General features: G+C 43.5%; 7 protein-coding genes and 3 non-coding genes across 12 annotated transcripts; 4 read left to right on the top strand and 6 right to left on the bottom strand.

Annotated features, from left to right (window-relative positions):
• Positions 1-1,098: 1,098 nt before the first annotated feature.
• Positions 1,099-15,223, bottom strand: LOC134395948 (butyrophilin subfamily 2 member A2-like). Of its 2 annotated transcripts, none has more exons than XM_063122232.1 (7): positions 14,945-15,223; positions 12,226-12,367; positions 9,564-9,845; positions 9,340-9,447; positions 6,027-6,047; positions 5,186-5,218; positions 1,099-2,775 (listed from the first exon to the last, which is right to left on the bottom strand). In XM_063122232.1, exons 1-7 carry the CDS (start codon positions 14,960-14,962, stop codon positions 2,261-2,263), a joined length of 1,119 nt encoding a protein of 372 aa, XP_062978302.1. In that variant the 5' UTR covers positions 14,963-15,223; the 3' UTR covers positions 1,099-2,260. The 2 variants fall into 2 exon arrangements, with proteins under 2 accessions (XP_062978302.1, XP_062978303.1); XM_063122233.1 differs by having other exon boundaries at positions 12,226-12,350.
• Positions 15,224-15,309: 86 nt separating this feature from the next.
• LOC134395957 (ohanin-like) lies at positions 15,310-23,637 on the top strand. Its single transcript, XM_063122246.1, has 4 exons — positions 15,310-15,400; positions 21,571-21,667; positions 22,353-22,448; positions 22,608-23,637. The coding sequence occupies exons 1-4, from the start codon at positions 15,326-15,328 to the stop codon at positions 23,084-23,086; spliced, it is 747 nt and encodes a 248-aa protein (XP_062978316.1). The 5' UTR covers positions 15,310-15,325; the 3' UTR covers positions 23,087-23,637.
• Positions 23,638-36,073: 12,436 nt separating this feature from the next.
• Positions 36,074-36,601, bottom strand: LOC134395496 (histone H1-like). The gene has a single exon (XM_063121660.1). It carries the CDS (start codon positions 36,599-36,601, stop codon positions 36,074-36,076), a length of 528 nt encoding a protein of 175 aa, XP_062977730.1.
• Positions 36,602-39,167: 2,566 nt separating this feature from the next.
• On the bottom strand, positions 39,168-39,240 carry TRNAV-CAC (transfer RNA valine (anticodon CAC)). Its single transcript has one exon. It is a non-coding gene; the product is annotated as a tRNA-Val (tRNA).
• Positions 39,241-41,940: 2,700 nt separating this feature from the next.
• On the top strand, positions 41,941-57,859 carry RACK1 (receptor for activated C kinase 1). Its single transcript, XM_063122241.1, has 8 exons — positions 41,941-42,173; positions 44,131-44,302; positions 45,585-45,732; positions 47,287-47,382; positions 53,307-53,417; positions 55,369-55,509; positions 56,619-56,729; positions 57,709-57,859. The coding sequence occupies exons 1-8, from the start codon at positions 42,065-42,067 to the stop codon at positions 57,772-57,774; spliced, it is 954 nt and encodes a 317-aa protein (XP_062978311.1). The 5' UTR covers positions 41,941-42,064; the 3' UTR covers positions 57,775-57,859.
• Positions 57,860-60,675: 2,816 nt separating this feature from the next.
• TRIM41 (tripartite motif containing 41) lies at positions 60,676-78,046 on the bottom strand. The gene is made up of 6 exons (XM_063122178.1): positions 76,788-78,046; positions 75,213-75,308; positions 72,385-72,615; positions 71,296-71,318; positions 68,143-68,270; positions 60,676-62,538 (listed from the first exon to the last, which is right to left on the bottom strand). Exons 1-6 carry the CDS (start codon positions 77,742-77,744, stop codon positions 62,018-62,020), a joined length of 1,956 nt encoding a protein of 651 aa, XP_062978248.1. The 5' UTR covers positions 77,745-78,046; the 3' UTR covers positions 60,676-62,017.
• A 3,221-nt stretch (positions 78,047-81,267) lies between these two features.
• On the bottom strand, positions 81,268-89,957 carry LOC134395917 (E3 ubiquitin-protein ligase TRIM41-like). Of its 2 annotated transcripts, none has more exons than XM_063122164.1 (2): positions 88,699-89,957; positions 81,268-81,873 (listed from the first exon to the last, which is right to left on the bottom strand). In XM_063122164.1, the coding sequence occupies exons 1-2, from the start codon at positions 89,653-89,655 to the stop codon at positions 81,430-81,432; spliced, it is 1,401 nt and encodes a 466-aa protein (XP_062978234.1). In that variant the 5' UTR covers positions 89,656-89,957; the 3' UTR covers positions 81,268-81,429. The 2 variants fall into 2 exon arrangements, with proteins under 2 accessions (XP_062978234.1, XP_062978233.1); XM_063122163.1 differs by lacking the exon at positions 81,268-81,873 and adding an exon at positions 86,306-87,380.
• Positions 89,958-95,649: 5,692 nt separating this feature from the next.
• LOC134395936 (E3 ubiquitin-protein ligase TRIM41-like) lies at positions 95,650-98,855 on the bottom strand. The gene is made up of 2 exons (XM_063122212.1): positions 97,627-98,855; positions 95,650-96,102 (listed from the first exon to the last, which is right to left on the bottom strand). Exons 1-2 carry the CDS (start codon positions 98,551-98,553, stop codon positions 95,659-95,661), a joined length of 1,371 nt encoding a protein of 456 aa, XP_062978282.1. The 5' UTR covers positions 98,554-98,855; the 3' UTR covers positions 95,650-95,658.
• Positions 98,856-102,625: 3,770 nt separating this feature from the next.
• On the top strand, positions 102,626-102,698 carry TRNAV-CAC (transfer RNA valine (anticodon CAC)). Its single transcript has one exon. It is a non-coding gene; the product is annotated as a tRNA-Val (tRNA).
• Positions 102,699-103,264: 566 nt separating this feature from the next.
• On the top strand, positions 103,265-103,337 carry TRNAK-CUU (transfer RNA lysine (anticodon CUU)). The gene has a single exon. It is a non-coding gene; the product is annotated as a tRNA-Lys (tRNA).
• Positions 103,338-103,552: the final 215 nt, after the last annotated feature.

Genomic DNA, 103,552 nt, shown 5'->3' with positions numbered 1-103,552 from the left:
TCTTGGCAAGGTTCCCAGAACAGCCTCTATCTCAAGGTAATTGCCCACAGATAGTCTTTCTCTGTTTAACCCTGAGATAGCCATACACACACAATTTTAATGACTAAGCAAGTATTTCTTTTCATATACTTAACACATATGTCCTCCCCTCCGCCCCGCGCTTTTCTGCAGGCTGGAAACTGCTAGGAACAGATAATTGCAAGCTTCTGCTTTAACAACAGTCTCTTTTGGCTGTGCTAACAAGCTGTTTATCTCAAGCAACTGAGTTATTACAGCTGCACTAGCTGCCAGTCCATCTCCAGGCCTGATTCAAAATGCTGGTATTATCAGAGCCCTAAATGTCTTTGAGCCAGGTTATCTGAAGGATCGGCTGCTCCCATATGAACCTGCCTGGACCCTAAGGTCATCTTCAGGTGCCCTTTTCTATGAGCCCCTGCCAAAGGAAGTGAGGCAGGTGGCCATCAGGAAGAGGATGTTTTCTGCTGTGGAATGAGCTCCCTAGAGAGGTTTGCCTGACGCCTACGTTGTGCTCCTTTTGGCAGCCCATGAAGACCTTTTTATTTTCCCAGGCATTTTAGCAACCTAGTCTTTTAGCTCTGCTGTTTACATCTTCATTTTCACTCTCTGCATTGCCAGTAGCTTTTATTCTGGTTGCACTTTTATACTGTGATTTTTAAGCTTCCACGTTTTATATATAATGCTGTATCTTGTGGTTTAAATGACTGTGAACCACCAAGAGAGCTTTGGCTATTGGGCAGTATAGAAATGAAATGAATAAATAAATAAATAATTTGCAAAGAGAGAAAGGAGATTGATTTGTGCTTCACTTGATCTGGTAGAAGAGATCTTCAGGGATGTTAGGAGTGATGCCAACGTGCCTGTTTCAGTCCTCACTTTCAGCCCTCACACCTTCTTCAGCTTGATTCTGCCATCTGCAGTGTTTACAAGTTCTTACATTAAAAATAATGTAACATTATATGGAAAAGGATGCTTTTTTTTTAAGTTTTTATTCTCATCTCCCTTATCCAAGTAGTGAGAAATTCCAGGGGAGCAATGCTGACACAGGTTGGTTCCCTTTGAAAAGAAATTACTGGAGGCTTATGGCATTTTGTAATATTTGAATTTAATTACAAATATTCAAGCTGAACTTCCTGATCTGAAAAGGACCCATGAGAGGAATAAAATTCCATGATGTCTTCCCCTGGGCAAGAAGGTTACGGGCTGTCAGAGAGATGACTGCATGATGAAAGACAGGACACTCACACACACTCCTCAGCTGTCACATAAGTAAGGTAAGCACAAGGACCCTGAGCCAAACCCACAAGAATTTCTCTGAAATTTCTTCTCCTTTTGAATTTCTTTTCAAAGGCAATTTCTTTTCTACCACATTGAATGAGAATGCTCGAAATTCTCATGGGATAAATTTTTGGCACAGCACTACAGTCAACCTGTCATGGCAGAGCAGCCAATGATGCCCCGCCTCTTCCCACATTAAGATGCGAAGTATCAAAAGGCCAAATTATTTTGGCACCTGGGGCAAACCCCTCCCCCTATTTCCCCCTCTCTGGCAGTAAAAATGCAATAGTAATAAATCACAAACTACAATTTGCTGCCCTTCATGTCACCCAAAATCAGTGCCTGAAGCAGCCACCGCACTCTGCTGAAGTTTTGGGCTGGCTGTGAGAAATGTAGAACAATAGCCGGATCACATCTATAGCTTCATCCCACATACCTGTTTATTATCCCCTACAGCGCTAAGCTGTTGGCGTTGTTGTTGTTGCTAAATCACACCCCGAGCGGAAGCACTCCTAAGATCCTTTGCAAAGGGTTTAAGGGGGGAAATGTAAAAAAATCACAAAAAAATCAACGGATGACCCAATCTGATTCAAATTTGGTATGCTTAAAGCTCTCCTTAATATCTATTACTGTGCCAATTTTGATATCTTTATCTTTAAAGTTTACACAGATGTAAGCATTTGTTTAATTTTTCTTTAAACATATCAAATCTTGCTCCTGCGCCCCCAAGTGGCTGCTTGGAAAACAACAAATGATTCGCTCGAAAACTAGTACCAAAATACCTCGATTCTTTTCCCTTTATAGCACAATTAAAGCAGGATGCATGGGAGTACTTCACAGTCAAAGCAGATTATAAACTGGAAAACTTCGGAGTCCTTTGCATGCAATTCGCAGTGATTGCACAGTATAACGCTGGTGCGATAAAGCTCCTAGTTTGCCCATCAGTCCTTGAGCAAGGAATGTGTCAGCGGCACAGCCTAAGCCAGCAGCCTACCCCCACATGCAGGAAAGGGTAGATCATCTCCCCATTAAAAGTGGCTGAGGGGAACGTGTAGATGTGCATCTTGTGACTGACATCATGAAATGCCACTTGTTCCATCTCATAGTCCAAGTAAACCCCAAGTTTCCGGGGTCTCTTCCGCAGAAACAGAGGAGTCTCTGGAATGGTGAGAGCTTGATATTGGATCCGAGACTTCTCCACAGCCCAGATTCCTTCTTCGGGGACAAGGCTGAGCCTCTCCTTCCTCCTCACAGACTGTCTAGCTACCCCCACAGCCCAGTACCCTGTGTCTGCCACCTCCACTTCCCAGTAATGCCTCCCTGAGGAAAATCCCTCCACTCCCAACACACAGCGATCAGCATTGAATCTTTCAGGGTTGTCAGGCAGGCTGTGCCACATGAACCCTTGGATGACGTTCTTCCGATCTGCAGACAAGATCAGGTCGTGGTTTGCCGTGTCTGGATCCAGAGTTACGTTTGCTGCCGGATGGAAGGGTGTGTGGAGGAAATGAATCAGAGGAAACAAGGGAGAGAGAAAGGAGAAATGACTCCTCTTGCTTAATCACAATACGAAAAGAGAACATTTCCCATTGCAAGAAAAAAAACAATGAGTTACTGGAGTCTCATGGCTCAAAACTATATTCAGTGCTTAATTTTTAAAAGGGCTCATTTCAGGAATTTCTTGCAAGGTACCATAGCAGCTTACCTGCCTCCCCCGCCCCCCCCGCCATTTTATCTTCACAACAACCCCGTGAGATAGGTTAAGCAGAGAGTCAACGACTGGCCCAAAGACACCCAGTGAGCTTCATGGCAAAGAGGGGACTAGAACTCAGATGTCCCAAGTTCCAGTCCAGTACTCTAACCAGTCTGGATTCAGTCCTGGCTTGGGACAGAATCGGCCTTGGTCGCCCTGATGGATGACCTTCTTCTTCAAGGGAGACAGGGGGAGTGCAACTCTGTTATTTCTTCTCAATCTCTCAACAGCTTTTGATACCGTTGACCACAGAATTCTCCTGGACCACCTTTGTCAGTTGGCTGTTGGAGGCACTGTTCTACAGTGGTTTGACTCCTACTTGCAGGGTCGGCTCCAGAGAATAATATTGGCTGACTGTACTTCAGCTGCATGGCAGCTGAACTGTGGTGTGCCACAGAGCACCATCCTGTCCCCAATACTATTCAACATCTATATGAAGCCATTGGGAGCAGTCATCAGGGGATTTGGGGCAAAGTGTCACCAGTACACTGATGACACCCAGCTCTATTTCTCTGTAACATCTGAATCTGGAGAGGCTGTGCACGTTCTGAACTGGTGCCTGGATACAGTTATGGCTTGGATGAGGGCCAATAAACTGCGGCTGAATCCTGATAAGACAGAGACCTTGGGCGGATCCACACTTAAGGTTTGGGACGCCCTGACGGCGCATTAGGGCGTCCCGAAATCGATAATGTGTACCCTACCTTCAGCGTTGCAAGAAGAGGCGGCGGCGGAGGAGGAGGCTGCCCCTCGCGGGGACGGGATAAAGAGTCATAGAGCTCGGCGGAAGCCGGCGGCAGCTTGTTCCGCGAAGCTCTCCGACCCGGGTGGGCCCCGGGTGACTCTTTCACCGGCCAAAGGAGGCCGGCGGGTAGTGGGTGGCTGCTGATTGCCCGGCGAAGGCGCCGGGCGCGGTTTACTCTTTAGCTCGTCCCCGCGAGGGGCGGCCTCCTCCTCCTCCGCCGCCGCCTCTTCTTGCAACGCTGAAGGTAGGGTACACATTATCGATTTCGGGACGCCCTAATGCGCCGTCAGGGCGTCCCAAACCTTAAGTGTGGATCCGCCCTTTGTGGGTTGATGGTTCCCAGGTCTGGGAATTGGGGTGTTTGCCTGTTCTGGATGAGGTTGCAGCCCCTCTAAAGGAGCAGGTTCGTAGTTTGGGGGTGCTCTGGACCCATCTTTGTCATTGGAGACCCAGGTGGCCTCGATGGCCCGGAGCACCCATTATCAACTTCGGTTGGTACACCAGCTACACCCATTCCTGGACAGGGATAGCCTAGCTACAGTCATTCATGCACTGGTAACCTCACGATTAGACTACTGTAATGCGCTCTATGTGGGGCTACCCATGTATGTGGTTTGGAAGCTGCAGCTTGTGCAGAACGCAGCAGCTAGGGTGTTCACTGGGACACCTAGCTCTGCCCACATAAAACCAGTGTTAAAAGAACTGCACTGGCTGCCTGTTAGCTACCGAGCCACATACAAGGTTATGCTGTTATCTTACAAAGCCCTATACAACTTGGGACCAGGATACCTAGCAGACCGCCTTCCGTTATATACACCCAGGCAACATTTACAATTTTCAGAGGACGCCCTGCTCGTCATCCCAACACGAAGAGAGTATCGCCATGAACAACCTTGATGGCGGGCCTTCTCTGTAGTGGCACCCACCCTCTGGAAAACCCTCCCTCATGTGGTTCTGGAGGCGAAAAATGTAATTACTTTTAAATGCCTCCTAAAAACATATCTTTTTAAACAAGCCTTCCCTGGACTGTAATTTATTCTGGTTTTATGTGATTTTAAAGTTTTAATCTGGATTTTATGGTTTTAGTTGTAAACTGCCCAGAGAGCTTAGGCTGTTGGGCAGTATAAATATTCAATAAATAAATAAATAATCACTACACCACACTGACTCATGTTCTTATATTCATTCATTCAAACAAACAAAAAACACTTACCTTACAAGCCTCTGGACCCTCCTTCCGCTCAAAATAAAAACCACATCATGGAAACTAATAATCCAAAATTAATGTGAACAATTCACCCTCAGTGAGTGGCAATACAATGATAAAATATCATTGAGCGATATTCTTGAATGATAAATTAGTAACATATATAAACATGGCAGGCATTTACCTTTTTCTATTGGCATCACCAAGTTCCTCCAACCTAAAAGCAACCACATAATTAAAAAAAAATTAACATTCATATGAAAATACGAACAAGAGTTTGTTTAAGGCAGATGGCCGTGTTTCGTTTGGACATGGGAAGGTCACCAAAAGGTGATTCTGCACACCATTTGAATGCAACCTCATGCAGCGAGATAAGATCTCAACTTTATCATATTGGAGACAATCTTAGTTTACTGTGTTGTTGAATGTGGGATCTGAAGACACATCAAGGAGAAAAGAGTTACTGCTTTAACTCTTAGGGGGAAATCAGAGACATGTCCTTGCTGTCTACTAGAGATGCTTCCTGATGATGACAGTGATGATGGTGGCGCATTTTGATTTTAATTTAAAATGTGTATCATCAGCAAGCCCTAAGACACCCATAATAGTGTGCATAGGGGAAGCCACAATCCAACACAGAGTCACAGTGTGATCCTATCCAGTGGAATTTTTAGGATGCTTTTAGGATGCTTTTAGTATTAGGATGTTTTTGAGGATATTTTAACAATGAATACTATGTTTTTAATCAGTATTTTATGTATTTTATACTTACTGTTGTTCCCCGCCTCGTTCAAAATGGAGAGGTGGGTAAGAAATAAAATTATCATCATCATCATCCTATGTACACTTACTAGAGAGAGTAAGTAGTGAAATTAGTGGAATTTACATCTGGGAAAGCGATCAAGAATTGCGTTGCAAGGCACGCATTAGCTCATTGAAATTAATGGATTTAAAGCTGCTTAACTTTGCACTGAACTGTAGCCTAAATGTGTGGGTTTTTTTTCAAAAGTTGCAGAATAACTTACTCAAATCTGCGTCGAGCTTTCCTAGAATAGAAAGGAAAGGAAAATGGTTATTACTACTGTAATCATGTTAAATGTGCAATCTTGCCACCAGTTATTTGTGGATAAGGATAATTCATTTTCAGTGAGCCTTATGAGTAGGTAAATAGAAGCAAGATTGCAGCCAAAATAATTACAGCATATCACCACCACCAATAATAGTAATAAAAATAATGATAACACAATACCCTATTTCTTTGATTCTAAGTCGCACTTTCCCCCCATATAAACATCTCTAAAAATGGGGTGCGTCTTAGAATCGCGGGTGTGTCTTAGCGTTTTGTTTTTTTCTGTTGGTGGTACTGAAATTAGGGTGCGTCTTACAATCAATGGCGTCTTACAATCGAAGAAATACAGTATAATGAATAATTAGGAGAGTATAAGTTCAAATTGGTGTTCAAATAACAGAAAGGTAATATTTAATATTAAATATTAATAAAACATTTCATTAATTTATAAACACTAACTTTTCTGGGATGATTGCTTTGATTTCTGAGGAACCTTTATTTTTTTTACACATATAACCACTTATCAAATCCTATCAACACTGTTTAAATAAAGAGTTAAAAGGCCTGTGGTTATCATTGCTAAAACATCTCTGTATTTTCCACAGCTGAGTGGCAGAGCATGTGGTTGCATATGGTCACCCTAGCATAAAGGAAGTCCCAGGTTCAATCCCTGCGTCTCTGCTTAAAAGAATCAGCTGAGACCCTGGAAAGCCAAGGCTAATTAGCAAAGACAAAACTGGGCAGGATTCAAGATTCCACCTTTACCTGGAGCCCTTGATCAGCTCCTTAAAGATATTTTGCTTCTTTAAGAGCCCTTCTTTCCATCAGATGTCAAGTTTCTACCTTTTACATTCCCCTCTCAGAAATATGAGGTGTAGGCCTTAGGCGTTGTGTGAATGACACTCCAGACAAGAAGGTTTTAACAACAACTATTTACTATGTTATATAAGATAAGGCAAAATCACTTAAGGTATTTACTCAAACAGAGCTGTTAGATTTCAAAAGGCATTTACAATGAAAATAAAAGACGTAAAACCGCAGTTTCCTCTAGCCTAGCTATACTTCCACCTATAGTTTTGGCTTAGGCTTTTTCTACATCAGGAAAAACTTCCTGTTAGAGCAGTATGGCAATGGAACCAGTTACCTAGGGAGGTTGTGGGTTCTCCCACTCCAGAAGCATTCAAGAGGCAGCTGGACAACCATCTGTCAGGGATGCTTTAGTGTGGATTCCTGCATTGAGCAGGGGGTTGGACTCGATGGCCTTATAGGCCCCTTCCAACTCTACTACTCTATGATTCTATACACCATACGGGTGTGGAGGGAGGGAGGGATGTTGCGGTCACCATATTTTTTTTAAACAGAAGATGAGCGCACATGCGCTTCAACTAAAGGTTAGATTTTATAAAAACAAAACCCCACTCCCCCTCCACCCGATGGGCACAGAGCGCTTGAAGAGCTCTGTGCCCGCCTCCTCACGTTTATGCATGAGGAAGTGGGACTAAGCCGGAACGGGCGCCCACACATCTCCCGTGGTCTTGGGATGATCCCGAGACTGCGGGAAGAATCAGGTCTTTCCATGGATTATTTATCCCTGGGAAAAACCGTGCTCGTCTCCGCTTGCCCCTGGGAGTCCCTATGCGTCATTTGGATGCACAGGGACTCAGCCGTGACCAGCCCAGATTTTCGTGCAGGTGTAGAAATGGCCTTAGAGTCCTTTCCAGCCCTCCTGGCTGTTGTCCTTCAGAGCTTTTCCCTGTTCCACTCTCTGTAGTTCCTACCATCCTGTGTACAGTTAACTTCACCCCTCTATATACTTTCCCACAGAAACAGAAAATCTGGTGACCTAAAACTGGGGAAATGAAACTTAACTCCTTTTGGGAGAAAATGAAACTCAAGAATGGCCTCTCCCCTCAGGAGATTTCCAGGCCTTCAGCCTTAAACCAAAATCAAGGCTGTGTAGGCCTCAAACCTTCACAGCTGGCGTTAAGGGTAGACGTGGTTGGGCTCTTGCGGAGGGGCCCACGCCTCAGCAGGGGCCCATTGATAAGAGCTCCCTGGACTTGCTCCTCCTCTTCATGATTGCAACCTGCTTGTTCCCCTTTCTTTTGCTCTGGCCCAGACAATGGTGCTGGTGAAAAGGAGAAGCAGGAGGCGCGGCTGCCTGCTTGCTCACTGGATTTCTGCCTGTCAAGCAAGCAAAGATAAGAAAGAAGAGGAAAAGCAGACTCAGTGAGGGAGGGGGTCCATTAAGGGTGTCTTGCCCAAAGGTCCTCAAAAACTTGAAGCTGGCACTGGTATTGGACTAGATGGACATTTAAAATAATAAATGCATGGCGTAGTGGCTAGAGTGTTGGACTGGGAGTCGGGTGATCCAGGTTCTAGTCCCCACTCGGCCATGGAAGCTCACTGGGTGTAGGTTTGTTAGCAAAAGTGACTCCATTTTAGAAAATGATTGCTGTGCATGATGGGTATGCCCTATTTGTAACTTTCTGCTGTTTTTCTCTTAGCTGCATCTTCAAAGTAGTTGGAGCCAAGTTAAGCAGAATGCACTTCAAAGGAACAGGATGTAGCCTAGTACCTTATCTGGAGCTGCTAACAAGCAAGCATTCCAAAGTTGTATTATATTAGAGACTATGTCATAGCAATTAAACAATCCAATTAGTAAAAAGCACCTAGCTCAAACCAACTCCAGCCCGCCTCTTGATGAAACAAAGAGGAGGAGTTGGGAGGGGAGAGGAAGAGGGATACTAGCTAGAAGTATAGAAATGTTTTACTATCTGTAAACAGGGTCCGAACTGCTTTTATTGCCCTTCACACCAAAGTTGCAACTTTCAATAAATCTCTTATAATTTCTTTGATGGTCTGTGCCTTTCTATGGGATCCACCCCTAGGAAGAAAGAACAAGGCTATTTGTCTAACAGATTGGACTTTCAGCCCAACCTACACAGGGTTTATTTATTTATTTAAGGATTTTTATGCCGCCGTTGTTGTTGAGAGCATAGAAATGGAGAGGAGGGGGAGGATTATGTACACCGCCTTGGGTACCTTGGAGGAAGAAAGGCAGGATATAAATGTAATAAATAAATAAAGGACATATCGTTCGACCCAGTCATAGAAGGCATAGATGACACACCAGTTAGGAAAATAGAAAAGAACTCAACGGTATCAGAAAATTCCTGGCTCCACCCAGATGCAACTAGGTCTAGTGCCACCTAGTGGCTAACCTGTATAATGACACCATGTACATAGCAAGCTACCCGTGTACTCACTGTTTCTGTCCAACAGGTAAAGAATAAATGTAGTGAAGGCAAGCACAGACATTATTAGCAATACACTCAGACCGACTATCCAGGGAGAAAACTTTAGGAAGAAGTGACCTGAAATACAATAAATAAATTTTTAAAATCCTCATTTTGAGTTTACTCTCCAATAGACTTTGGTGTCAAGTCTTCATCACAGCCTCAAAATCCTTCTTGCTTTCTTGCTAACTTACTTGCTATTTGAATAGTTGATTCTTGGTCCTGGTTGAGAAGGTTGTTCCTGACCACACAGGTCAAGTTCTGATTTGAATTTCCTGTTACAATGATCTCATTCTGTACTTCAAGTAACCCATCGTTCATCTGGGAAAGCTTTTTAGCCAATGAAGGTAGAGGCCTCCCACTGTTATCTCTCCACAGGACTTCAGGCTCTGGGTACCAGCCTCTGGATCGACAGACCACTCGGATCCCTCTGCCTTGATATCCTTCAATGGCAATGAGAGGAGCAGAGCCTGATGCTAGATTCGAAGCAAGCACAAATGAAATGCACATATTTAAAGTGATATCAGAGTCTAATCAAAACCTTTTTTTGGGAATAGATCCAAAGAAATATGATGGTAACAACAGTGTTAAAGGAATAGAATCACTGAGACGTCAGAGATCAAAATATTATTTAGTCCAGCCAAAATTACAAATTGATAGACTAGGGGCTCGTCCACACAGGCGCTTTGCCCCTGGATTGCTTCAGAGTGGCAGCACGTGATCTACATGGCGCAGACGCCACTCCGAAGCAATCCGGGGGCAAAGCCCCAAAGCCCTGCTCTAAAGAAGTCCGGGATTTACCCCGACATTTTTAGATTGGAGCAAGGCTCAGCGCCTCTGTGGAGCCTTGTTAAGGATAAATAAATTTAATTTAAAGGGGGGTTGGAAATCCTGCCAGGGACGGAGCACCCCATTGCCCCCCCTTGTTCCCTCCTGTTAGCTGTAAATGTGATCCTTCGCATTTACAGCTAACACCCCCCCCCCGAAAAAAACCACGTCAGCCTCATTTTCCCATTAAAGCCCCCACTAACCAGCACAGATGCTCCCAGGCACCCCCTGACCAGCCTTGTGAGCGCTCAGGTGGGCAGGTGCGGTGGCACCTGGAAACCCTCAACTGCGCCCCTTCCCATGTATATGCTGGGAAGGAGCATCACTGCGGCTGTTCCTCAGCTCACGCCGCCAGGCGCAGCATTATTGAAGTCGTATAGATGAGGGCCTTGTGAAAATTGCACCCAACTGCCCTGCAGGGTGGACCGACTTGCAGCCCTTCCTCCCTTATTGCTACCACCACCAGGGCTGGTCTTCCTATGAGGTGAGGTGAAACCTCTCTCCACTGCCTCGAGCAGGTGCTATGGAGAGCACCACTAGCCATTCTCCTACCATGGCATTTGTCGCAGGGGAACAGCAGGGCCGGCGGGGGTCTCTGAAGCAGCCACACGCCTGGAAACACTAGCAGGTGCTCCGGAGACACGCACGCACACAGTCCTGCTCTCTCACTGGCAAATGCCATAGCAAGAAAGCAGAAGACTGTGTAATGTAACAAAAACAGAACAAATCATCACAAACAGCTACTCAAGCTGTGTAAGCAATGCCATACATGGGGGCTAACCTAGAATAGTGATTTCCAAACTAAGTGCTAGGGGTAGAAGAACTGAAGTGTGCCTAGAAAAATAAAGCCACCATGTTGAATGCCTCTACCATGGTTGGACTTCTGTAGGGTAGTGGCTATCACGTTTGCCTCACATGCATAAGGTCCCCAGTTCAAAACCAGGCAGAAACAACATAAGGTGTTTTTGTGGAAAGGCCATAGCTCAGTGGTGGCATACAGAAGGTCCAAGGTCCAATCCCTGGTAACTCCGGGTAGGGCTGGAAAACTCCGGTTTGAAACCCTGGAGAGCCACTGCCAGTCGGGTAGGCAACTCAGTGTATTTTGAACTACAACTCCCATAATCCTGACCATTGGGCATGCTGGCTGGGTCTGATGGGAACTGTAGTCTAAAACATCTGTAGTCCCTTGGTTTGCTTATCCCTAGTGTAGGCGATACTTGAGCTAGATGGAGCAAAAATCTGACTCTGTAGTAAGGCAGCTTCCTGTGTTCTACTCCAGGCTGGCTCCAGACATTTTTCTGCCTGAGGCGAGGGAACAAGATGGCGCCCATTCCCTTTCCATGTACAAAAGTTGACTGGACTGGCAGCTGAATCGTTCTTCAAGACTGATAATGATACGGCATCCTCCCCTACACCTGAAAGCAACAGGCTAGCTTAGGAGGCATATGACTCTCTTGACACGTGACTCTCTCCTCCAGCATTTTGCTGCTGCCCCCTAGCATATGTTGCTTGAAGCAACTGCCTCACCCTACCTAATGGTAGGGCCAGCCCTAGTTCCAGTCTATATCTGCAAGTGGGGAGGCCCTGGGAAGACTGATCTGTCATTTCTCTGTCAATATATTTTCAGGGCAGTAGCATAATCCTAACTAAGGATGTAATGGATGTGTTGTCCAGAAATGTGTGGTCCCATCCCTGGGCAAAGGGGAGGGAAAGGTGCCAAGAGTTAATATTAATTGGACTATCCTGCCTGTCCATCTTTCTGGGAGCAAATCAAGCAAATACGTGCAATGCCATATGGTGTATAAGTGTAACTCTGTACATGTGGTGTGTGTGTGAGAGAGGGGGGGAGGGTTGGGCTATACCAGGTACCAAAAGCATGGGAAACATTTGCATTCTAATTTTTAGATGTATTATATGGCAGGGAATATTAATAGACAGTTTTTCCTCTCTGCCCCCTCAGAGGAATATAAAACATTTCAGCCGGGAATAACTGTGTTTCAGACAGAATAACACACAAAAGTTTCTTACCAGGGCCCACATTATTAATAGTTGGAATAACCAAGAAAATTGTGAGAATGAATAGGAGGGAATGCATTTCTGGGTCACAAGAGAAGAGAGACAATTTCATTTTCTTTCTTTTCTCGTTCTGGTCTCTGGGAGAGAAAGCAAACTGTTAAAAAAAGAAAAGAAAACATCAAAAGAATAACGTTGTGAACTGGTTATGCCACATGGTCCTCTTTCTCTCAGATTTTCTTAGGTGTTTGCTTAATGACCTTTGCTGGCTGGTGTCTACAAGCTGCTTACTTTGGGATTACATAACTAGGGGATATAGAGATTTTATGACACAGCAGCACTTCGGGCATAATACTGCTTGGAAGCACAGTTGCTCCCTATTAGCTCAGCTTGTACATTTGTAAATTATTTTTATTTATTTTAATTTCTATGCCACCCAATAGCCAAAACTCTCTGGGCGGTTTACAGCAATCCATAAGACAATAATCAAAGTTTAGCTTTTTCTTCTCTTCTCACAGGGAAACAGGCCCTGCAAAAAGCTAGCCTGGAATTTCCTACCAGGCAGGGAAGTTGGAAGGAAAATTGATAACCCTATTCAAACAGATTGGAAGCTTAGGCCAATGGAGTTTTTTTTTAATGGACATAGTCATAATACCACTGAAACACTGGAAATATTTCAGTCCAAAAATAATGCAATGTTTAAATTCTGTTGGATAAAAAAAACTGAGTAAGAAAATTGCAGAGATTAGTGGCAGCCCCATATCTTAGTGAAGTTACTCTCTTGTGGACTTTGTTCCTCCTCCTTTAAATGGTTGGCTTTCCCAATGGTACTAAAGGCATGATTACACATCCTGAGTACCAGTGTGGTATAGTAGTTAGAGTGATAAAGTCAGATTCAAATCCTCACAAAACTAACACACTCTACTTCAGCCAGTCTCTTATCAGGTTTGCAGATAATGAACACCCCATGGTTCTGAGTTCACATGTAACAATAACCCATTGTTTAAACAATTCAGAGTTCACAACCCAACAAAATACCATGGGTTCTCTTTTTAGGTAGTTCATGGCTAACACACCATGGTTTGTTAGCGTGGCCACATTTGCATGCTGCGACAACCCAGAATTTAACTCATGGGTTAAATCAACCACAGCTTAGTGTTGTGTGTGAATCAGGTCACTACGTTTCCCAATCCAACCTGTTTCACAGGAATGGTGTGAGTTTAACAGCGAATGTTGAGGGAACTATGGGTATTTCTCTGAATTCCTTGGAGGAAGGGTAGGATAGAGATTAAAATAAATACAACACAAATCTAAACTCGCTAGACTTTCCCATAATGAGCCCTGGGAACTGTAATTAGGCCTGTTCAGAAGTCACCTTAAACCCTGCTGGTTAAGGCTTTTGGTTTATTTATTGTCGTGTTTCTCAAAAAACTCCTGCTTTTGATGGGAGGCAAGTGACGAGGCTTGCTAAGTAATCCACAAAGCTTTTATTAAGCAACAAACTTCTCTTCTACCTGAAGAGAGTCTAACTTCTTGGAAACATCCCCCTAGGCAAAACTATGCAAACTAAGCAAGATAATTGTCCACTCAAGAAGAATAGGAAGCCACTTCCCAAACTTCAGAGAGCCTGGTGCGGAGGCAGGTTCTGGCGTAATCGAATCGACTTTCTCATGCTTTCCTTCTGTCCCGTGCGTTTGAGCTTCTGGTTAGACCCTAGCATTAGCTGGCTTGTCGGGATGCTCTCCTCCGGAAGAAAGCTCACTTCCCACTGAGTGTGTAGGATTTGGCCTTGAGGAGATAAGCTCTGGAGAGGGCTGACTCTCAGCTCTGGAATCGCCCGTGAGAGCTTCCTCCCCCGCTGGTACAGGCTGGCTGGTGTCTGGCACTGCATCTTCTAGTTCTGAATCTGATTCTGATTGATTACCTGAAACATCTTCTCCCAAAACAGGGGCAGTAGCATTAGACATGACAAGTTTAAGGTGCCTTGTGCAATGCGTTTTGCTAAACCCTAGGGTGACCATATCAAAAGGAGGACAGGGCTCCTGTATCTTTAACAGTTGTATTGAAAAGGGAATTTCAGCAGGTGTCATTTGTATATATGGAGAACCTGGGGAAATTCCCTCTTCATCACCACAGTTAAAGTTGCAGGTGCCCTGCCCTCTTTTAAATCTGGCCACTCTAGTATAGCTCCTGCAGCTTTAACTGGTGTGATGAAGAGGGAATTTCACCAGGTTCTCCATATATACAAATAACACCTGCTGAAATTGCCTTTTCTATGCAACTGTTAAAGATACAGGAGCCCTGTCCTCCTTTTCATATGGTCACCCTACTAAACCCTGCTCGCTCAGTAACCAAAGTTCGATTGTCTGCAGAGGGTTAGTGGCTCTAACCATGGCTTAAAGTGTTGTGTGCAACAGCATGGCTTGTGGTTAGTGCTAACCCCAGATAACCACAGTTTCACTAACCTATAGAGCTTGAAATGTCATCTGAGCAGGTCCACTGTGGATGGGTACTGAGAGTTAGTTAGTTAGTTAGTTAGTTAGTTAGTTAATTGCAGTGTTTTTATACTGTTTCTGATTTGCACAGATCCCAAAGCAGTTTGCATCAACATAAAACAATAGAACATATAAAACAATAGAACAGAACAGAATACTCAATAGTACAGTATTAGATACTACACACACACACCCCTCTCTCCCTCTATCTTGCAAAATCAACTGTTACTTTCCTTTACCTTATGAGTGAAGAACATTTCTCAGTGATTTCTTGGGTCTTCTTCAAATTCCATATCCTTAGGACAAAAGTCAATCATGAATGTTTAGCCTCCTTTTCATTCTCTCCTGGGCCCCTGGCAGTGCAATCAATGAAAAGTCTAAAGAGATATGATGTTAGAACGTTCTCGTCACTGAGCACGCATCTGTCAGTCATTTCCACATTACTTTGTCTTCATGCCAACCTTAGGTAAGGAGGAACAAAGGGAGAGGGATCTTCCTCTCACTCTTTTTTAACCCATTTGTCCAAATTTCCTTGTCAGATGTTACGTAATTCGTCTCGTGCTCCCCGCCCCTCTCCACATTATCAGTGGCCAACAGATGGGATGATGAAATGGTGAAGGATGCCTGGTTTGAAGCGAGCGTCAACCATAGCTAATCACCAGCAACAGTTTGCTCCCAAAAATGTTTACAAAAATGTAAGTAGTTGCGCAGCCTTGGAGAGATTCAATCATTTTTGAGTTGGTGAAACGCCTGGCTTTTACTCAACTAACCAAGTTATTTCTCAGTTGAATGTACTCATATTTAATTAGGATGCAGGATATAACACTTCTAAAACGGTATGAAAATGGTATATGTAATGTGTCCTGGGCCTGAACAGTTGTCATAACCATTATAAACCGTCATAAGCAGTAGTGTAGATCCTGCCCCTATGAAAAGGAGGACAGGGCTCCTGTATCTTCAACAGTTGTATAAAAAAAGGGGAATTTTATCAGGTGTCATTTGTATGCATGCAGCACCTGGTGAAATTCCCTCTTTATCACAACCGTTAAGGCTGCAGGAGCCCTGCCCTCTTTTGTATCTGGTCACTCTAGTATAGCTCCTGCAGCTTTAACTACTGTGATAGAGAGTGAATATCACCAGGTGCTGCATGCATACAAATGACACCTGCTGAAATTCCCTTTTTTGTACAACCGTTAAAGATACAGGAGCCCTGTCGTCCTTTCCATATGGTCACCCTGAGATAGTGGCATAGGCCAGGAGTTGCTGTCATAAGTGGCTGCTTGATGTTGCTTTATGGAAAGCTGACTCTTGATCTTCCCAAGGAGCACAGTGGGAACTTGTTCTTTATTCTAGTGATTTTAACATTAAGATATTATGTAGAACAGGTTTGTCTTAATTGTGTGCTGTGAAATCAGCTCTGGGGTGGGGGGCTGGAGGACGCATTCCCGGAAGTCCTGGAATGTGTCATTCTAGCCCACCCCAGCACCAATCTGGGCCTTCTCCTTGGCCAATGCAATCGCATTCTCAGAAATCCGGGAACGCATTTGGGCCTTTTCCCCAGTGATTGGGGCTCAGCCCTGGTTGCCCTTGAGAACCCCCATTTTTCTGGAGATCTCTGGGGTTTTCTGAGTCATCTGGTCACCCTAATCCATAACGATAGACTCAAACAGGATCTCATTACTATACTTACAGATTCCATATAGAGAAAAGTATAATTTCACGGAGCTCATATATCAAAAAGTTACATGGGAAGAAGCTACCCAAACTTTGCTTGGGCTAATCGTGTGAGCAAGATTTCACAAGCAATATGAAAAAAAGATGTTAATATTGAGTTTCTCTATCAAAACAATGTGTGACCCATGAAGCTGAATCCAGTCTACCAGATCTATATATAGCAGCCTATGTGGGAGCTTAATAAGACCCCTAGTTCTCTTTTTTTCCTTCCCCCCTTTTCTTTCTTTATTATACAAGTATTTAATCATACCAATAATTGAGAAATAAGAAATCATTGATGTTCTATTTTGCAAAGAAAAAGAAAGTCAGTTAAAAATAGCCCCTATTTCTGCTGCTTGCCTGTAATTACAAAAAACTGAGGGCACCTGCCAGCTAGGGCATACAATATATGTCCCGGTGTTCGGCTTGATAGGTCACAAGTTATGCAGGTCTAGTCTATGCATTTATTCATGTGGTTTTCCCCTTCTAAAAAAAAAAAAAATCAGGTCCAAGAAGAGGATGTTTCAGCCTCCTGCTGTGCTCGATTCATTAGATCTTGGGATGAAGCTCTAGAAGTTCTCTGAAGGAAGGACATGACAGGTTTAAGGGGGTTGGACTCGATGGCCTTGTAGGCCCCTTCCAACTCTGCTATTCTATGATTCTATGACATCTTTGCAAAGTGACCTGAAGAAACTGAAAGGCAGCAAAGCAAGTTTCATGCTGACTGACTGAGAAAACAGTGCTGTTGTTGTTTCCCCTAAGGCTTGTCTAGCTGGTTGGTGGATATGTGCCCTAACCTCATTTTAGCCTTCTTGGATTTCCTGGATAATCATAGCACCCAGAAAAGTCAGCCAGACAGAGCAATCTGATTAGGTCCTGTTAAGTTCAATGGGACTTACTTTCAGATAAGTGCATATAGATGATTGCACCTAATGTGTGTTAGAAAACACCATGGGGCTAAGACGTCTATTCTTCTGTTATTAAAAACAGAGGCAGCCTAGTTGGCCATAAGAAAAATTCCCAAATCCATGAAGTGTAATACCTTTATTAGGCTAACTCAAAGATCACAAAAATGAGCACGTTTTGAAGGGGGGGGGTATCTTGACAACACCAGGTTGCCGCCGCATTTAGGGAAACCCTGTGCATTCTCTGCTGTGGGGTGACGGTGACTAATCCTGATGCAGAGGGAGAGCGAGAGCTTTCCGGTGGCCATTTGGTTGCCATCCACCTGGGAAAGCTTCCGCCGTGATGCCAGAGCAAGGTTAGTTGAGGGATACACCTTGCTCCAGCAAAAAAGTTGGGGTAAGTCCCCGACTGTTTAAAATTGCAGCTTTGCGGGGAAGCTGTGAGGTGGCTGCCCCAATGCCACTGTGCAGCACCACAGCATTTCGGCAGCTGCCAGATCACCTGCTCTGGCAAAATTATGAGCACCATCATGGTCGACAATACTGAATACTGCTGGAAGGTCCCTAGAAAAGCTTGTTCTGAGGGCTATCCAGTTTCTTCCTCTCACGGCCTCAAGGGAAACCCCCAGGACTGTTCCATAACGTGTATGCGGAAACAGAGGGAACAACCAGACATGGAGCATGCTTCTCGTGGCCTCTTAGCTCTTATTGTGCCAGAATCTGGTTCCTGTAAGAACATTTTCTTTTAAGGGCTCCTATGTCGTGATTGCTCAAGGTGTATTTTAAAGGCCTATAGGCTTCATAAGATAATCCTATGGTGTTGTTGTTTATTTGTTCAGTCGCTTCCAACTCTTCGTGACTTCATGGACCAGCCCACGCCAGAGCTTTCTGTTGGCTGTCGCCACCCCTAGCTCCCCCAAGGTCAGGTCTGTCACCTCCAGAATATCATCCATCCATCTTGCCCTTGGTCGGCCCCTCTTCCTTTTGCCTTCCACTTTCCCTAGCATCAGCCTCTTCTCCAGGGTATGGTACCTTTGTTCAAATCTCCTGCAAGTGCTTCATAGCCCTTTTCCCCAGCCCATGAGAAATGGACAGGGTTTTTAATTTTTAAACTTACAGTACAAGTGGGAGATGAGGTCAACTCAGCAGCTCCCACCCATTCCTCCTGTGGTCTTCCCCTTTCCGGCTTCTCTCCCCTCACCTCTGTGCGTTCCTGGTTGTCTTGCCAATTAGCTGTCAGGCCTGCTGGTGCTTTTACTGCAATCTTCCCTAATGTGGTGCCCTCCAGGTGTTTTTGACTACAATTCCCATCATCACTGACCATTGCCCAGGCCAACTGGGGCTGATGGAAGTTTGGGGCCAAAACATCTGGCGAGCACCATATCGGGAAATGCTGTTTTATTGAAAGTCAGCTTGGTCTCTAGTAAGATTGGTTCCAGAATAGTTATATTCCCATTCATCTAGGAAAATGAAATATCATTTTATTTATACATGAAAAGATGAGGGAACCAATAACCTTTTCCCTATGTCAGATTACCAGAGCAGATGAGTGGGCACAGGGGTTGGGGCAACCTTGAATACAATGAGGAGACTAGGCACTTTGCTTTTCTCCATTTGGAGAAACAAAGGTGGGGGCAAGGACAAGGAGTGTGCGTGCTTTTGTGCTTTTATTCACATTGAAATGAGGGGCTTCAGGGTTTCTTTTCCAGATTTCTCTCTTAGGACTATTAAGTATAATTCAAAAGGGGAATTGTGAAAGTGGGTCTCAAGTTGCAGGTTGGAAGTCCGAGGTGAGTCTTGGGGCTGGACCAGTTGAAGACCACTGATCTAGCTCAATATTGATAATGCGTGACTGGAAACGACTCTACAGGAATTTTCCAGGGAGGAATTTTTCCAGCCGTTGCTGGGGATTGAACTAGGGACCTTCTTCATGCAAAGTATCTGCTCTACCACTGAGCCACAGCCCCTCCCATACTGTTACCTGTAGACGAAGGCCAGAGTCAATCCAACCTCCCTGCAAGGTAGGCCTGGGACCAACCGTCCTGATGTCCCCAGCCACCCCTCGCCCTAGCCCTTTCCCCAATCGGGGGGAGCCAGAGATTCCTGGAATAAGACACACACACACACACAGCGTAGGGGCCAAAGCAAGTTTAATACAAATCAGCTAAAGCTATCACGTAAGGCTTCGGCCGGAGGTAGCAGCATGTATGAAAGAAAGAGTAATAAAAAGTGGGGGAATAGGAAAAGGGAATTAAAGGAAGGATTACAAAAGGAGGAGGCATGAACAGCCAGTGCTCCATCTAAAACCTGCAAACACACAACCCTCCCCTAGCCATAAAAGCGGCCAGCCTTGTCTCAGGAAAACCAGACCTGTAAAAATAAACAAAGACTCTACCTTACTCCAAGCAACCATCCTAGGCTGCTTTTGATGTTCTTCCTCCAAACCCCAAAGAGAAGACACCTTCCTAGGCAGGATACCCTTTTTATCCCCTTGTGGCTATAGGGCCCCATGACCCCAATGAACCAACCTCTAACTCAGCCTGGCTGTTAACGCCCCTCCCTTCTTGGAGAGGGCTTCACCCTCTCTCTCACACTGAACCCAATTATCCTAACGACTAGGGAGATAACCTGCAGGTGCAAGGCCCAATCTGACCTTGCAGTCTCTTGGAGTCTTGGCGCCTAGAGTCCCAAACTCCCACCTCCACTTAACATACCATCATGGCTACACAACACATACCAGAACAGATACACAGCAGAAAGAATAATACAATTAAAAAGCCAGTATACTTAAAGATCCAGTACATTTCATAAATCAGCAAAACCCCACGTCCTTCGCAGTACCAGCTAACTGAAACCAGTTCACCATTTAGCTGGTGATCTCTGTTGAGTGTTTTGAGTGGGAGTGCCATCAGAGGGAGAGGTGAGGCAGGCTTCCCACCCTCACAACTTTATGGATGGGGATAGAGGTCTGTGCATGAAAGCAGCTTTGAATGCAGCACTGCAGATATCTCTCTATCTGGAGATCTGCTGCTTCGCAGGAGCACTTTTGCTCTCCCTGTATATGTGCAAATCCAGTGCCTTAAGTCTCCAATGCTCCCTCTTCTAGAAGAACCCCAAATCCAAACAAGCACTGCTCCTTGAATTTCTAGAAGTGGGGGACACATGGCACAACCATACCATTGATTAATACTTGGTACTTGGTAATACTTGGAAAGATGTAATGTCTAAGGTAATGTTACCTAGGGGGGATCTACACAGCCTCGTGAAGGCGCTTGTGTGCGCCTGCAGTGCGCCCCAAAAATCATTGTGTAGATCCTGCCAGAAGAGGTGGAGGAGGAGGCAGCAGCAGCGGCCCCGCAGCGGCCCTCGCAGGGACGGGGCGAAAAGTTTCCGGGTTCGGCGGCTTCGCTGGGGAATCCGGCTGCGTCCTTGCTGCTGCCGCCGGCCTCCTGCTGCTGGCGAAAGAGCCACCCGGGTCGAAGAGCTCGGCGAAAGAAGCTGCTGCCCGCCGCCCCGCCTTCTTCCGCCGAGCTCTCTGACCCGGGTGGCTCTTTCGCCAGCAGCAGGAGGCCGGCGGGGAGGTGGGCGGTGGCGGCACGGACACGGCCGGATTCCCCTGTGAAGCCGCCGAGCCCGGAAACTTTTCGCCCCGTCCCTGCGAGGGGCGATGCGGGGCCACCGCCGCGGCCTCCTCCTCCTCCTCCTCTTCTGGCAGGATCTACACAATGATTTTCGAGGCGCACTGCAGGCACATGCAAGCGCCTTCACGAGGCTGTGTAGATCCCCCCCTGGTTGTAGGAGAGCATCACCCAGGACAGAGAACTGAAATGAAAGAGCAACCACCCCCACCCCCTGCACCACCCCACACATCTCGCAAGCCACTTGGAGAATGCTGTAGAGCAGGTCAGGCTGTTTCATTTGCAATCGATCAAAGCAGGGAATCTAAACCCGCATCCTTGTCAGGATTGTATAAAAGCTTTCAGTGAAGTGGGCTGAAATCATTCGCCCCAGAGAAGCTCCAGCCTCTTGGAGCTCTCCCCTGGTGCTCTAGCAAGGGATACATTTCTGGAAAACAAGGTAAGATGTTACACTGACGTGTGTTTTCCGAAGTGCCAATTGCCCAGCAACTGCTTGTGAAGCTAAATGCAGCATGTATTGAGCAGTTTGCGTATGGGGTCAAGGGCAGGATTAACTACTGGACTAAAAAAGAAGTTCTCTCTCTTTTTACTTCTCTGTCACCATCTCAGAAGGAGGAGTTTCCAGTTGCCATGCCTCCTTCTACAGCCTCGCATCCTAGTTCCCTACATTTCCTGCAGACGAGCAATGTCCTACAGAAGTTCAAAGGTAATGAATGAAAACACTGTGATTCATTCATTCCCCCACCTACCCTCGCAACCAGTTGGACTGGGCTTCATGAGGTAATGCTGGTATGGTTCAGAGAGAGGTTAAAGATCTGGATCTGGGTTTGAAGATGTGGGTCACAATCCAATTCAGAGTCACACATGTTTAAGCTTTTATGTTGTATTTTATATTATGGTTTTATACTGTTGTTTTATACTTTGAATGGTTTTAATTTTTGTGAACCACCCAGAGAGCTCCAGCTATTGGGCGGTATAGAAATGTAATAAATAAATAAATAATAAGCCTGCTGTGTCCTTGGGTGAGTCCAAGGTCAAATGGCTTCAGGAGAGTTGAGTCAAAACATAATCATTCCCCCCCCTTAATCTGAAAGAGTTGGGGTGTACAGACTGAGAATCCTCTTGCACATACTCTGAACATCTTGGGTGATCCATGCCAAATGAGGAGCAACTCCTGTTGGAGTCCCTTTGCTGGTCTTGAGGGCACAGCAAACATCTGAGCTCACTACTCTCCGGAGCCAGCAGTGGGTGAGTTGCTATGCCTCAGTTCACCATCTGTAGTATTGGGAAATATAGTGACCTCTCTCGCAGGCTTGGTGTGAGGGCAAACCCAAAAAAGAGTGTAAAGTGCTTGCAAAATCCATTACTGACTTCTCTCTATCCCTCTTTAGGACTCTGTTTCATCCTGTGGCTGTTTTTATGCTTCCTTGATGAACGGGAGATTGGTGGAAAGGTCCTGGCTTCGTCACCACATAAAGCCTACACAAGTAAAGGATGGGTTAGATGAGGTTGGGGTATTGGAGAAGGGGCCTTGATAATGTACAATGATACAATTTTGCACCTCTCTCAATGACATTGTCACACTCCCCTGCCCAAGGATTTGATTCTACTTCTAATGATCTGCTCTTCTTCTTTGTCCCCTGCAGCTGACGTGACATTTGACCCCAAAACAGCACATCCAGATCTTGCTGTGTCTCAAAACAAGAAGAAAGTGGAATCCATACCTAGACCCGAACATGTGCCTGACAACCCAGAGAGGTTCAACAGTACTCCCTGTTTGCTGGGTTCTCCAGGATTCACTTCAGGGAAACATTACTGGGAGGTGGTGTATGGAGTCCAGAGGGAATGGGCAGCAGGGGTGGCCAGGGAGTCTGTGAGAAGGAAGGGTAATATCCTCCTTGTTCCCGAGCAAGGGATCTGGCAACGGGGTCTGTGGTGGTTAAGGCAGATGGAAACTGACTCACGCAGGCCTGGAAAGATGGGGGTCTTCCTGGATTATGACCAGGATAGTATGATTTTTTATCTTGAAAACAAAGTCATTAAAGTCAGAACCTCTTTCAATGGGGAGAGAGTTTTTCCCTTCTTCTATGTGGGGTCAACTGTTTCACTCAGTTTAAATCCTTGAGTCATGCTTGAAGCTACGGGCTCAGGCGGGGGCGGGAGTTTCCCTCGAACTCCATGCAACTGCACAGTTAAGAGTTTGACCGTCCCTTTGATACTTGGAGGACCATCCCGTCCCCCCCTCTGCCCGCCCCAACCTCCCACCTTTCAAATTACAGACCTAGAGGACTCCTTTGCATTCCATTTTGTGCTTCTTTCCTTGCACAAGTCATGCTAAGATTGAAGACAAGGCTGTGCTTTGCCAGAGAACTGAATTTGGTGCAAAAATGGGAATTGTGGCTGGTTTAACCAGTGGGACAAGAAGGTTGAGTGTGTAAACGATAGGCAACAAAAGTCTCTGTTATACCACCATCAGCTCTTTAAAATATTATCTGTTTCCAGCCTGGGGTGATCATGCAAAAGACAGCAAGGCTCTTCAGTAGCTTAAAATTTTTAGAGGCCTCATGCATCCAAAAATGTGTTCTCTAATACAGAATTACATTCCTATAAATTATAGAGTTTTTACTTAAACTCAGCCTGAGGGAAAGGGCAGAGGGAACATTAGGAGTGATGAAAATGTGCATGAAATTAGAAACGGTAGGCTTCTTGATTAGTCGTGCTTCATATCTCTGTAAAATACAGTTTTAAAGCCCTTCAAAGTCTCGTGTTTGGACTCCTTTATTTCCCAAGGCCTTCAATTATTTGAAATGTGAATCCTTTGGGGACAGCCCCTTCCATGAGGTGGGGTGAATCCTCCGCCTCAGGTGGTGGGAGCAGGAGGAGTGGCAAACTGCGCACTAACTCACCAGGACGTCCCCCACCCAAGGGTGCTGCTGGCTAGGCAGCTGAGTGCCTGGGTGGGGGAGTGCCTCTGGGTGGGTACTCCAGAGAGCCTCACCGGCCGCTCTCCCTCTGCATTATTGGCCACAGTGAGACAGCAGAGATGATGGGGCTCTCCCACTGGGGAAAATGCCACAGGAGGGGAGCAACCAGCAGGGCTCTCTGGAGCATCCACCCACCCTCTGGCTCGGCCCAAGATACTCTCAGGGTAATCCAGTGGGCAAGCGGGCTCTCTGAAGAGAGAGCATTTTACGGCTGACCCATCTATTCAGAGAGCAGCATTAGAGGTGGCGGCAATGGAGGAGGGGTAGGTGGGTGATGGAGGAGATGTGGCAGGGAGGGGGCTGGGAGACATGGTGGGGGGAGAGATTGCACCTGCCCTGGGGGACAGAAATGTGTGTCTGTGGTTAAACTGGTTATACTGGTCCTCAGTCCATCAGATGGGGCATCTTAAAAATCTTAAGCCAACAGCTGAAGATCCACTTCTTATGAACTAACCTTCCCCTTTTCTATAGATTTTTCATATTTTATTTTATTTCTTTTATTATTGCCAATTACAAATCTGGCTGATTCCGTGGTGCTAGTCAAACCAAAAAAGCACTCAATTTGATGACCATTCAAATTTCTAGTACATCGTAGCACAAAACCACCTAATTTTATTTAATTGTTACGTGATGAGATTTGTCATTTCAAATACACACGGGAAACTTTATTAAAGGCAAAATTAACAAGCATGTAGAGAAGAATGTCATGCTAAAGAAGGATAAAAAAAAACCTTGACAAAGTCCTTCACCAAAAGCTCCTGAGAAAATCTAGCAGCCATGGCATAAGAGGAGAGGTCCTATTATGAATCCATACGTGGTTAAAGGAAGCAGAGAGCTGGAATAAATGGACAATTCTCACAACGGAGGAACAGAGGAAACGGTCCACCCCCACCCCCACCTCCTCCACTTCTTCTTCTTGTCTAGCTTGTGACTTGAGTTGATCTTAATCTACAGAGGCCACATGAAGTACTTTGAGAGAGGATGGTTTTCTCAGGAGAGTTTTAAATACCTTTTACAGACTGTTCTTCAAAGAGCCTTCTGTGGCATGTTAAAGATGAACACTTTTATTACAGCAGAGGTTTTCATGGACTAGAGTCCACTTCATCAGCTGCATGATGTAGTCCTCAGTTGACATACACCCCCGCACGTGTGTTGCATGGCAACTGAGGACTACATCATGTGTGTGTTGTGCGTGTGTGTTTAGTTGGCATAGACATCCACTGGGGCTGGCAGAATTGAGGACAGGGCAGTTAATGGTAGAGATGGAGCCAAGAGGTCTTACTAGTTGAGGCAGCTGGATCAAATGTTCTCCCTCTCTTCCTTTCTGAGGGCCAAATTTAATTTTGGAGAAGCCCGGGGTGGGTGGGGGGAGCATTCTAAAGGTGAGGGACAAAATACTAAAAATACCAAATACTAAAAATACTAGCTCTTCCTGCTAGTAACAAAGCCTTGGGAATGGTGTTTCAATCTTTTAAAATGGGTAAAATTCTGAACAAAAATCCAAACGAGAGGTTATCAGAGCATGGATAACTGTAGCTAGGCTATCTCAATCTTATAGATTGAGAGAGAGGAGAAACAGTGAGGTGAAGTGGTGTGTGGGGAGAAATAGCAAAGCTAGAGACTGGGAGGGAGGAGGAAACAGCAAGGCTAAGGGGTAGTTTTACCCTACCCTGTGCCTGTTTGGTGCATTCTCTTCCCCTCCTTATTGTTTTATTATGATTTTATTAGAATGTAAGCCTATGCGGCAGGGTCTTGCTATTTACTGTTTTACTCTGTACAGCACCATGTACATTGATGGTGCTATATAAATTATTATTATTATTATTATTATTAATAATAATAATAATAGATAAAGAGCAAGGCTAGAGGCTAGAAACACAGAGAAAGGAGACTGCCCTAACATTTTCCAAGGTTTTCCATCAAATAATCCAGGGCGGGGAGAACTTTGTGGGTGCCGTTGGGTGCTGTGTTGGGGACCCCTGGACTGTAGAAAGCCTAGAGGAAATAGCAACTTCTTGATGCAGGGAGGGTGGGGGCAGCCAGTTATGGGAGAAGGGGCTGCCATGTCCTCCCCACACATAGCAGAGTCATCTCTGGAAGGGAATTGTAGGTAGTTTATTTATTTATTTATTTATTTTATTACATTTATATACCGCCCCACAGCCGAAGCTCTCTGGGCGGTTTACAACATTTAAAAATATTTTAATTTTAGAGGGAAACATTTTAGAGGGAAATGCAAAAGAAAAAAGAAAAAAGTAGACTGTGGTAATTAACATCTCTGATACTGGGCATCAAACAGAAAGGGACAAAGGTGTCTGTGGACAAATATGGCTGCTGAGGGAATTAGGATGCTGAATTAAACAGTGCTTTGGTCTGGCTCAGGAGGGCTCTTGTATAAATGGGATGGAGCAGAAACCACAGTATGCCATCTGGTTTGACCCTTGGGCTATATGAAGAAATTGTGTTTACCTGAGGTAATAAATTACATCTGTTCATGTGTTTTGGTTTGCAACAGTATGTGAGAAGGGTCAACTGTCTTTTAGGCCACAGAAGTGATAGGATGTTGTGATGCCACTCTGCCAACTGATATGCAGCCATTTTGCTGCTTGTTGTTAACCAAGGGAATGGCTCCGAGTTGTGAGGTTTCTGTTATTCTATACAGAAGTGTGGAATCAAAATGTGGGCAGATATGATTGGTTAACTTGTGGTCATCCCGTACAAATCTATTGGTAAAGTATTAGAATTCAGGTTCAGCACTGGTGAGGGAGGCGGGAGGCAGTTTCCCTTGAGCCGGGAGAAACCAAAACTGGTAGGAGAGATGAAGGAAGATTGAAGAACATCCTTTAGGCCGAAATCACTTAAAGCAAGAGCTAAAGAAGGTCTGCAGATAAGGAGTGAGAGATTCCTGGGGCAGCCTTCAGGAAAGAACTGAAACAGAAAAGATAGGTTGCAGTGGACCTGAGGCAATGGTGGTGCTGGACCAAACTGAAGACTGCAGGTGAATCTTGACAAAGTCTTGAAGTTACCAGAGTGCAGAAAACCCTACCAGAGGGAAGACTGCAACATATGCCCCCAGTACAGCCTGAACTTTGGGGAAATTGGCTTAAGGAATAGCGAATGGAACCAGAGCTAACCCATAACCAACATTTTAAGGGAACTGTAACACCTTTGATTATGAGTGATCCATGAAAATTAACATATTTTAAACAATAAAATCAACTATATTTTATTTACATGAACCTTTTGACTGTTTCATCCTAGGCCCATAACCAGGTCCTATAGGAAATAAGGGTAATAGGTAATTATGCTTGATGGTGGCAGTAGCACCAGATAAGATTAAAAGGTGAAGTACTGAGTTTTATAGCTACCAGTCTTCATCAAGGTGGTATTTGCATGACAGTCCGAAAAGGACCTGTCAAGAAGATGAAAACCACTGCCTCAACATTTAGAAGTCCATTTTGAGGGGGAAACTATTATATTGTTCCCCTTAAAAATTCTTCTTTGACTTACTTAAGATACATAGCAGAATCTCCACTGAAAAGTAGGTTGCTTTCCCTTTTCCTTGAGCAGAAATCAAAGATAGCAGAAATCAATCTATTCCTGACTTCTTGCTATATGGTCCTAAATGGGGGTGTCACTGTTTCTGACTAGGTCAGGGTTTCTGCAGTGAAAGGATTTAATTGTCAGTGTTTCTAAAGCACTCTTCCTCAACCCAGTGCCCTACAATTTCCATAATCCCCAGTCAGAATGGGCATTTGGCTATACTGGCTGGGAATGATGGGAGTTGTAGTCCAATACACCTGGAGGGCATTAGATTGTGGAGGGCTACTCAAAAGTTACTAAAGACTAATGATTAAGTATAGTGGTATTCCCTGGAGCCATCCTGAATTGTTTAATGTGTTAGGAGTCACAAACATATTTTTTAAAAATCTCATATTTGTATAATAAGAAAAAGCAGGACTGGCCCAAGACCTTTTGCTGCTTGAGGTGGAGCAGTAAATGGCATCCTATCCTGATCAAGTTAAAAGTGCATACTATCTAACACCAGCCAAGTTACTTTGGCGCCAGAGGCAGAAAATAATAAATCAATTTGTTGCCTTAAGTTTTTATGACAAAATCAGCTGTCTGAAATGACCAACCAACAAGCACTGAAAATTACTACAGCTGTGTGCAAGTGGTCTCTTGATATTCTCCACCCTATTTGTGGGTAGACACATTGGGGGGGGGGGTGTACAATTTCAAAGAATTTCTCCAGGAGGAAGAGAAATTCCACAGCAATTTCTCACAGGTAAGCATCATCCTTGGCAAGGGTTATAGAACAGTGTCTTTTTTTCTTTCTTTTCTTAAGGGTTTTTGGTTCTTTTGCACTGCCACTGCAAGTGTCAACAGCATCAGCTATGCTGGCAGCCCGGTCCCCATTTTGCATTTTCCACAATGCCCCTTATACCCATCACTCCAGGGCATTGAGGAGAGGGAAGGCAGCCACCACAGGGAAAAAATGGTGAAGAAAATATGGGGGAAATCTGAAAAGGATCCTTTTACTTCTAGGAGGAAAGAAAAGAAAAATCTCAGGAATTTCCTGAAAGTTTTCTTTCCCCATGAAAGGGGCTTCCATTTTTCTGCCTCATTCTCAGGGCAGTTTATAATTTATTTTGAATAAAATGTTGGTGTTTTTGACCTTAACTAATCACTGTGAGGTGGCTGAGGGTACTGTATATTTTTCTTTCTATTACACATCTCACCAATGCTCTACAGTCTCCCAGGCTGCCTGCACTTCCGGATCTGAGGAGGCCCTATGGGAGGAATTAAATCCCATGATGTCTTCCCCTGGGTGGGAAATGCAGGAAGCCAAGGAGGCCAGAGGCTGTCAGAGTGATGATTGTACAGTGAAAGACAGGGGAAATGATGCACACTCCTGAGCCATCTCATAAGTAAGGTAAGCACAAGAACCCTGGACCAAACTCATGAGAATTTGTCTGAAATTTCTTCTCCTTTGAATTTATTTTCAAAAACAATTTCTTTACTATCAAATTGAATGAGAATGTGTGTGTGTGTGTGTATTTCACAGCAAGACACACAGAGGACGCTGCCTAATACTGAGGATATCTCTACATTAAACAAAAACATCACACCCTTTCTTCTTCCAGAGTCTTTCCAGGTTTACAACAGGCTCTTTTAGACTGTGAACATGAGATTTGAAATGGAAAACTTCCCCTCTCAGCAATACATAATCAATGAAACAGCCCATGCTTGCTTACATTTGAGTAAACCCCATTTTAGTAAGTAATATTGATAAGCTATGAACGGAATTGCAGTTGAATTTCCAAACTCTACAGGCTATCGTGCATTTTCCATGTGGTCATCCCACTCTGTTCAGTCCATACCAGTGGCTTAAATGCTACTCTTTCATCTTTTTTAAAGGGGGATAGTTTTGGCACAGGTGTGGTGACTCTTCAGGCCACCGTGTGTTCAACACCCAGTCACTATACCCTTTGCAGTGGGTGTCATTCTTATCACCCATTTTTATTCGATCTTTTAAGTAGTGCTAAAATTCTTTTCCAGCTACACATGTATATTTAACAAATTTAAAATAGTGAAACACCGCTTAAGCTAAATGTAAAGTGAAGCACTTTAACTTTAAAGTGATTTTAAAAATCCTTTCCAGTCATTGGTGTTGTTAGCAAGGCGGTTAACGGCAGTGATATTAGCAGTATAGGGGTAGAGTGCATCTGCCTGCCTGCCTGCCTGCCTGCTTGAAAGTTTAATAAAACCCATCAGCCACGAATGGAATTCCTTCCTGGCCCAAGAATGTTTTCACACAAGATTCCCCTTTTCATATCCCTTATCTCAGGGGTGGGCAACTTGTGGCCCTCCAGATGTTCTGCCCTACAACTCCCACCATCCCAGCTTGGGCTGATGGGAATTTGTAGCCCAAAACATCAGGAGGCCCACAAGCTGCCCACCTCTGCCTAGTCAAGCCGGACTAAGCCTAAAACCTACTTATGTGAGGTTTCTGAAGCTCAACTGACCACTTATTGAGTCATATGATAGTCTTATAAGAAGGCTACCCACACGACTGCATCACAGCCAACATTATGATGACATAATTACTCCCAGAAACAAGGCACATGTCTTCTACACCTCATGGTTCTATTCCTGGATTAATCGGGAGATAAGCTCCTATATAAAATAAGATTTTTATTATCATCATTGTGCTTATTTAATGAACCAAAATGGGATAGTCAATATGGGTAATGGGCATCAGGATTGTGCCCCTGGACCTGTCACTAAGCATTACATGTGGATGTGGCTCTTCTACATGGAGTCTACATGTGTATACCATGCACTTGAAAGGCTCTGCGTAGAAGAGCCAAAGCAACACATGGAAATCAGATATGGCGCCAATGGGTGCAATTCTGCCCCTGATATGCAGGTTAAAAAAGAAGCAGCCTTTCCTGGTATGGAGATGAGTGTTGGGAAAAGTGCTACCTACTAAATTACCTTTCTGAGAGGATAAGAAGTGCCCTGCTGGATCAGACCAAGGGTCCATCTAGTCCAGTACTCTGTTCACACAGCAGCCAACCATCTGTTGACCAGGGACCCACAAACAGGACATGGTGCAGTAGCACCCTCCCAACCATGTTCCCCAGCAACTTGTGTATATAGCCTACTGCCTATGATACTGGAGGTAGCACATAGCCATCAGGACTAGAAGCCATTGGTTGCCTTCTGCTCCAGGAATTTATCCAAATTGGTGGCCATCACCACATCTTGTGGTAGTGAATTCCACAGTTTAACTATGCACTGTGTGAAGAAGTACTTCATTTTATCTGTCCTAAATCTCCCACCAATCAGCTTCGTGGGATGACCCCAGGTTCTAGTATTATGGGAAAGATGTCTCCTTATCCACTTTCTCCACACCTGGCATAATTTTGCACACCTCTATCAGGTCTCCCCTTAGCCTCCTTTTGGAGATAAGTAGTGGAGTGGGCAGGGCAGGTTTATGAAAGGTGAGTTCTCAAGAATAGAACAGAGGAAGGTGATTGGCTGTTGGGAACAGAACCTAGCGAGATGGATTCCATTGTCTCAACTTCAGATCTATAAATAGTGCAGGCAGTAGCCACAGGGACCAGTCTCAGCAGAGACATCATATAATGAGTAATGGAGGGAACAGTGGCAGCAACCCCAAGAGAAGACATGACAGCGCAGGACGTGATAATGCCTGCAGGAGCACAAGGGCTAGACCCTGGAAGAAAGGTGTCTGGTCGAAGGAAGACAAGAGAAACTAATTGCATTGGAGGACCAACAGTAACGACAAGATCAATGCAAAAACAGAAAAGTCTGATTCCGTGTCAGTACATTGAGTCCCTCCCTAGTATCTCGGGGGTCCTTGTCCAAGCTATTGCCTCATGTGAGTCAGACAATGGCTTCAGCTTCGCAGAGCTGAAGGAAGTGCTCGGCACCAAGGGCTACGATGTGAGCAGACAATGCCCCAACATTAAGAGAAAGCTGCACTCGCTGGTGTCAAAAAGCGCCTTGGTGCGTATGACGCGCAGCAACGGCTCGACGTTTTTTGTAGTCAGAAAGTATCAAGAAATGTCCACCGACGAATCTGGAAACTCTGAGGAAGCTGGAGGGACCAAGAAGGCAGGAGCAGGGAAAAGAAACACCACGAATGCTGCGGTAACGGCGAAAGGTGCAGCCAGACAACCAGGGAGCTCTGCATGGAAGGCCGGGGAAGCTCATAGAAAGCTGCGGGGCCGCAACAGGAAGCTGCAGCCAAGAGAACAGCAACCAAGACAAGCCACAAGCAAAACCCGGCCTGCAAAGAGAACGCAGAGTCTCCTCAAAAAAGCCGTTTCTGCTGCTAAAAGACCGATTAGTTCTGGTAGCAATGCTGCGCCCACTACTAAACGACCACATCATTCCAATGGGAGAGCTGCTTCTACGTCAAAGAGACCCAGAAGCACTCGAAGTAGAAGTGCATCGTCTTCAAAAAAAGGAGAAAGACCTGTTGGCAAAATAACTTCTAAGAGATTGAGAAGTTCTGACAGCCATGTCCCAGCTTCAGCAAAGGGGCAGGGAAGTCCCTACAGCAAAGAAAAACTCAGTGGGAAGAAAACTGGATATGGCACGAGAGAGAATGCACCTCCTGCCAGAGGGCAGAAAAACCCCAGGGGGAAAGGTGCATTCCCCCAGCAAAGGCCCAACAGCGGTGCTGAATCCAGTATTGAAAGGCCAAGCAAGAGGTAGTGTTACCAAATTTCAAGGCAGAAGGCCTTAGAGAGAGAGAGAGATTTCCCCGCCCCTTCACAGAAATATTCAATAAAGATAATTAATGCGCCCAAGTAGTAGTCTGCAGTGGGTAATTTTACCATCTCATGATCATAAGCCTGGCACTGTGGAACCTGCAACAAAGCGCTGCAGTGTATCTTCACCAACTATCAGAAATCCTCATGTTCTTGGTTCCAGCCAGTAATGCCTTTCTCCAAGATATGCCCATTCCATTTCCCCTTCCCTGATTTTTCTTTCCCAACTGACATTCAACATTCCATGACTAATGAAAATATTCAGTCTTCATTTCACTGTTTTGGGGGTGTTGTTTTGGCCACATAGGTTTTTAATATTTTTTGGGGGGTACTTTTTAAAAAAATAAATAAATTGCAAGCTTTAGGGTTTCCAAAGTTATTTTGCAGTTCTTCTGTCATTATTTGAGTCCTAAGCTTTGTCAACTCAACCTTGGACACGACCCTCAGACATTTGTGATTGCCCATGCCACTGTGGCAGCCATTTTGTGAATGGGCAGACCCCCTATGGCAGCCATTTTGTAACAACAGCCACAAACTTCCTCAAAATTCCAAACGAGTCTACAGGCCCAAAGAGGTGCAGGACGTAGTTTCTGACCTGTACATGGTTATACAAAGGAGCCAATAAAATCCCTCTTTCCTCCAGTTCATCCAATAGCTTTTTGTGCTTTTTGGCTAGGCTTGTAAACATTCGAGAGAGAGAAGCTGTTATTAAAGGCATACCTACCTAGAAATTCAAACTTAAAAAGCTAAACTTTTGAAATGATGTGTTAAGCTAGTCTTTTAAAAAAAATACATTTACAGTCCACCTTCTTCCATCATGAAACTTAAGGCAGGATTCATGAGGTAATTGGGGAGTCTCCCTTGCAGCCATTGACTGGATCCAGGCCTGTTTATGGCACATAGAGTCAGTGTGATGTAGTGTAGTGGGTAGAATATCAGAGGACTGGGGACAACTGAGTTCAAAAGCCCTATTTACCTGTAAACTTACTGGATGACCATGGGCCAGTCACTATCTCTCAGCCTAACCTACTCACAGGGTTGTTTATGATAATAAAATGGGTGGTGGTAGTTTACAATTAGTAAAAACAAGATTTCTTTGCTCTGCCTACATTAAACACTGGTGGAGTATGCTGGTTAAGAATAATCAGAAGGAACAGTCACCCATCATTTTCACAGTTAAGGGCTGTGGGATAAGATTCTACATGAGACTCTAAGAAGAGCCTTGCTGGATCACAGCAAAGGCCTGTCTATTCCAGCTTCCTCTTTCCCACAGTGGCCAAATGGATGCTTCTGAAAAACCCACAAGCAAGACATGAAGCTAATACCCATTTCCTGCTGCTGTTCCCCAGCAAGTGATATTCAGCGACATGCTGCCACTGATCCTGGAGGTAGAATATATCAGGGTAGTAGCCTCCATGACTTCTTCTAGACCCTGTTTAAAGCCACCTAAATTGATAGCTTTCACTACATCTTGTGGTAACAAATACCACGATTTAACTATCTGCTTTGTGAAGTACTTCCTTTTATTTGTCCTGAATCTCCCACCAATCAGCTTCATGGAATGACGGGGTGGGGGAGGTGGGTTCTAGTATTATGGGAAAGGAAGAAAAACTTTCTAGCCCCTTTACACTATGCATAATTTCAAATTTGTTACACCTATATCACGCTTTTCGTTGCTTATCTTTTAGCTAAACTAAAAAAGCCCCAAATTTGTAGCCTTTCCTGGTAGTAGAGTGTCTCCAGCCATCTGATTATTTTGGTTACCCATTTCTATTCAAAAATGAAATCTGAGGCAACGAAAGAGGAAAACCTATGTCATGTGCATTTGTTTTGTCTCTCAACTCCTAGAATTTGCTTGAAAATGTAGGCTGACCTCTTATTTTACTCATTCTTAATTCAAAAGACTATGGGCCTGTGAAATCTCACAAGGCTCTGTCTTCTGTTAGTATGGTCTTTCCTTCTTATTGGATAAAATAGAATCTTGTTCCCAATTCGTTCATACGCTCTGACCAATCAGATTTAGGAGGCTTCATTTTCTAGTCTATAAAAACAGGCAAACCGGCAAACTTTTACATTCGGCTGTCTTGAAGACTAGGGTGGAAGATATGGAAGGCAGAGTTACATCTATTTGTGGTGAGCCTGGTGGGAAGACGAAGGCTAAGACAAAGTCCCAGTCTTCTAGAGCAGGGCTACAGTTTCCGGTGGGCAGAATGCATCAACTGCTTTGGAAAGGAAAATACGCAGAGAGAATTGGAGCAAGAGCTCCTGTTTACCTAGCTGCAGTCCTTGAATACATCAACTCCGAGATCCTGAAGCTGGCAGGTGATGCAGCCAGATACAGGAAGAAGAGGAGGGTTACCCTGCACCACCTGCAGCTGTGCAGGCAGACATGGAGTTTCACAAGCTGATGGAAGGAGTCCTCATTGCAGGGCTGGGTGCTGCCTAACGTTCAGACTGCACTTTTGCCAAAGAAAGCGGAAAGTATCACTGTGAGTCAGGGCTGTCGTAACAGCATTATAGGCCCCCAGGCAAAGCAGTGCACTGGGCCCTGCGTACACAACCACTCACAGGAATAAAAATGTAAATTATCAATAAAATAAACTTATATTTATTGGTACCTCCAACAAAATCAGTGTTTTGACATTAAAAAACCCCAGCAAAGATTAATCAATACAAACGTTTGGACAATATAACATGAGCCTTGAACTTGAAAAACAAAAATTAGTGTTAAATTCTGGTCTGCATAGATTAGCATGGGGCCCTTATGCTCGTGGGGGGCCCAGGCAACTGCCCAGCATGCCCAGCATGCCCATGCATTAAGACGGCACTGCTGTTGAGTAGCGGCATAGCGGCTAAATCTTCAAAGACAACAGATTCAAGTTGAGTTCTACTCTTGCCAAAGTGCAGTAAAGACTTCTGACTGCGCGGATTAATACACCGAGACCCAAAGGCTCTTCTAAGAGCCATCTCACATGATTCTAAAAGAGCTGAACTCGGAATGGTGAAAAACACATTTTCCTTTAAGTAAAGCTGGGCTTGGATGCAATGGGAAGGAACAATCCCTTGGAATCTCTACTTGGCCTCTTCCATTTACTTAACCTGCAATCATATGTTTACCTGTAAGTTAAGTTATATTGCATTATACCGCTGAATATACCGAATCTCTTGGGCAGTATTAAAAAAATACCCTAAATTAAATGGGGCTTCTGAGAATGTGCCTTAAAAGTCTTATGTACATAATTGATGAAAAACAAAATGGGCACAAATCCAGCCAAGTCCAAGAATTTTTGTCCTGTTTGTTTCAGTGGAAGAGTAAGGCATGCGTTATCTCCTTTTGAAATAAGATCCAACCATTTGCTTTGGTTAGATTTTGCATTTTTCTGTATTGGTATGAGAAAATACACAATAAATGTATCCCTAAGTTTTTTGTAGAATATCCTTAAGTCGCTTCATGAAAAAACCCAGCCACGTCAATAAAGTTTGATTTTTGGTTGCTATTTTTATATTTTAATTTTTAATGTGTTGTAAACCACCTGGTGAAGATATTTGGCCTGAAATGTTTAAAAGGTAATCAATGGAGAGGCAGTCGAGTTTTCAGAACCCAACAAATATTTTAACATGTTACTAAGCCTTCACAGCACCGAGTTCTCAAGAGGCAAGTGGCGTTGATGGGAGGTTTTTATATATATATATACACACACACACACACACACACATACATACTATTATTTTATATACCTAAAAATGCACCAGCTCTTCCAGGAAATTCTGAGTGGCTCTTAAAAGAGCCTTTTTGTTGATGGCTAAGGTGGAGTTTTGTTAGTAACTACCTTTCCCTGTTGGATGTTTGTTAAGCTGACGTTTCCTACCAGGGGCGGCTGATGTTCGGCTCTTGAGACCTTTGGGTTTATTAACCGCTGGCTGCTTCTTCCTGGATTTCTTTTTAGGCTCTTTATTCCCCGCCGCTTTTTTGGCAGCCGCTGTTTTCTGTTTCTCCTTTTTCGGTTTGCCGGTCTTCTTTCTCGCCTGAGCGCCGCTGAACTTGAAGGAGCCCGATGCACCGCTGCCAGTTATACGGATCAATAATCCGTTAGAGACCAAATTGTTCAGCTCCCTTTTGAGGCGGCTGTTGTTCTTGCTTACGTTGTACCCGGCTTCAGTGAGAAATTTCTTGAGAGCTGCCAAGGACAGACCTTTTCGTGACGGATTGCAAGTCTCGAAAGCCTGCATAATAAGCTGAGACAGAGAACTAGAAACACGATTCTTTCCCCTTTTCGTAGGCTCAGATGTATCGGAGGTTGAAGCTTCTGCCGAAACAGGGGCTCCCTGCCGCTTTTCATGAACCATCCTGCCACCTGCTGGAAACCACACTGAGAAACGTGCAGGTCAAGAGGTATTTATATAGTGCTGGGTCTGACGTAACACGACTCAACTTGCTGATGTCCCTCCTCCGCGCTTTTTTTTTGCTCGTTGAAGAGGACCTTAACAGTTTTAGTTTTCACTCAGGTCCAGTTCCGTGCATCCCGTTTGTCGAATACAATGTTAGTTTCTATACAACCACTCAAAAATGGATGCAAATATTTTCTCAATCTTGAAAACAACCAATCATTTATTATTGAGCACTCCTAAAATTCTATTCCACATAGTGTGAAACGATGAGGGATTTGCCCCGGGGGGGGGGGGAATCTACACTACTGCTTTTAAAGCGCTTTAAAAACGTTTTGAAATCTGTATATGCAGTGTGTCCTGGGCCCCAACAGTTGTCAAAACTGTTATAAAGCGCTTTAAAGCAGTAGTGTAGATCCTCCTCATGAAGGAAAGGGAGGGGGAAATATTACGTTTTACAGCAATACCCATCTTACCCGTTTTCCCCCCTTTGCTTCCTTTTTTCAATCATCGGCTGTTTTCTACATTGCCATGTGCATGCCACTAACAGTGCAATCCAATTCAGGTATTCTAGGAAGAAAGCCCTGCTGATTTCAGTGAAACTTTCTCCCTTGCAAGTTGTTGCAACCTAAGAGCCCAATCCTATGCATGTTTATTTGAAAGTAGGTCACACAGTGTGCAAAGGACTGCAGCAAAATAGTACAATAGCTTACATATTCACTCAGAGGGCTGAAGACAGCTTGTAACACTTGATATCAAATTGACCTCTAAGACATCTGTATTTGTTTAATTAGTGGAGCAAAATTTATGAGTGTGAGAGATTTATTTTATTCAAAGTATGTTTATCCCACTCCTCAACCAAAATGTTTCTCAGAGCGGCTTACATAGTCAGTAAAACAAGACGGTGCTTGCCCGCAGGCTTACAACTTAAAAAGATATGACGTATTAGGAAAAAAGAATCGGGAGGGAAGAAGTGAAAAAATCAAGTCATTCATCAGGGCCTCTTCCTCCTCACATCTCCTTTAGTTGAATTACTGGTAGTTACAGTTGAGAAGCCTTCATGGAGCAGATCTTTCAACAGGGCTGTTTGTTTTTCATGTGCTTTAAATATCAAATTTCATAAGTTATGCCAGCTGCAAAATACTACATGCCATTGCATGTCAGCTATGTCAGATACATACTGCTGTATTCCCTTGTTTAACCTTCACGTAACCCACACTCACCAGATTTGCCCAACACAACTCCCGAGCAGGAGTTGCATATTCCAAATGGCAGCCATGCACACCACAGCCTCACCACAGGTTTTTAAAAAATGCATAACGTGACAGCCCACCATGGCTTAGTTATCATTTTGTGCAAATAGCCCCATTTTTTCCTGGCTGGTGCAAGCCGGTAGGGCTGGGGATTAAGTGATAGATTCGTTTCGTTACTCTCCACAAGCCACATTCTGGATTGGTCTTTTAGCTGCAACTGAAATCAAAGGGACTTAAGTCATATCTTTGTCCCATCGAATTTTAACCTAAATCCAATTAACTTGGTCTGGATCGAACACATTGTGTTTAGCTCTGTTACACATATTGGGGCTTAGTTTCAGCAAGGGGACTAAAGCAGCATTCCCCAACATGCCTCTGCGAGATGTGCTGAACTCCATCATCCACAGCCATGCTGGGCAGCAGTCTTGAATAGAGTTGAGGAGGGGGGTGAGGTGGAACAACAGAAGATGAGGGAAAATTTATTTATTTATTTATTTATTTATTTATTACATTTCTATACCGCCCAATAGCCGGAGCTCTTAAGATAGCAGTGGTCAAGGTGAGAGAGGAGATCATGGACCAGAGCTTTCATCAAGGGTCATATTTTCAGACTATTGCAGAAGGAGAAGCCTGGAGAGGAACTGTGATGGGTTGAATGTGGAGAGCAAATAAGGAAGAGCCAAACATGTGTACTCTGAAATCAACAGGACTTATTTCTATGAGGCTTACTCCCAGGTACAGGATTGCAGCTTTACAGTGCGTCCTAACCATGTCTTCTCTGAAGTAAACCCCACTGAATTCAATAGGGCTTACTTCCTAGTAAGTATACTCAGGATTGCAGATTTAAAGTATGAAAGAATGAGAGTTCATTTTGATGACTGATCATACCAACAGATCAGAGTTTATATTCAGACTTTATTGACAGATGTGTACTTCACTGTGTAACAAGAAATACAACTGTGAATGGAGGGTTGAATAAATTTGTACATCTTTTTAAAATCAATTCACATACTTTAGTTTTTACAGATCTTCATTACTTCATGAGATTGCTACTCAAGTGAATATAATTTATCGTTGTCCCTTATCAAAACAAGATAAATTTATCTTGCTTTATGGATTTATAAATTCAAATAGTAATTGGAAAACATGATTATTTGCCTGTTTAAATAAATCTATAAAACATCTGACATTTTAAAACTAGACTGCTTCAATTGAAGTTTTGATCTATATCCTCCATGAGGGGAATAAAAGGAGATTTTTAAAAAGCATTTAGTTGTTTCTGCCCGGTTTCGAACCGGGGACCTTTCGCGTGTGAGGCGAACGTGATAACCACTACACTACAGAAACCCAACTGTAAGCTTTCTGTGAGCTGGTCTGGCTGATAGCAAAGCATGACTGGAATGAAACCCATGACTGCCAAGAAGAACCTGCTGACACACCATTTTGGGGTCTGAGTCATTTTAGTCAAGCTACTCATTCTCAGCGAGTGTTAGGCATGCCACGATCTTTAGGCTATAAACTCTGCTTATGATGTGTATAGGGTTGCAGCCGGAGTTTATTAAGTTCATAAGGGTATAGCCGGATGAAAACATCAAGCCAGTGTACAGCTGCTGTGAAAAGCTAGTGTCATACTGGGGATCGTTTAGAAAGGCATCAAAAATAAAACCGCCAATATCTTACTGCCCTTCTACAAATCTACAGTGAACCTTTTCAGACGACACTCTTAAGACATGGTGATTAAGAGTTTTGAGCTAAACATTATGGCTTAGTGTGTCTTGTGAACCATGACTTAGCATGTTGTGTGAATCATTCCTAACCATGGTGGCTACATAACCATGGTTTAAACATGCTCACCCTTTTGCAGACCATTTTCTGCAAAAGGGTTAGTGGCCTAACCATGGCTTAGCATGTTGTCTGAACAGGCCCATTGTGTTGTCAAGGGTGGGACCTGGGTTGGAGAGGTCACAGGATACTGCATATCCCAGCTTCTCCTCTAGTCACCTTTCCCTGTCCCTAAAATCAGATTTGGGGCTTCAGGAAGAAGACACTGTGGTTCTTTCTGTGACAGGGAGGGATCAGAACACAGATTCCCCTTCCCAAGATGTTTGCAGTTTCTATGGCCTCGGGAAGGGGACTCCAAAACAGCCTATGGTTCCTGGGATACTCTCCCAGGACTATAGGATTGTACCCTAAATGGACTAGCCTCTATCAATGACTAGACTTAAACATGATATATATATATTCTTTTTTATTTGTCTTTCAATTTGTAAAATTCATTAAAAAAATTCTTTTAAATAAAAACTGACTACCATTTCAAAATTCCAAAGCAATGCAGGGTTGTGGTTTCAACTTTTTAAAAAAGCACCTCCTTTATTGAGTAAGGCTTTTAGCAGGTTTTAATAAGGTCTTTTGGACCATTTATTGCTGCATTGATTTAAGATTTTCTGCATTTTTTGTGCTTTTTAAATTTGCATTTTTAAAAACTTGAATAAGCCACCTGAATCTTCATTTGTGATGGAAAGCTGCAGCTTGTGTTTTTAATTAAATGGGCTGCGGTCTGTGGGAAGAACTGTGTGGCAGAAGCATTTATTTGTTTGTTCCACTCCCAAATTTGATGGGGGGATGACAGGGGCTCCTGAGGAAGGAGTTGTTGTTTACCCCAGTGCAAAGATCAAGACAGCAAAAATTAAATAAGCATCAGGCAGAGGGTGAGATCTACATGTGAAAGCCCTCCCCTGCTGGGACTGTAAACAACTTTATCCAAACTTGTGTGTCAGCTGCCATGAAGATAGTGAAAAGGAAAGGATATAAACCTGTTAAAGGAATACATTTTTATTAGTAGTAGTAGTATCATTATTATTATTAGAATAACTTACATTCCACCTTTTAACTAAACAAATTTATAAGCCAGCTTATGAAGTATTAATAACATAGGAACAATTAAATACCATAATAAAACCTAATCAACAAGAGTAGCAAAACAGCGAGTTACACAGAATTAAAGTAGCAGCAGCATTATTGTTCATGGAAACCCTGGGTGAATCAAACTTAGCAATATAGGCTCCAGGCAAATTCTCCTGGGGAAAGAATTCCAGAGACTGAAGAACCACCACAGACAATGCCCTTCCTCCAGTTGTTCCCTGCCTTTAGGGTCTCCAGTAGCCTTTCCCTACTGGAGGCCTCCAGATGTGTTGGATTACAACTCCTATTATCCCCAGCCAGCACGTAGCCCACATCTGGAGGATACCAGATGGAGGAAGGCTGCAGTAAAGAATTAGATTGTCAGTCTGGGGCTGCTGTTTTAGGCTTACTTAACTAGGAATATGTCTCATTGAAACCCATGGGTCTTACTTCAGAGTAGACCTGTATAGGATCCTGCTGTAACAATCAGATTTACAGCACGCGCAGGCATAAGTTCCTCGAGCATCTCCTGATCCTCCTTTCCCTCCTGCCGTAGGGAACTCATATTTCTTCAAACTGACAATGCAATCCTATACGTGTTTACTCCGAAGTAACCCCCACTGAGCTCAATGGGACTTATTCCCATATAAACGTGTACAGGATTGCAGCCTTAACACTCCCAAACCGGGCGTCCACAGACGGTCCGATCCCAGATGGGGATGAGCCAGTTCCCCGGGGATCCTTTCTTTGCAGCAGGGACTTCCGTGTGCAGATCGGCGCGGTGGACCCCGCCGCTGCATATGCCAGGATCCTCTCTAGGACACCGTGTTCTCGCCGTGCACGGAGGACTCCCGTCACAGAACATCGCGATATGTAAGACGTCAGAGCGCCGCCATGTCGGAGGTCTGCGAAGAAATAGCGCCGCGCCGCCGCCTTATCTAAGAAGCGCGTCGCCGGACTTCGCATTTATGAGGGGGGAAATTTAGAGAACTACAAATCGCGATCCTAACTCCGAATTGTTGACAAAGTGCTTTCCACGGAGTGGGCCTTCTCAGCTCCTCCGTACAGGTTAACGTGGAGGCAGCCATGTTGTCGTACGGAGCCGTCGCGCAAGCGCGCGAGGAGAGGCTATTTCCGCTTCCGGAAGAAGCTACCGCTTCCTTTCTCTCGCTGGGCCTGAGCGAGCTGGCAGGTCCGAGCTGAGGGCCGCCGCTGAATCCGCCGCCATCCTCCGTCTACCGCGGGAGCTCGAGCCCTCTCAGCCGCCGCCATGACGGAGCAGATGACCCTGCGTGGCACCCTCAAGGGCCACAACGGCTGGGTGACCCAGATCGCCACCACCCCGCAGTTCCCAGACATGATCCTCTCCGCCTCGCGCGGTAAGGAGGAGGAGCAGGGGCGAGACCAACTCACAAGGCGGTGCAGGGGGAGAGGGGGCCGATAGACTGAAGCGGGACAGGCCACTGGGGGAGGGGGAGACCAGCTGCCTCTTAGCCTACGCGGGGAGGTGGGGGACCGCGTGGAAGCCACTAGCTCTCGGGTCGGCTCAGGGGGTGATGCTTAATAGAGATGACCAAAGGCCTATATGGCTAGCATGGCTTGACTTTCTGGTGATAAAGCGCGCGGGGGCCCCTCCCCAAAATGAGGGTGGCCTTCCCAAGCTGCGTCTCATCATCTTCTAGGAAGGTTGAGGTGGGGGGGGGGGGGGAATTAAGTTGCAACAACCTATGTGCAACATTTCACGTGGTGATATGTGTGCGTATACACAGATATGCCCATCTGCTTCTTTCCTTCCAGTCCCAATGATTAAATCTGACATTGTCTACTGATCTTAATTGGGGTCTGAAGACATGTCCTGCAATTATGATGGGACATAAGGGGATCTGTTAAGAAAACAGATGGCTTCCTTTGGGTCCAGCCTGTTCAGAACCTTTAATTGGAAACTGTGTGTCCAAAAGTTAACGATTGGGCGGGCCCATGGTTCTAGAATGATGAAGCACTGCTTCAGAGCTCTTAGACTTGGGGAGATAACTTCTTCATTAAGTGGAGCCCTGAGGTCAACAACCATAGGCAGGTGTGAAATAGTGGCTAAGGAACAGGGTGCATCTGAGCACATGCTCAAACCAGAAATTCATGATCAATTCCAGAATCAAGCTCACAAGTTCTTTCACACAAAAATCTGTTAAAAAACTCCTGTTTCAGCAGCCATTTTTTTTAAAAAAATAAGAAAATTTGCACGTGTTAGTAAGTATAATGAGTTTGACTTGTTAGTGGACAGCTTCAGTTTAGGACAATTGATTTCAGATTTGGGACAGACAGGCATTATACATCTCTGGAGCGTTGATCCTAGGGTGGTTGCTGTCTGACCCTAGCTCAGACTTCCCCAGTGTAGTGTCCTCCAGATATTTTGGACTCCCAATGCCCATCAGCCTCAGCCATGATGGGAATTGTGGTCCAAACAGTTGGGGAAGGCTGCTGTAGGTTATTATGCGATCTTTAGGAATAGGCCAAGGGGTTCCCACAACTCCAGCAAGCTCTTGAGGCTGCTTGTCCTTGTGCTCTTCCTGTGCTCTCTTGATGCACATATAGATGGCTAAAAGGGGTCAGGTTAACATCCCAGGACGTATTGGATAGGATGGTTTCTTGGGGCCAGGATGTTGAGGTTCTTTGCAAGTCAAGAAGCAAAACCCTACAGTTTGATCCTGGTATAGCAGCTAAGGTGTAAAACGTGGATCATAACTATGTTCACCTGCATGATGTCCCACTGATGTAAGGGGACTTGCCTCCCAGTAAGTGTGGTTATGACTGCAGTCTGATGTGGATTCAAGTGAGGGTATGTTTCAGTGTGTTGGGGATTTCTGACAGAGGCCTGATTTTCGCATAGATGGTGAAGCTGTGCCTAGATTGTCACACGTCAAACTGCAGGTGAGGATTGAATGCTCTTTCTGCGCAGAGAGAACTAGATGGCAGGGAGGAGCGTTCTACCATTGTCCGGATTCCCCACCACATCAGTTTTTTTGTGTTCAGGAATCTGTTCATGTTGGAGCTTTCAATCACTTGTAGGGCCGAAGCCACAATGGGATGCAGGATCTTAGGGGGGGTGGGGTGCAGAACCCTTTGCTGTCCTTGGGAAGGGCCATAGCTCAATGGGATAGAGCACCTGCTTTGCATGCAGAAGGTCTCAGGTGTGCTCCGCAGCTTCTCCAGGTAGGGCAAGTAAAAGAATCCCACCTGAAACCCAAGAGAGCCACTGCCAGTCAGTGTCGACAGTATTGGGCTAGTTAGACCAAGGGTCGGTCTCCGTATAAGGCAGCTTCTTATGTTCCTCACTTGCAGACAAGACCATCATCATGTGGAAGCTGACCCGAGATGAAACCAACTATGGGATCCCCCAGCGAGCCCTGCGGGGCCACTCCCACTTCGTCAGTGATGTGGTTATCTCTTCAGATGGGCAGTTTGCCCTCTCTGGCTCCTGGGATGGCACCCTGCGTCTCTGGGACCTCACAACGTGAGTGCTGGTTGGGGTGAAATGTGGGGAGTGGGGGCCCATCTTGCCCGATGCCGAAGAGTTGCGCCTTTAACATCTTGCCAATTAGTTCCCAACTTACTGTCTAGATTTATTTATTTATTTACAATATTTATATACTGCTCCCCATTGAAAATTTCAGAGTGGTGTACAAGATAAAATAAAAACAGAATAAAACACTTTAAAATATATTTTAAAAGAAGCAAAATGTACAGTGAACTGTGGCTGGTCATTAAGGAAAGGCTTCCTGGAATAACGTTTTCAGGAGGCGCTGAAAGGAATATAAAGTAGATCAGCCTTCTTCAACCTGCTGCCTCTTCAGATGCGTTGAACAGCGTCTCCCATCATCCTCAGCCTGCATGATGGGGGTTGTAATCCAGCACATCTGTAGAGACGCCAGGTTAGAGAAGGCTGGTCTATATTTTTCTCCCCTGCCCCCTTCCCAGGTTTGCTTTTAGGATCAGGGTTTCTGTTGGCCTCCTCCTGTCCCAGTGATTAGATCTGACACACATCTACCGACTCCGTTGGGGTCTGATGAAATGTCCTGCAATTATGAGGGGACGCTATAGAGGAGAGCCGAGAAATTAAAAGCTTTCCGGTTTCGTTCCTTGAAACCCTATCAGGGCAGGGAGAACAGTTTTGTCCGGGATTTTGTAGCCCATCTGTGCTGCACCTTTCAAGTAGTTTTAAAGCAGCGTGTCCGTCAGGCTTCCCTGATTTTGGGAGCAGGGGTGAGTTATTCTCAGATATGTTGCATCCCTTTTGTTCCCCAAAGTTCAAGGATGGAAAGAGCAATTAAATTGCTTTGCATTGGTAGCATAGGTATGTGCTTGGGGGTCACAGCGGCCTCCATTCAGCAGGCAGGGATTGATGGGATCAAAGGCCAGAATCTGTTGTTGCTGGCTGGCTTCGTCATCCCACTGAAGCTGCATGAGATGGTGGGAGCAGCTTTGGTCTCGCTCCTCCCTAGCGCTCGCCAGCTGCTGAACTTGGAGTGAGGAACTTATCCTATTAACGTGGCCCCATCGTAAAAGTGTCATTCTCCAGTGGGGGGGATGACCCTTGAAACAGGAGAGCTCCTTAGAAAGTTTACTTTTTTATATCCCTAGAGAGGGAACTGGACCATATTCAGAGTTGGGGCTGCCGGGGTGGTGGGCTTTGCAAGAGGGAAAAAGGCAAGGCGAGGAGTGATTTGGCCTGAGGCGGCCTCCTCTCCTGCCTCACACTGGGAGGGAACTGATGTGTGGAATCTCCTCCCTTACAGAGGCACCACCACCCGGCGCTTCGTGGGCCACACCAAGGATGTGCTGAGCGTGGCTTTCTCCTCTGACAACCGCCAGATTGTCTCAGGCTCCAGGGACAAAACCATTAAGCTCTGGAACACCCTGGGCGTCTGCAAGTACACTGTGCAGGTGAGTCTTTCCTCCCTTTCTCCCAGACCTTGGCACTGAGTGCCCCTAAAATTCAACTCTCATGTTAGGCTCTCAAGTGAGGCGGCAGGTGTGCCAAAGCTTTGGTGCGCCTGTCACAGCTTTTGGGTTCAGAACTGCCAGCGTTTTGCCCGTCAGCTCCAGCCAGTATGGAAAGAGTGTAGGGCAAAGCTCAGCTAGTGTTAACAAAGCCCTTGGGGGATTTCAGCACACGAAGGTGTAGATTGCAGACTCCCACGGGGCTAGTCCCACTATTGCACAAAGGTAAAACTGGCAGGATAGTCCAGTGGTTATTTGGAATCCTGTTTCATGTGTGACAGGCTGAGCCATGGTTCTGCTGCTTGGGAGCTCAAGGTTCAGTCCCACAGACTCCATAGACCCTGTTCAGACAACACACTAAACCGCATTGCTTCAGCATTTTGAGCGAAACATTATGGCTTAGCGTGTCATGTGATCCACGGCTTAGTGTGTCATGTGAACCATTCCTAACCACAGTTTAAACACGCTCACTAACCATTTGCTGCAAAATGGTTAGTGGCCTAACCATCATTTAGCATGTTGTCTGAACAGGCCCACTGGCTGGTAATACGCAAGTCTACAGTTGACACACAGCCATATATATGAGGAGAGCAGTGCATGGATTCTCATTGGTGGCTCTAGTCCACCCTTCCCCAAGCTAGTGCCCTCTAGTTGTTTTGGACTTCAGTTCCCATGAGCCTCAACCAACATAGCCAGTGGACAGGAATCCTGGAAGTTGTAGTCCAAAATGGAGGGCATCAGCCGGGAGAGGCTGCTCTAGTCTCTCTCTATTAAGTGAGAGCTATCTACTTGCACCTAAGCTAGCAGGCTAAAGCCTGGGTTCGCGTGATCACCACAGCCCGCCATGGTTGTGGTACATGCCAGGCATCGTTTGAATATGCCAGCTGCGGTGTGCCCACCATAGTTTGTTGTGTCGTGAAAACGCGGGCAGCATGGGTTATACAAGGGTTAAGCAACTCTCAGATAACCCAGGGGTTGTTTTTGGGTTACCAAAGCGTTGTTTAACCTTTGTATAACTAATGTCATCCATGCTTGCATTATGTGCAAGCGCACCATGGTTTTCATATTCAAAATGACAGCCAGCACCACAGGTTAAGGAACCCATGGTGGCTTAGCGTTAGGTGGGAACAACCCAAAAGTGTTTCTTTCAGTTGGCTGATCTTTCTGTGACTATTGTGTGTTGATGCGCTGTCAGTGTACATAGAACTTTACAGATCCCAAAGAACTTGCAAGCTACATTTCAACAGGCGGTGATTGCAGCAGAGGGAAAGGGAGGAATGACAGGGGGCAAAGGGTAATGGGAGGAATATGTGCACATGGAATTACACGCTTACATTTTAGTAGGGAGCAAGGTCTGGAGGTTAAGTGATGTGTCCAAGTCTGGAGTGTCCCAGTGTTGTTAGTTTCTTTTAAGGGTCATTCTATCGTAAGATATCACCACCTCGCTCAGAGTACTGTAATGTTTTTTCTGACCCTCCATTCCTTTTCCCCCTCCAGGATGAGAGCCACTCTGAGTGGGTGTCCTGCGTGCGCTTCTCCCCCAACAGCAGCAACCCCATCATTGTCTCCTGTGGCTGGGACAAGCTGGTGAAGGTGAGTTGGGGATTCTCGTTAATGCGAGAACTTGACTCCAGGGCCCAGCATCCCCACCCACCTGTCCCTGAAAAGTTTTGAGAAACCACAGCCAGCCCAGCAAAGCTTGGAACATAGAGAATTTTCCCAAATTTGATGGCAACCTGGGACCCACCCCAATCTCTCTCCATCAGTTAAGCAGGGGCGCTGGGACCTCCTGGGCCCATCAGGCCTGTGCAGAAGCCACTCTAAGGTAGGGGTGTGCACGGACCCCCCGCTCCGCTTCACTTGCAGATCCGCCATTTTTCGGAGCGGGTCGCTCCGCCCCGCCCCCGCTCCGCCCACTTCCGCTCCGCTCCGCTCGGAGCTCCGGATCGGATCCGGAGCTCCGTTTTTGCCCCCCCATAGGCTTGCATTGAAAGCTAAAAAAGTAAACAACTTTTTTTCCGTTGAAGTTAGAAACCTCACGTTTGGCACCATGACACCTCATGGGCGTATACACACACACGCCAAGTTTCAAGGCAATCCCATCATCCCCTGATTTTTGGCGAATTTTTGAAAATCGGGCACCCCATTCACACCCCTTGGGATAGCTCCGTCAATTTGCATGTTACAAACCTCAAACTCGGCACCAGGGCAGCTTATCCATGTGTCCACATGCACGCCAAGTTGCAAGCAAATCCCATCATCCCCTGATTTTTGGCGCGGCTCTACCCTCTAACGCACCTCCCATAACCCTAATTCACACCCCTTTAGATAGCTCCGTCAATTTGCACGTTAGAAACCTCAAACTCAGCACCATGATAGCTTATCCACGTGTCCACATGCACGCCAAGTTTCAAGGCAATCCCATCATCCCCTGATTTTTGGGGAATTTATGAAAATCGGGCACCCCATTCACACCCCTTGGGATAGCTCCGTCAATTTGCATGTTAGAAACCTCAAACTCGGCACCAGGAGAGCTTATCCATGTGTCCACATGCACGCCAAGTTGCAAGCAAATCCCATCATCCCCTGATTTTTGGCATGGCTTAACTCACCCCAAATTGTCCCATTCTACAACTACGTCAATTTGCACGTTAGAAACCTCAAACTCAGCACCATGATAGCTTATCCACGTGTCCACATGCACGCCAAGTTTCAAGGCAATCCCATCATCCCCTGATTTTTGGGGAATTTATGAAAATCGGGCACCCCATTCACACCCCTTGGGATAGCTCCGTCAATTTGCATGTTAGAAACCTCAAACTCGGCACCAGGAGAGCTTATCCATGTGTCCACATGCACGCCAAGTTGCAAGCAAATCCCATCATCCCCTGATTTTTGGCGCGGCTTAAACTTTTTAACTCACCCCAAATCAAGTCCCATTCTACAACTACGTCAATTTGCACGTTAGAAACCTATCCTTTGGTCCCATGACAGCTTACCCATGTGTCCCCATGGACACCAAGTTTCAAGGCAATCCCATCATCCCCTGATGTTAGGGGAACTTTTGAAATTTGAACACTCCAGTATGTCAGGGATTTAAAGTTGCAATTGCAGACAGCTCAATGGGGCCAGTTCCAAGGCAATCCCAACATGCCACGAGATAACCCTAAATCTTCTGGCACATTTGAAAAAGGGATTATTGAATTTGATAAAGTCTAAGTGAGCGCAGGAAGGACTTCTCCCCTGAGTCAAAGCAAGACACATACACCATCGCTGCAAGGCGGGAAGGGGAGAATTATTATTATTATTATTATTTATTTATATAGCACCATCAATGGAAAGCAGGCAGGCAGCATGCATTGTAGTGCCGCAAGGATGGCTTGAGCACTAACGCATAGCAAACCAACCCATAAGTGGGCGCAAAGTGAGGCAAAGATGGCTGGTTGTTTCTTTCTAAGCCAGCAGTTACGCCTTGAGGGGCACAGAGGAGGACGATTGGGAGCAAACCAGGCACCAGGCGGGCAGAGAGGCAGGCAGAGTAGGCGAGGAGTCAGTCCTGGCAGATGCCCCACCACAGCAGCACCCCGGGGGAGGCGGGCAGGCAGGCAGGCAGGCTGCGGGCATTTCTGGGGGCACAAGGAAGTGATGGCTGGTTTCTAAGCCAGCATTGCAGTTAGTCACGCATTGCAAACGCAAACCATCCCAGCGAGTCGGTCACCGAGGAGGACAGGCTAGCAGAGGGGCAGGCAGAGTGACATGTCATAGATCTAGTATTGGGGAGGAGTCAGTCCCGGCAGATGCCCCAACACAGTAGCACCCTGGGTGGGCATTGGAAAACGCCATCTTGTGGGTCAATACTTCCCCCACCCCATGTCCTGCAGGGTTGCCTGCCTAACCCTTGTGGGGATGGGAGATGGAGAGCTTAGAGTGGCAGTGCCAGCAGCAGCCTTCGGCTTTCCCCTGGAACCAGTCGCCTTGCCCGCCTCTTTCCCCAGCAAGATCGCCTGGTGCTGCCTATGAAGATGCATCTTCATGCTGCTGGTTCCATAATGCCCTGTCGATGAACCCCTGCTTAGGCTGAGTTTGCAGTGGCGACAGACAGCAAAGCGGGGATCCGCTCCCAACTCAAAGTGGTCCCACACGATGCTTGTCTTTCGTTTCTGTGGTGACACCACCAATTGCCCGCCTGAGCTCTCTGGTGTTGCCACAGAAACAGGGGTGTGGGATGAGACTGGGGAGAGAGCCTCGGCCTGCTGCTGCTCCTCCTCAGCCCCCACATCCTGGAGGCCCACCGCCTCCTCCTCCTCCCCCCCCTCCACTGTGCTGAGGACCTCGTCTAGGTCCATCAGCGGGCTCGTGGGCTGAAAGGAGAATGAAGGAGTTGGGGATACTCCTCCTCCTCTAATGGCACTGCTGCCACGTGCCTCTTGCAAACGGGCACTTTTCCCATTCCCACCCTCAAAAAGAGAACGCCGGGCACAAGTTGCAGAAGAGAGTGGCTCTGCCTGCTGCTTGTCCTGCTTCTGTTTTGGAGCAGTCAGCCAAGGAGTTGCCCGTTTGAGTTTCACAGGAGGAGAGGAAGCCCTGCTGGCAGACTGAGCCTTGCTGCTTTCAGCACGCCTGCTTTCTCTTTTCATGATGACTAACAAAATATTAATACTACTAATACTATGTATAAGGTACTACTAAGAATATGTATAAGAAGAATATAATATGTTTAAATGTAGGGAAATGGGACAAGAACAATAAAATATACTACTACTAATATGTATGAGAATATACTACTAAGAATATCTACAAGAATATAATAATATGTTTTAGAATATTACTAATAAATGTAGGGAAATGGGACAAGAAATGGGACAACCACTACTATAAGAAGAACAAAATATGAATACTACTACTAATATGTATGAGAATGTATACTAATAGACTACTAAGACTATGTCAAAGAATATAATAATAATATGTTTAAGAATAGGGAAATGGTGTGCGTATGCTTTCCCCAAAATGCTCAATCTGTGGCTGCCTGTTGAACTTGACAAAAGCAGCCCACTCCGTCGAAGTTACACAGAGAAGAAAAAGAGAATCCAATTTTTTTGGTATATTTGGTATATAGAAGATAGAAGGAAACACAATCAGGATTTAAGAGAGGGGAGGGGGAAAAAGAACCAACCACTACTATAAGAAGAACAAAATATGAATACTAATATAATATGTATGAGAATATATACTAATGGACTATGTGAAAGAATATAATAAAATATGTTTAAGAATATAAATGTAGGGAAATGGGACAAAAAGTGTGTGTATGCTTTCAAAAGAAAGCTTTCACAAAAGCAGAACAGTCAGGCTTTAATACAGGGAAGGGGGGGCAACCAACCCAACCACACACTCCAAAATTCAAAAATAAAGTTTATATTAAATCAAAGTAAGGGGAAAACACAGGGCAAACTAAGCTACAAGTCAGAAAGAAGCAAACAAACACACACACGCGCCAAACTAAACCTATATTAAATTAATCTATCTCCAAAGCAGGAGCACTAGCTAAGTAAGTGTTCCCTCCACGAACGCCAACCCACAAAGAGACACAAAACAGAAAGTTCTCAGGGTGGGTCTGCCTTAGTCCCCCCTCCAACGCTGGGATTGGAGGAGGATGCTTTCTGAGGAGATGAATTCTCATCAGGATTGGGAGTTGAATGTGCCTGTCATCGCTTCCAAAATAATAATAATAATAAAAAAAAAAAACCCAAACCCCGATTTTTAAAAAAATATTGCACGTGAACCACAGCACGCAGAAAGTTGAGAGTGGTCTCAAAATGACCCCCATCCACGACTCTCTGTGCACAAGAATTTTCAGAACGATAGCTTAAACCCCCCCCCAGTTATCCCCGATTCTTTCCCTCAATGCAATCCTATGGGCGAAAAGCCGAAACGGAGCCCCGCGGTTGACCCTATTTTTAAAAAACTTCTAGCCCGCGACCCGTACGATGCAGAAAGTTGAGAGTGGTCTCAAAATGACCCCCATCCACGACTCTCTGTGCACAAGAATTTTCAGAACGATAGCTTAAACCCCCCCCCAGTTATCCCCGATTCTTTCCCTCAATGCAATCCTATGGGCGAAAAGCCGAAACGCAGTTTGAGCCCCGCGGTTGACCCGATTTTTAAAAAAATATTGCACGTGAACCACAGCACGCAGAGAGGTGAGAGTGGTCTCAAAATGACCCCCATCCACGACTCTCTGTGCACAAGAATTTCCAGAACGATAGCTTCAAAAACAACGTAGTTATGCGCGATTATTTGCCGCAATGCAATCCTATGGCGAAATGTTTTCAAGATGGCGACCGGAGCGCTCCGACTGAACTCGGAGCTCCGAAAAATGGTCGCTTCTCTTCGCCTTGCTTCTAGGGGGTCCGCGGTCCGCTCCTACTCCGCCTCTGGGTAAGGCGGAGCAGGCCAATCCGCTACTGCTTCTACGCTCCTAATCGGAGCGGAGCACATCCCTACTCTAAGGAAGCAAAAGCTTGCAAAACAGGGCTGAGCCACTTGTGACCCTCCAGCCACTTTGGCCGGCAACTCCCATCAGCCCTCGCTATTGGCTATGCTGGCTAGGGCTTATGGGAGTTGTAGTCCATGACAACTGGAAGGCCACAAGTTGCCCAGCCCTAGTGTAAAGGGAAGGAGGATGTTCCATTGACAAACAAGCCCCTTCCCCACAAAGCATTAACAGCCCAAATAGTAACACAGCCTCTCGTTTGTGCTGTCTTCTGCTTGGGGGTGGGACAATAATGGGTTTTGGCAGTCTTCGTCTGTACAGGGGAGATGTGTTGGAAGACTCCCACCTCCATAAGTAAGCCTGCATCAATCTTGAAAAGCCCTTGTTGTTCAACATTGGAGAGCAGTCACTGACTAGAACAGAAGGGGAAAGGATTGGGGACTTTTAAGTCTTGAAGATGCCACAGGACCCTGTTGTAAAAAAGCTTTCCCAACAATATGTTTGCGTTTCACATACATTTCCTGGTTTTATATCTCCAGCCTTTCCTCTGTGGAAGTTGCAAATCACGTGTTTATTTTAGCCCTTCTTTCCTGACTTGGCACAAAGCTGGTCCAGGGACACCCAGCTTGCTGACCAGGTGCTGAGTTTAAGAACCCCGGGTGCTTTGGGTGGGGCACTCCCACATAACTCTGCCCCAGATCTACTCTTGTTTCTGAGCCTTGGGAAGAAACAACTCCCAAGTGTTTTGGGTTTTTGTGCTGATACGAGGTCTGAACTGTTTTTACTCTTAATGCAAACTATCTTAGAAAGCTGAACTTCTGAGCTCTTCTTGCAAGTTGTTCCGAGGCCCTCTGCTGCCTTTTTTTTTTTAAAAAAAAAAAAATAGAAGCACAAGCGTGAGATGTCCAAAATGCACCACCTACAGATGTTGGCCATGGCTTTGTGGTCTTAAGCGCTCACACACAAACCTTTAGAACCTCCAAGCCGTTGCATGATGGCTTCCCTGTTCTCCATCTTGTAGGTCTGGAATTTGGCCAACTGCAAACTGAAGACCAACCACATTGGGCACACCGGCTACCTGAATACAGTGACGGTCTCGCCCGATGGCTCCCTGTGTGCTTCTGGTGGCAAGGTAAGTCGGGAGTGGTGGGTGGGGGGAGATGTGCTTCTTTCCTTTTTCTACATTCCTGCTTGTCTTGTTTCTGCTCAGTTCTTTCAAGCAAACCTGGCTGGGCATGTGCTTACTGGAGAGAGAGAGAGCAAGAGAGAAAGGCTTCTAGGCTCATATCTAGGAGCCAGGCATTGACTCAAGATGCTTGGGGTTTGCTTTTTCATGGGATATGAGCAATACCTTCTCTTATATTCACTAAATGTGATCCTTTGCATGGTGAAGAAATAGAAAATGCACTTTTCTACATAGCAGTTACATGTGGCAGAAATATGGCACTGTTTTGGCTCGGGGGGTCAGGCTTACACGGTTGTCTAATGTTATCTATCTCAATGTGTCTAAAGAAAAAGTAGTGCAAGGAGGGGAAAAGCTGTATTGAAGCTGCGCAATGAGCCATCCTAGGGTACTGTGAAGATGTCCTTGACGTTTTTTCAAGGAAATGGACAATATTCATCTGATGGGGAGACAGAAGAGAGGTTGATGGCACTGTCGATCCAGGAAAAGCAAGAAACTGCTGTTTTTAAGCCTGCACGTAGATAAAAACACTGCTTTGGAGTTCATTCTGGTCTGGCTGCCAGAAACATTTGCAAGGGATCCTGGGAGTGGTGGATTTGCGAGGAGGCTTAAGAATCCTCATGGTATTTGAGTTACCACATGCGATGGTTGAGGATGGATGTGCTATTAGAATAAATAGCCAAGAAGACTCTCATAACGAAGAAAGATTTAGGGTTGGAACAAGCTTCCTGTGCATGTTAGGAAATCCTATTTTGGGGGAGGTTTTTCAAGAACGTCCAGGCAGGGATTGCTTGATGTACCTGATGCCCTGCCTTGGAAAGGAAGTCTTAAGTGTCCCATAATTTCCAGTGCAACAGAGCTGTTGTCCTGACTGGTGACATTTGCTCCTTACCCATCTCAGTCTATTGCCAGAAGACCTTGGCCCAGCTGTGATGAAACCTACAAGCACCGTCTGACTCCTTTATCACCCTGATGATACTCAGAGGCTGTTTCTGAGCTGCCCAGACTTTAGATGGGAATTTGTTTCTTTGAAGAAAGCATTTTACTTTGAAGAGAGCTTCAGCTAGTGGGCGATATAAAAATGTAATAAATAAATAATTTTTTCTGACTATTATTTGATAGGCAGGTCCGCAAATAAAGGTGCTAGCTTGAAATGTGAAGCCCTGGTGCCCTTTTCACTGCAGAAGGTTGTAGCCAATTTTAATCCTACTTAGAGTAAATTAATGAGACCTAAGTTATACTCACATTACTCTGGACATGAGTGGTTGTTAAGAACTGATTTATATGTTACCTTATTCACACTTAACTCGGCCCAGAGGGCGAGCCGCCTCATTTTAGTGCAGTGATAGGCAACCTAGTGCCCTTTCGATGTTCTGGACTACAACTCCCAGTCAGCATGGCCAATGATCAGGGATTATGGAGGTTGTAATCCCCCCTCCAAACAAAAATATCTGGAGGCTTACCCCTGGTTTAATGGTTTCTAGCTAGGAAACTCCATGCGATAGAGAGAAATTGTATGATAGTGGTTCACGGGGGTGGAAATTTGCCATGTAAGCACAGATAATGTCACACGTTGTATGTGATCTCTTTTTATGGTTTTAAATTCTGTATATTTGTTTTTAAAGTTCCGTGTTTTAATCTTTATAAACCACCCAGAGAGCTTCAGCTATGGGGTAGTATTTAAATGCAGTAAATGATGATGTTGATACCCAGCCTTGTCTCTGAGCTTGTTTCTTCATCTTTTAAATGAATAATATGCTTGCTGAATTTTGGGGAAGGGGCGTTGGCATGCTGTTTGAAGGTGCGCTTTAAAAGAACAGGGAACCATCGCTTCATTTGCTTATTACCACATTCCTCTTAAAACTGCTTTCTACCTGATGACTTCTTCCTTCCATTCTAGGATGGCCAGGCCATGTTGTGGGACTTGAACGAAGGCAAGCACCTGTACACACTGGATGGTGGGGACATCATCAACGCCTTATGCTTCAGCCCCAACCGCTACTGGCTGTGTGCTGCCACTGGGCCCAGCATCAAGATATGGGTACGTCATTCTTGTTATTTGTATTTATTAGAATGTAAGCCTATGCGGCAGGGTCTTGCTATTTACTGTTTTACTCTGTACAGCACCATGTACATTGATGGTGCTATATAAATAAGCAATAATAATAATAATAATAATAATAATAATATAATATAATACATAACCAACACCTAAAATTGAAAGGCAAGGTAGTCCTGCCCACAGGCTCACAATCTAAGAGATACAATACATAGAGCAAAAGCAGTGGGGAAAGAAGAAGAAAGCAGGCACTGCAGTTGCAGCATCACCTTGTCTGGCCAATGGGAGTTTTGCGTTGGCTGTTGGTAGAGGAACTTCCCTTCTAATTCCCCTCTGCCATTTTATCCTTGGCTGCACATTCCCCCATGCCAGTATATTCTTGGCTTCCCTGGACTTCATTGCTTAACTGTTTCTATAGGATCAGCTATGGACATGGTGATTTACAGAGTGAAGCCTGGCCCCACCCCTGCTAAGTCTCCGCCCCCAGGGAGCTTACAATCTAAAGTTTTGACAGTGGGGGAAAAACTACACAGGGTCAGGAGGGAAGAAAATGTAGTGATAGATATTTATGTTTAGTTTTACTTAGGGATGGGGACTGCCACCTCTTGAATTCACTCTGTACAACACAGACCTGTTCACGTGGTTGGGAGGATGTGCTGTGACTTCATGGGCTTGTTTATGCTATGATGAAACACACTATGCCGTCTGACACTACTTCCATGTGGAAAACCAGAGGCTGTTTCTGAGCCTGTTGCCCAAATGACATTGGAAGTATAAATAGCCAGTGTGGTATAGTGGTTAGAGTGTTGGGCTAGGACTCAGGAGATCCGGGTTCTAGTCCCCACTTGGCCATAAAGCCCACTGGGTGACTTTGGGCCAGTCGCTGACTCACAGCCCACTGACTCACAGGGTTCTTGTGAGGATAAAATGCAGTAGAGGAGGACCGTGTGTGCCATCTTGGGTTCCTTACAAGAAAAAAAAAGGTGGGCTGTATGTTTAATAAGAAATAAATCATTGGTGAGAACTAACAAGCCTGAAAGTTCATGGCTCTATGTTGACCCTGCCCTGCCCTCCTTTTTTCTTTTTCTCAGGACCTGGAAGGCAAGATCATTGTGGATGAGCTCAAGCAGGAGGTGATCAGCACCAGCAGCAAGGCGGAGCCTCCCCAGTGCACCTCATTGGCCTGGTCTGCTGACGGACAGGTAAGAGCAGGAATGTGCGAGACTCCCAAGTGGAGAGTGGCGCTGTAGTTTCCTCCACCCAAGAAAGCAGGGTTTGTCCATGTCTGCACTTCTGAGTCTGCTGTATGCTGTTTGTGGCATGTTTAGTTCTTAAGGGAAAGCACAGGATCCTGTGTGGCAGCTACAACTGCCAACGTCTAAGACACTCTAGGGAAAGGTGGTAGGACTGAAAAAATCCCAGGCACCTGGTCCCTGGGCTCCTAAAAACTTAACAGTGGCATGTATTGGGGATAGATAGATAGATAGATATATAGATAGATAGATAGATAGATAGATAGATAGATAGATAGATGTATTTGAACTGGCATCTGTTTGGGGTGTTCCAGGTACAGTCTTAAGTCTGTTGTCTGCCATCTTCTTCCCTCATTCCACTCTGGTGACATTAGATCCTGTCTGGCTTTGGATATTCAGGTTAAGGGGGTGGAGGCTCGCAAAACAGCCGAGCTGGTCTAAAGCTGTCACCTGATAGGGTGAGAACATCCAGCAACCAAAATGCCTCTTAGTCGTCGCCCCCCCCCCCCCCCCCCCCCCGCCTTTCTTCACTTACAGCTCCACTTGCAGTGTAGGCATATTTGCATCTTATCCCTTCCTGGTCTTCCCTTCAAAGGGGAGCATGTTAATCCTCCCAGGTTTTAAGTAGCTTCTAGTGTGGTCTGTCACCTGCCTCTGTCCTCCACCTCCTAGAATCCATTAGCCTGAGCAATTGCAGGCGTGATGCACTGGGCAGCTTTGTGTGGTCCTGATAATGTGACATCTACAATGTATGAATAGCCTGCCATATTCTTCCACATGAAGGAATTTAGAGGGATCATTGTGTGCCTTGGTTTGCCCAAATAAGCTCCTCCCCCCCATGGTGATTCTTGCCAAGTGACTGCTGCCCCCCTTGCCAGTATTTACCACCCCATTTGTTGACCCTGTTTCTCTCTCTCTTTTCCATCAGACTCTGTTTGCAGGCTACACAGATAACTTGGTTCGTGTCTGGCAGGTCACTATCGGAACCAGATGAAAGAGTGCAATTGACCACAGAGCACAGGCTATAATTATGTAAAAAAAAAAAAGACTTCAATAAAAACATTTTTTTTGTGCTGAAAGTGATCTGTGTCGAACTGATCCCAACACGCCCAGCCAGACTTCTGGAGGACACAGGGTTGGGAAAGCTGCCTTAAGTGACGAAGCATTGGGAGATATAGTGAGCATGTCAGAACCCTGGTGGAACAATGAGAATCAGTACAATTAATTCTAACGTTTACGTATCTCTAAAAGAATGGGTTGACTTCAAAGGAAGTTCAAAGGGAGAGTCAGTCACTTGGTGGTTATTTAAAACAATTATGATAAGCTCAGGTTCAATGTATGCTACAATCAGGAAATGTACCACATCTAAGACGATGCCAGGGGACCTAACAAGGCTATATAGCTATAAGAGCCAGTGGGTTGTAGTGGTTAGACTAGGTAGACCCAGGTTCTATTCCCTACTGTGCCATGAAGCTCACTGGGTGACTGGTCCAATCACTGACTCTCAGCCTAACCTACCTCACAAGGTTGTTGTGAGGATAAAATGGAGAGGAGAAGGACTGGGTAAGCTGTCTTGGGTTCCTTGGTGGGAAAAAGATATTCTAAGGCTTCCTCTGAAAAGATGAAGTCTTGCCTCAATGAGGGGAATCAAAAATGAGCAGACGTCCTTTCAAAACTTTACAACAGGTTTGCAGATGTAGATGTAGGACTACAACACCGGGCTCCAGTTGGTGGATCTCTGGGTTCTAGTAAATATCCTGCAATCCTGAAGTCCATTTACCCCTGGAGTATGTTGATCAGATGGGGGTGTGAGGATTTGAGTATATAGCTAAAAACTTTAGTTATATCCAGCTTCTTTTCTGTGGGTGGGAACATTCTCTCTGTGTGTTTCCACCTGGCCGAGGGGAGATTTTCTCCACTTATTCTCTCCTGCAGCCCCCACCCCACCCCCTGAAGATTGCAAGGAGAGAAGGGAATCAACTCCTTTCCGCTGGTGGAATTCCTCCATGGGATTGGAAGCCGCCTGTCGACACAAGGAGCCCTTCCGTTCATGGAAGACAGCTGGGTCCAACCCCCCAAAGTTCCAAGTCCATGATTAGGAAAGGGGTCGTCATACTTATATATAAAGCAATAGTGCTGCCTGCGCAGGCGCAGAGCCCCATATGTGTGATGCACAGAGACCACGAAGAAGAAGCAAAATGGTCAGGGGTTAGATGCAACTTCTCCCTGAGGAAATGCTAAAGTACTTTATTGTAGAGAAATGCTGATGAAGGCTGCAATCTCTTAGTCCTTGGGAGCGTCACCCAGGAGATATAGGATACTATAGGCTTCTGAGACACAGGATACTGAGGTCCTCCCTGGACTGGCTGTTCTGCTATCAATAAGTGCAAAGGGGGGCACAGATCTGGATGTGCCTGTCATTTCCTGAACATGTCCCCTGAACTAGTGACAATAAACCAAAGAAAAGGGGTGGGGGAGGGAAAGGCCCTTCTTTTGCCCTAGCTGTTGCAAGCCCAGCAGGCTGTTGGGACAGACCCTCCTGCCACACTTGGGCCTCCCACAACCACCTCCTCGTAGGATTGCTCTGCCTGGAGGGGAAATGAGAGGCTTTTAAAATTAAGTGTGGTGTGGAGAACATGGCTAGAGTTGTTTCTCCTCTCCTCAAAAAACTAGAACTTGGGGCTGCATGATGGCATCAATTGGCAGGAGATTAGACATACAGACAAAAGGAAGTTCTGTGCGCAATGCAAAATGTATGGAATTTGTTTCCCCACAGCAGCAACTAGTTTAGATGACATTAGAAAAGGGAGAGCCGAATGCATGACAGGAAGGTCTATTAGCCAGGAACAGAATCTGAGAGAGAACATCGGGATGCTACGAAGTCTTCTTTGTAGTGGTCTCCCTCCCCGCCCCCCCATCTGTAGAACAATCTTCCCATGGAGATCTGCCTGGTGTTTTTACTGTTTATGTTCAGATGCCAAGTGAAGACCTTCAGGTTATGATTGCAAAACTGTCCCAATGGTATCTGTCAGTTGGATGGTATATGCTCTTTAATAGGATGTGGTATTCTATGGGACACAGTGTGTAAGATGAGGTTATATTTGGAAGAAAAACAAGTGTCTTTATGCTGGGGATTTATGGTTGGGAGTGGCAGGCTGCCTGCGAAATGTCCTGAGACAAGGGGATGCTTCCTAATGATGCTCCACCCCTTAAAACAATGGTTAAATTTGAGATACCTGAAGCTTTCATTCCTTCGCTCCTGGGAACCATTGTGATTTCCACAAATAGCCCCTAGACAGTGCTGGGACTGGAATATATGGTTAAAAACACAATGAGTGGAATTACCAGTTTAGCAACATCCTAGTGAACAGGAGACCCTCATGAGTGGTAAATTTTCTTTGATTGGGGCTTTGATAGGACACTCACAAGGGGAAGGACTGGGCAAAGTGCTGCGTAAGCTTTGTGTAATATAGTTTCACGGAATGATGAAGAAATCAAGTAGGCAGCCTTACCTTAGGGGTATGTGAATAGTTTGTGTCCACGGCTTCATTGCACAAGTGCAGCATCTAATATTATTAAGACCTTCTATGGGTTTGTTTATTACATTTCTATACCACGCTCACAGCCAAACTCATAAGTTTTCATTAGCAGGAGGTTACTACTCATCACTGAAAAAAAGCTTAGAAATGGGCGATCCTTCTCTGAGGAAAAGGTGGGCTGGCCAGTTGCACAAGGTTCCAATTTCATTTCTTTTTGCAAGCATGAAAAAGTAGAAATGTAGTGTGTTTATTGAAAACTCGGGATTTTCATCTCAGGAACCTAATTTCTTCTGGGAGCATGAACTGCATCTTGACTGTTTTCAACGTTTGAACAGACCATAAAAGCAAAAGACAACTTGTACAATTGATTGATTTATTTCTCTCAACTTTTCCCAAAAAACTAGATCTCCATTTTAAGTCTTTTTTTTTTTTAGCGAAAAATAGTTCAAAAGGAGCTCTAATGCCAAAAAGAATCAGAAAAACAACATATACAGCTGGCACAGCTAAAGCCCCCAGTGGTTTGCAGGATGGGAGAGAAGGATTCCGCATGGCAAGTCTGGAGTGATGGGGAAGCTATTTAAAATAAGTTAGCTAAGCCAGGGGTGGGTGGGGTTAAATTCATCCGTACAGCCAGGGTCCGCCAATGACATCCAAGAACACAGCAGCGTTTACATCTGTCATTGCCCTCAAATGGCCTGAACATCACATTAGCAATATTGTTAAAGACTTCCTTCCCCCTGTAGTCAAAAGGGGTAGGGATCACATCACACAATGGGAGACAAACAGCTGGGACATTACATCAAACCACACACACAGAGCAGTGGGACAGAAATGGTGGTACTGGTGGTTGTTTTTAAATCTGATCTTAGTAAATAAAGAGAAAAAATAGGAGATCAAAAAGTAGACATCAGGGCAATTGAAGGAGCCTGGGGTCTGAAAACCAGATAGGATATTCAGGCGCAGACACTGCCATGAAGTTGTTTCAGGATCTGCAGGAAGATCGCTGGTCTTGGACAGCAAGACAGAAACAGAACAGGTTTTACAGCATGGATAGGCTACAGCTCCAAGAACATGTTGGGACCAGTCAACCTGTTTGGGCACCAACATTCAAAGAAGTTAAGACAATCGGGCACCCAATCAGTCTCAAGTGCCTGGCTTAAGCAGGTTCAAGTGGCTTTGGAATGTCAGCGACTAGCCTTGGACTGCTTTGTCCCAGTCACCGTGCCATGGCAGATCCCACCAAGCACAGCCAGAAAACCACAGGCTGAATAATCGTCAACACATATTCCTTCAGAGAAGTTAGAGAGATCAAGGACACAAGAGATCCTTGAGGAGAGGATGGAAGAGTGATGTAGTCAGCAACCATCAGAAACCCAAAGTTGAAGGGAGAGAGAGAAGTTCATGCTAGGGTGGCTCTAAGCCACAAGAGAAAAAGAAAATCAGATCTGGTCAAGCACTGTGGAAGGACAACTGTGCAATGATGGATCCGTAGAAGGAGAGAATCCCTGCCACACCACACCACAGTGAACTCACAAAGTGAGAAAGAGAAGGAACCCACCAATGTCCAAGAGCAATGAGGATTAGGGATCTCTCGTCAGAGATGATCAGCTGGGACAGGAGGACTTATCGTGAGGTGGAGGCCTTGTTGGGGAGAAAATCTAGCTACGTGCAACAGCAAGAGCAACACCAGCGACGGTATCAATTGCAGATTTTGATGCGGGTCCCCTTCGAAAGGATGCGGAAGAAGGGGAAGATGCGCTCGCGGAATGAGGCATTGAAGGTGTGGATATGGGCCATGCTTTCAGCGTTGTAGAAACCCAGCTGGCCCCGCTCATAATCCAGGTAGACACAGAAGCGACGGAGCTTCTCAGTGGGAGAAAGGGACGTCTGCTCGGTGGTGGTCAGAGCCTGGTACTTCTTGCCGTTGGTCCCCACACACCAGATCTCCCGTTTCTGGTGGGGACCACCATTGGACTTCTCTTTGCGTCGGGCCGATTCCCGGGCTGCCCCCACAGCCCACCCCCGTCGGCCCCCCACCTCCACCTCCCAGTAATGTCGGCCATCAGTGAAGCCTTGCAAGGCCAGCACACAGTAGTCGGAGTCGAAACGTTTGGGGTTATCAGGTAGGTCTCGCCAGCGCTCCCCCAGCCGGACACTGCGGCAGTCCGAGGAAAGGGTGAGCCGTGGGTGAGCCGTCTCGGGGTCCAGGGTCAAATCAGCTATGGGTGAGAAAGGAAGAGAGCAAGAAAACCATAAACAGGAAGTTGGGTATTTGTTCTTTGTATAAATAAGATGGATTGACCATATAGTTTCCTAAGATTCACCGCCTGCCCTTTCCAAACGGCCCAGGGAAGGTAGCAGTGTTTCTACTTCAATGGATCGGTGGACCCATGTCTCTGGTATGGCACTGCTTTCCTCTCACATTCCTGGACAAGCTCAGATGTTAATTTTAACAAGTTTCTAGCGATATGGCATGGAGAACATTTAAAGAGGAGAGACGCTGCTTGCCAGTAAGCTCAGAATGCAGTTATCCAGGTGGAGATTCTATTGGGCAGAGAGGTTCCTTAGCTTGCCTCACCAGCGTGGAATTCCCCTAGGACCCTAGTTCCTGCCTCTAACGATTGCTGACCCATCCCTCTTCAACTAGAGGAATATCTATCTATATATCTATATCTATATCTAGATATATCTGTCATGTACAACCAAAATAAGAGTATGAAAATTTTGTGCATTGTGCAAATACGGTCGGTTTTGAAGCCTTTTATACAAAAGTAGCTGAGTGGCAACTCCAGGAATTAGTCATGTACCAAGACAACCCATCTAATGGCCATCAGTGCTTGTGAGGACATAGTCCAAACACAATTACTTTTGTCTTGGCATATTTTACATTATGTTCTTTACAACACATTGCCCCACAGGCCTTTCGTAGGGATCTTATCCCATATTTGTCTGAAAGGAAGCAGGACCATGTTGCCCATGGACAACACAATGGATATTTTATGAGCAGGAAAATGTGATGATTGTAAACTACTAAACCACATTGTTTACATACGGACTGAAGAGAAGAGGAACCAGTAGACAGGTCTAGTACATCCTTTTGTCCGTAGTTAGATTCCTGTAACGTGCAAACCAGGAACTCTGGCTTGTCTCTCCCCAGAAAAGCCAGTGCCATAAACCAAGAACAAACTACAGCTTACAATTCTGGCTTCTCTGGGGAGAAACAAACCAGAGTTCCTAGTTCACACATCATGAACAAACACATCATGGAAGGAAGGTCCACTGTTTACTTAGCTGCTCCTGCTTTCAGGAGGAGCCAACTGGAAGCAAGCAAGCAGCATGCACCAGCACACTGGCCCCATTCAGAAGACACCTTAAATCACGTTTTAACCACGGTGAACAAGGCTTTTTGCTTTATTCACTGTGGTTAAAGCCGTGGTTTAAGGTGTCTTCTGAACACAGCTTGGCTTTCTGGCTTAACCACTGTGGTTAAAGCCATGGTTTAAGGTGTCTTCTGAATGGGGCCACTGGCTTGTTAGTGATAAATCAGAATTCTTCAGAACACTGAATATTCAGACCATTTCACATGCATTTTCAATAACTCTTACAAATCCCCTGTAAGATAGGCTAGGTATTATACACACACTACAGTTGGAGGACTGTATGATATACACTTGCCTAAGGGCCATCTTCCGAGTTCATGGTTTGGTGACACTTCCTGGCTCACATCTCACCCAGTATGCTACATCAGCACTGTAAGAGGCATATGGGATTTCTGAAGTTCTTGTCCTTAATTCTGAAGTTGTTGGCTCTCTGTCCCACCCCACCTCTCCAACTACCACCTCCTTTGCCTTCCCTTTGCAGTCACAGCCTCCAACCAGTCCCCAGTGGTCTCCGTCACCCATTCCCACCTCCAGGTCTCCTATCGCACCACTTTATGCCTTAAACAGCCCTCTTCTCTTTTCATCAGACCTTTCATCTTATTTATTTATTACTTATTTTATTTATAACCTTTCTATACCACTGAATATAATAGAAACTCTCAGCAGTTCGCAACATTAAAAAAAACTATTAAAACGCAACATTAAAACACCTCCAACTACAATAAACGAGCAGTAAAATGGAGCACTAAAATACGTTTCTTTAATGCAGCCTTCCCATAACCCCCTTGCTCCAGGTCCACCACTGCTACTCCACACAATTCTTCCCCCATCCAAACATCTCATTGTCAATTCCTGACCTCTCTTCTCCTCCCCATCCAAAGTCTTGTTCATCTAACAGTTTTTAAGCCCTGGGGGCGGAGCCTGACGGTTCAATGTAGCGGTAGCCTTTTTTCTCAGTTCCAGAGAAGGAAGCCAAGAAACGTAATTATCTCTTCCTAATTTTCTTCCTAACTGGCAATTATGTGAGTACTGTCTTTAATAATGAATGGTGAAATATTTTTGTAAGCGGATAAGTTGAAATGTCTCTCAGTGAGCTGCGGGAGGGTCAGTTTCACTTTGAAGATTTCCGAGCAGCTCCAAAGGGAAACTTTCAAAATATAAATCACAGCGTTACCGGAGGCAGAGACAGTAATTATTCACTATCTAGAAGTAATAAAGATAAAAGTATTAAATAACTCTGAGGTGAAGGTTTACTGAGGCGAAGGAAGGATCAAGAAGTTGTGATTTGTTGATGTGATCGACTTCCGCTCAGTAATTAGAAGAGTGTCGGAGGATTAAATGCCAAAAAGGAAGAATAAATCTAAAAATCCCACTTGGGTGAGAGAGAAGTCACACCCCTCAGATCATTCGGCAGCCAGATTGTTTAAAGTTGACATTCCCAGTAACAGTAACGGGGAAGAAAACAGTCTGGGAAATAAACAAAACAGTGAACAACAGCAGAGTGAAAAGATGGCGGCAGAAGCTGGCATTGGGCCAAAATCAGCACTTGATGAACTGCAGAAGAATTTGAAAGAATTCATCAAAAGTAATAATGAGGCAGTGCTTCAAGAAATGAAATCAATTAAGGAAGAAGTGTTTAAAAAGATGGAAAATCTACATCGGTTGTGAAAGCAGAGAAAGATGTTAAAGAGATTAAAACAGAAATTAATCAAATATCAAAAAAAGTGGATCTGAATGAACAACAGCTAACTGAGCAAAATATTAAATTTGATCTGTATGAGAAGAGGCTGAATCGTTTGGAAGACCAAGAACAAAGAGGAAATATTCGAATTAAATTTCTTCCAGAAATACAAGGAGAAAATTTGAGATCCAGTATTCTAGGATGGTTCAAAAAGCTGGTTCCAGATTTGGATATAAATCAACAGGATATAGACAGAATTCATAGAGTAGCTGGAAACAGATCAAGAGCCATGCCAAGAGATATTTTGGTTAAATTTGGCAATTATTATAAGAAGGAGCAACTGATGAAAAAATTGAGATCAATAACAACGCTGAAGTTTCAAGAAACACCAGTCCAAATCTACAACGATCTTTGTCAGCAAACTATCCTTTGGAGGAGAAGCGTAAAACTAATTTTGGCAAAGCTTAAGCGGGTGGGCATTGCTTACTCATGGGGTTATCCGGTGTTCCTGAGATTTACGCGAGATAGAAAACAGCACATAGTAACATCGCTGGAGCAGGGATTGGAGCTGCTGAGAAATCTGGGGGTGGACAGTGATTTTTCACCTCAGCAAGAAGGAGAGGGAGAAGGTCCAGGCCCAAGTGGGGAATAAAGCGTCAATAAGAGGGAGATAACAATAATAAAAAATGAGTAAAATGCTTGCCGTATCAGAACTGTGGGCTTCATCACACACACCCTTTAGGGTTGGTTGACCATGACCGGGGTGTTACAACCACGGAGCAGAGGGGGGGGGGAGGGAGGGTATTAAAGTAGTGTTTATGTGTTGTTATATGTTAAAAATTATGTTTCTGTTACAAATGTGGGTGGGCACACGGGATCTAAAAGAACTTAATCAAAAAGCATATGGATAAGAAGATATGAATTTCAACACTCAATGTCAAAGGTCTGGGGGCAATTGTTGAAAGGAAGAGAATTGAGCAATTTATCTTTCTACAGGAAACACATCAAGCTAAGGTATGAATGAAATACGTTTAAAATGGTCAAGGTGCTATGAAAAGTCCTTGGGGACTTCAAAAAAAATGGGGTAGCTATAATAATCTCGAAGAAAAGTGGATTTAATGTGGAAAAGAGTAAAAAGGATGATAAAGGGAGATTTATTATGATACAAGAGCAACTGGAAGGTAATTATTATACTTTAATAAATGTATATGCCCCAAATGAGAGACAAAAAGAATGTTTTAAAGAACTGTTTAAGGAAATAGATGAATTTAAAAGAGGTTATGTTATTTTAGCTGGAGATTTTAATATGGTTATGGATAACAGGGTAGATAGGTCCAATCCTACCAGGTTTGAGATAAGAAATAATATCACAATTCTAAATAAAATGATAAAAGAGAAGGATTATGTGGATGGGTGGCGTTTAATCAGTAGGGGGGAACCAGGTTTTACGTATTATTCTCCAGTTCATAAAACTTTTTCCAGGATAGATCATATTTTTGTCTCAAAGGATCTAGCAATAAAGGTGTGTAATATGAAAGTAGGGGTAAATAAAGTAACTGACCATGCATTGGTAAGCCTTGACTTTAAAGTCAAAAGAGACTATAGGGAAGCGAATAGATGGAAGATGAACATTAGGATTTTAAAATATGATAAGGTTGTAGAAAAAATGCAGAAAGAAATGTCAGAAATATGGGAAATTAACGAAAATGGGGGAAGTTCACCATCAGTTGTGTGGGATACAATGAAGGCTGTGACTAGAGGGATCTGTATTAGAGAAATTTAATCTGTATTAGAGTAATTTAAGGAGGCAACAAGAGGGAATACAGAAAAACTTAGAGGAAGGGATTAAGAAGTTGGAAAAAGAATATTTGCAAAGCAGAAATAAACAAATATTGTTAGAATTACAAGCAAAGAAGAAAGAATTAGAAAATAAGAATTTAGAGGAAGTACAGAAGAATTTGATTTACATGAAAAGAGAGTATTTCGAGAATAGTAATAAAAACTCAAAGGTGCTAGCGAGACTCACACAAAAGGAAAAGTTAAAGAATTCAATAGGGATAGTGAAGGACAAATTAGGAAAACCATGTAGTATTATGAAATAGAAAATAAAGATATTTCAGGAATTTTACCAAGAATTATATAAAGAGAAAGACACACTAAAGATGAAGATGGAGAGATATATAGATAAATATATCAAGAAGGGTCTAATAGAAGAGGATAAAGATTTAATGGAAAAGGATGTATCTCAAAAGGAAATAGAGGAAGCTATTGAGAAATTGAGAGGGGGTAAATCCCCAGGGTTAGATGGGTTGGGATCTGAATATTATAAAACATTTAAAAAAATGTTGGTACCAAAATTAATGAAATTATATAATGGAATTATAAAAGGAGAGAAGATACCACCATCGTGGGAACAATCATTAATTATATTAATTCCAAAGCCGGATAAGGACTTAACAGTCCCAGATTCTTATAGACCAATTTCATTAATAAATCAGGATGCAAAAATCTAAAAAACAACAACCAGTTTTTAAGCCCTCTGGGCAAGGACTATGTCATTTCTGCATAGCATCTAGTGCACCACTGAGAAGCACCAGTTGTTTCCTGCATTTCATAATCTTACTTCACAAAAGGAGATTCCTAGCCGCACGGCAGTGCTATATAGGCTATAGGAAGCTAGTCCATATTCTGTAACTCCATTCATAACCTACAGCACCAAGCAACCCAAAAGCAGGAGGAAAGGAGCCAGGGCCCCCTTTTACCTTGAGGGGCTTTGCAGAAGATCTTCTCCATCTTCCTCATTAAGATGTCTAGAAGGAAGTAGTTCCGGTATTTCTTTCCGGTGTCCACTGGTACCATCTCTGGATCCTGGAACTTAATATTCTCACACCTGGCAAGGTGATCATGCAGACAGCCAACACATAAGGAATGGAGATGGCAACCAGCAGGTGAAGCATTGGCTCAGAAGTGGAAATGCAACACATTGGTACACGGAATTATTCCAAACTCAGCCCTTCCAGCCTCCTCCAACCTCCTCCTTCCTAATTCCACCCCCCAGGTATTTACTTTAACACAAGAGAGGGAATAGAAACAAGGTGATTAACAGTGCAAACTTATAAATGCCTATTCAGAAGTAAGTCCCTGAGTTTAATGGGGCTTACTCCAATATAAGTAGGTACAGGATTGCAAACTAAGTGAAGGAAAGTAGAGGAAGGGCAAAAGAAGAAAAAATATTGTTGGAGAGGTTTGAAAGGTATGTCGTAATAGTTGTCTTTTTGCATCCCACAAGGAACCTGTTTCTCCACAGTCTTCAAAAAATTCTGTCCATATACATGCAAAGATTTCAACCCTACCCCTCTTATATTCTGCTCTTTGTAACAGTAAGCGCAAACATTTTCGTTCCATCAATTACCAGGGTATGTTTAAATAATCCCATGCTAACAGCAACAACTGCTTTGCAACAAAAAGCACTCCTAAGCAAGGCGTCACACACCACTGAAATACATATCAGTTCTCTGGGCCCTATCCTAGCTCTGTAGTCGTGTAGGCTCTAGGTATCTAACAGCTTACACAAATGTTAGCCTCTCTTGACAGAGAGTGGAAATTATGGGATAGGTCTTTAGTATGTGCATGAATATCCACATAGCTGCCATTTATTATTTAAATTTAGTCTGTCATCCCTTGACTTGGCGGGAGTTAAACATAGTTATAGACTTTGTTTAGACTAATTCACTGTGAAAAATGTTTGATGCAGATTGTGGGTTTATAGAGCAGCAGCTAGCGAGGCCACACTGCAGCAACTATTAGAATAATTCTAGTTGCTCTTTACCGATTTCATGATGGTTCTATCCTAGAACAGTTGAAAAGAATAAATTATACCCTACCTTTTTTCCATAAAAGAACTCTAGTCTACAAAGAATTCCCAGGCAACACTGTCTAATAATAATAATAATAATAATAATAATAATAATAATAATTCTTACCCACTTCTCCATTTGGATCAAGGTGGGGAGCAACAATAAGTATAAAATATATAAAAGTATAGTATATATTAAAACACTCTAAAATTCCACTAGATAGGCCTGCCGGAAGAGATCAGTTTTTATAGCTTTCTTAAATGCTAAAAGACTGTTAAGTTGACGAGTCTCCTCCGGCAGGCCATTCCAGTCTGGGAGCAGCAGAAGAGAAGGTCCTTTGGGTAATACTTGTCAGCCTAACTTTGGCTGAGTGAAGTAGATTTTTCCCAGAGGACCTAAGTGTGCAGGGCGGATTGTACGGGAGAAGGCGATCCAGCAGGTAGCCTGGACCCAAACCATGTAGGGCTTTAAAGGCGATAACCAACACTTTGTATTTCGCACGGAAACTAATTGGCAGCCAGTGAAGAGATTTTAAAACTGGTGTAATGTGGTCGCCCCAAGGTGTACTGGTGACCAGCCTGGCTGTCATATTTTGAACTAGTTGAGGTTTCCAGACTAGGCACAAGGGTAGCCCTATGTAGAGCGCATTGCAGAAGCGACACCTCAAAGTTACCAGCGCATGCACTACCATCTTTAGGTTGTCCAACTCTAGGAAGGGTTGGAATTTGTGCTGTTAACCTGTTGGTTGTTTTATTATGGTTTTAATTTTTGTGAACCACCCAGATAGCTTCGGTTATTGGGCGGTATAAAAATGTAATAAATAAATAAATAAATAAGGGGCGCAGCTAGCATATCAGCCAAAGCTGATAGTAGGCACTCCTGGCCGTCGCATCTATCTGAGCTGTCATTTGGAGCGACGGATCCAGAAGCACCCCCCAAGCTGCGAACACAGTCTTTCAGGGGGGAGTGTAACCCCATCCAGAACTGGTTGACACACCTCTAAACCCAGGTTGTGGCCTTTGACAGTGAGCACCTCCATCTTGTCTGGATTCAGCTTCAGTTTGTTTTTCCTCATCCAGCCCATTACCGCCTCCAAGCATTCACTCAGAGGAGACACGTTATCCTTAGCTGACGCTGGTGTCGAAGGCATAGAGAAATATATCTGGGTGTCATCACCATACTGATAGCACCCTGCCCCATGCCTCTGGATGATCTCTCCCAGCGGTTTCATGTAAATATTCATGTCCCAAACCTACTTAGCTTCAGCATGGTATCTTCAGCATCATCATGTATCTTCAGATGCAACAAAGAGGTGGTAACCTTAACCTAATACAATATAAATGAAAGCAGACACAGGGTCTAACTCCACTGTTGGGTGAGTGTGGGCATTATCGTGCTTGAGCAGAGGCTGTTTGGAGTACCTCGTATGGGCTTCCTTTAAATATTTGGAATTATACTGTGGGAAGTGACATCTGATTTATTTGTTTTACTATTTGGAACTTCTAAGTCAGTCCTCAGAAAAAAATAGCCCTTGGTACCAACCAGCTTGGCACACTGGCCATTGAAGAAGACCCTGTGTTGAAACGCATCTGGCCAAAGGGAATAACTCCACTGAGCATTTTCTGTCCAGCTGTTTGATTGTTTTGCTGTATTATTGTACATGTGATAGAATGCTCTGTATATGTTATTTTAATATTATAATTTAATTTATAAAACTGTATTTTAACCTATTTCTTTAACTTCCTTACTTTCATGTATCTTCAGACCATTCCCTCAGGTGTATTTTCCCCCCTGTGATGGGCAGTTGATGACAAAATTTGAGAACCTCAGCTCATATAATACTAAAGAGGCTGAAGATACCTTTAGATTTAGTGCAACCTTCCTTGAGGAAATAGTACTATAGAGTATCAGATCTCTTATCACCCATAGAATTTGCTCAAAGGAGCCTGTGGCAAGCCACTACGTCCTAAAGAGACTTTACAGATGCACCCAGGCTACCTATAAACCACAAATCAGTGAGAAATTTAAAGCAGAAGCAGAATAAGAAACTCAACCAACCTGACTAAAGTGCCTTTGAAGTCCTAGAAAAAGGAGGAAAACATAGATTAAAAAGACAGGTAATGTGGGAGCAACGAAATAAAATTTAAAACCTGTAGCTTCTTTTAAGGTGAAGACAGGCCATTTCCCAAGCTTACTGGGAAATGGCCTGTCTTCACCTTAAAAGAAGCTACAGGTTTTACTGGACATGCAGAGGTGTCTTTCAAGACCAGAAAAAGAAATGTGTGTTGGATGATACTTCTTTACTCCCTGAGAAGACCAGATCATAGGGTTATAGGCCCAGGGAGGTTGTAAAGTCTAGTCCCCTTAGAGTCTTCCAGTGACCAACTTCAACATTACTGTTTCCCACACCTGTCTTAAACATCAGTCTTTGGCTCAGTTCAGACAACACATTTCTCAACTGTGGTTTTAGAACTCCATAGTGGGGTTTTCACACCACTGTTGAGAAATGTGTTGTCTGGTGGGAAAACTCCACACCATGGTGGAGTGTTGTTGTTGTTTTTTAAAAAAAACACTCCACGCTGTGCAGAGGACAGTTCCTGCACAACTGTTGTATTGCATATTGTGTGGAGGGCTCCGTGGAGTTTTCCACTGCGTTGGCTTTTCCCACTGGCTACAGAGTCCCCTGGCAAGAGTGGAAAAAGGAGCGAGTGTGGCTCTAGGAGATCAGTCAGGATTGTGGGGGTTTTGCAGCAATGGCTGATGGGATACCATCAGTAGAACCGGGGGAGGAGAGAAGGCAGAAGAACTGTCAATCAAATGTCACGATGGACTTTACTCAACTCCACAGTAGCCCACAGTCACCCAAGAGTGGAGTTAGAACGTGTGTGGGGAGTACCTCCTAAAAACTCAACCATTGAATGGAGTTTTCACACTGCGTTGACTAACGTGTTGTCTGAACTGAGCCTTTGAGTATCAGGATTTTCATATGCGAACTCATCACCTGGAACTGGCCAGGCAGCTTTTGGAACTTTGCAACTACCCCAACATTTAGAGACTCACGTCCAAGGTCACTACACCACTTCTAAATCACAATGCTACAATTCCTAGCCAGCAGCAACCCTGAACCCAGGCAAATGGAGATGTCACCTTGAGCAACTGCAAACCATCCTGTTTGCTCTTGTCTTCAGCTTCAGAAATGAGGCGGTTGAGTGCAGCACCTTGCTCCTCGAGGTGGGTGATGTTGCTACTCTGGCTGGCCAGCATCAGCTCATAGCGGTCCTCCAGCTGGTGCAGCAGCAGTGCCTGTTCTCCGACGAGGAACTGGTGCAGCCGCTCAAAGTCTGACTCAAACTCTTTCATATCAAGCTTCATCTTGTTCTGCGGGAAGGCAGAAGAGGACAAGGAAGGCAAGGTTGATGTTGGCTGGAGCAGACGTTTGGAAATACCCTTACTCACTGCAAAGCACAATGAATTTACATACCACCTTCCTTATCAGGAATTAGGTTCCAATAAAGTCATTATTATGAGGAACAGTATTCATAGGCTCGGTTTGGATAACACGTTAGTCAACGGTGGTTTTAGAACTCCACCATGGAGTTTTTACACCTCCGTTGAGAAATGTGTCGTCTGGCAGGAAAACTCTACCCCACAGTGGAGTTTTTTTGGGAAAACACTCCACGCAGAATATTCACGCTGTGCAGAGGAGAGTCCCTGCACAACCATTGCATTGCGTGCTGTGTGGCAGGCTCCATGGAGTTTTCTGTTGCATTGTGTTGACTTTTCTCACTGGCTACAGAGTTCCCTGGCAAGAGCGGCAAAAAGAGTGAGTGCCACTCTAGCAGAGCTGCCACAACTAGATTCTAAATTCTACCTAACAACAGATTTCGCACACAGCCACAACACAATATTACCTCACCCTCCATGTGTGCAGCCACTTCTCAGCATCAGCATCTTTTTCTGAACTGATGATGGGCTCTCCCCATCTGCCTTATTGCCTTCTCCTGCCACTGAAATGCGTCTGATCATCCCTCTACAATCTCGCCGCTGCAGAACAGTCCGATCTTTCTCCCCTGCCACCCCCAACCCCTTTTACACAAAGCTGCAAGACATCGCCAGCAAAACGGCGCCCTCCTGGGCACCTTCCCCCACTCTTTCTCTCCTCTTCAAGTCCCCCACCTTCTCCTTCCCAATTTCTTGAGGACTGGGAAAGAGGTGTTTGTGGCATCTGCCCAGAAGACATGAGAGGGAGAAGAAGGTGGGGGACTTGAAGAGGGGGAAGGTGCCCAGGGGTGCCATTCGGCTGGCCATTTCTTGTAGCTTTGTGTAAAAGGGGTTGGGAGCAGCATGGGAGAACAATCGAAGGGGGGGGAGTAGATTGTTTTGAACGTCCACATGGAGGAAGGGGCATGATGATAACGTGGCAAAAACGTGGTCAATGCTGATAAAACCCAGGTTGGGTGATGGTGGACTGGGAATTCTGCACTGCATCTGGGAGAACATGGCCGTGAGTGGAGGGTTGGGTGAAACACCCACAACGGTGAAGGAGCCAGTGGTGGAGGAGTGTTGACGTTGCTGTTTTGCTATGGCCGCTGAGATTTTTTGCAGCAATGTTTGATGGGATACCATTGGGAAGACTAGGGGTAGGAGAGAGGGAGGCGGAATTGTCAATCAAATGACATGTTGAATTGAACTCAACTCCACGGTGGCCCAGAGTCATGCAACAGTGGAGTTACAACATGTCATGTGGGGAGTGCCCATAAAAAACTCAACCACTGAGTGGAGTTTTCACACTGCATTGAGCAATGTGTCATCCGAATGCTGCCTATAGTAAATGCATGGATCCTGGATTCTCCACTGAAACAAGGTGACTAGGGCTATAGTGTTTTTTAACTAATTAACATTTTGATCAACTAAAAAAGTGCAACTGATTGCTTTTAAATGTTACATTATTTGTTCTTAAATGTTACATTATTGTTGGTACAACAGCTTAGGAAAACAGAAGATGACAGACAACAACTCAGAAAAGATATTTCCCCTTTTCTCTCATAGACAAGGAAATGTTTCTTCAAGATGTCACCTATGTGACATGAGTCCATCATATAAAAACCAAGCCCTTTTCCTCCCTTCAGAAATCTTGTTTTTGTTGAATGCAAATTTAAGATGCAATCCTATGCAAATTTAGACAGAAATGAGTCCATTCGCTGGGGGAGGCTGGGAGTTGTAGCACTTATTTCTGTCTAAACTTGCATAGGATTACATCTTTAATCAACCAATCAAAACTCACGTGATTCATTGATTAATATTTCTTTTTAACTGGACATCAGCCTTAAAGATTATACATTTTACAATAACACATTCTGGAAAGTAATAAAATATGCAGAGCAAACCTAGCTTATTTTATCATTTATGGGGGGTAAAGGGTTCCTCCTAGGTAGGACCCAGAAGCTTGCTGTAACGCTATCTCTGGGTGGGCAATAAGGTGTATTAAGGAAATCATAAAACAGAAAACTATTATGTTTGAACTGAAACATCTAAACCAATTCCAATATCATTGATTCTATCCGATTAGCAGCTAGTACCTGGAAGTTCTCCCATGGTCCATTGCACATGAATCACACAATCTTTGATGTTGGCAGATAAGTTCTGGTATCTAACAAGACTCACTCCCACAGTACACATGCAAAGTAAGCCTGTTTAGGGTGCACAGAGTTTCCCTATGGTTCAGAACAAACCCCAGGTGCATCAATTACGAATTTAGGTTTTCTAGCCCTAAGAACCCCCAACTTCAAGGCCATGACTCCCAAAGACAATATTCTTCTGTTCCTCAGGCCAAAAAACGAGACTCTTAACCTTTTTCATCAAGGATATGTGTGCTCCAATTAGCAACACACTAAGGACAAGGTGGTCAGCCAGTCAAACAAGAGAATGGCTAGTTCAGATTGTAGAAGGAGAATTAAGGTAAGCTTCTCATATACCTTGAGATCGGCTATCTTTTCCTCTTCACTTGACTTCTGCTTCAGAACAGTCTCCAGTTTCTTCTTGAGAGGATCCAAGTGACCCTGGAGTTTGGCCTTTAAAAAACAGCAACAACTATTTATTTATTTATTACATTTCTATACCGCCCAATAGCCGGAGCTCTCTGGGTGGTTCACAAAAATGAACTCTGGGCTGTTCAAAAACTAGAATACATCTTGATGTGTTCAACCATAAAAGTTGTTGCAGCACTTAAATTAGATAGACACTGCAAGTAGGACAAACAATGCAAATTATAATTTTCAGGACTAGTATGATATGCCTCTTCCAACTCTACTATTTTATGATTCTATTTAAGGTGGATTCCTGCACTGAGTAGGGGGTTGGACTTATAGGCTCCTTCCAACTCTACTAATCTATGATTCTATGAGTCGGAGCTTAGGTAGAACCTTTTTTATTTAGTACAAAACCCATTTTGGAGGAAGTTGCATCCTGCCCCAACTTCATAGCCACCAAATTGTCACCTTGGATACAACTGGTATAAACAGATTTCTAGCCTATGTAACAGAATGCAGCAACTTCTGCAAATCTTGAATCACTCAGCTTTTACAACTAAAGGAAGAAGAAAAAACCCAAAAGAGTTTATTGAGCATTTTTGCTAAAGTATTAGAAACCAGAGTGTCCAGTGGAGAACTATTGCTCAGCATGTCTCTCATCCTTCTGTCCTCTCCCTCGGGCTCCTACTGACCTACATGCATGCGCAAATGCATCAACACACTTCATCTTTCAAGAGTCTTGAGCTTTCTGTATCTAGTCCACACACCAGTGCTTAAGAAATCTGACCTGCAAAATTCTAGATTCTATAAGTAATAAAAACCCAAAATATCGTAACAGATAAAGCACTTTAAAATGTTATAAGAACACACACATCCAAACATAAAACAAACCACAACTATTAATAGCAAATAAAACATGCATCACTAATCTTTATGCACTAATGGAACATGGAATTCCATAATTGCATAAAATGGAACATGGAATTCCACATGTTGTTAGTACAGATTTTCCTGAAATATAACTTAACTTCAGGAACAAAATGTGAAAAAGTCCATTCATCTTCAAAGCATTAACAAGGGAGCATTAATGCCCTGCTATTGTTTATTGTTGCAGTCCAGATTGTTAATAAATAACATATGAAGTTGCCTTACAAAGCACATACCATAGGTGCTTTTATAACCAAAAGGCACATATTTTGTGGACCACTCTGGAATCTATTTTACATTATTATTATTATTATTATTATTGCATTTATATCCCGCGTGGCATACATCCTCCTCTCCATTTTAACCTCACAACAACAACCCTGTGAGGTAGGTTGGGCTGAGAGTCTGTGACTGACGCAAAGTCACCCAGTGGGTTTCCATGGCCGAGTGGGGTCTAGAACCCGGATCTCCCGACTCCCAGTCCAACACCTTAGCCACTACACCACACTTTAGATATGGAGCAGTATATAAATAAATAGTATGGACTCCTATTGACCAAGTCCAACATTCCCATAGCTCCATCCTTCTACGCACCTTGTATTCTTGCACAACTTCTTCCAGTGGCATGACGCTATGATGTTTATGGGTTCGGGACTCCCTGCACACCACACAGATGGGCTCCTCATCTGTCTCACAGAAAAGTTTGAGGGGCTCCTGGTGTTTCTCACACAGGGTGCTCTCCATACTTGGAGTTTGATCTGCTGCTATAGCAGATGGTGCTCCAGATGAATCCCCTGCTGCTGCCAACTCCACTGCCTCAATTGCTGCCATCACGGGCTTGAAGGGCTGCGGATGCAACTGTCGGATGATCTGCACCATATTGGCCAGCTGAAGGTTGGGGCGGAAGTTGCGATGGGGGAAAGTTTTGCGGCACTGGGGGCAAGTAAAAGCCTGGCGTTGTGGGGGAGTGGGTGGAGTTGCCGGCACAGTATACTCTTCCTCTTCCTCTGGTTCTTCTCCTTCATTCATGATATCCTCAACATCATTATAATTATCAAAGAATAAATCACTCCCCATGGCATCATCCCACATGTCGTCTGAACCAGGGTCTTCGTCCCAGTCTCCTTCGTCCCACAGCTCAGGATCATCATCATCGTACTCCTCCCTGGACACATCCTCATCCTCTTCTCCCATGTCTCCATCATACAAGTATGCCTCATCTTCCAGATCACCATCTTCATCATCGTCCCCATTTTCCTCAGGTCCCAGGTCATCTATTCCTCCATCGTCCACAGCGCCCTCAGAACCAGGCCCATACCCGCCATCTGAGCCAGATGCTCCCACATCATCTCCTTCCTCCTCACTCTGACCTTCACCCGAGCCCCACAGCTTGGTGATGCAGACGCGGCAGAAATTGTGGCCACATCCGATGGACACCGGGTCTATGAAATAGTCTAGGCAGATGGCACAGACTGCCTCCTCATGCAGAGTTGCCATAGGGTTCGGGGGGGCCCTATAGCTACTGCCTGCAGGCTCAGCTGCTGCTGCCATGGAATCCCAAATGCCCCCCTGTGCCTCCCTTCCTAGAACACTTCCCCTCCCTCACAGGCTGCCTTTCCCTGGCCTACTGTCAGTATCCCAGGATTCCAACTCTCTCCTCCTCCCCTCAGAACCTTCTCCAGTCCAATGACACTCGGAAAGACACCCTACAGCTACTTTTCTCCTTCCTGGCCGCAGGTACGTCAGTTCTCCAAGCCCCCCTTGTCCCTGACGAGCTCGCTCTGCCCCTTCCGGCCCCGCTGAAATAATAACAGGCTCGAAGACCGCGACCGAACTCCCACCGCCGAAGTAGCCACGGGACGCTCTATCAGCTGCGACTCTATGGGGATTAAAACGCCTTCACACCGGAACTGAAGGGGAAATTCTAGGAGCCTTTCTAGGCTTCTTCGGCTCGTCTCTATGTTACGACGGCGGGGGGGGGGGGCGTGCGGGGCGGCGACCGATGGACACTGAACTGCGCCAGGCTCCGTTTAACGCGTGGCACCTTTCTACCCGCAACCAAATCTCTGTGGTCGGTGGCTGCGAGCGAGGCTGGACGTACATATTTTAAACAGGAGGCGGAGACCCGTGAGCATAACGTAAATGACGTCACCACAACGAACGTCGCAATGGTCACTAACAGGAAGGATTCCCGGAAATGCACCGGAAGGCTGTCTTGTGGTTCCAGAAGATTCCACTTCCAAGCTAAGCCGGCACCATAGAGATAGAAAAAGGCTCTTTTTACATAATTATGGTCGGCCCCCGGAAGTGTCGCTGCATTTGCGCACCTTTATCTCACGCCACACTTCCTCTCCCTCCCCTTCCTCTGTGGTCTTTTTAATTGCGGGTTTTTGATTATAAGGTCCTTGGAGGACACCTACTTCCCCAAGTCTTGCCTATGAAACTCCGCAAAGCATCCTGCTGTTTAAATATTATTACATAAAAATTATTCTTCTAAAACAAAGCATTGTTAGAATGTCAGTTTTACAGATGGGAACTGAACCCTCCTTAAACATGTAATACGTGGTAGGAAGCGGGCAAAATGGGAGAGTGAGGAAAGAACCATGACTGCAGGAAGAGGAGGGGAAGATGGGTAGACAGCAAAACCTTTTCTTTCTTTTTTTATCTCGTTGGCCTTCATCGTGTTTGAAGCAAGGCATGAGAAACAATAAATATAACCGTGTTTGTGTTTGTAGAGGGGACTGGGAGAATAAGTGCAATAATAATGACATGATTGCCTTCATGATTGCTTCTTACAGAAAGATTTAGCTAGAGCAGAAAGAGAATACACGAAACTATCTGCAAGCAGTTTTTCAATAAAACGTTTTGTGGCACCTTGAAGGCGAAGGAATTTACCCACAAGATTCACAAAGTGTTTTTGCTACAACAGACCAAACTGGAAATTGTTACAGTTTTCCAATCGTCAGTTTGCAAAAAAGGCAGGAAGGAATAAGTCTATAAACGATGAGTTAGAATAACCTCTTCAGTGGCTTTTGTTAACCAGCTACAGAACTATCTTGTGTGGAGTTCTACCACAATTTCAGCGTGAGCTTTTATCAGAAATGTACTATATTTTCATTTGGCCAGGGATCAGCAAGAGTTACTGCAACATTATATTCATTTTCTATTAGCTAAGTACATGTCAAATTGACAGGCAGCGCTGGATAGCCAGGTTTCACTAAGGTGCCCTCCTTCTGCCAGTGCAGCTTGGCATATAGTATCTCCACTTACACTAAACCTAAAGTCATTACAATGCCATGAATAGCTGGTAGGATATAACTGTATATAGAGAAAATGATCTGATTCATATAGGGAGTATTATGAGCAGAACTGCACATTACAAAGTTAAAAAGGTATGGTCTATGAGGAAAGCCATCCAGACTGATAATTGGCCAACTGTTGGGCATGCCAAATTTTCATCTATATGCCACAATTGCTGGAATGTGCTGTCTGGTGGGTAAGATAAAAAACCTGACGTCACCAGGCTGGGAAAAGAGATAATATCTAGGGCTGTATTGTCCATGGCTTTATGGGGAAATAAGTATCTCAAATGCTATAGGGAGCCATAGCAGATCTGGAGACACTAGCAAGACATGCTTCTGTTAATCCCCCCCCTCCCCAAAATGTGTCAGCTCAATTAACAAGCAAAATGTCCTGTTCAAATGGGGTTCAATTTGCTCTAGAGCCAAGCCTCAACACCTTTTTATTTTATTTTAAAACACAAAATAAACATCTTACAAAAAAGAAACAACACAACATACTACATACATTGAATAAATGTTGAATACATATATACTGAGGAAATATTAACTATAACCTATCGTATCATTACAAATATAGTCATTCTTAAAATATAAGTGCACCCTCCACCTCGGGATCTATTCCTGCTTCCAAAATCTCATACTTTCTTCCGCTGGCGGTTTCCCACTTCCCTTAGAAAACACAAATATTAGGAACTGTTTCCAAATTCCTTCAAACTCATTTATTTTCGTTATACCTTTCCTCCACTTAATATCACAAGTCAATTTATCATTAATAGCTATATCCCAAACTTCTTTATACCATTCTTCAATAGAATATTCCCCCTGAATCTTCCAGTTCCTAGCTACCATCAATCGTGCTGCAGTCAGCAAACTCGATATCAATTCTTTAATTTCTTTCCCACATTTTAAATCTTCAAATAGTGACAGTAATGCAATTTTTGGTGTTTGTTCTATTTTCATTCCCACTATTTCTTCAATTTCAAAAAACACCATCTTCCATAATCTTTGTACATATTTGCATTCCCACCACATATGTAAATACGTTCCTTTTTCCCCACAACCTCTCCAACAATTTGCTGAATGCTGATTATTTATCTTATTCAATCTAATCGGGGTTAGGTACCACCTCCACAAAATTTTAAAATAATTCTCTTTTATTCTCACTGACATACTTCTCAACACTCTTTGTTTCCACAGTCCCTCCCAGCTCTGTTGCCCTATTTGTACTTTCAAATCTGTCTCCCATACCGTTTTTCCTGAGCTATCCATTAGCCCCTTTTCTAACAATATTTTATATATTTCGCTCATTAACCCTTTTAAGACTATACTTCCTCCTGTACCTTTTTCCTTATTTATTTATTTATTTATTTATTACATTTTTATACCGCCCAATAGCCGAAGCTCTCTGGGCGGTTCACAAAAATTAAAACCACAGTAAAACACCCAACAGGTTAAAACACAATTACGAAATACAATATAAAAAGCGCAACCAGGATAAAACCACACAGCAAAGTTGATATAAGATTAAAATATAGAGTTAAAACAGTAAAATTTAAATTTAAGTTAAAATTAAGTGTTAAAATACTGAGTGAATAAAAAGGTCTTCAGCTGGCGACGAAAGCAGTACAGTGCAGGCGCCAGGCGGACTATTATTTACTATTTACTCCTCAAACTTCGTCATTTCTCTACAAATTCTATTTTCTTTAATTATTATTATTTATTATTATTATTTATATAGCACCATCAATGTACATGGTGCTGTACAGATTACACAGTAAATAGCAAGACCCTGCCGCATAGGCTTACAATCTAATAAAGTTGTAGTAAACAATAAGGAGGGAAAGAGAATGCAAACAGGCACAGGGAAGTGTAAACAGGCACCGGGTAGGGTGAAGCTAACAGTATAGAGTCAGAACAAACTCAATATTTAAAAGCTATAGGGAAAAGAAAAGGTCTGCTCCTGCCTCCAAGTCCTTTATAGCATTGACATTCTGCGTGGTTTTATCAGCTAACACAATAATCCATTTATCTAATTCTTCCGTTTGCTGATCCATTTTTTTAAAAATGATTGCATTATTTTCTGCAATAACACTCTTGATTTCAACTAAGGTAGCTGGCTGACTGCCAGCTGATTTTCCACCTTCGGCCATTTTCTCTTCTGTTGCTGTGTCTGTATCTTCCTGCTCTTCTTCCGAAGCCAATTCTTCCAGATGGGGGAGGTTATGATTACTGGGTCGTTTCCTTGTCCCCTTAACTTTTGCAATTTCCTTTTTAATCTTTCTTTTTATATTCGACATCTTTTCCTCTTCACTTGACTTCTGCTTCAGAACAGTCTCCAGTTTCTTCTTGAGAGGATCCAAGTGACCCTGGAGTTTGGCCTTTAAAAAACAGCAACAACTATTTATTTATTTATTACATTTCTATACCGTCCAATAGCCGGAGCTCTCTGGGTGGTTCACAAAAATGAACTCTGGGCGGTTCAAAAGCTAGAATACATCTTGATGTGTTCAACCATAAAAGTTGTTGCAGCACTTAAATTATTATTATTTTTTTTATAATTTTTTTTTATTTTCTACAATACTTAAACATACACATTACATCACATAAAAAAACACACACAACATACTACATAATTCAGTTGAATACAATATCTTATCTTAATAACATAATCAATACACCTACAGTGCACCCTCCACCACGGGATCTCATTCCTGATTCCAGAATCTCATACTTTCTTCTGCTGGTGGATTCCCACTCCCTTTAGAAAATACAAATATTAGGAACTGTTTCCAAATTCCTTCAAAATCATTTGATTTAGCTATACCTCTTCTCCATTTAATATTACTTGTTAATTTATCATTAATAGCTATATCCCATACTTCTTTATACCATTCTTCAATAGAATATTCCCCTTGTATCTTCCAGTTCCTAGCTATAATTAATCTTGCTGCAGTCAACAAATTCGTTATCAGTTCCTTAATTTCCTTTTTACATTTAAAATCTTCTTCAAATAGCGACAGCAATGCAACTTTTGGTGTTCTTTCTATCTTCATTTCAACAATTTCTTCAATTTCCAAAAACACCATCTTCCACAATTTCTGAACATAGTTACATTCCCACCACATATGCAAATACGTTCCTTTAACCCCACAACCTCTCCAACAATTTTCTGTTTGCTGATTGTTTATCTTGTTCAATCTAACCGGAGTTAGGTACCACCTCCATACAATTTTATAATAATTCTCTTTTATTCCTACTGACATATTTCTCAACGCTCTTTGTTTCCATATTCCCTCCCAACCCTGTTGTCCTATTTGTACCTTCAAATCTGTCTCCCAAACCGTTTTACCCGAGTTATCCATTGTCCCTTTCTCCACCAATATTCTATATATTTCGCTCATCAACCCTTTTAACACTGTTCTTTTCCCCCTTTCCTTATCTTTCTTATCTATTAATTCTTCAAACTTTGTTAATTCTCTACACTCTCCATTATCTCTTACCCACGTTTTAGTCCATTGTTCTAATTGCCTATAATTTAACCAAGTTAACTTTTTATCCTTCAAGACCTCTTCTATGTCCTCTCTTGTACCCATTCCTCTTAACCAATCTCTTAATTTCATTTTATTTTTTTCTATTAAAACTTTGCTTAATCTACTCTTTAATTCCTCCGGGAAATTCTTCAACAATATTACCGGTGACAAGGGAGAGCTGCTCGGAAGCAGCGCTCCTTTATATTTACTCCAAATTTCCCAGTGAAACCTCAAAAGTGGATTATTTATACCTTCCACCCATTTTTTTCCCTTCCATAAAAAAAACATTTTCTAATTTAGTCTCTATGTTACTCATGTTTTTTTCTTCCATCCAATCTAAGTTCCCTAATCCTAAAATTGCCTCCACAATATATCTTAATCTATTGGCTACATAATATAATGTAATATTCGGGAGACCCAATCCTCCCTTTTTTTGACTCAAATACCATTTACTTTTATTTACCCTCGCTTTCTTATCACCATTACAAAAGTTATTTATAATCCTTTGCCAACTTTTTAACTCTAGTTCTGAAATTTTTATTGGTAGCATCCTGAACACAAAATTTATCTTTGCTAAAATCTTCATTTTTATTAATGCTATTCTTCCAAACCAGGATAAATTTAACCATTTATATTTTACCAGTTTTACTAAAATCTCTTTTTTAAAAACATTTAAATTTTCTTTCTCTAAACTCTCTAACTTCTGCGTAATTTTTATTCCCAAATATCTAATCTGAGTCTTAACTCTCATTTCTCTTCCCCTTTCTTCCCAATCTTTCTCTTCTTTTTTAGTATAATTATAGTATAGTACAACATCAATTCTGATTTAGACCAATTTATTTTTAACCCCGTAATATCCTCAAATTCTCTCAGTTGCTGTTTAATTCTCCCCATCTTCTCTATTGGATTCTTTATCGTCAACAAGGTGTCGTCTGCAAACATGTTCAGTTTAATTTCTTTCATACTACCTATTCCTTCAATCTCCTCATCTTCTCGTATTGCATTCGCCAATAATTCCATTACCATTACAAATAGGACTGGTGAGAGCGGACAACCTTGCCTTGTCCCTCTGGCTAGTCGTATCTTATCTGTCACACCATCATTCACTACCACTACGGCTGTATTTTGAGAGTATAACTGTTCTATTATCGCTTTAAATTTATTTCCAAACCCCATTTTATTTAAAACCATCTTTAAAGCTTGCCAGCTCACACAATCAAAAGCCTTGAAAATATCCAATGCCAGAATTCCCGCTTTAACCCTAAACTTATTTATCACCTGAATTGCATTTAATACTCTTCCCACTAAATTAGGCATCTGTCTACCTGCCACAAATCCACATTGGTCCTCCCCTATATATTCCTCTATAAATTTATTCATCCTCCTTGCTAAAATAGTTGAAAAAAGCTTAGCATCCTGATTTATTAATGAAATAGGTCTATATGAGTCAGGGACAGTCAAATCTTTATCTGGTTTTGGTATTAAAATTATTAATGAATGTTCCCATGATTCTGGCGTTCTATCCCCTTCCAGTATGGAATTATACAATTTTATTAATTTTGGTATTAAAATTCCTTTAAAAACCTTATAATATTCTGGTCCTAAACCATCTACCCCCGGTGATTTACCCGGCTTCAAATTCCCAATTACTTCTTCAACTTCTCCTTGAGTTATTGCCTTCTCCATTAACTCTTTATACTCTATTTTTATTCTCTTCTTTGTATATTTTTCTATATACGCTTCCAACTTTTTTTCTTGAGTATCTTTTCCCTTATACAAATCCTGATAAAACTCTTGAAATATCTTTATCTTATCCTTCATTGTGTGACAATACTTCCCTTGTTTATCTTTCAAAATCCCTATCCCATTCCTTGCTTTTTCCTTTTGTGTGAGTCTGGCTAGCAGTTTAGAATTCCTGTTGCTGTTTTCGAAATACTCCCTTTTCATATACATTAAATTCTTTTGAACCTCCTCTAAATTTAAATTTTCTAATTGTTTTTTCTTTGCCTGTATTTCTATTAATTTATGCTTATTTTTGTGTTGCCAATAATCTTCCTCCATTTTCTTAATCTCTTCCTCCAATTGTTTTTGCTCTGCTACTTGTTGTCTTTTTAAATTACACATTTCTCTAATACATATCCCTCTCGTTACTGCCTTCATGGTGTCCCAAACTACTGCCCTTGATGTTCCTCCTTTCTCATTAATTTCCCAAGCCTCCATCAATTCACTTTGTATTTTTTCTACCACTTTATTATATTTTAAAAGTTTTGTGTTTAATTTCCACCTAAACGCTTCCTTGTAATTTTTTTTAACTGTAAATTCTAAACTTAACATTGCATGGTCCATTACCTTTATTACTCCCATTTCCATTTTACACACCTTACTTGCAAACTCTTTTGAAACCATTATATAATCTATTCTAGAGTATGTCTGATGAACTGGGGAGTAATAAGAAAATCCCGGATTCACGCCATTCAGTAAACGCCAACAATCCACATAATCTTTTTCTCTTACTAATTTATTCAATATAGTAATGTTATTTCTTTTTTCCACATTTGTGGGGTTTGATCTATCCAATCTATTATCCATTACCATATTAAAATCCCCAGCTAAAATTAAATATCCTTCCCTAAACTCCTCTATTTCACTAAATAATTTCATAAAAAACTCTCTATGTTTCTCATTAGGAGCATAAACATTTACTAATGTGTATTTCTCACTTTCTATTTGCCCCTTTATCATAAGATATCTACCATTATCATCCTTTCTTACAGTTCTCAATATGAATCCACTTTTTTTTTAAATCAAAATTGCTACTCCATTTTTCTTTGACGTCCCCAATGACTTTTCATAATAAACAGACCACCTTGTCCGGATTTCATTTGCGCCATCAAATTTTTGGTGTGTTTCTTGCAACATAATAATATCCGATCTTTCTTTATTTAACATTTGTTCTATTCTCCTCCTTTTCACGACTGCCCCCAGACCTTTAACATTGAGCGTTGATACTTTAATATTCTTATCCATAATCTTCCTTTTTATTTTCCTTCTGATCCCTCATGCTCTGTGACTCATAAACAAATACAACAACAAATATAAAAATAAAAATAAACCCTAACCCCCCCTTCATCCCCCTCCCACCCCCCCTAATATCCCCCCAACCCCTCTCCCCCCCCCTACTTTCCCCCTCCCCATATCCCCGCAAGTCTATTACTCCGGCCACCTAATTAGGGGAGAGGGGGGAGGCGGTGCCCCGCCACAACGACCCAATCTCTGTATTTAATTACTTATCATATCAATTATCTCATAACAAACATTCCCCTTTACCCCATCCCAGATGCTCCAGCTACAGCTCCATTCTCTTCTCCAGCTCCAACACTTCCATTCTTCATTAACCCCAATCTCTTCAGCAACTCCCTTCCTTGCTCCAAAGAGGTTACTCTATAATCACTCCCAGCGTAAGAAAACTTTAAGAAGACCGGGTAACCCCAACCATATCTCACTGCATTTTTTGTTAATGTTTCAGTTATTTGCTTAACGCTGCGTCTCCATTGGAGTGTTTGCTGACAAAGATCGTTGAATACTTGCACTGCTTTGCCTTTATATTTGATCACGGCCATGGCCCTCAACTTCTTCATTACTAACTCCTTCTTATAATAACTGCCAAATTTCACCAGCAAATTTCTGGATGATCCCTTGTACTTTGCTCCTCCCACTCGGTGAATTCTCTCCAAATCGCTGTCATTTAAATCCAAGCCTGGCATCATGTCGTTGAACCACTTCAAAACTATTTTCCTCAGATCTTCTCCTGGTTCTTCAACAAATTGCTTGATGCGTACGTTACAACGCCGAAGCTCGTCCTGAAGCCGGATCAGCTGTAAATCTTGATCTTTTGATTTTACTTCAGAAGTTTTTTCAAATACTTCCTGTTTGTTTGCAAGAGCTTTAACTTCAACCCCTACTTCCTTTAACTCTCTCTCATTCTGAGCCAGCCTATCAGCTAGCGCCCCCATCCGTGCCTCTGCCTTTTTTTCATTATCAGCAATTTGCTTGCTCAGAGCGGCTTTGGTTTCCAAAATCAGCTTTTTAAGTTCATCCATTGTAACAGAAGAAGTTGGCGCCGTGCCAAAACGTTCCGCCATTTTCACAGACTCGTCTGAGCCTGAAGCTGAATCACTTCCCGAGGACTGTAAATCTTTTTCGACAGGCACTTTCTCAAGACGGGCCAAATTATGATTAGAAGGGTGTGCTCTTTGCCAAGCTGCCTTCCCCGGGGTTTTTTTCTTTCTAATATACGGCATGGATTTATGTTTAAGTTCCGTCAATGTCCGGTTTCCACTTAAATTAGATAGACACTGCAAGTAGGACAAACAATGCAAATTATAATTTTCAGGACTAGTATGATATGCCTCTTCCAACTCTACTATTTTATGATTCTATTTAAGGTGGATTCCTGCACTGAGTAGGGGGTTGGACTTATAGGCTCCTTCCAACTCTACTAATCTATGATTCTATGAGTAGGAGCTTAGGTAGAACCTTTTTTATTTAGTACAAAACCCATTTTGGAGGAAGTTGCATCCTGCCCCAACTTCATAGCCACCAAATTGTCACCTTGGATACAACTGGTATAAACAGATTTCTAGCCTATGTAACAGAATGCAGCAACTTCTGCACATCTTGAATCACTCAGCTTTTACAACTAAAGGAAGAAGAAAAAACCCAAAAGAGTTTATTGAGCATTTTTGCTAAAGTATTAGAAACCAGAGTGTCCAGTGGAGAACTATTGCTCAGCATGTCTCTCATCCTTCTGTCCTCTCCCTCGGGCTCCTACTGACCTACATGCATGCGCAAATGCATCAACACACTTCATCTTTCAAGAGTCTTGAGCTTTCTGTATCTAGTCCACACACCAGTGCTTAAGAAATCTGACCTGCAAAATTCTAGATTCTATAAGTAATAAAAACCCAAAATATCGTAACAGATAAAGCACTTTAAAATGTTATAAGAACACACACATCCAAACATAAAACAAACCACAACTATTAATTGCAAATAAAACATGCATCACTAATCTTTATGCACTAATGGAACATGGAATTCCATAATTGCATAAAATGGAACATGGAATTCCACATGTTGTTAGTACAGATTTTTCTGAAATATAACTTAACTTCGGGAACAAAATGTGAAAAAGTCCATTCATCTTCAAAGCATTAACAAGGGAGCATTAATGCCCTGCTATTGTTTATTGTTGCAGTCCAGATTGTTTATAAATAACATATGAAGTTGCCTTACAAAGCACATACCATAGGTGCTTTTATAACCAAAAGGCACATATTTTGTGGACCACTCTGGAATCTATTTTACATTATTATTATTATTATTATTATTATTATTATTGCATTTATATCCCGCGTGGCATACATCCTCCTCTCCATTTTAACCTCACAACAACAACCCTGTGAGGTAGGTTGGGCTGAGAGTCTGTGACTGACGCAAAGTCACCCAGTGGGTTTCCATGGCCGAGTGGGGTCTAGAACCCGGATCTCCCGACTCCCAGTCCAACACCTTAGCCACTACACCACACTTTAGATATGGAGCAGTATATAAATAAATAGTATGGACTCCTATTGACCAAGTCCAACATTCCCATAGCTCCATCCTTCTACGCACCTTGTATTCTTGCACAACTTCTTCCAGTGGCATGACGCTATGATGTTTATGGGTTCGGGACTCCCTGCACACCACACAGATGGGCTCCTCATCTGTCTCACAGAAAAGTTTGAGGGGCTCCTGGTGTTTCTCACACAGGGTGCTCTCCATACTTGGAGTTTGATCTGCTGCTATAGCAGATGGTGCTCCAGATGAATCCCCTGCTGCTGCCAACTCCACTGCCTCAATTGCTGCCATCACGGGCTTGAAGGGCTGCGGATGCAACTGTCGGATGATCTGCACCATATTGGCCAGCTGAAGGTTGGGGCGGAAGTTGCGATGGGGGAAAGTTTTGCGGCACTGGGGGCAAGTAAAAGCCTGGCGTTGCGGGGGAGTGGGTGGAGTTGCCGGCACAGTATACTCTTCCTCTTCCTCTGGTTCTTCTCCTTCATTCATGATATCCTCAACATCATTATAATTATCAAAGAATAAATCACTCCCCATGGCATCATCCCACATGTCGTCTGAACCAGGGTCTTCGTCCCAGTCTCCTTCGTCCCACAGCTCAGGATCATCATCATCGTACTCCTCCCTGGACACATCCTCATCCTCTTCTCCCATGTCTCCATCATACAAGTATGCCTCATCTTCCAGATCACCATCTTCATCATCGTCCCCATTTTCCTCAGGTCCCAGGTCATCTATTCCTCCATCGTCCACAGCGCCCTCAGAACCAGGCCCATACCCGCCATCTGAGCCAGATGCTCCCACATCATCTCCTTCCTCCTCACTCTGACCTTCACCCGAGCCCCACAGCTTGGTGATGCAGACGCGGCAGAAATTGTGGCCACATCCGATGGACACCGGGTCTATGAAATAGTCTAGGCAGATGGCACAGACTGCCTCCTCATGCAGAGTTGCCATAGGGTTCGGGGGGGCCCTATAGCTACTGCCTGCAGGCTCAGCTGCTGCTGCCATGGAATCCCAAATGCCCCCCTGTGCCTCCCTTCCTAGAACACTTCCCCTCCCTCACAGGCTGCCTTTCCCTGGCCTACTGTCAGTATCCCAGGATTCCAACTCTCTCCTCCTCCCCTCAGAACCTTCTCCAGTCCAATGACACTCGGAAAGACACCCTACAGCTACTTTTCTCCTTCCTGGCCGCAGGTACGTCAGTTCTCCAAGCCCCCCTTGTCCCTGACGAGCTCGCTCTGCCCCTTCCGGCCCCGCTGAAATAATAACAGGCTCGAAGACCGCGACCGAACTCCCACCGCCGAAGTAGCCACGGGACGCTCTATCAGCTGCGACTCTATGGGGATTAAAACGCCTTCACACCGGAACTGAAGGGGAAATTCTAGGAGCCTTTCTAGGCTTCTTCGGCTCGTCTCTATGTTACGACGGCGGGCGGGGCGGCGACCGATGGACACTGAACTGCGCCAGGCTCCGTTTAACGCGTGGCACCTTTCTACCCGCAACCAAATCTCTGTGGTCGGTGGCTGCGTGCGAGGCTGGACGTACATATTTTAAACAGGAGGCGGAGCTGTTAGAGACCCGCTGCGATTTCGACCCGTGAGCATAACGTAAATGACGTCACCACAACGAACGTCGCAATGGTCACTAACAGGAAGGATTCCCGGAAATGCACCGGAAGGCTGTCTTGTGGTTCCAGAAGATTCCACTTCCAAGCTAAGCCGGCACCATAGAGATAGAAAAAGGCTCTTTTTTCATAATTATAGTCGGCCCCCGGAAGTGTCGCTGCATTTGCACACGTTTATCTCACGCCACACTTCCTCTCCCTCCCCTTCCTCTGTGGTCTTTTTAATTGCGGGTTTTTGATTATAAGGTCCTTGGAGGACACCTACTTCCCCAAGTCTTGCCTATGAAACTCCGCAAAGCATCCTGCTGTTTAAATATTATTACATAAAATTTATTCTTCTAAAACAATAAAGCATTGTTAGAACGTCAGTTTTACAGATGGGAACTGAACCCTCCTTAAACATGTAATACGTGGTAGGAAGCGGGCAAAATGGGAGAGTGAGGAAAGAACCATGACTGCAGGAAGAGGAGGGGAAGATGGGTAGACAGCAAAACCTTTTCTTTCTTTTTTTATCTCGTTGGCCTTCATCATGTTTGAAGCAAGGCATGAGAAACAATAAATATAACCGTGTTTGTAGAGGGGACTGGGAGAATAAGTGCAATAATAATGACATGATTGCCTTCATGATTGCTCCTTACAGAAAGATTTAGCTAGAGCAGAAAGAGAATACACGAAACTATCTGCAAGCAGTTTTTCAATAAAACGTTTTGTGGCACCTTGAAGGCGAAGGAATTTACCCACAAGATTCACAAAGTGTTTTTGCTACAACAGACCAAATTGGAAATTGTTACAGTTTTCCAATCGTCAGTTTGCAAAAAAGGCAGGAAGGAATAAGTCTATAAACGATGAGTTAGAATAACCTCTTCAGTGGCTTTTGTTAACCAGCTACAGAACTATCTTGTGTGGAGTTGTACCACAATTTCAGCGTGAGCTTTTATCAGAAATGTACTATATTTTCATTTGGCCAGGGATCAGCAAGAGTTACTGCAACATTATATTCATTTTCTATTAGCTAAGTACATGTCAAATTGACAGGCAGCGCTGGATAGCCAGGTTTCACTAACGAGAGAAGGTGCCCTCCTTCTGCCAGTGCAGCTTGGCATATAGTATCTCCACTTACACTAAACCTAAAGTCATTACAATGCCATGAATAGCTGGTAGGATATAACTGTATATAGAGAAAATGATCTGATTCATATAGGGAGTATTATGAGCAGAACTGCACATTACAAAGTTAAAAAGGTATGGTCTATGAGGAAAGCCATCCAGACTGATAATTGGCCAACTGTTGGGCATGCCAAATTTTCATCTATATGCCACAATTGCTGGAATGTGCTGTCTGGTGGGTAAGATAAAAAACCTGACGTCACCAGGCTGGGAAAAGAGATAATATCTAGGGCTGTATTGTCCATGGCTTTATGGGGAAATAAGTATCTCAAATGCTATAGGGAGCCATAGCAGATCTGGAGACACTAGCAAGACATGCTTCTGTTAATCCCCCCCCTCCCCAAAATGTGTCAGCTCAATTAACAAGCAAAATGTCCTGTTCAAATGGGGTTCAATTTGCTCTAGAGCCAAGCCTCAACACCTTTTTATTTTATTTTAAAACACAAAATAAACATCTTACAAAAAAGAAACAACAACACAACATACTACATACATTGAATAAATGTTGAATACATATATATTGAGTAAATATTAACTATAACCTATCGTATCATTACAAATATAGTCATTCTTAAAATATAAGTGCACCCTCCACCTCGGGATCTATTCCTGCTTCCAAAATCTCATACTTTCTTCCGCTGGCGGTTTCCCACTTCCCTTAGAAAACACAAATATTAGGAACTGTTTCCAAATTCCTTCAAACTCATTTATTTTCGTTATACCTTTCCTCCACTTAATATCACAAGTCAATTTATCATTAATAGCTATATCCCAAACTTCTTTATACCATTCTTCAATAGAATATTCCCCCTGAATCTTCCAGTTCCTAGCTACCATCAATCGTGCTGCAGTCAGCAAACTCGATATCAATTCTTTAATTTCTTTTCCACATTTTAAATCTTCAAATAGTGACAGTAATGCAATTTTTGGTGTTTGTTCTATTTTCATTCCCACTATTTCTTCAATTTCAAAAAACACCATCTTCCATAATCTTTGTACATATTTGCATTCCCACCACATATGTAAATACGTTCCTTTTTCCCCACAACCTCTCCAACAATTTGCTGAATGCTGATTATTTATCTTATTCAATCTAATCGGGGTTAGGTACCACCTCCACAAAATTTTAAAATAATTCTCTTTTATTCTCACTGACATACTTCTCAACACTCTTTGTTTCCACAGTCCCTCCCAGCTCTGTTGCCCTATTTGTACTTTCAAATCTGTCTCCCATACCGTTTTTCCTGAGCTATCCATTAGCCCCTTTTCTAACAATATTTTATATATTTCGCTCATTAACCCTTTTAAGACTATACTTCCTCCTGTACCTTTTTCCTTATTTATTTATTTATTTATTTATTACATTTTTATACCGCCCAATAGCCGAAGCTCTCTGGGCGGTTCACAAAAATTAAAACCACAGTAAAACACCCAACAGGTTAAAACACAATTACGAAATACAATATAAAAAGCGCAACCAGGATAAAACCACACAGCAAAGTTGATATAAGATTAAAATATAGAGTTAAAACAGTAAAATTTAAATTTAAGTTAAAATTAAGTGTTAAAATACTGAGTGAATAAAAAGGTCTTCAGCTGGCGACGAAAGCAGTACAGTGCAGGCGCCAGGCGGACTATTATTTACTATTTACTCCTCAAACTTCGTCATTTCTCTACAAATTCTATTTTCTTTAATCCACTTTTTATTCCATTGTTCTAATTGCCTATACGCTAACCAAGATAATTTTTTCTCCTTTAACAGCTCTTCCATATCTTCTCTTGTATTTATATCTCTTAACCAATCCTTTAATTTCATTTTGTTTTTCTCTTTTAATATTTTACTTAATCTACCCTTCAGTTCCTCTGGGAAATTCTTTAACATTATTACCGGTGACAAGGGAGAGTTGCTCGGAAGCAGCTTCCCTTTAAATTTACTCCAAATTTCCCATTGAGACCTCAGGAGTGGATTATCTATACTTTCAACCCACTTTCTCCCTCGTTCCTTAAAAAAAAAACATTTTCCAGACTCATCTCTACATTACATGTAGTTTTATCCTCCATCCAATCTAAATCTCCTACTCCTATAATTGCTTCTACAATATGTCTTAACCTGTTTGCTGCATAGTATAATTTTATATTTGGGAGACCCAATCCTCCCTTTTTTTGGCTTAAATACCATTTATTCTTATTTACCCTCGCTTTCTTATCTCCGTTACAATATTTGTTAATAATATTTTGCCAACTTTTTATCTCAACTTCTGAAATTTTTATTGGTAACATCCTAAACACAAAATTAATCTTTGCTAAAATCTTCATTTTTATTAATGCTATTCTTCCAAACCAAGATAAATTTAATCTTTTATATTTTTCCAATTTTTCTAATACCTCTTTTTTTAACCTCGTTAAATTCTCCTTTTCTAAATTATCTAGGTTTTTTGTAATTTTAATTCCCAAATATCTAATCTGTTCCTTAACTCTCATTTCTATTCCCTTACGTTCCCATTCCTTTTCTTCCTTCTTAGTATGATTAAACAAAATCATCTCTGATTTGGACCAATTTATTCTTAATCCTGTAACTTCTTCAAATTCTCTCAATTGTTGTTTAATTCTATCTATTTTTCTTATTGGATTCTTAATAGTCAGAAGGGTATCATCCGCAAACATATTCAATTTTATTTCCCTTACATCTCCAATTCCTTCTATTTCTCCATCATCTCTTATTGCGTTCGCCAATACTTCCATGACCATTACAAACAGGACCGGCGAGAGCGGACATCCTTGTCTTGTACCTCTGGCTAGTCGTATCTTTTCAGTGAGTCCATCGTTTACCACCACTACAGCTGTATTTTGGGAATATAACTGTTCTATTATAGTTTTAAATTTATTTCCAAATCCCATTTTATCTAAAATAATCTTTAATGCCTGCCAGCTCATACAATCAAAAGCCTTAAAACTATCCAATGCCAAAATTCCTGCCTTGATCTTTGATTTTTTTATCGCGTGTATTACATTTAAAACTCTTCCCACTAAACTATGCATCTGCCTCCCCGCCACAAATCCACATTGATCTTCTCCTATATATTCTGATATAAATTTATTTAACCGTTTAGCCAAAATAGATGAAAAAATTTTAGCATCCTGATTTATTAATGAAATAGGTCTATATGAATCGGGGATAATCATATCTTTGTCTGGTTTTGGAATTAATATTATCAATGAATGTTCCCATGATTCTGGTATCTTCTCTCCTGATAATATAGCGTTATAAAGTTTCAATAATTTCGGAACTAATAACTCCTTAAAAACTAAGCCATCTGCTCCCGGTGATTTACCCACTTTCAAATTATCAATTACATCTTCAACTTCTCTTTGAGTTATTACCCTCTCCATTTGCTCTTTATGTACTATTTTTATTCCTTTCTTTATATAGCTTCCTATATAATCCTCCAACTTCTTTTTTTGAATTTCTTTACCCTTATATAATTCCTGATAAAATTTCTGAATTTTTTTTATTTTATCCTTCATTGTATGACAATAATTCCCTTGATTATCCTTCAATGCTCCTATCCCGTTTCTCGCTTTTTCCTTTTGTGTGAGTCTGGCAAGCAATCTAGAATTCTTATTGCTATTTTCAAAATACTCCCTTTTCATATACATTAAATTTTTTTGAACCTCCTCTAAATTTAGATTTTCTAATTGTTTCTTCTTAGCTTGTATTTCTAATAATTTATATTTATTTTTACCCTGCCAATATTCTTCCTCCAAACTTCTAATTTCTATCTCTAGCTTCTCCTGCTCTGCATACTGTTGTCTTTTTAAATTACACATTTCTCTAATACAGATTCCTCTTACTACAGCATTCATGGTGTCCCAGACGACTGACCCAGCTGTTCCTCCCTTTTCATTAATTTCCCAGGACTCTGACAATTCCCTCTTAATTTTTTCTACCACTTTATTGTATTTCAATATTTTTGTGTTCATTTTCCACCTGTATTATTATTATTATTATTATTTATTTATATAGCACCATCAATGTACATGGTGCTGTACAGATTACACAGTAAATAGCAAGACCCTGCCGCATAGGCTTACAATCTAATAAAGTTGTAGTAAACAATAAGGAGGGAAAGAGAATGCAAACAGGCACAGGGAAGTGTAAACAGGCACCGGGTAGGGTGAAGCTAACAGTATAGAGTCAGAACAAACTCAATATTTAAAAGCTATAGGGAAAAGAAAAGGTCTGCTCCTGCCTCCAAGTCCTTTATAGCATTGACATTCTGCGTGGTTTTATCAGCTAACACAATAATCCATTTATCTAATTCTTCCGTTTGCTGATCCATTTTTTTAAAAATGATTGCATTATTTTCTGCAATAACACTCTTGATTTCAACTAAGGTAGCTGGCTGACTGCCAGCTGATTTTCCACCTTCGGCCATTTTCTCTTCTGTTGCTGTGTCTGTATCTTCCTGCTCTTCTTCCGAAGCCAATTCTTCCAGATGGGGGAGGTTATGATTACTGGGTCGTTTCCTTGTCCCCTTAACTTTTGCAATTTCCTTTTTAATCTTTCTTTTTATATTCGACATCTTTTCCTCTTCACTTGACTTCTGCTTCAGAACAGTCTCCAGTTTCTTCTTGAGAGGATCCAAGTGACCCTGGAGTTTGGCCTTTAAAAAACAGCAACAACTATTTATTTATTTATTACATTTCTATACCGTCCAATAGCCGGAGCTCTCTGGGTGGTTCACAAAAATGAACTCTGGGCGGTTCAAAAACTAGAATACATCTTGATGTGTTCAACCATAAAAGTTGTTGCAGCACTTAAATTAGATAGACACTGCAAGTAGGACAAACAATGCAAATTATAATTTTCAGGACTAGTATGATATGCCTCTTCCAACTCTACTATTTTATGATTCTATTTAAGGTGGATTCCTGCACTGAGTAGGGGGTTGGACTCAATGGCCTTATAGGCTCCTTCCAACTCTACTAATCTATGATTCTATGAGTAGGAGCTTAGGTAGAACCTTTTTTATTTAGTACAAAACCCATTTTGGAGGAAGTTGCATCCTGCCCCAACTTCATAGCCACCAAATTGTCACCTTGGATACAACTGGTATAAACAGATTTCTAGCCTATGTAACAGAATGCAGCAACTTCTGCACATCTTGAATCACTCAGCTTTTACAACTAAAGGAAGAAGAAAAAACCCAAAAGAATTTATTGAGCATTTCTGCTAAAGTATTAGAAACCAGAGTGTCCAGTGGAGAACTATTACTCAGCATGTCTCTCATCCTTCTGTCCTCTCCCTCGGGCTCCTACTGACCTACATGCATGCGCAAATGCATCAACACACTTCATCTTTCAAGAGTCTTGAGCTTTCTGTATCTAGTCCACACACCAGTGCTTAAGAAATCTGACCTGCAAAATTCTAGATTCTATAAGTAATAAAAACCCAAAATATCGTAACAGATAAAGCACTTTAAAATGTTATAAGAACACACACATCCAAACATAAAACAAACCACAACTATTAATTGCAAATAAAACATGCATCACTAATCTTTATGCACTAATGGAACATGGAATTCCATAATTGCATAAAATGGAATTGCATAAAATGGAACATGGAATTCCACATGTTGTTAGCACAGATTTTTCTGAAATATAACTTAACTTCAGGAACAAAATGTGAAAAAGTCCATTCATCTTCAAAGCATTAACAAGGGAGCATTAATGCCCTGCTATTGTTTATTGTTGCAGTCTAGATTGTTAATAAATAACATATGAAGTTGCCTTACAAAGCACATACCATAGGTGCTTTTATAACCAAAAGGCACATATTTTGTGGACCACTCTGGAATCTATTTTACATTATTATTATTATTATTATTATTATTATTATTATTATTATTATTGCATTTATATCCCGCGTGGCATACATCCTCCTCTCCATTTTAACCTCACAACAACAACCCTGTGAGGTAGGTTGGGCTGAGAGTCTGTGACTGACGCAAAGTCACCCAGTGGGTTTCCATGGCCGAGTGGGGTCTAGAACCCGGATCTCCCGACTCCCAGTCCAACACCTTAGCCACTACACCACACTTTAGATATGGAGCAGTATATAAATAAATAGTATGGACTCCTATTGACCAAGTCCAACATTCCCATAGCTCCATCCTTCTACGCACCTTGTATTCTTGCACAACTTCTTCCAGTGGCATGACGCTATGATGTTTATGGGTTCGGGACTCCCTGCACACCACACAGATGGGCTCCTCATCTGTCTCACAGAAAAGTTTGAGGGGCTCCTGGTGTTTCTCACACAGGGTGCTCTCCATACTTGGAGTTTGATCTGCTGCTATAGCAGATGGTGCTCCAGATGAATCCCCTGCTGCTGCCAACTCCACTGCCTCAATTGCTGCCATCACGGGCTTGAAGGGCTGCGGATGCAACTGTCGGATGATCTGCACCATATTGGCCAGCTGAAGGCTGGGGCGGAAGTTGCGATGGGGGAAAGTTTTGCGGCACTGGGGGCAAGTAAAAGCCTGGCGTTGCGGGGGAGTGGGTGGAGTTGCCGGCACAGTATACTCTTCCTCTTCCTCTGGTTCTTCTCCTTCATTCATGATATCCTCAACATCATTATAATTATCAAAGAATAAATCTGAACCAGGGTCTTCGTCCCAGTCTCCTTCGTCCCACAGCTCAGGATCATCATCATCGTACTCCTCCCTGGACACATCCTCATCCTCTTCTCCCATGTCTCCATCATACAAGTATGCCTCATCTTCCAGATCACCATCTTCATCATCGTCCCCATTTTCCTCAGGTCCCAGGTCATCTATTCCTCCATCGTCCACAGCGCCCTCAGAACCAGGCCCATACCCGCCATCTGAGCCAGATGCTCCCACATCATCTCCTTCCTCCTCACTCTGACCTTCACCCGAGCCCCACAGCTTGGTGATGCAGACGCGGCAGAAATTGTGGCCACATCCGATGGACACCGGGTCTATGAAATAGTCTAGGCAGATGGCACAGACTGCCTCCTCATGCAGAGTTGCCATAGGGTTCGGGGGGGCCCTATAGCTACTGCCTGCAGGCTCAGCTGCTGCTGCCATGGAATCCCAAATGCCCCCCTGTGCCTCCCTTCCTAGAACACTTCCCCTCCCTCACAGGCTGCCTTTCCCTGGCCTACTGTCAGTATCCCAGGATTCCAACTCTCTCCTCCTCCCCTCAGAACCTTCTCCAGTCCAATGACACTCGGAAAGACACCCTACAGCTACTTTTCTCCTTCCTGGCCGCAGGTACGTCAGTTCTCCAAGCCCCCCTTGTCCCTGACGAGCTCGCTCTGCCCCTTCCGGCCCCGCTGAAATAATAACAGGCTCGAAGACCGCGACCGAACTCCCACCGCCGAAGTAGCCACGGGACGCTCTATCAGCTGCGACTCTATGGGGATTAAAACGCCTTCACACCGGAACTGAAGGGGAAATTCTAGGAGCCTTTCTAGGCTTCTTCGGCTCGTCTCTATGTTACGACGGCGGGCGGGGCGGCGACCGATGGACACTGAACTGCGCCAGGCTCCGTTTAACGCGTGGCACCTTTCTACCCGCAACCAAATCTCTGTGGTCGGTGGCTGCGAGCGAGGCTGGACGTACATATTTTAAACAGGAGGCGGAGACCCGTGAGCATAACGTAAATGACGTCACCACAACGAACGTCGCAATGGTCACTAACAGGAAGGATTCCCGGAAATGCACCGGAAGGCTGTCTTGTGGTTCCAGAAGATTCCACTTCCAAGCTAAGCCGGCACCATAGAGATAGAAAAAGGCTCTTTTTTACATAATTATGGTCGGCCCCCGGAAGTGTCGCTGCATTTGCACACGTTTATCTCACGCCACACTTCTTCTCCCTCCCCTTCCTCTGTGGTCTTTTTAATTGCGGGTTTTTGATTATAAGGTCTTTGGAGGACACCTACTTCCCCAAGTCTTGCCTATGAAACTCCGCAAAGCATCCTGCTGTTTAAATATTATTACATAAAATTTATTCTTCTAAAACAATAAAGCATTGTTAGAATGTCAGTTTTACAGATGGGAACTGAACCCTCCTTAAACATGTAATACGTGGTAGGAAGCGGGCAAAATGGGAGAGTGAGGAAAGAACCATGACTGCAGGAAGAGGAGGGGAAGATGGGTAGACAGCAAAACCTTTTCTTTCTTTTTTTATCTCGTTGGCCTTCATCGTGTTTGAAGCAAGGCATGAGAAACAATAAATATAACCTTAACACCTTTTTAAGCATCTAAACCTACACCTATTAGAACACTTTCTACTTGGGGCAGGAGTGGGGTGGGGGTTTAACAGAAGCATGTCTTGCAAAAATCAACAGATACCATTTTTCCTGGCATGTAGATGTAGAGTTGGAGAGAACTCCATCTGTGAAAAAGTTCTGATGTTTAACACACAGCGATGAAAGATGCAGAGCTCTCCGAGGCAACTGGTTGCAGCCTGATAACCTGGTGTGTTAGCATTATCCACACCATTTTTTCTCTCCTCATTTTTTTTTTAGTATTGGAAACTTTTTCCTCCTAGGCTCCTGTACTTTTAATAGCAGCTTGCGTTTATTGCTGGAGATGGTCACAAATCTCTGTTCAAGGTCACTTCATATATGTTTTTTCCCCTTTTTTAAAACTGTGGTAATATTCATAATACTTAGGAATATGGAACAAACTATGAGGGAGGGAGAACTAATTCGTACATCTTTGTGTGTGAAAATCATGACATACCTCTTTTATTGCATGCACACATTGGAAAGTTGTGGTTGTCAGCTGCCTTCCCATTGACTGATTCTCATGAAACATACTTCATTGGAAAGCTCTTGACATGCAGAGTCCAAGAATAACAACAGATTTCAATATAATTCAAAGTCAGGAGTTAATTTATGTCTATAAAGCTTTTTTTAAGGCTATCTTCTATAACAATGTACTGTAAAGTTTTATTTTTAATATTAAAAATGTCAAGTATAATTAAATAATGAATTGCAAATTGGAGCAAAATGAAATATGCACATAAAAAAGGCTATGTACATCTTTATAAACACAGCTGCAGGCCAAAGTACAATGATAAATAAATCAAGAAGGGATTAAGAGACACCTACAGTTAAAAGTAACCCAGTCAAAGTTTAGTTGTTACTCAGAAAGGGAGTCTCCAGCTGTTAAATTTAACAAAATAACATTAAAAAGTATCTGTATATAGGCAGTAAGCCTATATACACCAGTTCCTGGGGAATATGGGCTGTAGAGTGCTTTTGCACTTGTGTCCTGCCTGTGTGTTGCTGGTCGACAGCGAGTTGGCCACTGTGTGAACAGAGTGCTGGACTAGATGGGCTCTTGGTCTGATCCAGTATGGCTCTTGTTATGTTCATATGTACATCTTTAGTTAAGTCAAACCTTTTGTTACATTTGATTATTCTCTGTGAATTGTGTACATATAGCAAAAGGGTCATGTATGCAGTTTTCACAGGATTTTTCCAGCATAGGTGATGGGGGGCAAGGGGGGAGTAAAGCATCACACCCCTACCTCTTTCACCCATATTTCACATATGCCCCATTGAACATAGTGGGACTGAGGTGAATAAGTCAACAATAGTCAGAAGAAGCAACAGCAGGGCTAGGAGGCTTCCAGGGTGGGTGGCAGTGATATTGGAGTGTGGGCCTCAGCAGGTGCCCTATGATGCCAATCCTTGATGTTGGCCCCACATAAAAACCTTATATGATGGACATAAGTACAAAGAAAAAAATTCTGTAATGGCATATTTGCTAAAGCTGAGAGCTAAACAAAATCAGAGAGCTGAACAGGTAGCAACAAACCTATCTAGCAGCAGAGCTCTCTTTATGGCAGGTTTTGCCAAAGGTCAGTCTGCTTTCAATCCCAAGACCGTACCCTGGAATAATGTGAAATAAGAAAACATGAAAGGGCCTCTGAGCCTGTGCAGAGTGTGTTCTTTTCATCACTGTGGAACTTCAGAGAGTTAAAGGGGAGGACTTCCAGATCAGGAGGTTGCTGGTTCCATGGGGAAAAAAATTGAGCTCCTCCAGCACCTTCCCCCTGCCCACCGCCAATTTAGCCCTGCTGCCTATCAAGGTGTTTCCTGACCAAACCCTGCCATGCTTTTGTTGTTTTTAAATCCCAAGGCAACAAGTGATGCATAATGTGGATTTGGGCGAACAGTTTCCCTCTAAGACAGCCTTCCCATACCAGGTGCCCTCAGAATATCTTGGAATTCAACTCCCATCATTTCCCAGACACCATAGCCAATGGCCATTTGGGCTGGGGATGATGGGAAGTGTAGTATAACACCTTTTCTGATGGGCACCTGGCTTGCTTTAGGACATCTTGCACTGAGTTTCTGTAGGGGAAGAGCGCCCCTGCCTTCCAAGGCTTAGTAAGAACTAGAGCTGTGCACAAGTGACCTCTCAAAATTCTCCACCCTTTTTGTATTAGGGTGTATTGTCTACATGTTTCTTCCTAGTACACATCTCACCATCACTCAACAGTCTCCTAGGCTGCCTACACTTCCTGATCTGAAAAGGCCCTACGGGGAGGAATAAATTCATGATAGCTTCCCTTGAGCAGGAAGTGCAGAAAGCCAAGGAGGCTACAGGCTGTCAGAGAGATAATTGTACAATGAAATACAGGGCACTTGTGCCCACTCCGCAACCATCTCATAGGTAAAGTAAGCACAAGAACACTGAACCAAACCCATGAGAATTTCTCCGAAATTTCTTCTCCTTTGAATTTCTTTTCGAAAGCAATTTCTTTTCTATCAAATTGAATGAGAACGGTCGAAATTCTCATGGGAGAACATTTTGGCACAGCACTAGTAAGAACATTAACGCTCCTGTAGATCGCAGGGTTCCAATGCATTTCCCAATGTAATATACTGTATCAGGATATTAATGCCCTGGTTGGAAACTGTCCCTTGTTGTACTCCAGGTCTGAGGCTTCCCACATCTCAGGCACAGCTGAATCTCGCTGCCGTTTTGGCTGGCAGGATACTCTGAGGTTTCTCTATTCTATTGGTTAGCTGGTTTTGAAACTTGTATAGTGGTAACGAACTGCAAAATCATTTTTACCGATAGCTTGTCTCCAATTGTAGAGTGTTGTAGCTTATACAGAAAAGGTGGTAGCCAGCTGGTTTCTGTAGTGTAGTGGTTATCACGTTCGCCTCACACGCGAAAGGTCCCCGGTTCGAAACCGGGCAGAAACAGCATGCTGACTTTTTTTCCCCCCGGGCTCCACTATACTCTTCAAATATTTTCTCACAAAAATATTGCCCTGGATACGTAATATGTAAAAGCAACAAAGCTAAGTGCTGATCACACATGCTTCAAATAAGCAGTGTTTCAGGATTCTAATTATAAAGTTATGATTACTGCAACATCAACAGTGAAAATCTAGGAGGAATGAACGATAACTTGTGAAGACGAGAGAAAAAATCAAGAGGAATCTTGGGATGAGCTGAAAAATGGATTGTATTATTTTGAGGCAGGGAGCTTCGGCTATTGGGCGGTCTAAAAATGCAAAAAGTAAAATAAAAATAAAATAATAAGCGAAAGAAAAATGGCATCAACAACGCTTTGACATAATTAATCCAGCTGTATCACATGCATATTGGAATGTGCTTTAAACTTTGCTTTTTAGAGCAACACCCATCCGTAGTAGGCTAGCTTTTTATTATGTATAGGAACATTAGCGTCAAAAATTGAACACGAAGGTGTAGCGACTGCACTAATTGCAAAGTAAGTACAGCATTTGCTGTTATACTTATCAGTTGCCCGGCTAGCTCAGTCGGTAGAGCATGAGACTCTTAATCTCAGGGTCGTGGGTTCGAGCCCCACGTTGGGCGCAACATAATTTTTAAGTCCTTCCAGTCTGTTTCTCTGTGTTATAGCAAGGACAGACCCTCTGAACATCGATGAGCTTTGTGGTTTTCAATAGCAATTTATAATGAAAATAAAAAGCGAATTATTTCACTTCTTTCCCTTTTTCATTCCTGAATAACGATTTACTAATCCAGCATAGTTCATGTTTCCCCATCCTTGTTTGTGAAACGGAGCAGTA

This window comes from Elgaria multicarinata, chromosome 3 (assembly GCF_023053635.1).
Source record: "Elgaria multicarinata webbii isolate HBS135686 ecotype San Diego chromosome 3, rElgMul1.1.pri, whole genome shotgun sequence".
NCBI lineage: Eukaryota > Metazoa > Chordata > Lepidosauria > Squamata > Anguidae > Elgaria > Elgaria multicarinata.
Note: the sequence above shows the minus strand (reverse complement) of the source record. Positions and strands in the feature narration are given on the sequence as shown.

Bases quoted from the DNA above. Each gene is read 5' to 3' on its own strand.
- LOC134395948 (XM_063122232.1), bottom strand. The intron at 9,448-9,563 runs GTAAGTTAGCAA...ATTGTATTTCAG, and splicing joins ATCAACTATTCAAATAGCAA to GTCACTTCTTCCTAAAGTTT. The intron at 6,048-9,339 runs GTGAGTACACGG...TTTCTATTCTAG, and splicing joins TTACCTGTTGGACAGAAACA to GAAAGCTCGACGCAGATTTG.
- LOC134395957 (XM_063122246.1), top strand. From the start codon at position 15,326: ATGCCTGGTTTGAAGCGAGCGTCAACCATAGCTAATCACCAGCAACAG. The intron at 15,401-21,570 runs GTAAGTAGTTGC...TCACCATCTCAG, and splicing joins CCAAAAATGTTTACAAAAAT to AAGGAGGAGTTTCCAGTTGC. The intron at 21,668-22,352 runs GTAATGAATGAA...ATCCCTCTTTAG, and splicing joins TGTCCTACAGAAGTTCAAAG to GACTCTGTTTCATCCTGTGG.
- LOC134395496 (XM_063121660.1), bottom strand. From the start codon at position 36,601: ATGGTTCATGAAAAGCGGCAGGGAGCCCCTGTTTCGGCAGAAGCTTCA.
- RACK1 (XM_063122241.1), top strand. From the start codon at position 42,065: ATGACGGAGCAGATGACCCTGCGTGGCACCCTCAAGGGCCACAACGGC. The intron at 45,733-47,286 runs GTGAGTCTTTCC...TTCCCCCTCCAG, and splicing joins TCTGCAAGTACACTGTGCAG to GATGAGAGCCACTCTGAGTG. The intron at 55,510-56,618 runs GTACGTCATTCT...TCTTTTTCTCAG, and splicing joins GGCCCAGCATCAAGATATGG to GACCTGGAAGGCAAGATCAT.
- TRIM41 (XM_063122178.1), bottom strand. From the start codon at position 77,744: ATGGCAGCAGCAGCTGAGCCTGCAGGCAGTAGCTATAGGGCCCCCCCG. The intron at 72,616-75,212 runs GTATATGAGAAG...GCCTTCCCGCAG, and splicing joins AAAAGATAGCCGATCTCAAG to AACAAGATGAAGCTTGATAT. The intron at 62,539-68,142 runs GTAAAAGGGGGC...TCTCACCCATAG, and splicing joins CTTCTGCAAAGCCCCTCAAG to CTGATTTGACCCTGGACCCC.
- LOC134395917 (XM_063122163.1), bottom strand. From the start codon at position 89,655: ATGGCAGCAGCAGCTGAGCCTGCAGGCAGTAGCTATAGGGCCCCCCCG. The intron at 87,381-88,698 runs GTGCGTAGAAGG...TCCTACTTGCAG, and splicing joins AAGTTGTGCAAGAATACAAG to TGTCTATCTAATTTAAGTGG.
- LOC134395936 (XM_063122212.1), bottom strand. From the start codon at position 98,553: ATGGCAGCAGCAGCTGAGCCTGCAGGCAGTAGCTATAGGGCCCCCCCG. The intron at 96,103-97,626 runs GTGCGTAGAAGG...TGTTTTTTAAAG, and splicing joins AAGTTGTGCAAGAATACAAG to GCCAAACTCCAGGGTCACTT.